General features: G+C 44.5%; 4 protein-coding genes, 2 long non-coding RNA genes and 1 pseudogene across 13 annotated transcripts in view; 3 read left to right on the forward strand and 4 right to left on the reverse strand.

The window, feature by feature from the left end:
* Positions 1 to 11,325: 11,325 nt before the first annotated feature.
* DUSP13 (dual specificity phosphatase 13) lies at positions 11,326 to 23,112 on the reverse strand. Of its 4 annotated transcripts, none has more exons than XM_032607296.1 (7): positions 23,000 to 23,112; positions 21,524 to 21,727; positions 19,133 to 19,219; positions 17,904 to 17,998; positions 14,075 to 14,248; positions 12,450 to 12,670; positions 11,326 to 11,775 (listed from the first exon to the last, which is right to left on the reverse strand). In XM_032607296.1, exons 2-7 carry the CDS (start codon positions 21,608 to 21,610, stop codon positions 11,573 to 11,575), a joined length of 867 nt encoding a protein of 288 aa, XP_032463187.1. In that variant the 5' UTR covers positions 21,611 to 21,727; positions 23,000 to 23,112; the 3' UTR covers positions 11,326 to 11,572. The 4 variants fall into 4 exon arrangements, with proteins under 4 accessions (XP_032463187.1, XP_032463184.1, XP_032463186.1 ...); XM_032607293.1 differs by having other exon boundaries at positions 19,016 to 19,219; XM_032607295.1 differs by lacking the exons at positions 19,133 to 19,219; positions 21,524 to 21,727; positions 23,000 to 23,112 and adding an exon at positions 18,080 to 19,124.
* Positions 23,113 to 23,124: 12 nt separating this feature from the next.
* Positions 23,125 to 25,718, reverse strand: LOC116741175. The gene is made up of 3 exons (XR_004346066.1): positions 25,650 to 25,718; positions 24,348 to 24,386; positions 23,125 to 23,217 (listed from the first exon to the last, which is right to left on the reverse strand). It is a non-coding gene; the product is annotated as an uncharacterized LOC116741175 (long non-coding RNA).
* Positions 25,719 to 25,833: 115 nt separating this feature from the next.
* Positions 25,834 to 114,104, forward strand: LOC116741484 (voltage-dependent anion-selective channel protein 2). Of its 4 annotated transcripts, XM_032608100.1 has the most exons (13): positions 25,845 to 26,047; positions 43,810 to 44,402; positions 59,118 to 59,213; positions 94,892 to 94,967; positions 99,025 to 99,079; positions 100,167 to 100,235; positions 101,107 to 101,156; positions 104,274 to 104,426; positions 104,523 to 104,575; positions 105,537 to 105,764; positions 107,076 to 107,226; positions 109,898 to 109,955; positions 113,535 to 114,104. In XM_032608100.1, exons 1-13 carry the CDS (start codon positions 25,874 to 25,876, stop codon positions 113,624 to 113,626), a joined length of 1,848 nt encoding a protein of 615 aa, XP_032463991.1. In that variant the 5' UTR covers positions 25,845 to 25,873; the 3' UTR covers positions 113,627 to 114,104. The 4 variants fall into 4 exon arrangements, with proteins under 4 accessions (XP_032463992.1, XP_032463991.1, XP_032463994.1 ...); XM_032608103.1 differs by lacking the exons at positions 25,845 to 26,047; positions 43,810 to 44,402; positions 59,118 to 59,213; positions 94,892 to 94,967 and adding an exon at positions 98,417 to 98,592; XM_032608102.1 differs by lacking the exons at positions 25,845 to 26,047; positions 43,810 to 44,402; positions 59,118 to 59,213; positions 94,892 to 94,967 and adding an exon at positions 98,423 to 98,820.
* A 2,443-nt stretch (positions 114,105 to 116,547) lies between these two features.
* Positions 116,548 to 118,672, reverse strand: COMTD1 (catechol-O-methyltransferase domain containing 1). 2 transcript variants are annotated; one of them, XM_032608104.1, is made up of 7 exons: positions 118,436 to 118,672; positions 118,150 to 118,277; positions 117,810 to 117,918; positions 117,602 to 117,720; positions 117,439 to 117,493; positions 117,052 to 117,185; positions 116,548 to 116,800 (listed from the first exon to the last, which is right to left on the reverse strand). In XM_032608104.1, exons 1-7 carry the CDS (start codon positions 118,527 to 118,529, stop codon positions 116,648 to 116,650), a joined length of 792 nt encoding a protein of 263 aa, XP_032463995.1. In that variant the 5' UTR covers positions 118,530 to 118,672; the 3' UTR covers positions 116,548 to 116,647. The 2 variants fall into 2 exon arrangements, with proteins under 2 accessions (XP_032463995.1, XP_032463996.1); XM_032608105.1 differs by having other exon boundaries at positions 117,810 to 117,915; positions 118,436 to 118,638.
* On the forward strand, positions 117,953 to 122,223 carry LOC116741492. The gene is made up of 3 exons (XR_004346180.1): positions 117,953 to 118,115; positions 120,421 to 120,514; positions 122,177 to 122,223. It is a non-coding gene; the product is annotated as an uncharacterized LOC116741492 (long non-coding RNA).
* A 6,029-nt stretch (positions 122,224 to 128,252) lies between these two features.
* Positions 128,253 to 142,472, forward strand: part of LRMDA (leucine rich melanocyte differentiation associated) — a 1,257,159-nt gene continuing 1,242,939 nt past the window's right edge. The window contains exon 1 of the mRNA XM_032608114.1: positions 128,253 to 128,424. The gene's annotated coding sequence lies outside the window, so the exon portion shown is untranslated. The remainder of the gene's footprint in view (positions 128,425 to 142,472) is intronic.
* LOC116741485 lies at positions 140,527 to 141,709 on the reverse strand (annotated as a pseudogene).

The following is a 142,472-nucleotide window of genomic DNA, read 5'->3' on the forward strand; positions in this document are numbered from 1 at the left end:
AGGATGGCAGCGACAGAATTTGTGAGAAGGGAGTCACGTTCCAGATATGTTTTGATGGCAGATTATAAAGAATTAGCTGGTGACTTTGAGGTATTTGTTGTATGTTCAGGTATAAATGAAATAAAGTGCTTAACACAGACCTTAGCACACAGTATTATTGTTGTTTTAATAAAGGTTCTATGACTCTGATGAGGTAACTTTTTCCTGCACAAGATGCTGATGGATCTTAGGGAAGAAACTCATGTTTTATTAAGCGACTCACCACTTTGGTGTCTGTGCACATGGTCTCAGACTGTCCCTGAGGCCACTTCTCAGGGAGGGAGGTCAGGTGTGCCCAGGACCCGGGGAGACCCTCACTGCTGCAGTCAGTCTGGCTTGGAATGGGTGGAAAATTCACTCACTGTGTCCATTCCCAGTAGAGCACCTGTCATGTGCTGGGCAGTGTTCTAGAAATGGAGGGAAAGACAACAACAAGGTGTACTATGTCACTGCCCTCATGTTGCTGTGATTCTTTTCACTGGGATGTACAAAGAAAGTGAGGTGTCTTTATTTTTCTTTAGCTCTTCTAATCTTTCCCACAAGCCCCTCCCTATCTGCTGGGAATGGCAGACACTTAAATTTGCTAAGTAATAATATCCCAGCCTCTTCCCAGTTAAAAGCTCAGACTCTCAGAATCCTCTTCTGTTGCACAAGATGGATTGTGGATGTACATCAGGGTTTATTGCAAGAACCAAGGTGGGGAGGGAGCCTTGATGCTGGGGGACCCCTTGAGCCTGGCTGCTGCTCGCATTGGGCAAAATGGTCTCCTTCCAGAAGCCTAAATAGGTAAAGAGCAAGGCACTCCCTGCACGTTTCACTCTGTCCCTGGGATGCAGTCTTAGAGAACAGAGGTCACCACCTCTAGGCCTCACTGCCACCTGCCCCCTCCTCTATGCCTTGTTCTCTTCAGTCATTCACTTTCTTTTACTTTCTTACCTGAACATCCTCTGGATTTGGCCTCTTTTTCCCATTTGTCAGGGGCTATAATAGTGAAGTGGCTTCCAGGTAGGGTTGACTGATTTACGAATACATTTTTAGTATAAGTATGTCCTCTGTGATATTTGGGGCATATTTATACTAAAAAATTATTTGTTGCTTATCTGAAATTCAAATTTAACTGGTATCCTATATTTTATCTGGCAATCCGGCTTCTAGGGAACTTGGTTATGGGGGAGAGGGATGAAAAACGCAGCCATTTAGTATTTTCAAAATATTATGCCTAATATAAGGCTTCTCTCCTGCTGGCCTCTTGGCTGGACAGATTTAGAGGGCCTTCCGAAAGAAGGAGGCTGCCCCCCGCCACCCCCTCCCTAGCATGGGCTGTTCCCAGTTCCTCTGAGGAGTCCATTGTGTGTGTGTTGCATGGAGAGGGACAGATGGTAAATGAGCCAGCTTTGGCTTCCTGCCCTCCCCCCCACGCCCCACCCATCACACCAGGCAGGCCTCCCTGCGATGTGGGTAGACCCATCCTGCTGGCAAAGCTATTGCTTACCTAGAACTTTTATGAGGGCATTTTTATTGAGCTGTAATTGAAAAGAAAAAAAAAAAATTCCAAGACATTCCAGATTTTTCTCATAAGCCTGCTTCAGGCGCGCGCGCGCGTGTGTGTGTGTGTGTGTGTGTGTGTGTGTGTGTGTGTGTGACATTTAACTTTTCTCTCTTGTTCCCTAAGTTAAGGACCAGAATAAAGATGAACTGGCAATCTGGAGAGCCTGTAAAACTCTTTTCATTAAACAAATATTCTGGTGTTTGGAGAACCAGGGTTTTATGTAAGAGGGCTACATTTGTCATTACAGTCTAATATCCTAATGTAAGTTTACAACCATATCTAAGAAACCTGTGATAGCATGCAGAGCCTCTTATATGTGTAAAACTGCTTGGCAAAAGTTTATAAATCATATACATCTATTTAAAAGAATGTGAAAGTAAATCCAGATGACGGCCTTTGAGAAACAGGCTGATCGTGGTCACCCCATTGTGCCCCATTGCTGTTCTGAGAAGCTGCAGAAAAAAATTGCGTCTTTCTTGGGGTCTGTGTGACCAGCCCTCCCCTCCCTCACCCAGGAAGGATGGAGATCCAGACCTTCCTTCCCAAGTCCCTGGCTTTCTCAGCAGGAAGGAAAGAAGCGCAAGCTTTTTTCGAGGGCCTGCTATGAGCCAGGCACTGGGCTGCTTCTCTTGTTTCCATGCTTACAACAGCCCTGTGCAATGCTGGGATCCATCTCATTTTTACACTTGAGGGATATGAGGTTCGGAGGAGCTAACCTGCCCAGGCTCACATAGCTGGTTAAAGGATGGAGTCTGAAAGAAAACCGGAGTCCATGTGTGTCCAGGGCTCCTGTCCTTCCTGCCACCCCTTTCCCACCCCAGGCCACTCAGTTCAGCGGTGGCGGTGTCTGTTGTGATCTCCTTGCCTAGAGATATAGTACTGCTTCTCAGGAGCCACAAAGCCAGACTGAGAGTGAGAGGGGTCTCAGGCCAGCCCCTTCTGTGTGGTGGCCGTTTCTGAGACAGGACTGCCTCCACTGACCCATTGTCCTGCCCAAGGGACTCTTTCTCGTCAGGGGATGCCTGTGGTCTTACAGAAGTTCAGGAAGTGAATAGATGAGCTTCTTTCGGGAGCCCAAAGATAAACTCACTCTCCAGTGACCTCAGGGATTCATTGTAAGAACACACTGGAAAGCAATGAATCTCCTGGAGAATGGGAATATCTCCCAGGATACAGCACGGCTCCAGTGACCAGGTTCAGGTGGGGTCTCATCGGGTGTGGGCTGCTCCTCACTCCAGGGCTCTGGCTTTACGGGGACCTGGCCCCTCTGTTTGGCTTCTAGTATTTGCTGTCTCCACCAGCTGACTCCTGCTTCTCCACTTTGTGATTTCTGCTGCCCATGGCTCCTGCTTCCCGATTTCAGGTACCCACCACCCATCCTGCTATCTGTAATTGCCTCCCACTTAGACTCCCCAGGAGGTAGGACCTCATTGGGTCTGTAGCCTTGCCCAGGACAGAACACCCATCAGTGACAGCCTCTTACATCAGACCAGTTTGGCTGCAAGTAACAGAGACTTGGAAAACAATGGTTTAAACAAGACAGACATTTCTTTCTCTCTCACGTAAAAGAAGTGTGGAGGCAGAGCAGTCCAGGGCTAGCAGGGAGCCTGGCCAATGCCATTCACACTCTAAGTGGCACCATGGAGGGGGGTGGGGGTGGGGGTCAAAGGACACACACTTTGCCCTTTAAGGAGACTTATCAGAAGTTCCACACAATAATTCCACTACATCCAATTGGCCGGAACATAGTCACTTGGCCAAACTTACCTACAAGGGAGGTTGAGAGAGGTTCTACTTTGGCTGGTTGCATTGCCACCCAGCTAACAATTGAAGTTCTTCACCAACGTAAAAGGGAATATGGATATGGAGAGCAAATAGAAGTCCATGCCCTGGGACCCATCCTGATGCAACCATCTATGGCTAGGACAGTAGAGCAGCAGTCATATGACAGAGAGTGTGTGACAGCAGGAATCCCTCAGAAAGGGGTGCTGGCATGATGGGGGCCTTGCATAGTACAGAGTGCTATCTGTGTGGTATGGTCTCTAAGGGACCATGAGAGCCCCTTCACCCACTCGCAAGTTTCCCCGTTGTAGTCCTGCCGGCAAGTTCAACATTCAAGTGAAGCAGTGCCTTCCCTGCACCCTTTTTATTTTTTGTTTTTTACTGAAGTACAGTGGATTTACAGTGTTGTGCCCATCTCTGCTGTACAGCAAGGTGACTCAGTTATACACATAGAGACGTTCTTTTTTTGTATTCTTTTCCATTATGGTTTGTCACAGGATATTGAATATAGTTCCCTGTGCTATATATTAGGACTTTGTTGTTTATCCATTCTAAACGTAATAGTTTGCATCTACCAACCCCAAATTTCAGGTCCATCCCTCCCCCTCCCCCACCCTTGGAAACCACAAGTCTGTTCTCTTTGTCTGAGTCTGTTTCTGTTTTGTAGACAGGTTCATTTGTGCCATATTTTAGATTCCACATATAAGTGACATCATATGGTATTTGTCTTTCTCTTTCTGACTGACTTAGTATGATAATCTCTAGTTGCATCCATGTAGCTGCAAATGGCATTATTTTGTTCTTTTTTATGGCTGAGTAGTATTCCATTGTGTATATGTACCACATCTTTATCCATTCATCTGTTGATGGACATTTAGATTGTTTCCATGTTTTGGCTATTGTGAACAGTGCTGCTATGAACATAGGGGGTGCATGTATCCTTTTGAATTACAGTTTTGTCTGGGTATATATGCGCAGGAGTGGAATTGCTGGATCATATGGTAATTCTCTTTAGTTTTCTGAGGAACCTCCATACTGTTTCCCATAGTGGCTGCACCAACTTACATTCCCATCAACAGTATAAGAGGGTTCCCTTTTCTCCACATCCTCTCCGGCACTTGCTGTTTGTAGACTTTTTAATGACGGCCATTCTGACTGGTGTGAGGTGGTACCTCACTGTAGTTTCGATTTGCGTTTCTCTGATAGTTAGTGATGTTGTGCATCTTTTCATGCGCCTACTGGCCATCTGTATGTCTTCTTTCCGGCACCCCTTTTAAAGTGTGCATGTGATCCTGGGGAAATTAACCTGTCCTCAATTCTTTATACTTGCATGTATATTTTCTCGTGTCTGCTTAATGAGTAAACCTCCGCCCCAGTTGCTACCAGGACCAGGAGGGCCTGAGCAGTCAACAGCACTAAGCCCTGAGAGGCTTGAAAACTAGTCTGATGGGGTCCCAGGAGTCCCACTGTGGGCCCGGAGGGTACAGGAGACCAAGTCTGAATACCTGTGCAGGACTGTGAAAGGGAAAGTGTTTCGAGGGATGGGTTTATGGAAGGCTCTAAAGTAGGAGCTGGGGTGCAGGAAATCTCAGAGGAGGGGAAATTCTAGCAGGTCCCAAGGAGAGAAGGCCAGGCTGACCAGACATCAAATGGCTCAGGAAGCACAGATGAAGAGATTAGTGCAGAAACCTGGGAGCATAACCTAAAACGAGCTGAGTGATCGGGGAAAGGGAGAACACCAGTAGCCCGTTCCTCCTGCTTACTAAGGAAGGCGGGACCTGGGTAGGTAGGGGTGGGGTGGGGTATTTGTTTTCCTCCAGCCAGGTTTCCCCAAGGCCCCAGTGGCTGCAGAGTTCATACTGCAGCTGCCTTCCCCAACCCCAGTGGGAGAAGAAATGGAGGAGGTAAGTGTCAAGGCCAGGCTGTGAGCTAGAGGCCAGCAGACCCACAGGGGCCTCCTGGGGACCAGGAGTCTTGGACCACTCAGCAGGAGTCTGTTGGCCTGGAAGGTAGGGCGGCCGGAGCTTATGACAGAGCTTGGGAGAGCAGGGCGATGTTCCATTCCTGGCAGCCTCCCCACCTTGCCCACCCCAAAGCCTGTGCCACCACCATTCCCCTTGGGCCCCTAACCATCTTTGGTCTCCAGTGGGGCTCTGGGCAGATAAAAACCAGGGCTCTATTGTCATCTGTACTCCTCTGTAGCTGTGACATCATCTTCATGCACTTGGCATGGGGGTGGATTGATGTGGCTGCTCTGTCCTTTTCTCATTCACATATTCCTCCAGAGGCTGATTCAGTGATTAAAAACTGGGACTTTAGTTCAGACCTGGCTCCACCGTTGCTATCTACTGATACATAACAAACTACCCCAAATATTAGTGACTTAGAACAAGAGCATCTTGTTTTAGCTCGTGATTTTGTGGGCCCTTAATTCAGGCAGGTTCAAGTGGACTGTTCTTCTGTTCCACATGGCATTGACACCTATTGCAAGTGGTATTCAGCTAGCAGGTGTGCTGAGGTCACTGTAATGTCTAGGGTATTGGCAGGGAAGCTAGAAGGCCGGACTCAGCAAGGCCTACACCAGTTCACCTACACGTGGCTTCTCCAACCTGGTGGCCTTCAGGGAGTCAGACTTCTTGCAAGGTGGCTCAGGGCTCCCGGAGAGCATGTTCTGCCCCAGGCAGAAGTTTGCAAGGCATTTTATGACCCAGCCTCAGAAGTCCCAGAATGTTACTCCTTCCCCAAATTCTGTTGGCAAGCAAGTCACTAAAGGCCAACCCAGAATGAAGGCTCAGGAAGTGTTTAAGAAAATAGGCTTGTTGACTGAGTTTGTAATATGGTTCTACAAGTGCTAGCTAAGTGACCTTGAGAAAGTTTACTTAAGCTCTCTTTGAAACTCAGTTTTCACAAGATGGGAATATTAATAGTATCTACTGCTATGGCTTATGAGAATTAAACGTTTATATATATATATATATATATATATATATATATATATATATATAAAATCTTAACAATGCCTGCTCTGGAAACACCTGCTCAAGATCACCAATATCTGCAGTTTCCTCTTCTTCCTGGGCGCCCTGCTAGACCACATTTCCCAGCTGCCTCTGCAGTTAGGTGTGACCATGTGAATGAGTTCTTGCCCTGGAAACTAGAGGGGAAGTAATATATCTGGCCTCTACATCCTCCATGCTTGCTCCTCCTTGCATCCATCAACTTGTGTTGTGAAAGAGAAATAAAGCTTTGTCAGAGCCACAAGCCTGACTAACCCTCAGGTACATAAGCTCTCAAAGTTAGCTGCTGTCTGGCTTAACCTCTCTCCACCTGTGTTCTTGTCTGTAAAATGGGGTGATAATGGGACCTATCCCATAGGGTTGTGAGGATTAAATGAAATGTACAGTTGACCTTTGAACAACGAGGGGGTTAGGGGCACAGACCCTTCTATAGAGTTGAAAATTCATGTGTATAACTTATAGTTGGCTCTCCTTACACATGGTTCCTCCATATCCACGGTGCCTCTGGATTGTATCAGTGATTCACATTGGTGGATTCAGCCAACTATATATCGTGTAGTACAACAATATTTCCTTTTTTTTTTTTTTTTTTTTTTTTTTTTTTGCGGTACGCGGGCCTCTCACTGTTGTGGCCTCTCCCATTGCGGAGCACAGGCTCCGGATGCGCAGGCTCAGTGGCCATGGCTCACGGGCCCAGCCACTCCACGGCATATGGGATCTTCCCGTACCGGGGCACGAACCTGTGTCCCCTGCATCGGCAGGCGGACTCTCAACCATGACGCCACCAGGGAAGCCCTACAATATTTACTATTGCAAACAATCTGTGTATAAATAGACCCGCACAGGTTTAACTGAACCTTGAACCTTCGTTGTTCAAGGGTCAACTGTATAGTTTGACTTACTGGCCTAGCTTCCCTTTGATCACAGTTATTTCATCTAAACTCTATAAACTGGTCATCATTACCTTTTTCTTGAAGCAAGATTATCCATAATCAAGCCTCTTGAAGGTTTTAAAAGGATAACATGAATTTGCAGTATTTTAGGCCTAAAGCCAATAATAATGGCACCATTTTAATTCAGAATAGTTCCTAAAACCCATTTGCTGATGGCTTTCAAAACCTAAATATAGAGAATAGAATGTTTCTAATTTTAAAAGTCAGTCAATTTATCTTTGATTTTTTAAATTAGGAAATATTTTAAGAATACAAAAAAAATAACAGACACCTATATTCCCAAAGCTCAATATGGTCAAATCTTAACATTTTGCTGTATTTGATTTGTGTTTTTTCTAAAGAAATAAAACATCACGAATGAAACTGAAAAAAAAAAAAAAAAAGATGTATGACGTATCTAAAGCATTAAGCAAAGTACCTGGCATATGCAAAGCAGTCAGTAATTGTTAACAAATTTTTAAAACGTTTTACTTTGAACTAATTTTAGATTTACAGAAGACTTATAAAGATAGCAGAGACATTTCTTAGACACGCTTCACCCAGCTTCCTTTAATGTTAACTTCTTATATAACCATGGTCCATTTACCAAAGACATTAAAATTCGTGTAACACTATTAACTAAACAACAGAATTTTTTCAGATTTCACCAGTTTTTCTGCTTAAGTCTTTTGCTGTGCCCAAATCCAGTCCGGGGTACCGTGTTGCATTTAGGTCAGCTAATTTTTTTTTTTTTTTTTTAGGTCAGCTAATTTTTTTTATCATTCATTCATTCAATTCACTGAGAGTGCTGCCAGCCTTTAGTCCAGGACTGGGAGTTCCTGTGCAGCAGGTGATGCCGGGGCCCCCGTACTACGTACTATGACAATAGTCAGAGCTCTCATTTTTGAGAGCTTGCCACATGTTGTACAACGCACTTCCTATGTGCCCCACTTTATCCTTACAACAATCCTGTATGTTGGCTATTATTACTCCCATGTTACAGATGGGGGAAACTGAGGTATGGAGAGGTTAACTGAGTTTACACACCTGGTAAGGGGCAGAGGTAGAATTTCAGCCTAGGCAATCTGGCTCCAAATTCACAGTCTTAACAATACCTCACTCCTTTCACGAGGCTGCTCTATAGAACAGGAAGAGTAGATGCGTCATCGCAGACTTCCTGGGCCAAGTGTGGCAGGCAGGAAGGGTTCCCGGTGGAGGTGTCAGTCTGGAGCTCAACCTCTGTTTCCTTGTGTGCTCTGGGGAATGTGTGGCTTTCCCTGCCTCGTCTCCCCATAACCCCAGAATCTGAGCCCAACCCTCGGAGCCCCAAGAAGGTAACCTGCTGAAACTCAAGCCGCAGGCCCAGGGTGTGGCTCTGTCCCAGGTTCAGGGCACTCTACCCCAGCCAGCAAGGGCAGGCTGCCCACAGTCATAGACCCGGATGTTGATTTAGAGACTGGCTTCTGGAGCCACTATTTTGGATCCTGCTGACCATGCATAAGCAAGAGATAGCAACAAGGGCTGAGTTGTCAGGCTGAGTGGGGGGACCCAAGGGAATTGGGGGTGCGCAGACTACTGACGGGACTAGCTTTGTCTGCTCTGGAAAATTATAGGCCCCACCAACCTGAGGATGAACTGAGAAGTTTTCCATCCTGCCTGGTTGGACACAGCAGCACCAGCCCTCCTGCCAAACTCCAGCTAGGACATGTGCTTACCCTTTGGAAAAGGCCCAGAGAGCACCTTAGGTAGCCAACAGCCAGCTGGGATTAGGACCAAGCACTGCAGGCAGCAGAGCAGGGGATCTGCTGGGCAGTACCTGCCCTTTGAGGCCAGAGCCCGGAGATCCTGGATCCAGGAGGCAACATCCAGCCTCATTTTAGCTTCTCTGAGCATCAGTTTGTTCATCTGTAAAATGGGGATATGAATCCCTATGGCCCAGAGAGGGCTGTCTACATTTGTGCAGTTTATAAATTGAAGGAGGAGTAAATGGGCCTAAAACCCAGCCTGTGCTCAGCTCACTGAGTTGGGCAGCATAACTTGGAACTACGTCTACTTGGGAGGAAGGGACACCTTTTTCTTGACCAAACTGTTTGCCCAGGAGTGCTCCTGCCTAAAAGGCTGGTTTGGTCAGAGGGTGCCCCTTTTTGGATTTGCACAAAGGAAAAGCACTTGCCCTCTGGAAATAGAGCAGATGGTGGAGAAGGGCAAAGGGCCCTTAAGTTCCCAGGAGAAGGCAGGGCTGTTCCCAGAGAGCCTTGGCAGGGGAGCAAAGAGGGAAGTCAAAGGTGGCCCAAGGGGGACAAGATGAGCTGGGAAGAGGGTGTCAGGGTGACCAAATGGTGAGATGCTGTGTGCACGTGGAGCTGGGGGGAGAGGAGGTGCCCTCTGGAGGCTGGCCCAGTCCCAGGGGCAAGTCCTCTCCCCCTGGTGGCCCCTGTAGAGAGGGCCCAGTAACACGGAACTCTACCTGATGGCAGGGTCATAGCCAGAGAGTGTGGGAGTCATGGGGACCTTGAGCCCAGGGAAAGCCTGGTGAGAGACAGCCAGCTGGAAGAGAATGACAAGGCACCAAGCAATTATAGTTCAGTGTGACAGGTGATCCCACAAGGGGTGGATGGACATTTTGGTAGCATGAGGAAAAACACTTCACTCAGGTTTGCTGGGTCCAGGGGCGTCCCCAGAAGTGACATCTAAACTGAGACCTCAAAGAGACCCCAACAAAAATGAGTGAGGATGTGCATTCAGGTGCTGCAACCTGAAGCATGTGCAAAGCACCAAGAGGTAAGCGGGTGGTACATTCTGGAAACTGCAAGTGTATTTAGCATTTCTTAATTACATGGCATGTATGGGAACAGAATTAGAAGAGAGATGTCTGGAGACATGAGACGGTCTCAGAAAATGAAGAATCTTTATGCTTTGTCAAGGTGTTTGTCCTTCAGGGGTTGTAAGTGTCGGGGTGATGTGATGCGATTTTCCTCTTAGTAAGCTGTCTGGGGCCCACATGGAGATTGGAGGGGGCAAGGCTAGAAGCAGAGAGACCATCAGGGGCCTGAGCAAGAATCCAGGTGAGAGGTAAGGTGGCTTGAACTTGGGTAGTCAGCAAAGATGAAGCTAAGTGAGCAGGTCTGAGCCCTGTTTAGGAGGTAGAGTTGGTAGGCCAATTGGAAGAGTGGCAGAAGTCCACCACTGACTTGGATGACAAGGCCTATCAGAGCCCTTCACTAAAGTGGGAACTAGGAAAAGGAGTGGGTCTGGGTGGGAGGTGATGAAAAGTTCAGTTTGAAGCTCAGGTTCAATATTCAAATGAAGGTGGCCAGTAGGATACAGAGGTTCTGAACTCAGAAGAGAGAATTGGGCCGCTGTAGGGGTCTGAGAGTCATCAGCCTAGAGATGTGAACTGAGGCTGTGGGGACAAGAGGACCCCCAGGAGAGCGAGAACACTGAAGGAGAGAAGAGGCAGAGGCCAGCGTCCTCGGACACCTTGATGTTTAAGGGTCAGCCGGAGGAGGCCAGGGCTGCATGGAAACAGCCAGAGAGGGAGGAGGAATGCCAGCCCATCTAATCCTCATAAATACCTCACGTACAGGTGAGGAACCTATGGGCTTTTTACATTGTTTTATTTTATTAGGGTACAAACAGTAAGAAACTCACAGCCAAATGTTGCCCCATCATATAACCGTCCCTCACCAGGAATTCTGGCATGTCTCCTCCCAAACCCCTGTGCTATTGTTTAATGCTTCTATTAGGTTTCTGTGACTTTAGTCAGTCCTTTTTGGAAGAAGAACGAAAATGAAAAAACTGACCGGATTCAGGAGATGCTGTTTGTGTACAGCGAGTTTTGATAGTCGGTGTTTGATACAGGGTGGGCATGGAAAGGATGGTGATGCATTGAACTTTGGTCTTTACTCAGACAGTTGACTCACACCCCACCTCTAGGCTGCCATCATGGGCTGGCAAGCCTTCTGGAGCCTCGTGACCACTGCCCCACAAACCACCAGAGGTCTCCTGTCTTTATTATGATGAACCTTTTATTATAGAGACAGACTGAACTCTTTTCTGCATAAAGAATCTTTGGATTGGGTCAGGGAGATACACCTGCTAAAGGTCACCACCCAGCTCTCCCTGCCTCTGCCTCAGCTAAGCCCCCACTTGCTATTTACATCTCAAGGTCACTGGAAGCAAGGTCCCCAGGGCCAGGCTGGTTGGGTGGGCCATGCTGGCTGGAGGGTCAGGGTTCCTGGTTGCCCACCAGGTCACAGCCGCCCCGTCTCCTGCCCCAGTCGGTTGTCCAGAACCTGGAGCTGCCGGAGGAAGCCTGAGTTGGGGCAGATATCCCGGTGCGCTTGCACTGTCTGGATGGCCTCCACCAGTGTCATGTTCTCGCAGATCATGAGGAAGGCCAGGACAACCGTGGCAGAGCGGCTCACCCCCATGGCACAGTGTACCAGCACGCGGCCTGCGGGGAGACCCAACCTAGCATCAGCTATCTGTTCTCACACCGCCTGCCCCTTAGGGAATCAGGGATGCTTCTGCCCACCTATCACAGCATCCTGGAATACTGACACTGTCCTCATTGTCATATGGGGCAACTGAGGCCCAGAGAGGAAAGGGACTCGCTCAAGGTCACAAAGCAAGTTAGTGGCAGGGTGAAGGTTAGCAGCGGGACTCCCTTCTCCTGGTGCAAGGTGCCTCCTCTGGCATCCCTTGCCACTCTAGCACGGTGGGGGGTCAGTATTCCTGGAGTCCCCTGGGTTTGCAGGGGGTGTCCACCTCCCTCCCTTTCCCCCCAGTTCTGCCCTCTCCCCAGCCCCTGCAGCTCTACACTGAGGCCTCATCTTAGCAAACGCTCTTGAGCAGTTTTCTCTAGGTCCTGTACCTTTTGCCCAACACCTGGCCTCTTACCAAGCGATATGGTTACCCTAACGACAACACTGGACCTTAGTTATATCTATGATTGTTGGTTTCCAGGGTGTCCCTGAAGGGGATGCTCACTAAATGGTAGTAGTGAGCCCCATGCATGAGGTGGGAGGGTTGCTGAAGAACCCCACCATCCATGCTCCTGGAAAAGTAGATAGCCCCAGATCCTGCCTGCACCCCACCTCCACCCCAGTGCCTTCCCCAGCAGCTGACCTTGGGGAATGATGAGGGCACTTTGGATGTATCGAGCAACGGGCAGAAAGTGGGCACTGAGGTCGAAGAAGGGGTTGTCATCAGCCTCAATGCCATAGTACTCCAAGGGCATTCCACGGTAGAAGTTGGCACCTGTGTCCACCTGAAACTTGCCTGCGGCAACATTCACGATGTGGGTGATGCCCAGCTGGGTCAGCTTGTTCTTGTCCCGGGCTGCGTACCTGGGGGGGAGGGGCACGGGGGGAGTTGGGAGGTGGGGTAGAGCTCACTGGGTCAGCTCTGGCTGGCCTGGAACTTGCCCCCTTGCCTCCTCTGCCATCCTCCTCCAAGGGTAGACTGGAACCAGTGAACTGGCTCGGGTGTAGGGGCTCCTCTAGTAGGAGTTCAAGACTCCCTTTCACTCAGCCCAACTTTTCTGGAAGGCAGGTCGGCCACATGGCATCAGAAGCCTCGAAAATGTACACTTACTTTGCCCCAGCAGGTCTCCTAGGAACTTAAAGAATCCCAAATGTGCTCACAGACAAATGTAAACTGGATCTAATGTTTAAGATAGAGAAAAAGTGGGGAAAAAAATCACTAAATAGTCTATAAAAGAAGATTGACTATGGTATAGCTAAATGAAATACTACACAACCACTAAAATGTGGTAGATAGATGCTGGTGAACCAAGAAAGGTGTTGCTGCTATATTGAGAAAAACGGAGGATAACAAAACAGAACATTGTTTTAAAGTGTTTTAAAAGTATGTTGTGCAATTCCATTTTAAAAGTTTTCTATATAAAGCAGATTATAAGATGGGATTATAAAGCGATACCATTTTTGTATGCATTTTTAAAAAGTCAACAAGGATTTTATTACTGGTTATCTGTGTGTGTAGGGGGGATACATATTTGCCCTATTGTTAATAGGATATTGATCTATATTTTCTAAATATTAAGGAAAACATAAAATGCACATATATTCATCCATATGTTCTAAATTTTAAGAAAACTTTTGGGGAAAATGACTCACTTTCCACTCTATATATACATCCTAGAGAAACGTGTGTGTTCCCAGGGCACATGTACTAGCTTCTAGAATCACCGTTTATAATAGCCCCAAAGTGGAAACAACTCAAATAGAATAAATAAACTATGGTGTATTCATACAAACGAATAATATATAGCAACCAAAAATGAATGAACTATAGCTACACATAATGTCGGCGAATCTCCCAATTTTGAGCAAATGACGCCAGGCACAAAATACACAGTATGATTCTATTCCTATCACTTTAAAACATAGGCAAAACTAACACAAATGGCGAAACTAAAAAGAAAAGCAAGGAAATTATTATTTCAATACTCAGTGATTATCTACAGGGAAAAGGGTTATGATGAGAAGGGTTCCACAGGGGCTTCTGAGGCACAACTAATGTCCTATTTCTTGACCTGGGGGATGAAACTGTTCGTCTATGCTCTGTGTACTTTTCTTAGGTGTGTTCTATTTCCACAAAGTAATAATAGTGTAAAAGGAAATAAACGTGGAAAGAGATGGTTGGAGGCAAAGAGGGTGCCAACTCTGCCCCTTGGCTCTGGAAGAGGCTCCCCTTCTGTTCTCCCAACACCCACTGTGGATCGTACTTACGCATCTCCCAGGAAGAGGTTGGGCCAGACTTCGTTGATATGGCTCAGCACGGCAGCCCGAGGGACCCACAGCAAGCGCTGCAGTGAGGCCAGCGTGGGTGGCTGATAGGGGGTCACCCGGACTGCCCCGTGGATCTTGGGCCTCCGGAGGTCCTGTTTCTGCAGCGAGTCCATCCTGGAACAGAGTGGAAACTGTGGTGGCGAGGGGCAGCCTCCCTGCAGGTGGGTCCAGCTGACAGGGAGGCCCAGGCATGATGCAGTGCCCAGGTGCCACTAGGATGCTTCAGAAGGGCCTCCGTTATTTCACATGAGGTTATTAACCAGCTCAGCTGGGGCTGAGGCCTTTCCCCAGGGAACAAGGGAATCAACCCCTCGTCACCGCTGTGGAGCTGGGAAGCCCTCTCTCCTGCCCTCTCCAGAGGCCCCTGATGTTGGAAGCTTTTTTCAAGGGGCTCTTGGAGTTCCCTGTTTGTAACAACTAGTCAGTGCAGACCCCACCCCTTAAGTCTCTGGTTACTTGGGACTTCGTAGGGGTGGGGACTCCAGATGGCTGTGGCCCTCACAGGGCACCTAGGAAGACCCCTGCCAACTGGGCAGCTCATCTCAAGCCCCCTTCTCCTCTACTTCCAGGGCTGGTCCTCAGACTCCCATCCCTGTAACAGGTGCTTGAAGGTCAGAGCCCGTCTCTGGAGGAAGGGGCCTGGGCTATGAACTGACATTTGTTAGCACTTCCGTACTGAATGAGCTAATGCCTCTTAGGGGCCTGGTGCCTCACGCATGGTAGGTCCCTATCATACATAGGAGGAAGCTGAAGCAGGAACATGAAGGTCACAGAGAATAATTTTTAAGTAATGCTCAGTCTTACGGCTGTTAAGGAGCAAGGCCGGGGTTTCAGTCCAGTTCTGTTCTCCTTCAGTTCCATCCCCAAGCCTTCGAGTTACCACCTTCAGGGACTCCAGAGAATCGTCGCTAACTCATCTGTCTCTACAGGGGAGCCTAGTGTAGCTGTTCCATATCTGCCTATAGGCCCTGGGATTTCATTCCTTACCCGCATGACTCAGGCCAGTGCTGCAGGTCAGGCCTCACCCAGGTGGGGTGGCTTGTGTCAGGAGTCAGCTGGCTGAGGGGGTCCGAGACCCTGCAGAGCTGGGATGTCAGTGGCACCAGAACCTGGTTCTGGTGCTGGGCTTGGAAGGAGTGCCTCTCTTGGCTAACTGTCCCTGGTCCCCTCAACCAGTAACTAGGGAAGGTACAAACTGGGAAGAACTTCTTTGCTCTTTGGTAGGCAGTGCCAGGGCCAGGAAGAGAAATGGGAACCTGGAAGGCCACCGGTTTGGCCAAGCTCACCCAGGGAGCAGTGGGAGGGCAGGGTGGAAGCGAAGGCCCGGCTTTCCCTTTCATCCCCCACTGTGACCTCTCAGGGCAGGCTGAACTGCCTGCCACCTACCTAGGGCATGGTCTGGGCCTGGGAGTCGGGGTGTGGGTGCAGGGACAGGACTCAGCACGTGAGCGGAATGGGGCCGGGGCAGGTTCTGCCCGGAACACAAACACTATGAAGCAGCTAGAATTCCAGGTCCTCCCCTTGGAGCCCATGGGGGTGGGGCCTGAGAGCAGACCTAGGCCACTGCTGACTGAAGTGCAGACCTTCCAAACGCCCGGACCCCTCTCTGCTTGGTGTCTCTTTGCGATTAAAGGCTCTTGGCCCTGGGACTCCCCATGGAGATGGGAGGCTATGTGAACTGGTGGGAAGAGAACTTTAGAGGGAGCGGGGAGAGCCTGGCCACAGCTAATTCCGAGGTCAATAGCAAGTCTTTGCTCCTGTCTGGGCCCCGGTTTCTCTTTCTCAACTTAAAGATGCTGGCCTTGCCTGACTTTAAGGAATCTCTGGAGGGTCTGACCTGAGAATGAGAGAGGAGAGCCTGGGTTTGCAAAAACTACAGGGTACAGCACAGTGTATTGTGTTGGGGTGGGGAGAGTCCAACAGCGACACTGGGCTGGAGCTACCAGCTGGGCCTGCAGGAGCCCCAGGTCGGTTGCGTTGGGTCTTTGGGAAGTCTGGCAGGCGCCGCTGCAGGCCTCTGAGCTTGGTGTGGGGTAAGGCTGCCACCCAGTGGCCAATTGGTGCCTTGCAGCCCAGCGGTGCCTGGGCGCGGATAGCCAGGCTCCGGCTGAGACAGAACTTGTCCGTGCTCCTCCTGGAGGCTCCTGGGAGGAGAAGGAGCCAGTAGAGGGGTCAGGGATGAGGGCTGACCCCTCTACTGGCTCAGCCTCTTCTACTGGCTCACTCCTCAGCCTCTTCGGGGCTTAGGCCCAGGTCTGGAGAAGGGGGCTTTTTCCTCGGACTTAGGAGTACCCCTTGCTAGGCCTCACGTTGGACCTCACACCTGATGCTCATGGATGTACCCCCTACCTGTCTGCTCTATCCCAGAAGGGTCCAGCCCACCTTTTCAGCCAAGGTCAGGCCTAGCCCCCACCCAGCGACTCATCCTTCAAGCTCCGGGCACACCCAAAGAAGGGGAGTTGGTGGCTGCAGCAGCCCCCTGGTTTCTGCCATCCCCAGACCTAGATGCCGAGTGCCCCGCCTGACACCTCCTTCCGCATCTCCTCAGCCACGGCAGGGTGAAGCCTGGGCCCAACATCCAGCAGGGACAGGGCCGGCCTGGCTCTTCTCTCCCTTCCCTCTGGTACTCCTCCTGCGACCTTCCTGTGTCTCCTCCCTAAGCTGAGCAGCTGCCTCTGTGGGCAACGGTTTTCCTGAGTCGCAGCTGTTTACAAGTTCAGACATCTGTGTTCTGCCTTTGTTGGTGCCTCTCTGTGTCGCGCTCCTCGGTTGCCTCTGTCTCCCTGCCTCTCACAGGAGCTTGTGCTCCTCCAGCAGCCTCCCAACACACCACCCAGCACGCCGGTAGCCTCAGGCCAAGGTCCAGGCCTCCGCAGGGCAGGGGGCCTCTGTCTGCCATCCACCTCCTCCCTGAAGCTCCAGACGTGCTCCCCTGGTCTTCCCTCCTGTTCACTCTCCCTGCTTTCTCCTCCTCCCCTCAAGGTAGACCACAGGGACTGTGGCCACAGGACAGCTGGGGCTGGACATCTCAGGGCAGGACAAGTGAGGAGTCTGGTGAAGGAAGCCTTGGGGAGGGTGGCCGGCGGGTGGCCTGTGGTGAGCTGCCTGGGGCTCTGCACTCTGTGTGCAGGCCTTGGAGGAGGGCAGACCTGAGCCGAGTTCTCAAGTCTGGAGCTTGTTTCTGTGTAGTCTTCTCTGAGCTAGTTTTCTCAGTGGAGCTGCTGTGAGAATTCCATGAGATAAGAAATGTTCAAGGCACCTCCCACGGGGTCTTCCTCCTGGTAGATGCCCCATAAATGGTGCATCTTACTATTATTATCATCACCATTATTACTCTTTCCCTTTCAAGACTCAGCCATATCCCATGGGCTAATGAGGCTTGGTCTGTAACTCTTTGTATTTCTTGATTTTTCTTTCTCTGTCCAGCAATAATTATTGTATTCACCACTAACTAAGGACGTACTATGTATCAGAGCTAAATGCTTACATTTTTTTCACTGAATCTGCACATTACCCTTATGAGGCAGATGATATTATCATCCTCTATGCCGTAGGTCACACAGCCAATAGGTGTGGGAGCCAGGATTCAAGCCCAGGTCATTCTGACTACTCTGCTTTGTCTGTGCTTCTATCTCTGACCCAGTCCCTCCCCAGATCTAACCCACCCCCCCACCACACACACACACACACACACACACAGGCACAGGTGTTCTGGCCCTCATTACCCAGCATGCTCTGCAGCCCCCCTGAAATAGGGGCACTCACCCACCTGTGGGGGTATCTGGCCCAGGCTGAGGTCTTCTCTGACGGGCACTTTTTGCTCCCGGCTTCCAGCTGCCTGTCTCTGCACGCTTGATGCTGTTTCTATTTTTTGATCGGAGTTTAATTATAAAGCATGATGTGCTGCTCCCCTCCTCTGGCCTCCCCCTGCCACTCCCAACTCACCCACTGGTCCCCTGGCATGGTCAGTGCCAAGCCCAGCCAGGCACCTGGCCCTGCTGGGAGTAGAGACAGTCTGGCAGGGGTCTGCCTGCGGTATGTGTGGATGTGGATGTTGCTTGTGAGGCAGGAAGAAGGAAGACTGAATAAGCCATTTTGAAAGGTCGGTTGGCCTTCAAGGGTGATGTGGAGCGTGGGCAGAAAGTTAAAGCTACAAGAATCTTCCATGGAGGGGGACAGGGAAGAGAACAGCCAGATCACACCCACACTGGCCGCACTGCCAACATCACAAGCCAGGTCCAGGGGCCCTTGGTTGGGAGCCGAGGATTACAGGACTGGCCCAGGATAAAGATCCAGAAGACTCAGGCTGAGGGAAGTGGGGGCAGACAGAGATATAAGTGGAGTTCAGAGCAGGTCTTTGGAGCAGGCCCGGCCTTCAGTCAGAAGCTGTGTGTCTGCAAACCACTCTGCCCTCTGCCAAGCTCCTCCCTCCCCCAGAAGACATTCCTGCACAGGCCTCACTGCTCCTCCAGGCCAGTGAGATGGTCTTTAAAGTCCCTTCCAAGGCTAACGGCTCAGTGAGGGACCTTGGATTTGGGCCTATTAAGAACACTCCCTGCTCTCCAGAGACCCTCTTCATATACCCATACTTTAATACCCTTCCCCACTCATACTCCCAGATGACTGACACACACACAGACGTATGCATACCCGTAGCCATGCCTCCACGGGGTCTCTGAAGCCCGAGCTCCAGGGAGCTAGGGCTCAGCCCCTACTGGGGCTCCCTGAGCCCTGGGGAGAGCTGATGGAGACGGCCGTGGCCAGGGGCCATCATAAACGCTTAGAATCCCCCCTCCCGTGTCCCCCCACTCCTGAGGGGGACAGGGAAGAGAACAACCAGATCACACGCCCAAGGGGCCTCAACCAGGAGCCCCTTCCCACCTGTGAGAACTGGAGACAGTGGCTGAGAGGGGGTGCAGGCAGCAGGAGGAAGCGCATGGAGTTGCAGGCTCTAGGGCAGACCCCACACTGGTCTCTTACCATCTTCTGGGCACCCACCTGGGCCAGAGCCTCCAGCAGCACCAGCAGGGCCAGCGCCAGGGTGGCAAAGTGGCAGAGCCCTGTGGCAGGGAGCAAGGACCAGTTCTGGGGGAGAGATGAGCTCCATGTTACAGGCAGGTAAACCATGGTTCAGATTGGCCGGGACTCATCAGGGCAGGGACAAGAGCTGTCAGATAAACCTGCTTCTGCCTTGAGCCTCTGTGTAAGGTCAAGTGGGTACGGGTGCCGAGAGAGATGAGGCAAGTTCGGGGCCCAGGGCTCAGGAGGGAGATGACCTCCCCAAAGCCCCCTCATCTCTCAGAGTCCCCAGCCCCAGGGCTGCTGTGTACAGTCACACAGGTTGCTCACTGCACAACTCCTGGGGCTCCAGCTGTTGGATGCACTCCCAGTAATTGTGCAATGCTGTAGTCCAAATGATTCTCCCAAAGCTAGCTGCCCGAAGGGAGAGATGCTGAGGGCTGAGGTCAGAGTATTTTAGGGCCCCAGGCCGCGGAAGTGGGATGATTGGGCATGATCAGAGATTTGCTGTTCTCCCAGGTTCCTAAACCTTGTTTAGAGGAAAGAGAGCAGGATGGGAACATGCCATTCCTGTCTGCCTCTTGGCTCCCACACCTGCAGAACTCCCCACGACAGTTTCCCGCCCAGCTTCACCCCAGGCCTAATCCCAACGCCAGCCACAACCCTCATTTTCTTCCTTTACACTCAGCCCCAAACTCTAAACCTCGCCCTCCATCCTGCCCTAATCCCCGACCCCAAGATGCTCATGGTCCTGACAGCATGTGGGAAGGGGTCGATATTGCTCAAACGCTCTCCTTGGTTGGGCTGGCTGTGCATTCAGAGACAAATCCACCTCTTATGTGTGGGGGCAGGGGGAGATTCAGTCCATGCCCCAGGGAAGGTCTTGGCAGGAGGAGGAAGCTGCTGCTCTTCAAACTCCCAGGAGAGCCTAGGCCAGTGCCCCACTCCCACCTGGCAGTGGTGGGGCACAGCCAAAGTCAGGGTTGAGGAGAGATGAAGGAAGGAGCAGTATGGGTAGCAGGAGCTGGAGGCTGGATAGGGGGAATGGAGAGCAGCTCTGGAGGCTTAACCTTCCATCAGATGGCCCTCGGTGGGGATGTTGAGTGTGAGGAAGATGGGCTGTTGGGGACAGTCCCAGCCTGGGCATGATGGGAGAAGAAGGGCAGTAGGAATTCTGCAGCTCCTTCACGATCTGGCACCCTCACAGCCACTGACCCCAGAAAGAGGCACCCCTGCCTCTCCGTTGAGCTGGAGGAAAACACAGAGCTGACGCCAAAGAAATTGTGGCAGCACCTTGGCAACCATTTGTGGGCTGGGAGCCTGAGAAGCATTGTTGCTGCTAGGGGAGCCCAACTCCTTCTACTGGGCAGCTGGGGACGCTGGGGCCTCCGGCGGGAGGGAGGTGCCTTGGGAAGAGGAGGTATTGGGGATCTGTTCCCCTTAGGCAGCTTAAAGACGGGGCGCTCTTCCTCCAAATGCACTGAACATGGAATAGGAGGAAGGCAGAAGGTAAATGGACAGACTTCAGGGAAACCTTTATGTCCTAAAGGGTCCCCAGGACCAGAGAGGGAGGGAGGTTAGGGAGGGGCCTTCTGTAGGTCTCTGAGATCACATTGGGTGGGGTGAAGGTAGACAGTGGGGTGCTGGGTCCAAGGCAGAGAACTGAACGGTGTGGCGGCAGAAGAACTTTATATCAAGCAGGGCTTGTGTGAGGAGGTCATGGCTGGCGGCAGGAGCACCTGTTCTCCTTCCCCGTGGTGGGAATGGATGCTCAGGGCTGACAGAATTAACTAAGCTTGGAGCAATAGCTGCAGGACACTTTTTCCCTAGAGCTGGGATCCAGACCTGAGGGGAGGGTGTGCAGAGGCGTGGGAAGGGCCAGACAGCCCTCAGGTGCAGGACTGGCTGTGCTGCTGCCTCGGTGGGGTTCAGGTGAGCCCCACAGGCTTTCAGCCAAGGAGGCAGGACAGATCAGCATTAGGACCAGGTTGGAAGGCCTCACCTCTTCCATTTTATGCTTTCCACCCCTTTCCTTCCTAGCCTTTCCATCTTCTCTGGGTCTGAAGAATCTGGGTGGGCTGGAGAAGAGGGTCCTAGGAGAGGGGTGCCTCAGCCAGGCCCAGGTGAGACCTTGGATTGGTGAGGGGATCCCAGCAGCTTGGGGAACGGGCCAGGCCCCCTTCAACCCTCTCTTCCAGCCACACACAACCTTGATCTCCAACCTCTGAACTGGTCCCATCCATGTCCCCTGCCAGCCCTCACCCAACCCCTTACTTCCAATCGTACCCTTGCCCTCTGCCCAGCCCTCACCTGACCTCTCACTGCTAACTGTACCCAGCCCTGGCCCCTCACGCCCTGCCCGACCCTCACCTGGCCCCTCAGCTCCGGCCTGCACCCTGCAGCTGCTGGTCCAGCTGGCAGAGCTGGTGGAGGAAGCCTCGGTTGGGGAAGACCCATCGATGCTGCCTCACGGCGATCACTGCCTGACGCAGGGACAGCTGCTGGCGCAGCATGAGGTAGGCGAGGACCAGCGTGGCGGAGCGGCTCACCCCTACCACGCAGTGCACCAGGACCCTGGCTGAGAAAGACATCCTGCTGAAAGACCCTTTCCCACCCACCAGCCCACCCAGGGGCTGAGGTGCGGACCCAAGTTCCTTTCCCTCCTCTGCCCTGGGTATATTCTGTGACCCTGAGTAAATCATTCAGCATGTATGGGCCTCCATTTCCTGCTCTGTCAAATGGGCACACCAGCACCTATTATGCCTACCCTTGGGATGGGGTTCACACTCCCCAATGTGGCTCACAGGACCCTCTGTGAGCTGGCCCCTGCTGACCCTGCAGCCTCACCTCAGGCTGTCCCCCCACCCCCCACCCCTCAGCTCTAGGAACACTGCGTAACTTTCAGTTCCTTGAAGCTGTCATGGTCCCTGGCCTCCAGCCTTACCATATGCTATTTCAACTACCTGTAAAAGTTTTCCCCTTCTCTTGGTCTGATTAACATCTACTAATTTGTCAGGTTTTGGCTGAGACATGGCTTCCTGACCACTCATGGTATCACTTGAATCACAGAGCAGCTCATCCTTTTTGCATGTGGACCGGTGAATACAGTTGTAGAGGGAAGTCCCCCCCACCCCACCTCCCTTTGCTCTTCACATTTGCCCACTCATCTGAGTAGCGCTTGTAATACTTCACAGTTTGACTGTCTTTCCACTGGGAGCCCTGCCTTGCCTAAGTGTGGATTCCCAGTATCTAGCTCCGTGGCTGTCACAGAGAAGATAATAGTTGGTGAATGAATGGTGAAGGAAAATGAATGTCAGAGTGCCTTGGATTGAACAGTGCTATGAGCCATAGTCTTGTCTTTCCCACGACACAGAGAAACTGAAGTCCAGAGAAGACACTGGCTCACCCGGGGTCAGGTGGCAAGGGGCATGGCTCTCACCCAGGATGAACATGAAGCAGCTTCCCCAGGCTCCTTTGTTGTACCCCTGGTATTAGAAGATTTTTTCCATTCGAAAGTACTTTGGGGCAGAAGCCAGACATCTAGGTACCAGATAGCAATGTCCCAAGGCTGAGTGATACAGGAAGAACTGTTTTGTTGTTTGGGAGACCTGGCTTCTAGCCCCAGGGCTGCTCCTAGCTCATGGCATGACCTGTATTCTAGGCCTCAGTTTCCCTATCTGTGAAGCAATGCTGTTGGATAAAGTGCTGGAACACTGAGCAGAGAGTTTTAAAAAACTGATGGCCCTTTAAAAACTAGGGGTGTGAGGACACTGATGTTTAAGGGGAAACTGGACATCCCCCCATGACTGAGCAGGATGCGATATGGGTTCAAACCCCAAGTCTTACCCCCGGGTGTGCTGAGGGCACGGTGGATGAAGTCAGCTGCAGAGGAGAAGTAGGCACTGATGTCGAACTCAGGGAGGTCGTGGGCTGGCACCCCCAGGTAGCTCACAGTGCTGCCGTAGAAGTCAGGGCTGCCCTGACAGTAGAGGCCCCCATGGGCAGCATTCAGCACGTGGGTGATGCCCAGCTTCCATAGCTCAAAGCGGTTATTTGCCGTGGCCCTGGGGAGGGGAGGAAGGGGAGCAATGAGGTCCAGGAAGGCTTTGTCTGGACCCCCGCTTCAGAGCGATGAATCCATTAGGGTCCAAAAGGAGCCAGAAGGAACCCATGGGGTCTGCGGCTCACAGCCCCACCATAGGAGCTTTCTGGTAGGGGAGCTGGTGGTCAAGGGATTTAGCTTTAGCCTCTCTTTGCTCCCTGAGGCAATCCACCCTTGCCTTGGCCAGGACAGGAAGGAAAAGGATTGCTTCGGCCCTGGGACCCAGCTGCACCTCCCTTCTTGTCCCATGCCCTACCATGCATATCTGGCCTCTCCTGGCCACTACCTCATACCTGCTTCTAATCTGCAAATATTTAAAGGTGACACCTCCCCTGATTCACCTTCAGTCAGCCTTCCTCACCCACTCTGTGTCCAGAGGAGGGAGGCTGGAACCGGAAAGGCAAGCTCTCTGTCCACCTCATCTCATACCCCAAATCAACATTCCCCAGTCCTTCCCCCCCCCCAGACCCTCCAGTTGTTCTGGATGTGCCAGAAGACTCTGGGAACCTCTGGGAGCTCCCTTCTTTCAGGCAGGCAAAGTCTCTGCTCCCCCTGGTGGCTGCACCTGCTCACTGCACTGTCCCCAGTACAGAGGGGTCCTGGAGAAAGTCCCTAGCCTGGGAAGCTCAGAGAAGAACTATTGCCCTTATACCCACCCCACCCCCATCTCTGGTGAAGATCCCAGGAACTGTCTCTCCTTGTCTCCACCCCCTTATCCCTTCAGTCAGCTACCACTCACGCATCTCCTATGTAAAGGTTGGGCCAAACTTGGTCCACACGGCTGGAAGAAAACTTCCCTGCCCTCAGGAGCTCCTCTAGTTCCAGGACAGTGGGGCAAGGCGTGACTTCGGCATCTCCCCTCAGCTGTGGGAGCGAGGCCTCCGCCATGGGCCGGCCCACCTGCCCCTCTGTCTCTGCGGTCACTCCTCTCTGCCTCTCTAGTGTCATTCCTTTCCTAGAGATTGGCAGGGACAGGTGAGACAGCAGCAAGTGACTCAGCAAGTCACAGGGGCCTCTAGAGAGAACAGGACATTTTCCTCCCCAGGCCACCCCCTAACCCCAAATTCCATGACAACATGGAATCAGACATACCTCTCTGCAAGTCACCTCTCAGCCTCAGTTTCTTCACCTCTGATGTAAGAATTGTGAGGATTAAATGAAACAAAGGATATTCTGCATCTAACACATAATAGATGTTTAATAGATTTAGACTCCTGTGTAAGGCTATTTGGTTCTGAGGACTGAGTTAAAGTAGAGATCTGGGGTGCAGAGGAGGTGATTGCCTCCAAGGATTCGTGATAGGAAAAGTTCTTCAGGCCTGGGTCACAAACTAAGTGGGAGCTGTATGGCTATTGGATGAGCTTCTGGATTATGGGGCTCAGGGGAGGGTTCTTGAGTTATAGAGTCGGAGAAAAGTGGCGAGGAGGCATGGAGGACCTCATCTAAAGGGTGCCCACAGGGTTTATGGGGGAAGGTTTGAACAGTGGTTCTGTTACGAAAATGGCTGATTTCTCAAAAGAGAAGGCTAAAATGGGCTGCATATGTCAAAGGGGGGGAGAAGGGAGATGAAAGTTCCCCTAGACTTTCTGAAGAACCAAAGGGCTATCATCAGAAATATTTTGGGGAGGGGGAGGGAGAGTCCTCTGCCTATAAGGGCTTTTGTCTTCACAACAGAAACAGAGAAAAGTCTGTATCTGTCCTTCTGCCAGAGCTAGTTATGGGATGAAGAAGTGATATGTCTTGCCGGCTCTCAGATGACTTCATGAAGGCTTGATCCGGGGCATGAGCTGCAGTGGGGAGGCTCCCAGCTGCCTCTGGCTTTGAGTCTGCCTCGAGGGTAAAGGCCACACCAGGGCATTCCATGGTAGCAGTTTGCACTCATGTCCACCCCAGAGCCTGTCCCCACCCCCATCAGAGCCACTGAAGTCTGCCTTGCACCGCCTGGGAAACCAAGGCCAAGAAGGGGCTGGAGCCCAGGTCGCAGGTGGTTTTGGACTTGGTTTACACCAATGCTAGGCCTGGGCTGGGGGCTTCCTTCAGGGTGGGGCAGTATAGTAAGGTGAAAAGAGCATAGGTTCTGAAGTCAGGCAGATTTGAGTAGGAATACTGGCTTTGGCACATATTAACTGCCCAACCTCAGGCAAGTTTCTTGGCCCTTCTGTGTTGTAATACTCTGTAGAGGTGGCACAAGCATTAAGTGAGATATTTATATGGCATTTGGCATAGGGACTCTCAGAGAATAAAGGGGCAATAAGTGGTAAGAATGATTTGGAGGTTGGCTATTGGAGAGGAGCTGGCTCCCTCCGAAGGAATTAGGATAACCTCCTCTGGCCCCCAAACACTATTTGCTACTCCCATAGGCCCCGCCCCATCTCTGCTAGCCCCTCATCTTACGCTTCGGCTTTGGGCCTGACGCATGCGCTCTCGGGTTTCCTTGCTGCGGTTTCTAGCCTCCATTCTCCCCTCGCGCCCATCTTGAGCCCCGCGTCCCTTCCGGTTTTGGCCCCGCCCCCGCCCTAGGGCTCCGCCTCCCGCCTGTAGGGCCCCGCCTCCCGAAGCAGTTCCGGTTCGGATTCGAGCGGCTGCCGGCGCGGTTGGGACGAGGGCCGGCTGGGGCAATGCCTTCGCGCAGCCGCCACCGCCCCAGGGTCCACTTCTGCTCTCCTACCCGGGCTCCACCGCCGCTTCTTGAGGCGTCTCACTCCGGCGAGGCTCGGAGGGCGCCGGGTTCCGACAGCTGCTCAGACGCCGACTCGGAGGTGGGTCTGGGGAGCCCGACTCGGACCGCTGAGGTGAGCAGGAGCTGAGGCAGGGAAGAGGGGCTTTGGGAGGCGCCTGCAGCCAAGGGTTAGTGGAGAGTCGGGGATGGAGCCGGAGGCTGCCACGGACTGGGGTTCGGAGGGGCCCCGGGAGACCGTTGAAGGAGCGTGGAGAGTCCCCTTTAGCATGGAATCTGAGGGAAATGGAGGTTGTTGAGCCGAGGGCCTGAGGGGCGTGACGATGGCCCGAGACAGAGGGGTAAGGAGAGGTCGAGGGGAGAGCGAGAGGGAGTGGGAGGCTGAGGGAGATGTGGCCTCGAAGAGGCAGGGGCTTGAAGGTTTTGGAAAGCCGGGTAGTGAGGCAAAAAGACCGAAGGGGTACCGCTGGAATATGGGACCGGGGGAAGAGATGCTCTGAGATTTGGCACTGGGGGCACGGAATCAGAGGAGCCGGCCCAGGGTCGATGTTACCACCTGACCAGAGAGAGGGAACCGGGGTGGGACTGACAAGATCGCTGACCAGAGTGGGTGGTGGTAATTAGGGGAAGGATTTAGGCTTGAAGAGGAAAGGGCTATCGGGTGGCAAGTCGTCTGGCTTTAAAGGCCAGAAAAAGAGAAATGGGGTCAAGAAAGAAAAGGAGCCCTTGGAGGCTCTAATTTAGGGCTTTGGCATTTTCACAGGTGTCTTTCAAAGCATGGACGATCACTAGGGTAATATATTTGGGTCATGGGGCTTTCTCATTTGTGGACAGTGAATACTTTTAAGAATCTGGGGTGGGAGGGTTGATGTTAAACACTGATTTGCCCAAAGGACTAGGGGAAGTAGTGAAAAGGAAATGATGTTTGGAAAAGATAGTGAAAGGAGTGATTCTGTAAATAAAGATAATCATTTGGCTTTCTTCTAACAGTAATAATGTGTTTCTTTTTTTCTCTTTGTATTTTTCTTACATTTAAGTACCAGACAAGTTTAGACAATCTTTTTTCACAAAAAAAGTTTTAATACATTACCTTTAAATTAAAAAAACTAAACTGGAAACAAGAATTTGGACACTTAGATTTTACAGATACTCAGTATCAACTGATTTCACTTTGGTAGCTTGAGTTGACACATATTGGCTACACGGTAAAGACGTGGTCAATACAAGTGTCTGGGTTAAAAAGGTGCATAGTCCAGGAGGCTACCAGATGTTCCTCTCACCTGTAACTCCAGAATTGGAGTTGTGTCTTGAAAATTGGAAGGAGGGTACCTTGACAGATTTGCAGGACCAACGCTTTGCAGATATTGTATGAATAATACTTTTAGTAGAGTTATCTAGAAGACTAAGAATAGAGGATGCTTGTAGTTGTCAGTTAACAACTGGGATAGGTGGGTACACAGATGCCTTTTATAGAAGACATCGTACCAAAACCATAATTATGCCAGAAAAATAATGATTGCAGTATTTATACTCTCTTTAGTTGAAATAGATGAATTTTCTTTTGTAATTGTTAAATTATAACATGTCTTTGTGAAATGTTGACTTTAGCCACGTCTCATATGTTGTTTTACTTTTACAACCTTTTATCCTATTATAGGTTTGCAAAGTTGTTGGCATTTCAAAACAAACTTTTAATCAAGTATTTCTAGTCTAAATGGGTATCCAACGGTTAAATCTTCATGAGATGATAATTTACTGATTGCAGTAAGCTGTTAATTTATGTGTATTGACTATATGTCATATCTTCAAATGCTCAGTAGACTAATAATTATTTCTTCAAAGGAGAGGTGAATTCTTAACTTTGCTTTTAGCTGATGTTAAAAGATTAACTCCTTTTTCTTTAAATTAATACAAACATCCTTTAGTTGAAGAAGTATATATAGTATTACTATTGTTTATTTATGTTTGTTTACCCTCACTAGATTGAGATTCTCTAGAGACCTTGTCTTCATACTTAGCTCTAAATAAAAGTCTTGGCATGTAAAAATTTGCTGAACTGAACCGAAATATAAGAACTCTCTATTAAGGTTACATCTTAATGTTACTGCAAAATTAAAGAAACTGTTACATGAATTTGTACAGTAATACATTAGCGTCCCTAATAGTTTGTCTTTGTTTTGCCTTGACAGTTTTCACAGCCACTTAGTTGTAAATAAAATCAGTTTTATGGTAGAGCAGTTTCTCTAAGGCAAGAAAATCTATATTACTCCATTAGAAGCCATTATGACTGCTGTGGCAGAAGATGCAGATATATTTAGATAATCACTTTTGATTTCAGTAGCATCATCGCCATTCTGCAAAGACTCTTTACTTTGCACAACTACTTGTAAACATTTTTATTTTGTTAATCACTAAGATCTTCAATGCTTTTTCAGAACTTTGCCATAGCTGACTTAGAGACATTTTCATGACTTTTCTGAGAAATGAAATTTGAACATTGTTTTTGGGAAAATGTTGAATCACAGATGTTCTAATGAATATCATCATTATTATTTTGTCTTATAAGAACAACCATATTAACTAGTTATTGTTTCAAAATTCTTACCTCCAGGCCTGATGTAATACTATGGTGTTAATAGTAGGATGTACCTAGCACAGCCATTAATTGTAACAGTGATTCTTACTTTAGGTCTTATGATTCTCTTGGCTTTGAGAAATCAGGAGGTTAACTAGAAATTAGAGGAGCATGGGCCAGGCATCCTTTGAGAACAATTCAGTGTTTACATGCTGCCTTTGTCACTGGTAATTTGCCATTTGAATATGTGGATATGGATTTGTGACAGACCTGTACCCCCTCCTCCCATACACATAGCACCATCATAAGTGGATCTTAACCTAGCTGAGTCTAGACTTCAGGCTTCCATATTTGAAATGTTTTGTTAACTTCACTAAATGCTGGGCCCTACTAGTAAGAAAATCACCTCACTGCAGAATGTAACATAATATGAGTCTATCTTGGCTTTTGTTTAGGATGGTAGAAACTAGGAAAACTTGGTCATAATAGTTTCAGCACGGTGTTTCACTGTTAAACAGAGTTTTATGACGTGTACCTTAGAAGAATGTTGTGGAGGCAGAGACCTATGTTTGTATTTGTCTTGAATATTTATTGTGGGCTTAGTGTAGCTTTTGAATTGTGGCTGAGGACAAGAGATTTATTTATCTATCTATTTATTTATTTATTTAATGCTCTGAGATTTGGCAGTGGGGGCGAGGAATTTTTATTTATTTTTGGCTGCACTGGGTCTTCGTTGCTGCACGCAGGCTTTCTCTAGTTGTGGTGAGCGGGGACTACTCTTTGTTGCGGTGTGAGGGCTTCTCATTGCAGTGGCTGCACTGTTGTGGAGCACGGGCTCTAGGTGCACGGGCTTCAGTAGTTGTGGCCCACGGGCTTAGTTGCTCTGCGGCATATGGGATCTTCCCGGACCAGGGCTCTAACCCGTGTCCCCTGCATTGGCAGGCAGATTCTTAACCATTGCACCACCAAGGAAGCCCTATATCTATTATCTTGACCCTTTTTTCTGTTCTTTCAAAGTTCTTGACAGGTAAGAAATTCTAGTAGGAGGTGAGAACCATGAATTCTGCTAATTTAGGGTCTTCCTAAAGTTCCTAAGTTAAGCTGTGTCACTGAGTTATTGGAAATGCCTGCAAATTGGCTTTAGTGTGGAACTTTGAGACTAAATTAAATCTATGTCAGTTTCATCAATACAACATTGGTATGAAAGTCAGAGATTGCCAGACCATACATTAAATTTTGGGGCCAAATCCAGTATATTTGCACAATATTGTAATGGAGTTTGAAGTCATTTTCTATTATGTTGATTTGATTTGGGGGTGTAGCATATTTAAAAATGAAGATTTTTACCAATCTGTCAGACCACAACTACTAGCCTGCCCAAATATTATTTTAATGATTAGAATAAAAATTTGAATTTTATACACTTGGCTTCTTTACTGGTGTGCTCTGACATTTTGCCAGGTTAAGGATTTTTCCTCAAACTTACCACTAAATTTTGACCATTGTGTAAAAACTTTTACTACAACTGAGGATATAACCTGCACAGTGTTGTCTGATTCTTATTCATTGAACTGATTCTTATTCATTGAACTGAGACAGTTCTGAATGTGGTAGAGAATTAGGTACAACCAGATAGTGGAAGTCTTAGTTTAAAGGCAAGTTGGAGTCAGAAAAGGTTTGTGTTCTTTGGTATACATGACAACCTTTTTTTTTTTTTTTTTTTTTTTTTTTATAACTTTTTTTTTTTTTTTTGCGGTATGCGGGCCTCTCAGTGTTGTGGCCTCTCCCGTTGTGGAGCACAGGCTCCGGACGCGCAGGCTCAGCGGCCATGGCTCACGGGCCCAGCCACTCCGTGGCATGTGGGATCTTCCCAGACCGGGGCACGAACCCGTGTCCCCTGCATCGGCAGGCGGACCCTCAACCGCTGTGCCACCAGGGAAGCCCTACATGACAACCTTTTTTAATAACGGTATATAATAGTGCATGGTCTGTGCAGCAAAAAAAAATGTCCCAAGGCTAAAGTGCGGCCAATAGAATGATAATGTAACTGAAAAAACAATTTAATTTATTTCAAATGTGCTATCCCAAATTCTGCTGCTCAGTGGGACATAGTAAAACGGTAGAAGATCACTGCTAGAGTTTCAAAACTGGTAGGAAGTGGTTCTGGGTCTTTGAAACTTTTGTAATTATAGCAGATTCAGATACTTGGAAATAGTGCTTACTAAGAAAAAGTAAACCACTTTTTGATAACTATAAAGGGAAAATAATAGTTTTTTGTTTGCTCAATGAAAAGATTTTAATTTAGGATTAAAAAATTTTAATGGGATTTTTTTAAAGCTGCATAGGGACTTCCCTGGTGGCACAGTGGTTAAGAATCCACCTGCCAATGCAGGGGACATGGGTTTGAGCCCTGGTCTGGGAAGATCCTACATGCCACGGAGCAACTAAGCCCATGTGCCGCAACTACTGAGCCTGTGCTCTAGAGCCCATGAGCCACAACTACTGAGCCCGAGCGCCACAACTACTGAATCCTGCGTACCTAGAGCCCATGTTCCGCAACAAGAGAAGCCACCACAATGAGACGCCTGCACTCCACAACGAAGAGTAGCCCCCGCTTGCCACAACTGGAGAAAGCCTGTGAGCACAGCAACCAAGACGCATCGCAGCCAAAAAGAAATAATTAATTATTAAAAAAAAAATAAATAACAAGTGTTGGTAAGGATGTGGAAAATTAGAACACTTGTGTGTTGCTCGTGGGAATGTAAAATGATGCTGCTTTGAAAGTGGTATGGTGATTTCTGAGAAAATTAAACAGAATTACCAAATGACCCAGCAATTCCACCACTAGACATATACGCAAAAGAAGTGAAAGCAGGGACTTCCCTGGTGGTCCAGCGGTTAAGACTCTGCACTCCCAATGCAGGGGGCCCAGGTTTGATCCCTGGACAGGGAACTAGATCCCGCATGCTGCAACTAAGAGCCCGAATGCCACAACTAAGACCAGGCGCAGCCAGATAAATAAATAAATAAATAAATATTTTTTAAAAAATGAAAGCAGGACTTGAAAAGATATTTGTATACACCTATGTTTATAGCAGCATTATTCACAATAACTGAGAGTTAGAAGCAACCCAAGTGCCTACTGATGGATGAATGAATAAACAAAATGTGATATATACATAGAATGGAATATTATTTAGCCTTAAAAAGGAGGGAGGTTCTGATATATGCTACAACCTGGATGAAGCTTGAAGATATTATGCAAAGGAAAATAAGGCAGACACAAAAGGACAAATATTGTAGGATTCCACTATTGTATCTAGAATAGTCAAATTCATAGAGACAGAAGGTAGAATGGTGGTTGACAGGAGCACAGGGGAGGAGACAATGGGGAGTTATCGTTCAATGAATATGGAGTTTCCATTTGGAATGATGAAAAAGTTCTAAAAATGGACGGTGGTGATGATTGCACAATGTAAATGTACTTAATTCCACTAAACTGTACACTTAAAAATGGTTAAAATAGTAAATATTCAGTTATGTATAGTTTAACACACACACACACAGAGAACGCATCATCATATCTGTGATGCAGGCATTAGAAAGCCAGTACTGCCACTCTACAACTTCAGCTGCTTCCTGACACAAAGTCAGTGACTAGAAACTGGAGAATTACTTGTACACTCACATACAACCAATATTTCAATAGTCTTTCTTGTGGATACCCAAAACTTCAGGAAAATGGCCCCTACTTCACTTTCTGCCTTCCTCTCATGTCAGAGCATCTAGTTGGCTGAACCTAATTCACATTTAGAACCCTAGTTGCTAGGGATCCTGGGGAATAATTTTTACCTTTTTAACCTCTGTAGTACAAAAGACAACTAGAGGGAGATCGGACAGGATCATGAGTGCCATTTCATCATATTTGAGAAAGGATCCTGAGTGCCAATTCATCATATTTGTCACAGGCACTGAGTCAATGGTGATTCATAGATGGTAATACTCCTTGTAGTCAAGTCATCATTTCCAGTAGTTGGCCAGATTGTCCTGCAGCTGTTCAGTCACAAAGATAGGATAGGACAAAACAAATAGCTTCAGTGAGGCAGAATAGGGAAAAAGTTTGTTGATAGTTATTGTCTCCTTTTGCAGTTCTGGGCTGATTGTGCTTAGTTTGTTAAACCTAATATACAGTATTTGCAGTTTTAATTTGGTAACTGAGTTTTAATAAGTAAATGAGTTATTTATATTATCGTGAAGATAATTTAATGCATATCACTCCATTGGTATGCATTAAAGGCTCATTGATTAAAGAACAGCCATGCTACTGTTAAGAAATACCAGATAAGCTGTTTTTATTGTATTAAGTATGGAGATAAGATCATGGGAAATATGCTGAGCTCTTTTGCTGTCAAGCTGCTGACATCTTTAATTAGTATGAATTAAATTTGGAGAGAAAAGAAATAAATTTTCTAGTAAATGAACAAGTTGATGTGCTGAAAATTGCATTTTTTAATAGTTTTCAAGAGACTTCCCTGGTGGCCTAGTGGTTAGGACTCTGCGTTCCCAATGCAGGGGGCCTGCGTTCGATCCCTGGTCAGGGAGCTAGATCCCACATGCATGCTATAACTAAGGAGCCCGCCTGCTGCAACTAAGGCCTGGTGCAACCAAATAAATAAATAAATAAAAATAAATATTAAAAAAATAGTTTTCAAAAATTTCTCACCAGAGTCCATCCAAAAGATAAGAAATGTTTTGTTCCACTCTGTACAGAGCAGTCAGCTGCTTTAGTTTATCTGTTATCTATGAGTTGGAACTAAGTTTGAGTAATGCCTCTTGATGGTAAGATTCTGCATGAGTGGACTATTCTCTCAGTGCCTTGATAATAACATATTGACCTTTGATAACTAATTTCTTAATTGCTCATGATTTCAGAATAAACTTCTTTTAAATTTTATCTCAAATTGAAATGTTTCCTTTATGTACCAGTTAACATTTTGGACAAGTACCATGCTTTGCACACAGTGCTTTTTGACGTGGATCAAACTTTAATGACGTAGCTAGGAGTTAGTGTCTAAATAATATGTCAGATTTTTTTGATTTTTTATTCTACTTCTATAAATCTAACCCAAGGCACTGCAGTACTATTTGTAATAGTAATAAAATTGTGAACAGTTGCTGACAGTGGGGAAATGGACAAATTATTGTATAGCCATACAATGGAATGTCCTTTTCAAAGGATAGTTTGATAACATTAGACAGGACTCATGCAATAATGTTAAGTAAAAATGATACAGAATTACCAATGGTATGGTTTCTCTATAGAAATTTTTCCTATAGAAAGTTCTGTGGATGAAAGATAAATAAAAAATTACAAGCATTAGTTCTCTGGGGGGTAATTTTGAAATTATATTTTAAATGTTCTTCAACAAATATGTATCGCTTCTATATATTTTTCTGTCTTTTTATTGTAGAAGTGCATTACTTTTAAAGATCCAAACAATGCAGAAATTTGTAGACTAGAAACTATAAAAGTCCTTCAGTCACCTACCTAGGCAAATGAAGTCCAGTTTATCAACTTGTTCTTTTATGAATTTTGCTTTTGTTGTCATATCTAAGAAATCTTTACCTAACCTAAGGTCAGAAAGATTTTCTCCTGTGTTTTCTTTTTTTTTTCTCCTGTGTTTTCTTTTAGAAGTTTTCTAGTTTTAGATTTTACATTAGGTCTGTGATCCATTTCAAGTTAATTTTTTATATGTGGTGAGAGGTATGGATTAATTTTTTTTGCATATGGATATTCATTTGTTCTAATACGATTTGATGGAAAGACTGTCCTTTCTCCACCGAATTGCCTTTGCATGTCTGTAGAAAATGAGATATCCATATGTATGTAGGTCTATTTCTGGATTCTCTATTCTGTTCCATTGATTTGTTTATCTTTATGCCTTTACTACTTTGTCTTGATTAGGGTAGTATGATAGAATTCTAAAATGACCTCCAGTGACCTTTGTATAGTGGGAAGGACCTGTGAGTCTGATTGTCACTCTGATTATGTTATGTTATATGGCACAGTTGACTAAGAAAGGGAGATTATCTTAGTGGACCTGACCTAATCAGCCAGCAAAGGACTGGGCTTTTCCTGGAGAAAGAGATTCTAAGTACAAGGGGCATTCAACAAAGAAAAACAACAGAGAAAAAGCTGGTTTTCAGAATAGGAGGAAGCCCTAAATGCCAGTGGCCACTAAATTTACAGTAATTTGTTACACAGCAGTAGAAAACAAACACTGTATATAGTAAGTCTTGTAATTAGCTATCTAATCTCATTCTTTTTCAAGGTTGTTTTGGTTATTCTGTGTCCTTTACATTTCCATATCAACTACTGAAATAAGTTTATCTATAAAAAAGTCTGTTGGGATTTTGATTGGGATTCCTTGAAATATATAGATCAAATTTTGGAAGAATTGACGGATGTCAATGAAAAATTAACCAGTCAATCTAAGAAAAAAATGGAAAATTTTATCTGAGCCAAATTGAGCACTGTAACCAAAGAATAGCACATCAGAAAGATCTCAGAGCTGTTCCACCAATAAGAAGTGTAGGCATAGTTATATAAGTTTTTTTGAGACAGAGGGCTGTACATTAAATGACGTTTTATTGACAGTTACACAGTCCATATCTAAAAGTCGTGTGGCCCCTTACAAGATGAAGAAGGAATGTTATCTTTCTTTTTTTTATACATTTATTTATTTTTGGCTGTGTTGGGTCTTCATTGCTGCATGCGGGCTTTCTTTAGTTGTGACGAGCCGGGGCTAGTCTTCATTGCAATGCGTGGGCTTCTCATTGCAGTGGCTTCTTTTGTTGTGGAGCACGGGCTCTAGGCGCATGGGCTTCAGTAGTTGTGGCACATGGGCTCAGTAGTTGTGGCTCACGGGCTCTAGAGTGCAGGCTCAGTAGTTGTGGCGCACGGGCTTGGTTGCTACGCGGCATGTGAGATCTTCCCGGACCAGAGCTTGAACCCTGCGTGTCCCCTGCATTAGCAGGCAGATTCTTAACTACTGCACCACCAGGGAAGTCCTGGATATTTTTTTTTTTTTTTTTTTTTTTTGCGGTACGCGGGCCTCTCACTGTTGTGGCCTCTCCCGTTGTGGAGCACAGGCTCCGGACGCGCAGGCTCAGTGGACATGGCTTACGGGCCCAGCCGCTCCGCAGCATGTGGAATCTTCCCGGACCGGGGCACGAACCCACGTCCCCTGCATCGGCAGGCGGACTCTCAACCACTGCGCCACCAGGGAAGCCCTCTGGATATATTTTTGATAGGCTGATTGTTGGATAAAAGAAAGAGAGGTGACAAGGATGATTCAATTTACCAAGTTCAAAGGTGGATTCTTAACCACTATGCCACCAGGGAAGTCCCAAGAAGGAATGTTATCTTTTAAGGAGTTGTCTTGCTGGTGCTAGGAGAATGTTGCTCTTTATGGCTGAGCAGGTATTTATGCCCATGGGGGAGGTTTGGTTGATGCGTAATATAGATACACAGTTCTCAGTAGTGGGGAGAGAGGAGGCCAAAGGGCAGAGAAAAAATTTTTATGTTTGAATTCTTCTTGTCTGGACATAAAATATGAATTTTATTTCACAGCATTTTTATTTTCTTAAAAATTTGAGTCTTTTGACCCACCCATGTCACTATTTATTTAGATCTTTAATTTCTCTTAGCAATGTTTTATAGTTTTTAGTGTACAGATTTTTCCCATGTTTGGTCAGATTTATCCTTGGGCATTTTATATTTTTTGGTGCTATTGTAAATGGTATTATTTTGTAAATTTCAATTTTTTGATTGTTTATTTCTAGTATATAGAAATACAATTGATTTTTGTATGTTGATATTAAGCAATCTTGCTAAACTAAATTATTAGTTCTAGTAACTTGTGTTTGTGTGTATGTGTAGGTTCCATTGAATTTTCCACATAGATTATCATGTTGTCTGCAAATACAGTTTTGTTCTTTCCTTTCCAATCGTATGCCCTTTATTTCTTCTTCTTTCCTTATTCTACTGGCTAGGTTGCTCAGTGTTTTACCAAAATGATGAGAGTAGACAGTCTAGCCTTGTTCCTGATATTAAGGGGAAAGCCTTTAGCCTTTCATCATTAAGTATGATGTTAACCATAGGTTTTTCAAATATGTCCTTTATCAACTTGATGAAGTTTCTCTTTATTTCTTGTTTGCTGAGAGTTTTTCATTGGGAATGAATACTGGATTTTGCCAAATGCTTTTCTGTCTTTTGAGTTATTGTGTGGTTTCCCTGTTTTAGCCTATGGTGAATTATTTTTATTTTCAAGTGTTAAACTAACTTTGCACTCCTGAGATAAACATCACTTGGTGATGTTGTATTATCCTTTTAAAATATTGTTGGATTTGATTTGCTAAGATATGTTTAAATTTTTTGCTTTCACGTTTGTAAGGGCTCTCAGGCTGTAGTTTTATTTTCTTGTAATGTCTTTGACTGGTTTTGGTATCAAGGTAGTACTGGCCTCATGGAACGGATTCAGAAATATTCCCTCCTCTTCTGGAAGAGTTTTATTTTAGTAGTCCAGTTCTCCCAACTTTTGTGCTATTGTTGACATATTTTACTTACATATTTACCCAATATATCTACCATTTCTGGTATTCATATTTTCAAATGATGGCATTTTTGTTCTGCCTGAAGGACTTCCTTTTCACATTTCTCGTAGCTCAGGTCTGCTTGAGATGAAATTATTCAGCTTTTGTGTGTCTGAAAAAGTATTTGTTTTACCTTTGTTTTTTTTTTTTTTTCTTTTTTTTTTTGCTGTACGCGGGCCTCTCACTGTTGTGGCCTCTCCCGTCACGGAGTACAGCCTCCGGACGTGCAGGCTTAGCGGCCATGGCTCATGGGCCCAGCCGCTCCGCGGCATGTGGGACCTTCCCGGACCGGGGCACGAATCCGTGTCCCCTGCATTGGCAGGCGGACTCTCAACCACTGCGCCACCAGGGAAGCCCTTTACCTTTGTTTTTGATCGACATTTTACCGGTCATAGAATTATAGGCTGATCATTTTTTTTTTCTTTCAGTCTTTTAAAGACATTGTTTCACTGTCTTCTAGCTTGCAATGTTTCCAGTGAGGAATCTGCTATCATTCTTATCTTTGTTCCTATGTGTATAATGTGTGTATCCTCTCTTTTTACTTTTAAGATTTTCTCATTGTCATTGATTTTGAGTAATCTGATTATGATATGGTGTGGTATAGTTGTTTTTGCTTGTTTGTTTTTTATTTATTTTCGGCTGCGTTGGGTCTTTGTTGCTGTGTGCGGGCCCTCTCTAGCTGTGGGAGCAGGGGCCACTCTTTGTTGTGGTCCACGTGCTTTTCACTGTGGTGGCTTCTCTTGTTGTGGAGCATGGGCTCTAGGCATGTGGGCTTCAGCAGTTGCGGCTCGTGGACTCAGTAGTTATGGCTCGTGGGCTGTAGAGCACAGGCTCAGTAGTTGTGGCGCACGGGCCCAGTTGCTCCGCTGCATGTGGGATCTTCCCGGACCAGGGCTCGAACCCGTGTCCCCTGCATTGGCAAGCGGATTTTTAACCACTGCGCCACCAGGGAAGCCTTGGTGTGGTATAGTTTTTTGTGTGGTTCTAATGTTTGGAATTTATTGAGCTTTTTGATTTGTGTTTATAGTTTGCACCAAATTTTGAAAAATGTTAGCCATTGTTACTTCAGATATTTTTTTCTGCACTCTCCTCTCTCTCTCGTTGTTTGGGGACTACAATTATGCATCTATTAAGATGTTTGAAGTTGTCCCACCTCTCACTGATATTCTTTTCATTTTTTTTTTAATCATGGTAAAATATACATAACAAACTTATATTTTAACCATTTTTAAGTGCACAGTTTAGTGGCAGTAAGTACATTTACATTGTTGTGCAACCATCACCACCATCCATTTCCAGAACTGTTTCATTATCCCAAATGGAAACTTTGTACCCATTAAACAGTAATGGGTATTTGTCTCCTACTGCACAGTCCCTGGAAACCAACATCTACTTTCTGTCTCTATGAATTTGACTACCAAGTGAATCATACAATATTTGTCCTTTTGTGTCTGGCTTATTTCACTTAGCATAATGTCTTCAAGATTCCTTTTAAAGGCTGAATAATATTCTCTTCATTTTTAAAAATTCTGTTTTTCCTGTGTTTCATTTTGAATAATTCCTATTGTTATGTCTTCAAGTTTACTATACTTATGCAATATCTGATCAGCTGTTAATCCCATCCAGTCTGTTTTTTATTACATATCTTGTAATTTCATCTCTAGAAGTTTGAGTTGGATCTTTTTTATGTGTCTCTATCTGTAACTTTTTGAACATATGTAATACAGTTATCATAACTGTTAATTTCCTTGTCTGATAATTTTATTATCTGTGTCCTGGGTCAATTTCAATCGATTTTCTACTCATTATAGATGAATTTTTCTACTCCTTTGCATGCCTGGTAATCTTTGGTTGGTTGCCAGACATTGTGATTTTACCTGTTGGGTGCTGAATACTTTCTTATTCCTATTAATATTCTTCTGCTTTGTTGTGGGATGTAGTTAATTAAATTACTTGAAAACAGTTTGATCCTTTTGGTTGTGCTTTTAAGATTTGTTTGGCTGGACCAGACATGTTTAGGTTTAGGGCAGGATTTCTCAATATCAGCACTATAACACTTTGGGTCAGATAATTCTTTGTTGTGAGGGGCTGTCCTGTGCATTGTAGAGTGTTTAACAGCATCCCTAGCCTCTAGTCTTTAGATGATCCCCTAGTTGTGACAACCACAAATGTCTCCAGAAATTGCCAAATATTTTGGGGTGGGCAAATTGCCCTCAGTTGAGAACTACTGTTTTTAGGGTTAATTTTTCCTTACTACTATGGAAAGATCTTATTGTGTACTCTACCCAGTGCCCCATGAATCATGAGATTTTTCATTTTTTTCCAGTCTGGTTGTTTATAGTAGGCACTTTTAGTGGTCTTGTGTGAATACTGGGCGTTATTGCCTCTAATCTTTCTGGGTGGTTCTTTTTTCAGTCTTGTTTGGTTTCCTCACATACATGTGCTGATCAGCATTCAGCTGCCTATTCAAGGGAGATCCTTTGCAAATCCCTGGAGTTCCATCTTAGTCTGCTTAGGCTGTTATAACAAAAATACCATAGGCTGGGTGGCTTAAACAACAAATCTATTTCTCACAGTTCTGGAGGCTGAGGAGTCCAAGATCAAAGTGCCAGCAGATTTGGTGTCTGTGAGGACCTGCTTCCTAGTTCATAGGTGGTCATCTTCTAGTTGTGTCTTTAGATGACAGAAGGGAAGAGAACTCTTTGGGGTGTCTCTTATAAAGGCATTAATTCCATTCACGAGGGTTCTGCCTTCATGACCTAATCACCTCCTAATACTATCCTATTGGGGGTTAGAATTTCAACATATGAATTTGGGGGGAATATAAACATTCAGTCCATAACAAGTTCTCTGTGTATCTTTCTCCTCTCTAGTATTCTATCCCAGGTACACTGCCATCTTGATTTCCCTAGATTCTCAGTTCCATTGCAACTCACCAAGTCTGCTGGGTCTCACCCAGTTTATATCCTGTACCACTCATGGCTGGGGCAGTAGGGCTCACCTTGTTTCCTACTCTCAAGGATCTCCTTTGTTGTCTGGTGCCCACTGTCTTGAAACTGGTTTTCTCCCCATATATTTAATCTATTTTTTGGCTGTTTCAGGTGGAAAAGTAAATCTGGTTTCTCTTATTGCATCTTGGTCAGAAGCAGAAGTCCCTTTAACTGATAGTTGATTCATATTAATTATTGGTTAAAGCTGAAAGTATTCTGAAACATTTACTTACCTAATTTCTTCATTATGTATATTTGTATGAAACTTATAGCTCTCATATTCTTCGTTAAAAGTCTCCTGTCCCCTGTAGTTCCTGTGGTACAATGTAAATATTAAATTGCCTTGAAGCCTTTTATCATCTGTTAATATACATCTTTAATGCAGGTTTTCATAGTGTTATCTAAGTATGTAGTAGCACACAATTAACGGTTGTGCCCTGACCTGATGAAGCACAACAGTGCAATGTGTCATGCTTTTAGGGCATTGCCACAGCAGGCTCAAAGACTTCCAGGAGGCTTTCTTGTATGATAACTCATATTTTCTAGCAGCTAAAACATCAGCATCAAAGCCTGTTTGTTAGCCAGATTGAGGGTGTAAAGAACAGATTGTTAGCCAGATTGAAGGTGCTATAAGACAGGAAAAAAAAAAAAACCATGAAAGAGATCATTTTGAGCAGTGTGTGAGATGAAACTACTGAAGAATAAGGCTAAAAGGATGGGGGTGACTTGGAGCCCGTTGGTGGTAAGCTGTTAGAAAAAGGAGAATGGTAGCAGAATAGAAGTAAAATGACAGAAGGAATCTGGCCTTATTTTGTATGAGAAGAGCTTCTCATACTTATTACATCGTAATTGTTGCAGAGTTTGTAGCATGTGTTTGTTGGATATTCAGGGATGAAATAATTTATTCAGAGAATACCTTGGGGGAAAGATATGTATGTAGTGTGTAGGATGAAGCCATCTGGCTATCTATATGGACTAAAACATAGCAAAATCATTTAAAATGGAACTATATATATGTAATACGTGATATAAAATTATATATATCAATGTGTATAAATTCCATGAGTTGAAAGTGAATAAATCATAATTCCTTGGCCTTTGGGATGACACTGATATACTGTAAGTAAAAATAAAAAAGTTGAGTACGATTTTTTGTAGCTCTGCAGTATATAAAACATGTCCTTAGAGATGCATGTACTGTTAATTTTTTAAGACTGAAAAGCTATTGTGGATTAATACTATTAAAAGCTCTGTTTTGAAACACTGTGATTTAGGTTTCCAAAAACTAGGATTGCTTTTTAGTCATTAAGAAACAAATATTTAATGGGCATGTTTCTTGTTGGCTGAATACTTTTGATGGTATAAGAGGTACTTGGGTAGTTGAGTATCTGCCTTTTTCAGGTGATTATAGGTATTCATGGCAAGAGTTTTTGTGGATAGAAGAATGCAGAAGTAGCAGCTTTTTACTTTCCTTAGCATAAGGAAGCATAGAAAGTTTTTCATAGCCAAAAATGCATGTTGTAAGGGAATGATAAGCACTAAAATCAGGAATTACTACATCTGAGAGGAGAGGAAGGGGTTGCTATCAGGGAAGGACATTCACTCGTATTGATGTTTTGTTTTGCTTTTAAAGCAAACTTTTAAAATCAAGTTCAACATATGTAAAATGTAGATCATACGTATACAGATTGATGAATTTTCACCTGTATAACTAATACCCAGATTAAGAAACAGGACACATGTATTGGAACTGTTTTTTTTTTCTTTCAAGCTGGGTAGTGGGCACATGGGTGTTTGTTGTGTCATTCTTTCTCATTCTTCTTCTTCTTCTTCTTTTTTTTTTTTTTTTTTGCGGTACACGAGCCTCTCACCGCTGCGGCCTCTGCCGTTGCGGAGCACAGGCTCCGGACGCGCAGGCTCAGCGGCCATGGCTCACGGGCTCAGCTGCTCCGTGGCATGTGGGATCTTCCCGGACCGGGGCACAAACCCGTGTCCCCTGCATCAGCAGGCGAACTCTCAACCACTGTGCCACCAGGGAAGCCCCTCTTCTTCTTCTTTTTTTTTTTTTTTTTCTTCTTCTTTTTTAATGCTTTAAAGTTTGGTTGCACCAGGTCTTAGGTGCGGCACGTGGGCTCCTTAGTTGTGGCATGTATGTGGGATCTAGTTCTCTGACTAGGGATCAAATCCGGACCCCCTGCATTGGGAGTGCAGAGTCCTATCCACTGCACTACTAGGGGAGTCCCCTTACTGTGTTTTTTAAAAATCATCTCAGAAGGAAATATGGTCTTTAGAGATCTGGAAAATGTCAGAAAGCCCACAGGCTTTAGTAGTTGAGAAAGTACTTTAGGGAACTAGGTTTTTTCTCCATGTAGGCCTTTGTCTCCCGTATATCTGATAAAGTTTATAAACCTGATATAGGCCCAAGTTACTGAACATTTTAAAATGGAAAAAGAGCATAAACAGAACTGTGTGGGATCAAAGTAGTAAAAATTATTAGTACTTTTTGAAACAGTACATTGTTGGCCTTTTATAATTGCAGTATAGGGAATTCCCCAGGGGTCCAGTGGTTAGGACTCTGTGCTTTCACTGCTGAGGTCCAGGGTTCAATCCCTGGTCAGGGAACTAAGATCCCGCAAACCACGTGGTGAGGCCAAAAATTAAAATTAAAAAAAAAAAAGGAAATACTATAATTGCAGTATAAAATATGGCCCCTCAAATTTATGGTACATTGAAATGTTTTATCACTAAATCTCAATGATAGTTTAAGAAGAAAATTCCTTTTTCAGTTCTGTACTGGAACATTCAAGGTATAGAAAGAAATGAGCTGTTAAAATATTTATAGATACTTAATATCTAGTAAAGACTTTATATCTGTTGTAGAAATTACTTGTATAGTAGATAGAAATATGCTTAATCTAAGGGGTTTCCTGCAGTTAGTTATCTATCTGCCTTTGTGGGGTTGTGTGTGTTTTTTTTTTTTTTTTTGCGGTACGTGGGCCTCTCACCGCTGTGGCCTCTCCCGCCGTGGAGCAGAGGCTCCGGATGCGCAGGCCCAGTGGCCATGGCCCACAGGCCCAGCCGCTCCGCGGCATGTGGGATCCTCCCGGACCGGGGCATGAACCCGCGTCCCCTGCATCGGCAGGCGGACTCTCAACCACTGTGCCACCAGGGAAGCCCGGGGTTGTGTGTTTTTTTGGAGGTGGGGTGGGGGGGATACTTATTCCACGAACGTGAAGATTTCTGAAATTTGATTTATTTTTACGTATAACAAATCTTTCTATATATCTCATTTTATGAAAAGTGTTGAGTTATTTTTCTCAATTGTTCTCACCAGTAGGCTTTTTCTAATTAAGTTATGGCTTGCTGTGGGGTGGAAAAGCCATTTGTAAAATATTACCAAAAAAACATTTTGCAAAAATGTTCGGTCATTAGCTTTCCTTTTGCTATTGGGGTTATATGCATATAATTATTAGAATGTTAATCTGTTGAGAACTACTCATTAATGAATAATTTTTGTTTCTTTTACTCTCGTCTGGAAGCCAATAGGACAGTGTAGATGAATTACTGTTTCTGATGTGTTTACGTGTATTTTGTCTTCAAAGGAGTTCTTAGGATACCCTGAAATTTTTGTTTTATTTTCCTGTTTTCCCTTGACAGGCAGTGGAAGAGGAAATGGCTTTTCCTAATCAGCTCTGCATTCGCCGCTGGACTACCAAGCATGTAGCTGTTTGGCTGAAGGATGAAGGCTTTTTTGAGTATGTGGACATTTTATGCAATAAGCACCGACTTGATGGAATCACATTGCTAACATTGACTGAATATGATCTCCGGTCTCCTCCTCTGGAAATCAAAGTCTTAGGGGACATTAAAAGGTTAATGCTGTCAGTCCGAAAATTGCAGAAAATACATATTGATGTTTTAGAAGAGATGGGATACAACAGTGACAGTCCCATGAGTTCCATGAGCCCTTTCATTAGTGCTCTTCAGAATGCAGAGTGGCTCTGTAATGGGGAACCTTCACACGACTGTGACGGACCCATCACTGATTTGAATTCTGATCAATACCAGTATGTGAATGGTAAAAACAAACATTCTATTCGAAGATTGGACCCAGAGTATTGGAAGACCATATTGAGTTGTATATATGTTTTTATAGTGTTCGGATTTACATCTTTCATAATGGTTATAGTCCACGAGCGAGTGCCTGACATGCAGACCTATCCACCACTCCCGGATATATTCTTAGACAGGTAAGTTTTGTTTCTAGTTGCCAAGTTTGTGGAAGACAGCTGTACTAGCAATGATAATGATATATTCATGATAATTACGTTCTTTATTATTGTTGTTTTGGTTGATATATACTTCCCATTTGCCTTATCTTGTGCTATATAAAGATATGCTTTAGAATTGCCTTTTTCTCTTAGAGTAAACTAGACCTTAAGCCTAGATGAGTAGGAAGAACCACTGCTTAATTTATTTTTCTACAGCTATGTTATAGCTCCTTGGGCACTTCAGATTTTAAAAGGGTTTCCTGGAATGTTATATGTAATAAATGGAATTTGTTTACTTTTTTTTAAAAAAAGATGAACAGGGTTTTGCTTCTCTTAAAAATATGGGGAGGTCTCATGTATCATCAGATAAATTAGAACTATCACAAATACAAACTGATTCATGGATAGTATTCTGTTTTTATAAATACTGAGTGCATAAAATAGAATACAGTATATTATATGAAAAAATAAGAATAGAACAAAACTCAAAACTATTAGTTTTTATATTTGCGGGTTTTTTTTTTTTTTTTTTTTTTTTGCAGTACACAGCCCTCTCACTGTTGTGGCCTCTCCCGTTGCGGAGCACAGGCTCCGACGCGCAGGCTCAGCGGCAATGGCTCACGGGCCCAGCCGCTCCGCAGCATGTGGGATCTTCCCGGACAGGGGCATGAACCGTGTCCCCTGCATCAGCAGGCGGACTCTCAACCACTGCGCCACCAGGGAAGCCCTATATTTGTGGTTTTAAAAAATCTTTTGAAAGTTTGTAGTGCTGTCTTGTTTTTGTAAAACGTTGTGCCCCTGAAATTGAAACTGTGATTAAAAATCTTCTAACAAACAAAAGCCCAGGACCAGATGGCTTCACAGGTGAATTCTATCAAACACTTATAGAAGAGCTAACACCTATCCTTCTCAAACTCTTCCAAAATATAGCAGAGGGAGGAACACTCCCAAACTCATTCTACGAGGCCACCATCACCCTGATACCAAAACCAGACAAAGATGTCACAAAGATGGGCTTCCCTGGTGGCGCAGTGGTTGAGAGTCTGCCTGCTGATGCAGGGGACACGGGTTTGTGCCCCGGTCTGGGAAGATCCCACATGCCACGGAACGGCTAGGCCCTGTGAGCTGTGGCCGCTGAGCCTGCGTGTCTGGAGCCTGTGCTCCACAACGGGAGAGGCCACAACGGTGAGAGGTCCATGTACCGCAAAAAAAAAACAAACAAACAAACAAAAAAAAACATGTCACAAAGAAAGAAAACTACAGGCCAATATCACTGATGAACATAGATGCAAAAATCCTCAACAAAATGCTAGCAAACAGAATCCAACAGCACATTAAAAGGATCATACACCATGATCAAGTGGGGTTTATTCCAGGAATGCAAGGATTCTTCAATATACGCAAATCAATCAATGTGATACACCATATTAACAAACTGAAGGAGAAATACCGTATGATCATCTCAATAGATGCAGAGAAAGCTTTCAACAAAATTCAACACCCATTTATGATAAAAACCCTCCAGAAAGTAGGCATAGAGAGAACTTTCCTCAACATAATAAAGGCCATATATGACCAACCCACAACCAACATCCTCCTCAATGGTGAAAAACTGAAACCATTCCCAGTAAGATCAGGAACAAGACAAGGTTGCCCACTCTCACCACTCTTATTCAACATAGTTTTGGAAGTTCTAGCCACAGCAATCAGAGAAGAAAAAGAAATAAAAGGAATCCAAATCGGAAAAGAAGAAGTAAAGCTGTCACTGTTTGCAGATGACATGGTACTCTACATAGAGAATCCTAAAGATGCTACCAGAAAACTACTAGAGCTAATCAATGAATTTGGTAAAGTAGCAGGATACAAAATTAATGCACAGAAATCTCTGGCATTCTTATACACTAGTGATGAAAAATCTGAAAGTGAAATTAAGAAAACACTCCCATTTACCATTGCAACGAAAGGAATAAAATATCTAGGAGTAAACCTACCTAAGGAGACAAAAGACCTGTATGCAGAAAACTATAAGACACTGATGAAAGAAATTAAAGATGATACAAAAAGATGGAGAGATATATCATATTCTTGGATTGGAAGAATCAACATTGTGGAAATGACTCTACTACCCAAAGCAATGTACAGATTCAGTGCAATCCCTATCAAACTACCACTGGCATTTTTCACAGAACTAGAAAAAAAATTTTCACGATTTGTATGGAAACACAAAAGACCCCGAATAGCCAAAGCAATCTTGAGGACGAAAAACAGAGCTGGAGGAATCAGGCTCCCTGACTTCAGACTATACTACAAAGCTACAGTAATCAATACAGTATGGTACTGGCACAAAAACAGAAATATAGAGCAATGGAACAGGATAGAAAGCCCAGAGGTAAACCCACACACATATGGTCACCTTATCTTTGATAAAGGAGGCAAGAATATACAGTGGAGAAAAGTCAGCCTCTTCAGTAAGTGGTGCTGGGAAAACCGGACGGGTACATGTAGAAGTATGAAATTAGAACCCTCCCTAACACCATACACAAAAATAAACTCAAAATGGATTAAAGACCTAAATGTAAGGCCAGACACTATCAAACTCTTAGAGGAAAACATAGGCAGAACACTCTATGACATAAATCACAGCAAGATCCTTTTTGACCCACCTCCTAGAGAAATGGAAATAGAAACAAAAATAAACAAATGGGACCTAATGAAACTTAAAAGCTTTTGCACAGCAAAAGAAATCATAAACAAGACGAAAAGACAGTCCTCAAAATGGGAGAAAATATTTGCAAATGAAGCAACTGACAAAGGATTAATCTCCAAGATTTACAAGCAGCTCATGCAGCTCAATAACAAAGAAGCAAACAACCCAATCCAAAAACGGGCAGAAGACCTAAATAGACGTTTCTCCAAAGAAGCTATACATATTGCCAACAAACACATGAAAGAATGCTCAACATCGTTGATCATTAGAGAAATGCAAATCAAAACTACAATGAGATACCATCTTACACCGGTCAGAATGGCCATCATCAAAAAATCTAGAAACAATAAATCCTGGAGAGGGTGTGGAGAAAAGGGAACCCTCTTGCACTGTTGGTGGGAATGTAAATTGATACAACCACTATGGAGAACAGTATGGAGGTTCCTTAAAAAACTACAAATGGAACTACCATACGACCCAGCAATCCCACTACTGGGCATATACCCTGAGAAAACCATAATTCAAAAAGAGTCATGTACCAGAATGTTCATTGCAGCTCTATTTCCAATAGCCACGACATGGAAGCAACCTAAGTGCCCATCAACAGATGAATGGATAAAGGAGATGTGGCACGTATATACAATGGAATATTACTCACCCATAAAAAGAAACGAAATTGAGTTATTTGTAGTGAGGTGGATGGACCTAGAGTCTGTCATACAGAGTGAAGTAAGTCAGAAAGAGAAAAACAAATACTGTATGCTAACACATATATATGGAATCTAAGAAGAAAAAAAAAAAGGTCATGAAGAACCTAGGGGTAAGATGGGAATAAAGACACAGACCTACTAGAACATGGACTTGAGGATATGGAGAGGGGGAAAGGTAAGCTGTGACAAAGTGAGAGAGTGGCATGGACATATATACACTACCAAACGTAAAATAGATAGCTAGTGGGAAGTAGCCGCATAGCACAGGGAGATCAGCTAGGTGGTTTGTGACAGCCTAGAGGGGTGGGATAGGGAGGATGGGAGGGAGGGAGACGCAAGAGGGAAGAGATATGGAAACATATGTATGTGTATAACTGATTCATTTTGTTATAAAGCAGAAACTAAGACACCATTGTAAAGCAATTATACTCCAGTAAAGATGTTTAAAAAATAAAAACAAAACGTTTTACTCTTCTGAAAGTGCCTTATAGTATATGGGTTTTTTTTAAAATGAAATGAATTAAAATGTCCATGTTAAGATGGCAGGATGACATATATATAACATTTTATTCTCTCTCGAGCCCTGACTAAAAGTATAGTAAAGAAGTTGTGTTTGTTTGTTGGTCTTAAGTTGTAAACTTACAAGGAAGGGGTAGATAAGAGAGGAGAAAACAGCCATACATTTTTGGGAGTTTGAAAGCAGATGGGTGAGGGACTTCCCTGGTGGTCCAGTGGTTAATGCTCCGCACTGCAATGCAGGGGGCCTGGGTTCCATCCCTGGTCAGGGAACTAGATCCCATATGCTACAAAAAAAAGATCCCGCATGCTGCAACTAAGACCCGGCACAGCCAAATAAATAAATGAATATTAAAAAAAAAAAAGGAAAAGCAGATGGGTGAGTGGCAACTAGCAGAGCTAAAGTAACCTAATTCTAAAGCAGCAGTTGGGAAAACTGAGAACCAACCCAAACTATCTTGAAGATTTCTCAAAGCTCTGGATACTGTGGGTGAAAGGGTGGTGCTAAAATAAGAAAGCTGTTTAAGAAGCTGTTAGATTCCTATATCTCCTTCCCTGTTCTATCGTACACAGTTTTTCCAGCAGAAGACCCTAAGGAAGTAAGGAAGACAGCATGTGGATATCTGATGAAAGAGTACTCTAGGCAGAGGAAACAGCAAGGTGCAGGAATCCTGAATTGGTAGTAGGCTTAGCATGTTTAAGGAACAGCAAGAGAGAGATGGAGAGAACAGTTAGAGGTGAGATCTGAGAGGAGACAGGAGTCCAGATTTTGTAGGTACTTGTAGACAATTGTAAGGACTTTAGCTTTCATTCTAAGTGAAAAGGGAAGCCATTGGAAAGCATTTAGGAGAAGAGTAGAGCGATCTAACTTCCATTTTAAAAGGTCAGTCTAATTGTTATTAATAGAATAGCTCAGTGGTGGGGATGGGAAAGTAGAGGTTAGTTAAATTATTGAATTTGTCTAGGCAAAGATGGGGTGGATTGGATGAAAAGAGTAGTGGTACATACGTGTGTGTGTGTAGATATACATATATGTATATATATGTGTGTATGTATGTATGTACATACAGGCAACAAGATTTGCTTATGGATTTGCATGTAAGGTGTAAGAGAAAGAGAATTCAAGGATTATTTCAAGATTTTTTTTTTAAATTAATTTATTTATTCTGGGTTGTGTTGGGTCTTTGTTTCTGTGTGAGGGCTTTCTCTAGTCGTGGCAAGCGGGGGCCACTATTCATCGCGGTGTGTGGGCCTCTCACTATCACGGCCTCTCTTGTCGCGGAGCACAGGCTCCAGACGCGCAGGCTCAGTAGTTGTGGCTCACGGGCCTAGTTGCTCCGCGGCATGTGGGATCTTCCCAGACCAGGGCTCAAACCCGTGTCCCCTGCATTAGCAGGCAGATTCTCAACCACTGCACCACCAGGGAAGCCCTATTCCAACATTTTTGACTTGATCATCTGGAATGATAGAGTTGCCCTTTATAGAGGTGGGAAGACTGTGGAAAGACCTGACTTGAAGAGAAAAGTAAGGGTTTGGTTTTACACATGTCAAGTTTGAAGTATCTTTTACACCAAATCAGAAGTCAAGTCAGAGATGGAAAGATGAGTTAGTGTTCAGAGAGATCTTGGCTGAAATTTGGGAGTTACAAGTGTAGATAAAGCCATGATATTAGATAATGTCTACTAGGAAGTGAGTTTAGAAGGGAAAAGAATATTGAAGATTGAGCCCAGGAACAGGTATAATGTTTAGAGGTCAGAAAAGTAAGGCAAAACTAGTAAAGAAGACGACTGAGGAAGTCAGGGCAGAGAGAGTGAGAGAGTATTATGGAAGCCAAGTTAAAAAAAATTTTTAAGAAGACAGGAATAAATTATAATTAGCTGTGTCAAATGCTGCTGAGGGGTCAAGTAAGATGAGGATAATTGACCGTTGACTTTGACAAGAGTTAATAAGGGCAAAAGCCTGATTATAATGGGTTCAAGAGAGAATGTGAGACTGGAATTTACCTAAAGGTGTATCTCCACAAATATGAAACAGCATATGGACCGAGTTATTCATTGTGGCATTAATTGTAATAATTATAAATATTGGAAATAATCTAAATGCTTATCCATGGAAAACTGGTTGAATACACTGTGGTACACCTACACAATAGAGTACTATTTAATCGTAGAAAAGAATGAGGAAGATTTCTATGAACTGATGTGAAATGGTTTGTAGGAAAAACTCAGTAGCTGTGAAGCACCATGAGCATCCCGATCATGGTTTCTAAATACCAATCTGTACTAAAGGAACAGACCAGGGCTCCTTAGAGAAAGGAAAGGGTAGCATGTGGATATCTGATGAAAGAGTACTCTAGGCAGAGGAAACAAGTCTGGGGCATGGTAAGCATAAAATTAGCCTGAAATAGATTTTGTGCCATAAAGCAAGGAAGTAGAAACCTATCAAAAGAACATATGAGCTGGTTTTAAGGGGCTCTCATTGATCAAATTAGGACAATTGGAACATCAAAAAGCATAATAAGGGCTTCCCTGGTGGCTCAGTGGTTGAGAATCTGCCTGCTAATGCAGGGGACACGGTTTCAAGCCCTGGTCTGGGAAAATCCTACATGCCGCGGAGCAACTAGGCCCGTGAGCCACAACTACTGAGCCTGCGCGTCTGGAGCCTGTGCTCCGCAACAAGAGAGGCCGTGATAGTGAGAGGCCCACGCACCGCGATGAAGAGTGGCCCCTGCTTGCCACAACTAGAGAAAGCCCTTGCACAGAAACGAAGACCCAACACAGCCAAAAATAAATAAATTTTTTAAAAAAAGCATAATGATGGTAATGGATTATAATATACTGAGTAAGAAAAAGAATCTATGAACCCATAGTGATAAACAAAACAAACAAAAAATGGTTGACTGAGAGGGGAAGTTCTTCAAGGGAATTATAAGGGAAGTTGAAGAGCCATAACCAGGCTCAGTACATGAACTTTAATTGAATCCTCAATCAAGAAAAAAAAAATACTGCTATAAAGGACATTTTAGGGACAGTTAGGAAAATTTGAATATGGATGGCATATTAAATGATACAGTTTAACACTAAATCGGTGTTACAATTTCCTGGGTGTAATAGTGTATTGGGTTATGAAGAGGGTATCCTTGTTCTTAGGAGATACATGTTGAAGTATTTAGAGGAGAAGTGTCATAATGTCTGCAACTTATTTTGGGAAGGGTTTAGTCTCCTCCAAGAGTGTGTATGTGTATTTAGGTTTGTATAGAAAGAGGGAAGTAAAGCAAATATGGGAAAATGTTAATTATTGTAAACAATTGATAGATTTAAGTGAAGAATATAAAGTGTTTATCTTTCAGCTTTTCTTTTGTTATGATCAGAATTTTTCAAAGTAAAAAAATTGGGTAAAGCAATGAGAGAGGGGAAGAGAATGGGAAGAGAGAAATTGGAAACAATCAAGTCTTACAAGCCCTTAAAAGTTTTTCTATAAGGGCAACAGAGAAATGGAGTTGTATTGAAGAAAGGAGGAAAAGATATGGAGTCTCCAGGGTTTTGTTTTGGATGGGCTATATTATATAGCATGATTGTTGTACTGATGGTAGGAATGACCCAATTTAGAGGGAAGGAGATACTGTTAGAGGAAAGAGAGGGTATAATTGATGGAAAAATATCCTTGAGTAGATGAAAAGGGGTAGGATCTAGTGGGTGGGAGAGGCTGGTCTTAGGCACAGGGTCTATTAATTCATAACAGAGGGTAAGACAGAAAATATGGGAACAGATATAAGGTTGCTAGATGTGATGTAAAGCATGAGGAAGTCCTCTGATGATTGTTTTTATTTCCTCTGAAAACAGGGATTTAGAAGAGAGAGAAGGTCGGAGGTTTGAGGAGAAAGGATGAAGTGTAAAATAGTCATCTATGAGAGTGAATAGGCTTGTGTGATGTAGTAGCAGCACTAAAGACCTCCTTGAGGTTAATAGTCATGTTGATATTGTGTGTTTTTACCAGCCTCACTCAACTGCACAGATACAGTTATAGAATATGTAGATAATTGGATTTAAGTGGGCTTTAAGTTTTGCTAGGCAATGCAATGAAGGAAAAAGAGGAAAGGGAGTGATTATAATGACTAACTGTGGACATAGGTAGATAAGGAGGGACAGGGGGATATGAGGTAGGTGAAGGACTGTGAAAGTGTTATAAGATCTATGGATTTGGGGTCTCAGAATTATTGAAGTTGGAGTACTAGAAGGAATAAGATGGAAAGACAAGAGGTGTTGGTTAGTATAGAATTCTTGGCGTTGAGATTATGAAGAAAAATCTTGATAATGACGAGATCCAGTTTATAACCGTGGATGGTGTGTCGCTGAAGTAGAGTAAAAGACAAGGTCATAGGAGGAGAAGTAAAAAGAGGAGTGAGAAGGATATGTACCACAACAGGAGAAGTTTTGGAGAGTGACAGTGAACCAAAACCTAAAATCTCAAGAAATCAGAGAATGGATGCTAAGGTTCTATAGATGACTATGAAAGGCATAATGGGAAAAAAGAGGGAAATGATTGATCGTGAGGATTTTATTTTAAAGTGTACAATTCAGTGGTTTTTAGTATATTTACAAAGGTGTGCAACCATCACCACTAATTCCAGAACGTTTTCAACACCCCAAATAGACTCATATCCATTATCAGTCACACCCCATTTCCCTCCTCCCTCGAGACCCTGGCAACCACAGTCTACTTTCTGTTTCTATTTCTATGGATTTGTCTATTCTGGACATTTCATATAAATGGCCATTACAACATGAGGCCTTATTTTGTGTCTGGCTTCTTTCATTTAGCATAATGCTTTTAAGATTCATCCATATAAGTAGCATGTATCAGTACTTCATTCCTTTTTATTACAGAATATTATTTCATTGTTTGGACGTACTACATTTAGCTTATCCATTCATTAGTTGATGAAGGTTTGAGTTGTGTCCACTTTTTGGCTACTATTAATAATGCTGCTATGAACATTCATATACAAAGTTTTGTATAGACATATGTTTTCAATTTGCAGTGGGGGTTTGAAACCAAATTTTGCCTAACGAGTCTACAGTTCCACCAGCTACAAAGCCCCATGCTCTTATGTAAACTTTATTCACAGGAGAATGGTAGCAGGTGCTGTCAGCATTCCTCCTATATCCCCTCAGATCTCTTTTCCATTTTCTTGCACACTTATACTTCCAGCATCCAGCAATTGTATGTCTTTGTTGGAGAACTGCTCTTGGGCTGCTGGAATACACTTTACCTGCTTAAAAAGAGAGCCAAACATACTTGGAAATTTACATCCCTTCAGCTGCAGCCCTTAACCAATAACTGATGAGGTGGGGTATAAATATTTCATTTCTCTTTGCCCTAATTAAGACAACTTTTAGGTTGGACGTACACTGTCTCCCAGATCCCTTGCAGGATTGAGCCAAAGTTACCCTTGCCTGAGTTTACCACAGGGCTTGGCTTGATGTCTCACTCTTGCCTTGCTTCCTTGCCTTCCTGATCTCATTTCCCTACTACCCTATATTTTCCCTTGGGAACATTTCTAATAACTTTCACAGTGATCTTTGTTTCAGAGTCTGCTTCTGAAGCTTACTTGACACAATTCCAAGAGCTTCAGCAGATCATAAACAAAAAATTAGGAGATAGAGATGCTTCTAGAGGCAGGCCCACTTATATGTGAGGAAGGATAGCTAATAGAGAAAACAGAAGCACTGTAAAAAGCACACATAAATAATGGAAAAACCACATTAATCTGGGGCTTCAATGCCTTTCATTTCTCAGTAGTTTCTGAGGTCATTACCATGTCCAGTGTAATAATCAGTGTTCACAGTGATGACTCTGAATTATGAAAGAAAATTAAATTCTATCCAGAAAAAAAAGGCATAACATGTATAATGCATTTTAGAAAGCATTGCATCAGAATAAATATGAGATATTGAAAACACATTTGACAATTTCCTTACAACACTTCACTAAAAAAGAAACAAGAAAAAGTGGGGGTGGGGGCCCCCAATAATCCCATGAAGGCAGAAGCAGTGATAATACTGAAAATTTGGAAAGTAGAAAGCTAAGTGTCTCTTGTGAGGTTGGGAGTGGGGACTAGTGGTGCCCAAGAGGTGAGTTTATTTGTACTGCAGTACTCCAGAAAAACTCTCAAAACAGGAGGCATCAAACATCTCTCAAGACTGGGTATAGATAGGAGCTAAATATGGGAGAACTGGTTGAAAATCAATTTAAGACCTGTTCTACTGCAACAGAAGACAGGTGGTTTGTTCTCCAGAGTAGTTGAATGTGAGGGACTCTGGACTCTGGGACACCATGCCCAGATGAGAACAAAGGTGCCTGTTTTCGTTGTATTTTCTGTGATTAACTGATTTAATGTAATTAACTTGGTTAACTGTAAATCTAGATCACAGAGACTTCCAGCTCCCTTCCTTAAGTAACCAGACTTAACTTCCCAGCCCCAGTCTTCCAAGCAGGAGAACAGATTCCTCTCCTTGGAAAACTTGCACAAGAGAAAAGGACTATAGATAATGTGGTAGGAGAGATATCCCTATCTCATCAACTAGACCTCTGTTCTATCCCAGTGAAACCCATACTTCACAACCTCAGTCCATGCACACAGAGCATCACATTATTATTTTTTTTTTAGTACTTCCCTGTCAAATATGAACGGTCAGTCAAGAATCACCAGACATTTGAGGAAAACAGATCAATGCAAATAGAAAAAAAGCAAACTGGGAAACACAAAATAGGGAGCAGAAGAACACTTCAAAAAAAAATAACCATTCATATACTCACAGATAAGAGATATTGCATTCTATGAGACAGTAACAGTAGACTATGAAAAAGGAAAATTCAGAGAAAACTTTTGAAAAATAAGAAATGAAAGTAGAAATTTAAAATCCAGCAGGATGGGCTTCCCTGGAGGCGCAGTGGTTGAGAGTCTGCCTGCCAATGCAGGGGACATGGGTTCGAGCCCTGGTCTGGGAAGATACCACATGCCGCCAAGCAACTGGGCCTGTGAGCCACAGTTACTGAGCCTGCGCATCTGGAACCTGTGCCCCGCAACAAGAGAGGCCGCGATAGTGAGAGGCCCACGCACCACGATGAGGAGTGGCCCCCATTCACCGCAACTAGAGAAAGCCCTCACACAGAAACGAAGACCCAACACGGCCAAAAATAAATTAAAAAAAAAAAATCCATTAGGATAATTGGAACATGGATTTGATGAAATTGCCCAGCATGTAGAGCAGAGATCAGAAGTAGAGGAGAAAAAGTAAGATGAATCCAATTGTCCCAGCAGTGGAAAAAATAGGGGTTTTAGGAAGCACATAGAGAAAATGAAGAGGAAGATATTATCTAAGCTATAATAAAAGGAAATTTCTCAGAGTCAAAGAATGTGACTTCCTAGATTGAAAGAGCACCCAGTACAAGAAATGAAAAATTTCAGAACACTAGGTATAGACAGAAGATCCTAAAAGCTTCTTAAGAGACAAAACAAATAACACACACAAAGATTGGAAATCCAAACAGCATCACACTTCTTAGCAACCGTGGAAGTGAGATGACAATGGAATAAATGCCTCTAACATTCTGAGACAAAATAATGTCTAACCTAAAATGTTCTGCCTAGGCAAACTACCAAATAGACATAAGGCTAGACCCAAGGGTATTTTAAAATTTGCAAGTCTCAAAAAAATTTACTCTCCAACCCCACAGCTACTAGAATTGCTAAAATGAAAAAAATTGCTAATGACAAGGCCTGACGAGGATTCAGAGCAACTGATGCTCTCATACTATGCTGGTAGAAATGCAAAATGGTACAACTGCTTTGAAAACAGTTTGATAGTTTCTTAAGTTAAACATAAACTTAACATAGGACTCAACAGTTTCATTCCTAGGTATTTACCCAAGAAAAATGAAAATATACGTCCATGCAAAGACCTGTATGTGGTCTTTATTCATAATCACCCAAACCTGGAAATAGCCCAGAATACGCATCAACCTGTGAATGGATACGGAAATTGTAGACAAAGAATAGATAAAGAATTAATTGTACATGCAATAACTTGGATGCATCTGAAACATATTATGCTGAGTGAAAATAGCCAGATACAAAAGGTATTTGGACAAATACTGTGTGATTGCATATATATATATATTCCTATAGGAATCAGAAATCAGATCAGTGGTAGCCCCACAGCTGGAAGTGAGGAAGGGAATTGACTACAAAGGGACACAAGGGAACTTTTTGGAGTGATGAAAATGTTGTCTTTATTGCGGTGGTGATTACGTGACTGAATGTGTTTGTCAAAACTCTTTGAACTGTATAGCTAAAAATGGTGAATTTTTCTGTTTGTAAATTAAACCTCAGTAAATCTGACATAAAAAAACAAGTTTATCGTCCATCCCTCCTCTGAGAAAATAATTCAAGGATACACTACATCAAAACTAAGGAGTAAACTGAGAAAGAGGAGGACATGGGATTCAGGAAACAGAGGATCCAATATAGAAAAGAGAAATTCCCAAGATGAGGGTTAAGTTTTATTCCAAGAAATAGCCATGCAAGAGGGACTAGAAAATGCAGCCTTTCTAAAGAAGGAGCTCTAGGAGAGATTTCTCCAAAGGAAACATTGAAATTGATAGAATAGTCTGAAGATGAATTGGCACACAAGAAACAGAACAAACTTTTTTTATTAGCTCTGGAGAATTGTAAGAAGTTGTACGAGAAAGGGATTTAATCTTTACGTTTCATTGTCTTAGCTATGAACTATACTTAAACATTTCCATCAAGTAAAAGCCAAAAATTATTTTAAACAAAATTATGAAATTATATTGAGAGCATGGGAGAGAAAAAGAGAGTGTGTTTATGTGTATAAATGTGTTTTTGTGTGTGTGACTAGAAGATATAACGTCAAATAAAACAGAAGAATGAAAGTGACTGCCTCTGGAGAGCAAGAATTAGGTTTAGGCTGGGGGTGGGGCAGAAAACTTACTTTTACCATAAACACTGTAAAACTATTTAAAATATATACATATGCACATGTACACATACATATATAGGTTTTTTTAATGTTCATTTAAAAAGTTAAAATTTTTAGAAGTCATTGAAAGGGATCTTTTATCTGAAAATTTCTATTATGTGAAATAACCCTTTCCCCCATAATGCCAGATAAATAAGGCAGCAATAGATTAAAAATTCACAAGAGGAGTCTTTATTTTCTGAGGTAATAGGTAAAAGATGAGTCCCTGAATGAAGACGATTGACTCTCTTCAGTTACTCTGAATAAGGTTTGGAGTAGACTGTTAATACCTTTCAGACTTCATGTCTTCTTTTTAAAAATACCTTTATTTCCTTAGTTATAAAATGAACATGCCATTGTATAAAAATTTTTAGTGTAAATTTACAAAGAATAAAAATAAAACTATCAATAATCTTACCACCCAGAGATGACCTATTTGGACTAATTCATTTCCGTCTCCTCCCTTCCACCACTCTCCTCCTTCTTTTCTTCCTCCTCCTCCTTTTCTCCTTTTCCTTCCTTCTTCTTCCTTCTTTTTCTTCATCTTCTTCTCCCTGCCCCCTTCTTTCTTTCTTTTTAATTGGGAATGTGACATGTCTTTTACTAGTGGGTAATCACAGGAGCTGTAGATTTGGTGAGGAAAGACAACAATGGAAAAGATAGAAGTAAACAAATATAAAACAAAGGAGGGGGCTTCCTTGGTGGTGCAGTGGTTGAGAGTCTGCCTGCCGATGCAGGGGACACGGGTTTGTGCCCCGGTCCGGGAAGATCCCACATGCCGCGGAGCGGCTGGGCCTGTGAGCCATGGCCGCTGAGCCTGTGCTCCGCAACGGGAGAGGCTACAACAGTGAGAGGCCTGCATACAGAAGAAAAAAAAAAACAAAAAAACAAAGGGCAGAGAGAGAAAGAAAGGAGTAAAACAAAATAAAAACTCTGTTTACTTGCTTGAAAACAAAATATACTAAAAAAAAGAGTAGTTGAGTTCAAGCCCTGACTGTCTGGATCCTGAAATGAGCACACCATTTAAGAAGTGAGCCTTTTCCCCCCTGTCTTTTGGGGGCAGTCCTGTATACAGGTCTGCCATGTTATGGGAAAGGAGAAAAAAGTTATTTCTTTACAGAGAACCATGACTGGGAATCACAAACAACAAAGAGGTCCTGGTAAATGAGGTACTTTATGAAACAGTTTTTTTCCCCAGGTTCTCCAGATATCATCTTCTAAAAGAGGTAGAAGTTAAAGAAAACAGGGACTTCCGTGGTGGCGCAGTGGTTAAGAATCTGCCTGAAAGTGCAGGGAACATGGGTTCGATCCCTGGTCCAGGAAGATCCCACATGCCGTGGAGCAACTAAGTCTGTGCTCCACAACTACTGAGCCTGCGCTCTAGAGCCCGCGAGCCACAACTACTGAGCCTGCGTGCTACAACGACTGAAGCCTGCGTGCCTAGAGCCGGTGCTGCGCAACAAGAGAAGCCACCGCAATGAGAAGCCCGCGCACCGTAACAAAGAGTAGCCCCCACTTGCTGCAACTAGAGAAAGCCTGCCTGCATGCAGCAACGAAGACCCAACACAGCCAAAAATTAGTTAATTAATTAATTTTAAAAAAGTTAAAGAAAACAATTTTAAGGTCATTATTAGCAGAGTATCTTACGGACAGGGTGGTGCCGTTTACATACATATACTTCTTGTCAGTCCAAAATTTTAATTTTTTTCTGTTCCAGCGTTCCTAGAATTCCATGGGCCTTTGCCATGACAGAAGTATGTGGCATGATTCTGTGCTATATTTGGCTCCTGGTTCTTCTTCTTCACAAGCACAGGTACCTGTCTTATTCCATTAAAAGACTGAAAGTGTTTTGACTGTCTTATGCAAAGGTCATCAAACCTTGTTTCTTCCTTTGCTGTTTCCTTGTTACTTTCCTTCTCTAGTCATTGTGACATTATAATTACTGACATAGGAAAATGTTTGGGTTTGATCAACAAAAGAGTCAGCCTGAGGTTAGTACCTACATATTTAGTAATATTCTGAAGGTATTTTGCAGGGAAGGATTAGAGATGGCGATATTCAGCCATGGGCCAACCACGACAATCTAAGTCTAGCCTTGCCTTTCTTTGGAAACAAATCGGAAATGTCACTTTCTATAGAAGGCTAGAAACTCCTCCAAGGGACAGTCTTTGGTCAGTTGTTTGGGTGGAAGAAATTATTCTCTGCTTGGAGGAGGCGCATTAAAAAAGAGGTCATTTTGCACACCGTGCACATCTAGCAAGTGTAGTTTACTTCAGATGGTATAGAAAATTGCTGAATAGGGAAGGTGCTTCTTTTGTGCTTTCACAAGAGATATAAAGGGAAGAAGTTTTTTGCATTAAAAAAAAGGAGAGAAGCATAAGAGGAGGCTACTTTCCTATTTTAATGAGGGGAAATTATTTAAGTAAAAAATAAGCATAGTGTGGAATCTAAAGAGTAATACAAATGAATTTATTTACAAAAGAAAAGCAGACTCACAGACATAGAAAACAAACTTACGGTTACCAAAGGGGAAGTAGAGGGGGGAGGGATAAATTAGGAGTATGAGATTAACAGAGACATACTACTGTATGTAAAATAGACAAACAACAAGGATTTACTGTATAGAAGGGAACTATATTCAGTATCTTATAATAACCTATATTGGAAAAGAATCTGGAATATATATGTGTGTATATATATAAATATGTATATAACTGTATCACTTTGCTGTACACCTGAAACTAACACAATATTGTAAATCAACCATTCTTCAACTAAAAAAACAAAGGCATAGTGAAGAAAAAAAAGATCTGATAAAGTTGTGGGTCTGCTATCCATTGTCTTTGGACACTGAAGAGGAATAGGGACACTTTCGTGAATTTTTTATTCTTTCTCCTCACCAGGGAATGGTTGAGGTAAACTACAGTGATGAGCTTTAGGTCCTAAGCAGCAGTTATTTCAGTGCTTTGAAGGTGAAAAGAAGCATTGATGATTGCTATTCTTGTCACACTTTTAGGCCATATTGTACTTCATTCTCTCTCACTTTGCAACAATATTTATAAGTGGATTGCTTAAAACCAGAGGTGGTTTAAAAACACATGTATCTGGGCTTCCCTGGTGGCGCAGTGGTTGAGAGTCCACCTGCCAATGCAGGGGACATGGGTTCGTGCCCTGGTCCAGGAAGATCCCACGTGCTGCAGAGCGGCTGGGCCCGTGAGCCATGGCTGCTGAGCCTGCGCGTCCGGAGCCTGTGCTCCACAACGGGAGAGGCCGCAACAGTGAGAGGCCCGCATACTGCAAAAAAACCAAAAAAAACCCCACATGTATCACTGCTGCTTTCTGGTTTAACTTTGCCTCACAAGACCCTGTAGATTTGAATTTATCCACTCTTCAGAACAAGAAAGAGTTTACCTTATATAGGAAACCTTGGTAGGTTTAGCAAAGTGTAGCAGTGACCAGCTAAATGCAAGTTTTGATGTTGAATTAGTCAAAGTGTTTCTCAAAGTGTGGTCTTTGTAGCACTTTCTAGAATCACCTGGGCTCTTGTTAAAATTCAGATTCCATGTTGTCTTCCTCAAAAAGCTCACAAAATGATGGCGTGGAAAAAAGAAGGCAGAGACTTTTGCTCTGGACTTTCCACCATATGGTAAGAAGATTCACCATAAATCCTGTGTTAAGAAAGGATTGCATCACTGAACTTGCAGGAAGAAAGGAAAATCTCCAAGAGCCCCAAACACACAAACACATGAAAAAGAAAACACAGAAAAAATAATCTGTGGTGTACAATCAGAGGAATGAGTAAGCATCTCTGAAAAAGCATTCCACTGGTTGTGATGCCAGAGCTAAGATAAGGAGACTAAGCCTTAGGTATGTAACGAAGTTGAACGGCTGATACCAAGACTCCCAGATTAAGCTGTGGATTTTGGAATGGGCTAGAGTGTTCTCAAGTCAGTAGTGCTAACTGGGTCTCAGAAGAAACGAATTTAATTCTTCTCTGGATGAAAGTATATTTAATTTAGGCTCTTGTGTTTTCCCAAAATATTGGAGAGCAGGGCTATTAAGAAAGGTGAGAAGTGGTAGAATCCTCCTGCTTTGAGTTTGGGACCCTTTCCATTCAGTGTTACTTTTTCTCTTTCTTACCTTCTTTTCTTCTTTTTTTACATTACCACTGCTACACTCTAGAACTGGTAGTGAACCAGAAATGAAAGAAACCCTGCAAGGACTGAAACCTAGCTTGAAATAATTTCAGTTTCTAAAATTGCATTAAGGTGACCCCAGATTGTTAAAGCCCATAACCACTTGCCAAAAGAGATATCAAATCTCTCTTTGGGAAGATAATATAGGCCTAAATTTAATTCTAAAATTTTTTATATACAATATCTGGCACTCAAGTAAATAACTAATAAAGGGGTACATAAGTATGTAAGAGAATATGATCAAAATTTAAGAGAAACAATAAATAATGGAATAGACCCACTGTGGATCCAGAAAATGGAGGTACCAGATACAGATTTTAAAGTAACTCTGCTGACTGTGTTCAAGATAATTTTAACAGAGAATGAAATGGAAACTCTAGAAGTAAACACATTTTTTAAAATCCCTGAAATTGAGAATTCAGTAATGAGTATGACATCAGGTTGAATCCAGCAGAAGAGAGAATTAATGAATCAGAAGATAATTTGAAGAAAAATTTTTTTAAAGATAGAAAATAGATGAAATGTTTGGGGACACTGAGGGGATAGCCTGAAGGTTTACCATATAGATAATTAGAGTTCCTTGAGGAGAGGAGAAAGAAAATAAAACAGAAGTATATTTGAAGTGAAAAAAATTAAAAAATAATAAAATGCAGATTCCTGAGCTCCATCCCAGGTGTACACACTGAAGTTTGAAACTTACCTAACCTTGTATTGAGTACTTTTTTTTGAGGGTGGGAGGAGCATTTCAAAAATGTTTAAGTAAAGTCTCTGTACTTAAGAATCATATAGTCTGTTTTGGTTTAAGACATTAAAAAAAATTGTTAGAGATATACTTAATGTAAAACTTAGTATTAAAAAAACCAGTATTTTATAGCTTAAATTTAAGAGATATTAAAGAATGTTTATTATATAATTACTGTCAACCAATTTACAGTGTCATTAATGAGCAAAAAAATTCCCTAGAATCACATATTTAACTTTACTTCTCATTAAATAAGTTATGACAATATATGAGTAATAAAACTAACACTAAGCTAAGAGTCAGTCTAGGTACTATCTTACTTGTCTCTTGCATAACTCTTACTTTCTCTTAGCCATATTTTCTTAACAGTGAAATGATGCTCTTAGGTCTGCACTGTCCAGCATGGCCGGTGCTAGCCACATGTGGCTAAATTTAATTTAGTGAAAATGAAATAAAATTAAAATTCAGTTCCTCACTTGTACATTTCAAATGCTCAAGAGCCACGTGTATATAGCTTATTGGACAGTGCAGTTATAGTCCATTTCCACCGTCCTGTTGGACAGTGCTTCAGATGGTCTCTAAGATTTCTGTCCTCTTCAAAGAATCTAATGGTTTTCCTGCTTGTTCTCCCTTTAAGTAAACACTAGATGCCTGAGGTATTTTGGTTTGTTTTCTTCTGATCTTTCTCCCTTTTTGGTCACTGTTCACAGGTCAATACTTCTGCGAAGGCTTTGTAGTCTGATGGGCACTGTATTCTTGCTTCGCTGCTTTACCATGTTTGTGACCTCCCTCTCCGTGCCAGGACAGCACCTACAGTGCACTGGAAAGGTAGCCTACTGTCTTCTTTATCATTCTATCCTCTTATTCTTGGTGTGTTGATGGCACCATATACGAACTAAGGCTAAGGCTTTGCTTTTAACATTAAAATGTGCTTTTCAGCATTTTCAGTATCTGTAATGAACCTCTAGAAATAATTTGGTAAAAATCTTAAGCCAGAATCTACCTTCCTGTTACTTCTATCCATTGATACTAACTAGTTCAATGCTGTAGAGCTATAGAAAAAAAGTAACTTTCTATTATCATTTTCCCTTTCTCACCATCCTCAACATCTTTAGTTCCTCATATGACGTAACTCTGGCCCCTTCACTGTCCTCATCACTCTTTAAAAAGTGTTGCAATTGGACCATATTCCATTTAAAATGTAGTACCCACTACTCTAAACTTTACTCTTTCTGAGATATATTTAAATAATGGCTAACTTTTGTTTTTGTTTTATACTTTGTTGCTTGTTTTGGTATACTGTAGACATACCTTCTCTTCTGGTTAAATTGAGAGATGATAGATTATGCAGATGGGAACAAAAAAAACAGGGTAATGAATTACTGTAAAAAGTAAAATGTTTAAAAACCCTGAAGATCACCTGTGCTTTATATATAAAATTGGCTGTTGTGACTCATTAAATTTGGACAAGAGAATTTATTAGCCTACTTTTCTAAGCCTCCATGCTTTAGTTATGTGTTCCCAAATATTCAAATGATGTATTAACACCTTTGTTATTTTAATGTTGTTTGTAAAGTGTAAAACAAAATTAAGTGTCTGTTTTTCTACTGCAATATAAGTAGCTGAAATACCTGCAAGGGAAAATTAAGCAGCCAAAGGAGATCAGGAACTAAAAATACAGTCCTGAGCTGCAGAGTGACCAAACTTTCCCCAGGTATAAGGAGACTGACTAGTAAGAAAGGAGGAACGGTTAATGACATTTAGGATTTAGTGTAAAGGAAATGTTTTATTTTTAAGATAAAAGCTGTTTTTGTTTCTTCTTTTTTTCTTTTCCAAAAAGGGAAAGTACTTCTTTCTAGTTACAGTCATATAAACTTACTGTAAAAATTCAAATTTTATAGAAATACATAAATTAAAAAGTAAAGTCTCACAAAATTCCCACTTCTTTCACCCCACCCCATAAATAATACTGTTAATAGTTGTGTATATACCACATGGACTATTTTTAACCATGCTTACATATTCATACAAGTTTATATAGATAGATACTTTTTAAACAGAAAATAAGATTATATTGCAAACATTATACTTTAGCTTATATTTCATTTAATAGTATGTTTACTTTCTTCTGAAGAGATACGTATAGCTATACCTCATCCTTTTTAATAGCTGCAGAGTATTCCATTGTACAATTTACCAGTCTCCAAATGATGTACATTTAAGTTATTTTCAAATCTTACTATTTATAAACAATGCTGTCATAAACATCCTTGTACATTTATGGTTTTTCACTTGTTTAATCGTCTTAAGATAAATTCCTGGAAGTGGAGTTAGGAAATTAAAGAACATACACACTGAAAATTGTGATACATATTGCTCACATTTTCACGAGGAAAGACTAGTTTTTCACTACTATCACCACTATGTGCATGTCAGTTTTCCCATCACCATGCCAGCACAATTTTTGGAGTCACTGCCATTCTGATTAATGAAAGATGATATCTGAGACTTTTATGGTCTTATATTTTAAATTTAAGTCTTTAATCTGTCGACTGAAATAAAAATGCACAATGTGAGAGCTGTGAGTTTATTTCGAGACTTACTGAGGACTATAGCCCAGGAGACAGCTTCTCAGTTAGCTCTGAGGAACTACGCTGAACACGTAAAGGGGAAGGTTAGCATATATGTGATCTTGGGGAAGGTGTACGTGTAATCAAGCCACACATCTTGGTAGAAGGTTGCTGCTAGTCGTGAGGAACAAATGTCTTAGTTAATGATTTTAGTGCTTTTCTAAGTATGGGAAGATGCAAGAAATTGGGTTCATAAAATTTTCTCCTGAAAAAATCTAACTATCCTGAAGGCCTTTTCTGTCAGTTTTCACAGAGCATAGAGTGCCTTATTCCTGACTGTGTCCTGAAGTCTTTTCAGGGTATGTTGAAGGTCAGCGACTGCAGTGGCTAATGACTTAATTCTTGTAGAACCAGGTGGCAAGTAACATTCTTTAGTTAGCAAATCTATTGAATTTCTATGCATGGTGTGAAGGAGGGATAGAACAGTTACCCCCAATTATTGTAGTATGCTAATTGATTAGAAGAGATTTAAGAAGAAATACGTAAGCTTATTATAATGAAAAGAGATTTCCTGTAGCTGAGGATTTGATTGTGGATCAGCCACTAAAGAGGAAAATATATGTGCGTAGGGCTGCAACATGTGCTACAAAAATAAATTAGGGACTTCCCTGGTGGTGCAGTGGTTAAGAACCCGCCTGCCAATGCAAGGGACACGGGTTCAAGCCCTGATCTGGGAAGATCCCACATGCTGCAGAGCAACTAAGTCCGTGCGCCACAACTACTGAGCCTGTGTGCTACAACTACTGAGCCTGCACACCTAAAGCCCGTGCTCTGCAACAAGAGAAGCCACTGCAATGAGAAGTCCGCGCACCGCAACGAAGAGTAGCTCCCACTCCCTGCAACTAGAGGAAGCCCATGTGCAGCAACGAAGACCCATCACGCCAAAAATAATAAATAAAATAAATTTATAAAAAATAAATAAATAGGGCTTCCCTGGTGGCGCAGTGGTTGAGAGTCCGCCTGCCGATGCAGGGGACACGGGTTCGTGCCCCGGTCTGGGAGGATCCCACATGCCGCGGAGCGGCTGGGCCCGTGAGCCATGGCCGCTGAGCCTGCGCGTCCGGAGCCTGTCCTCCGCAACGGGAGAGGCCACAACAGTGAGAGGCCCGCGTAACGCATAAAAAAAAAATAAATAAATAAATAAATAAATAAATAAATAAATAAATAAATAAATTAGATACCATCCCACTATAGTATGGACAGCCCTTTTTGTGTCTCTAATGACTGTTTTTTATTATCAGTTAGTTTTATGTGGACATATTTATTCAAATCTGCCCTAAATACTGTTAATTGCTTTGAATTATAATATAACCTACTTACTGACCTGTATTTGCAGCAGTCATTAAAATTAGATAGTTAAGGTGATATTAACTAGCAATCAAATCCCTTACAGTGAACTCCGTAGGGCATTTTCATTGTAATAAAGTAATTGCTTGAAATCTCACTCCCAGAAGTAGTAGGTTTGGAGACAGAACCAAGAACATGCCTGTTTTTGAAATTAGACAATGGAACCACCTTAAGAAAAGAAACACTTAGAGCAAATTTCTCATCAAAGTGTCTAAATTCATTCTGTTGTGCTGTGTTTCAATTTTTATTTTTCTGAAAGGATATTTGGGACATTTTAAGCTTGGAAAGGATGGGGAGACTTGAGTAATTGGGCTTTCCTTTTTTCTGTGATACAGTATTTTTTTTTTAATTTTTACTGGAGTATAGTTGATTTACAGTGTTGTGTAATTATTGCTTTCTTTTGCATGGCATCACTTGTTTCCTGTCCTTGGCTGAGACATTTTCCTAGCAATCTCTGTTCTTCTCTGCCTGATTTTTTACTTTCACGAGTGTAGCATCTCTAACCGTATTCTCATTAGAGGTCATGGAAAGAACCAAACCATGTATATTTTAGTACCTTCCCTTTCCTTTTCTCTAATAATGAATTTCTCTCCCTACCATCAACTGAGGCAGAAAGGGAAAACCTGGGTAGTGTATAATCAGGTGAGATTTCTAATGAAATAGTGATTCTAATAAGATTGTTTCTTTTGTTCTTTAAGACATAGGGCTTTGGAATTGGATGCCCTGTGTTCACATCCTTATTACGTTACTTACTAGCTGTGTGACCTCTTATTATTACGTTACTTACTAGCTGTGTGACCTCTCTAAAGCCAGTTTCCTCATCTGCACAGTTGAATCAGTTCATAGGATTTTTGTGGAAATTAAATGCAATGACATAAAAGCATATAGCAGCATGCTGCACGTAGTAAATGCACATAAAATTGCAGCAGTTTTTTATATTATTATGTGTTAAATGCCTTTTTTAAAAAAGTGACCATTGCTCAAACTCTTCCTCAAAATGGATTGCTTTTTTAAGTTTATGCGTGGGAGTTGGGATTAGGTTTGGCTACTAATAACAGGAACTTCGCTGTGGCTGTAGTTTAATAAACGAGCAATGATTTATTCTCTCTCATAAGTCTGAAAGTAGGTACTCCATCCAGGTCAAGTGTGATAAATTTATGGAGCCATCAAAAATCCATGATTCTTCTGTCTTTCTGCTCTCCTGTCCTAACACTTGGCTTGCATCCTCAAAGCCACTTTGTGGTGTAAGATGACTGCTAGAGCTTTAGCTATCATGTCTGAGTTGTAGGCTAGAAGAAGGAAAGGTAGAAAAGACTTCCTCCAAGCTGTTGTCTCTTTCGTTTATAAGTAGCATTCCCAGAAATCTTTTACACTTCCACTTACATTTTATTGTACAGAACTTACTCACGTAGCGACACCTAGCTGCAAGGGAGGGTGGGAAATGCAATGTTTTAGTTCAGTTCATTGCCTCTTCAAATAAATTTTAGATTCTATTACCAGTGAAGAAGGGAGAGTGGATATTGAATGGTAGCCATTGTCGCTGTCATAGCCTGTTTCTTATTGACAAGAACAGCCAAGCAAATACTACTGTATTATAGGGTATAAAACTTGGAAATAGTTTTGTGTTGTAGTAACCTTTTCATTATAAAGGAACTCCAAGTAGAGAAGTTTGAATTGCATTGATTTCATTAAATTACCAAAATAGTTCTGAGTACAGCCAAGCTTTGACCACCCATTCTTGGTGTCTGGAATTAATTAGACTGGGAGTCTGGTTGCTTTTGCTTAGATCTTATTTCTAAGTCATTCAGCCTTTGAATTTCAATGGGAGTGGTAGGAGCCTCTGCTGCCCTAAGCATTTGAAGCACTAATTCTTAGCTTTCCTTATAGGTATATGGCAGTGTATGGGAGAAATTACACCGGGCCTTTGCCATTTGGAGTGGCTTTGGTATGACCCTAACTGGCGTTCACACTTGTGGAGATTACATGTTCAGTGGCCACACAGTCGTCCTAACTATGCTGAATTTCTTTGTCACTGAATGTAAGTATCTTTAGTGCTTCTATGCATATCAAATGACTAGCTGCAGAGGAGGCTGTGGGAAGGGCATCAGATTCTGTGAAGAATGGGAGAAACAGGCTGATGGAAGAAGCATATGACTGAGAAACACTGGAAGAAGTGTGGTTTTAAAATGATCTTTCTGTCCTTTTCCCAGATACACCAAGAAGCTGGAATTTCTTGCACACTTTATCCTGGGTTCTCAACCTCTTTGGAATCTTCTTCATTTTGGCTGCCCATGAACATTATTCCATTGATGTGTTTATTGCCTTTTATATCACAACGAGACTCTTTTTGTACTACCATACTCTAGCCAATACCAGAGCATATCAGCAGAGTAGGAGAGCAAGAATTTGGTTTCCCATGTTTTCTTTTTTTGAATGCAATGTTAATGGTACAGTCCCAAATGAATATTGTTGGCCATTTTCAAAACCAGCAATAATGAAAAGACTAATTGGATGAAGACTGTCTTTGTAATGTGTTCATGATTAAATATACAGTCGTTGTTGAAAGTGAGTAACTTTGCTTTCTCCCCCTAGGTTGTTCCTGGATGTCTTGCTTTTTGGCCTGTATGTTGACAAAGTAAAGTTCCCTGTCCTGAGCCAGGCTGTGATTATAGCAAGCAAGAAAGAATAATTAAGAGTCCTTAGGTATCTGTTTGAACAGAAAGCTTAAGTAGATGTCTTCTGCCCCTTCTCTTTAGGCAGACTTAATGTTATGATTGAAGTTAGTCTCTTACCTTTACCTGTTGAGCTTAAGCAAATCAACTTAAGCAATTTGCTGGTTGAAAGATTTTTTAAAAAATTTCCAGTAGGACTCTAGTCAAGAAATAATAATAATAATTTTTTAAGCTCCTTATTTTCTTCAAACGAAAAACCCCTACCAAGTGAGCAGTACTTGTTTTTTGAACTAATCTCTGTGTCTTTCTAAAAAACGCAACTCTGGAAAGTGATCCTTTTTACTAACAAATTAATTTTTGCCTTCTGAACCATCCTTAAGAAAAGTATACTGAATATACCAGGATCCCTGAAACAAGAAGAGAATGAAAGGGGCCATACATAAGGTGACAGAGTACAAATATAGTGCTGGTATTTTTCACCAAAATCAACAAAAGGTGCAGTTCCTATTTTGTTCTGAGGGTTCAGTATGATCATCAGTAAGTATGCATGAAGGGAAGATGGCTGCATCCATAAAAATAAAATCGGCTTGATTTTAGTGATGAAAGTACCTGGAATAACTTTGTACTATGACTATTAGCTAGACAGATGACAGCCCAATTTTATGCTTTTTAATGGTGTTATTTAATGAGCAAAATAATGGAGTGTTTTATCAGATGTTAAAGTTCTGTGTCCTTAAGTAGGGAGGTATGCATGCAAATTTTTCTCTTTCAGAAGTTTATAACAGGTTGCAGGCATTGTGTAACTTTTTGGTTTTTGAAATTTCTCATTCTTGGCCATCAGAACTAAGCCATCTCAGACATATTTGGATATGAAAAGGTTTTGTTGTTTTTTATTTTTAAAACAATTGTGTACATACATTCTTTCTATTTAGTTTTAATTTGGCAGTCAGGAGTGATATAACTTAGTTGCTGTTTACAACACTAGAAATTTAGTACCTTAAGTAATTTGACCTCTGTGATTACATTTGTCACTTTACTTTTAATGATTTTGTACAGTAGTTTTGAGAGTAGGTTGGTTCTAGAATTAGACTTTGAACCCCAGCTGATGCGCTTAGCCACTTGGAATATTAACTGTGTAGCTTTTACATTCTGTTTTTTTTTTTTTTTTTTTTTTTTTTTGCGGTATGCGGGCCTCTCACTGTTGTGGCCTCTCCCGTTGCGGAGCACAGGCTCCGGACGCGCAGGCTCAGCGGCCATGGCTCACGGGCCCATCCGCTCCGCGGCATGTGGGATCTTCCCGGACCGGGGCAGGAACCGGCGTCCCCTGCATTGGCAGGCGGACTCTCAACCACTGCGCCACCAGGGAAGCCCCTACATTCTGTTTTAAAACAAGGAGTTAAAAAGGTGCTGGCATATTGAGGTCTAAAATTAGGCCACTTAGCAGAAACCTGCTCCTTAAATGGTGAAATATTTTATTTTTGCACTTTGAGTCATATTCCTACCCCATATAAGCTACAGAGGAGCCTGAATGGATTGGGCAGGAAACAAATATAATGCAAACAAGTTGCAGCTAGTGCTGAGTGATCCCAATTTGGGTGTACTCTGAACATTATTTTTTATTTTTCACTTGAGAAAATGGCACAAGGCAATTTAAGTTTTATTATGCTTTTAAATCTCATACTTTAGAATCTGGTAACATCTTCAATAATTGTTGATTCTTTTACATGCTGGGGATGAAAATGCCAACATTTCATCTAAGGAAATTGCATAATCATGAAGGGTGAAGGATGTTTCCTATGCAGTTAGAGTCTTTGACCCTTGAGGTCAAAAGATATGTAACTCCCATTTTTTTCCAGATGACAGAAGAGGACTGAATTTAGCTAGGGAGGGACTGGCGTTGGCTTTTGGGAAAATGTTTGAAAAAAAATCCATGGCAACATTAAGTCAAGAATGTTGAATAGCTACTTAATGGTAAATTTCCTAACATCAATCTTCTTTCCTTCGTGTGGATTTTATTCTAGAACAAAATAGAAAAAAAAAATTGCAACTAACTTTGCAGACCTCTTGATACTGAGAGTGCCTAATAGCAGACTGTAATGAGGATTGTAAAATAACTTCCCACACTTACATTTATCATATCTGTTTTGAGGAAAAGGTAAGCTAGATTTATAATTTATTGTTATAACTATTACAGGGCATTGTTTACATATATTAATCATCTCCAGGTCTCTTCCTTGGAAAACTTTGAGACAAAATTCTTTTCCATTTCTTTTTTTAATACAAAACCTATAGTTTTGTTGCTTTTTGTTTTGTCCAGAAATTTCCAGATTTTGTCTTTGTATTTTTTTCTTGTTAAAACCATATTGAAGGTAGGATATACATTTTGGGTGTGAATATGGCTAGGTAGAGAAGCTACATGCCTTAGATCTACATATTTTTTACCTTGTCTACAGTTGGAAACGTGTGAGAGGCTTACATCATTGAACACTGAGATTTCAGTATAGAAGGAACCAAGGTTTTTTGTTTGGGGATGCAAACTGGAGGTTATATTGAAAGTTCTCCATGCAATTTCTGTCTTCCTAGGGGCAGCGTTACCTGTTTTTTCCTTTTTTTCCTTTCTTTTTTTTTTTTTAATCCCATGAAGAGCAGCATTACTGAAGGGTAATTGAAGTTTCTAATCAGGTTTAGAAGAAGGCAAGTTTGCTATTATCACCAGATAATTTGGGAGAAACCTTTTTTGGCTGCAGAATTCTCAACATGCCTATTTTCTCCATAGTTCTCTGTGGCCAGAATTGCTAGAATAAAAATACAACTTCCGTATGCTAGATCTATTTATTAGTATCCCTTTAAATCAGAAAGCAATGAGCTTAGCCATGGAACCAGTCAGTTAAATAAGTGTGGACTGTTCACAGGAAGAACCCCATGCTAGAGACCTGCTGATAGTGTAACTCTGACACTGCACATGGCATTCTTCCCTACCCTGTACCTGCCTGAGTTTTGTTACTTAGAATTCTAAAAATCTTATAATTTTGTAAATCATAAGGACAGAGGCATCACATCCTTTTATAGCTGATGTGAAACCATGTGTTCTAAGGAAACCTGTTTGGAATGTGTTATTTGTATATTCAAAGTCATAATCATAACACTAACCTGCTTTGATGGTATTAGTAAAAAGCAATTTCATCATCAGTTTCATAGTAAACTTTTTTTTAAGGATTCTTGTTCCATAATGTTTGAGAACAGTAACCATATTCTCTTTTTAAACTCTCTAATCTAATAAATTTAATTCTTTGATAGTCTTCTTGTAGACTTAAGTTACCCCTTACTAAAAGTAATTATGGTAATAGTCATTTGTCAGTTCTTTACGGTATTCAGGTATTTGAGACAGGAAAACTCTTTTTTTACAATAGTCCCATGGCTTTCTTAAACAGTATTGGTTTCATTCAGATAGTTTCAGAGCCAACAAAGCATGTCAGCTTTAATGCCATCTTTACTTTGGCAGTTAAGACAGTTTGCATTTGTAAAATGTTTTAATCTGAATTACCCCACACTGCTGTAGAGGAAAATTCTTAATAACACCAAAAGTCAGACTGCTACAGGTGAGCAATGAGAAAGGAAAGAGGTTGAGGGTATTTTCTTTCTCTGTCTTTGAGTAGCTTTGAATGACTGAAATTACTATGGAAGTAGGTTTTGTTTCCCCTCTCACCTATCCCTCACCCCCAGCAAATGCCACCAATTTCAAGTATCTAAAATATGGCCAGTTATTTTGCATCAAGTTCAATGAAAACATCTGTGAAATCTATAATCCAGCTCCCCCAAAAGTTGGTTTTTTAGAATATGTTCTACCCTAAATTGACCAAAGGACTTTTATTCAGTGTACTCCATGTTTAAGCATAAGGAAGCTTTGTGCCTAATATGGATGGAGAAGGAATACTATGTTAATTTTGTTGTTATTTCAGGTCTGTTTCAATCTGAACTACTGGGTTGTCTGAACTAGCCAAGCAGTGTTACCAGTTAGTAATATCATCTTTAAAATGCTTAATTTTAATAATTTTTTATTCAAAGAATCTATGGATTGTTAAGACAGTTGAAGTATTTCTGATATGAAACAAAGGGAGTGGAAACTGGTACTTAATGGGGGAAGCAAAATTAGCTTGGGCTAAAGTGGGCATGTTTTGTTTTAAGAATGCTACCTAAATGTCACCCAATCTGCAGAGATACTAGTATTACTTGAAGATGTGAAAGTTCCTGTGGTAGCCATACCTTGAAGCACAGTGTTGTATATAAGTAAATATCTTGATTCTAAATTAAATCCAGATTTCACTAATATATATTATTTTATATCTTTGTTGTATTAAAATGTTTAAAAACACTAAAAATAAAACATTTGAAAGTTGGGTTGTAGTCTCTTATTTAAATGCCTTTCCATTATTAATACAGCTGGTTTATTTTTTATGCAGTGAATTTTTATCATTTGCAAATGATTGGGCCCTGCAACTTTAAATCCTAATGTATACCTGGTCCCTGGCATTTACTAATTCTTGGTTGTCTATTGATAAGCCATTTGCCTTTTCTCCTTTCTTTTCTGTAAACTAGGAGAGAAAGGTAATCTTCATGATGGTATAAGAATAATTATAGATGAAGTCGACAAGGAGGAAAGGGAAGCAAAGCAAATAGCTGCTTATTCCTGGGCACATTAAAGTTTTTGTTTATTGGTTTTGGGTTTATTTTAATTGTATATTTTGTAGAAAGATGCCATCATCCTGTCAGGTTAGCTTTGGAGATAATGATGAACAAGAAAAGAAAACAGTTGTTAGGGGTAGCCCAGCAGCCCAGAGCCATGGAATGGTGAGAACACTAAGTATTGTCACAGGGCCCTATGAGTTTATTAATTCATAACTGAATTTGTCTTCATGATCACTACTAATAGTAGCCTCTCTGGTGCTGGCACCAGCTGGTCTCTCTCAGGAGCTCCGGAAAAGAATAGTCCAAAACAGACTGAGAGGCTGCTTGGTAGAATAGAAAATGTGGTGGATTTAGACTCTGAGGACCTAGGTATGGGTTGCAGCTCTACTGCTGATTAAATTGGGTCTTTTCTTCCAGCTCCACTTAACCTTATGTGTAAAATGTAGGGGGAAATGCCTACCTCATAAGCTGTGTTAAGGGCCAGATTATGAAAGTACTGTGGCCTTAATGGCTCAGTACCTGGTTTATAATGCTGACATATTAGTTGAATTTAGGTCAGAAACACAGGGCCTGTACTCCCAGGGAGTTAATAATCTAGCAGGGAAGATGACCTAAAAAATGGAACTGGCAACATTCATTGGCAGAATAGAGCAGTAGTTTTTTTTTTTTTTTTTTTTTTTAAATTAATTAATTTATTTTTATTTTTGGCTGCGTTGGGTCTCTGTTGCTGCACGCGGGCTTTCTCTAGCTGCGGTGAGTGGGGGCCACTCTGTTGCAGTGTGTGGGCTTCGGTAGTTGTGGCACGCGGGCTCAGCAGCTGTGGCTCGTGGGCTGTAGAGCGCAGGCTCAGTAGCTGTGGCGCACGGTCCTAGTTGCTCCGCGGCATGTGGGATCTTCCCGGACCAGGGCTCGAACCCGTGTCCCATGCATTGGCAGGCGGATTCTTAACCACTGCGCCACCAGGGAAGTCCCTAGAGCAGTAGTTTTAAAGCCGCCTGGGTGAACATCTTGTGGGGTTGGGGAAGAGAGTTGGAGCTTGTACCATTTTCATCCAGAGTTGGTGTTTTACATGTTTGGCTTTCCTATTAGGCTTTCCCTTTGAAAACAGGGTTGAGGTTAGGGGAGGTAAATGTTTGGAAACCACTGAGGCAATAGACAAATTCACTCTCTTCATTTAATAGTAGCTTGGGAGAGGAAGGGCTCACTGGGGACTGAGGATCCAAGAAGAATTCACTAAGCATGTGAAACTTGAACCTAGCCCTCCCTGATGGATAAATTCACTAGGCTGTGATGAAAGGCTTAGAGGGCTCTGTGATGTGAAAAAATTGGATTTATTTGTGTATGTGTTAGGGAACTGTTGACAGGGTATGTGTTTTTTAAATGGAAGCATTGGGAATGCCTATTGCCAGGGTCTAAATTGTGGGGACAGGATAAGTAATTGTGTAAAACAGAAATTGGTAAAGGGCAGAAGTTTAAGTCTAAAAGAGAGAGGAAAGATGATGGAAAGTACACAGAAGATCACTGGAGGTGAAAGGAAGGCAGCGACCCCAAAATAGTAGGTCAGGGCACCAGGACTGGGCACAGTTTGTAGGAGGCCTTTGTCCCCAGCCGAGGAAGATCAAGACACCAAACAAATGAGCTGCCAACTGCTACTGGCTGGTGCCATATGAATCTAGGATATGATATACCTTGTATCCAAAATTGTCTCTGTTTTTTTTTTTTTTTTGGCGATACGCAGGCCTCTCACTGTTGTGGCCTTTCCTCTTGCGGAGCACAGGCTCCGGACGTGCAGGCTCTGCGGCCATGGCTCACGGGCCTAGCCGCTCCGCGGCATGTGGGATCTTCCCAGACCAGGGCACGAACCCGTGTCCCCTGCATCGGCAGGCAGACTCTCAACCACTGCGCCACCAGGGAAGCCCCAAAATTGTCTCTGTTGTGCTCATGCACCTAATCTGTTGAAATGCTGACCTGCCAGGCATTAAGTGGAGTGGAAGCTGACTCTGGTGAAGACGTGAGGAGATGCAGTGGTAAGAGATGCCTCAGAGGAGCTCAGTGATCACCCTCAGCTGTAAGTTAGAAAAAGGACAGATGACAGCTATAAGACCTCTGCTGGAGTAGCATGATATTTAAATGCTGTATGTTCTCACCTCACAGAGCTCCCCATGAGAGCCAGAAATACAAAACCACCATGACCTACCTGTTCATATTCCAGCCTTAAGAGCCCTGGATCACACTCTGAAGAGAATATCTGTACGTAATGTTTTGTTTTTTTTTTTAATTAGAGTATAGTTGATTTATACTATTGTGTTAGTTTCAGGTGTACAGCAAAGTGAGTCAGTTATACATATATTCATTCTTTTTTAGATTCTTTACCCATATAGGTTTTTACAGAATATTGGTTGGTTATCTGTTCCACATATAGTAGTGTGTGTATGTTAATCGCAAGCTCCCAGTTCATCCCTCCCCTTGATGTTTCCCCTTTGGTAACCATAAGTTTGTTTTCGAAATCTGTGAGTCTGTTTCTCTTTTCTAAATAAGTTAATTTGTATCATTTTTTAAATTGGATTCCACATATGAGTGATATCATATGGTATTTATCATTCTCTGTCTGACTTACTTAGTATGGCAATCTGTAGGTCCATCCATGTTGCTGCAAATGGCATTATTTCATTTTTATGGCTATTATTCCACTGTATATATGTACCACATCTTCTTTATCCATTCCTCCGTCAATGGACATTTAGGTTGTTGATGTCTTGGCTACTGTAAATAGTGCTGCAGTGAACATTGGGGTGCATGTATCTTTTCTAAGTATGGTTTTCTCTGGGTATATTCCCAGGAGTGGGATTGCTGGGTCGTATGGTAGTTCTATTTGTAGTTTTTTAAGGAACCTCTATACTGTTCTCCATAGTGGCTGTATCAATTTACATTCCCACCAACAGTGCAAGAGGGTTCCCTTTTCTCCACACCCTCTCCAGCATTTATTGTTTGTAGACTTTTTGATGATGGCCATTCTGACCAGAGTGAGGTGGTACCTCATTGTAGTTTTCATTTGCATTTCTCTAATAATTAGTGACGTTGAGCATCTTTTCATGTGTTTTTTGGCCACGCTGTATGTTTTCTTTAGAGAAATGTCTATTTAGATCTTCGGCCCATTTTTTGATTGGGTTGTTTGTTATTGTGACATAGAGCTACTTGAGCTGTTTGTATATATATTTTGGAGATTAAACCCTTGTTGGTCACGTCATTTGCAAATATTTTCTCCCATTCTGTGGGTTGTCTTTTCGTTTTGTTTATGGTTTCCTTTGCTGTGCAAAAGCTTTTACGTTTTATTAGGTCCCATTTGTTTATTTTTGTTTTTATTTTCATTACTCTAGAAGATGGATCCAAAAAGATATGCTCTCATTTATGTCAAAGAGTGTTCTGCCTATGTTTTCGTCTAAGAGAGTTTTATGGTGTCTGGCCTTGCATTTATTTCTTTGATCCATTTTGAGTTCATTTTTGTGTATGTTGTTAGAGAATGTTCTAATTTCATTCTTTTATGTGTAGCTGTCCAGTTTTCCCAGCACCACTTATTGAAGAGACTGTCTTTTCTCCATTGTATAGTCTTGCCTCCTTTGTCATAGATTAATTGACCATAAGTGCATGAGTTTATTTCTGGGCTTTCTGTCCTGTTCCATTGATCTATATCTCTGTTTTTGCACCAGTACCATACTGTTTTGATTACTGTAGCTTTGTAGTATAGTCTGAAGTCAGGGAGCCTACCTAATGTTTTTTTGATACAGACTAATCAGCTGCCTTTAATAAGACGTCAGAGTACATGAAATTTGATCCAATTTTTCCACAAAGACTGATTTTGGAGGCTTAGCTGGAGAGCATTTTGGCAGTGAGGATGCAATTTGAGGACTTCAGCATGGTTGAAATCTCACATGTAGACATGTAGAAATGTGATAAGTCTAAATGTCTAGGCAAGATTCTGAACTTTCTTCACTATTGATTCCACAGTGGTGCCTGTGATTCTTACTCTTTTTTTTTTTTTTTTTTGCGGTACGCGGGCCTCTCACTGTTGTGGCCTCTCCCATTGCGGAGCACAGACTCCGGACGCGCAGGCTCAACGGCCATGGCTCACGGGCCCAGCCGCTCTGCGGCATGTGGGATCTTCCCGGACCGGGGCACGAACCCGTGTCCCCTGCATCGGCAGGCAGACTCTCAACCACTGCGCCACCAGGGAAGCCCTTACTCTCTTTATTAAAAGTTACTAATTTCAAGTAAATGAATCATGAACATGGTAACAAACTGTACATACTGAAGAGTCTTCTCCCACCCCTGTGCCCCAGCCTTTAGCTCTCCTTCCAAGAGACAATCATTTTTTTTTTTTGCGGTACGTGGGCCTCTCACTGTTGTGGCCTCTCCCATTGCGGAGCACGGGCTCCAGACGTGCAGGCTCAGCGGCCATGGCTCACGGGTCTAGCCGCTCCGCGGCATGTGGGATCTTCCCGGACCGGGGCACGAACGCGTGTCCCCTGCATTGGCAGGTGGACTCTCAACCACTGCGCCACCAGGGAAGCCCGAGACAACCATTTTTAACGAGTGTGTTTTCCCAGAGCTATTCTATGCATATACAAATATATTTTTTTAAAGATTATTTTTACATTATTTTACACAAGTTGTAGCGTATACACATATGTGCACATATAAACATGGTTTTACACCTTGATTATTTTGCTTAACGTGTGCCAATCCCTTCCCCTCTAGGGACACACCTTAGTTGAATGAGTTGAGTTTATTGCTCATTGCAGTAAGGGAGAACACACACCATGGGGAATTATAGGGCATCTCAGTTGCAGTGTGTTGGAAAGGACTTACCGGATTGGGGTTTGGATTAGTTGGTTTTGGGGGAAAGTTTTAAGGAAGCAGCTCATATTTGCTGTGGATTGGATGCTTTCAGGTTGCTGGAGCAATTCTATGATTGCATATTTTAATAAATCTTAACAAGGCAGGAGGAATGAATTGAGGCTAATGTTACAATTCATAAGTGCTGCTGTTACAGCAGTCACTCATATCAGCCAGGATAGAGGGATGTTTGGTCATGTTTGTAGTTACAATAATGTTCGTGTTTTTATCTGTGTTCAGACATCATTACTAAATATTCTTGTTTTTGTCCTGATCCGTCATGGTCACAGATCTCCTTGTCTGATGTTGGGGTGTTCTGGGAAATTTTTTATGTTCAACAGTAAAACAATAAGGCCTAGCTGTGAGTGCCAGGCCAGCTTCTAGCAACATCGAGTTCTCGATGATGGTACCAGGTCATCTCCCCAGTGTCAAGGGGAGCTTTTCTCTTAATGTTGTCTCCACTGCACAGATGTCCTAATTTATTACGCATTCCCAGAGAGATGGACATTTAGATTGTTTACTATTCAAACAGTACTGCAATAAATAACATATGTTACTTTGCCTGTGTGCAAGTTTATCTGTAGAATAAATTTCTAAAAGGAAAGTTGTTGTCAGAGGCTTTGTGCGTTTTAAATTTCGTTAGATATTGTCAGATTGACTTCAATAGAAGTTGTACCAATTTATTTTTCCACTAGCAATGTATGAGTTTGCCTGTTGATCCACATCATTGCCAAAATAAGGTATTACTGAACTTTTGTATTTTTGCCAACTTGATAGGTTTAAAAATGGTATCTTAATTCCCTTTCTGCATAAGTAAGCTGCAGAATTATTTTTAAATTGCGGTAAGGGAATGGTGGAATGGTGACAACTTTATTAGCATGTGAATCTTTCTGGAAGACTAACTGAATCACAGACTATGTCGTATATTTTGTTAAAAACCCATATGGCTATAAGATATTGAATGGGAAAAGGAAGATGATTATTAGATTGAGGAGTGTTTCTCCTATTTTATTTGTAGCATAGTCTTTCAACTTGGCCAACTTTTGTCATTGGAGAGTAGTGTTTTTTCATGATAATTATCTTCCCTGAACCCTGATGAAAGCTAAGCGCCATCTAGTCTAGGGGAGAGTCCAGAGGACCTAGTTGCTCTCCTTGTTTTAAAGTTCTATAAAATGTAACTGTTAATACCTGTCTGCCTACCAGCAGCTACTATTGGCTCTGACATCGCTTATGAGACATTCCAAGGACTTGAATTTACCTGTCCCAGATATAGGGCTGTATTGTAGATGTGTAGGACCTGAGGTATGAAAGATGTTTTGAAAAAATAATTATCAAACATTTATTGAACACCTACTATATGCCAAGCACTGGTGACAAAGTCCCTGCCCTCAGGAAGCTTACTTTCTAAACAATAAACAAATATATGAGAAAGAAAAAAAGCATCCCTGATAGCTGTCAACTAGCGTAGTTACAGTGGTGTTCCCCTACTGAACATAATGTTACCAAATATCAACAGCAGATGAGGACTCTGCATGATTGTGAAAGGCCATCTTCAGTCATAATTAAGCCTGAATGAACACCATGCAACACAAAAATAACAATACCCCCCCCCCCCCCCGATTAATACTGGTAACTAAGAGGGACTTCCCTGGTGGTCCATTGGTTAACAGTCCGCACTCCCACTGTAGGTGGCATGGGTTCAATCCCTGGTGGGGGGAACTAAGATTTTGCACGCTGCGTGGCGCAGCCAGAAAAAAAATACTAGTAACTAAGATACTGAATTGCCCAGACTTTCTGAAAACACTCAATCTGGAATAGCACCCCACTTGTTTTCTTGAACACTCTGTAACATCACCTAACACAAGCCCAAATCCTGTACAAGTCCCTCCTAAAACCCTCTGAGATTCCCCACTCTTCTCCATGGTGTTCAGTCTGTCTTGCTACAGGGAGTTTAATTTTAAAAACTAACTTTGACTAATGTGTGTTCCTGGTGATCTTTGGCTGGTGGGAATTGACCCTTTAGGTAGCAAAAGTGCTGTATTTATAACACACACACACACACACACACACACACACACACACTCTAGAAAACAGGATGAAAGAGACAGGAGCATTTGCTGCCTGACAGCGCTAAAAGGCCTGCAGAGATGACTTTTGTGCAGAGGCCTGAATGAAATGAGGAAAGACCCATGTGGATATCTAGGGGTGGAAGGAATAGCAACTGTGCTGGCCTCTGGAGCAGGCTTGGCATGTTCTCCAAACAATTATGAGGCCAGTGGCTTAAGAGTGAGAAGGGAAAGGGTGATTGGAAATGAATTTAGAGAAGTAGCCAGGGCTCTAATCCTGCAGGCTTCAAAGGTCCTGGTAAAGACTAGATTTTGCTTCTAGTGTTATAGGAAGCCAGTGAGAAATTTTGGTTTTGTGTAGGGGAGTGACTCACGTACCACATCACCGTTGTAGCCAAAGTGACACTGCCCTTGGGCTAAGGCAGAGAAGGCCTCATTCACCCACCTCTTTCTGTGTGGGGTGACTTGCCTGGCCTTGGAGACAGTTTCAACAAGCTCTTTTGGGTCCTTTATTAGGAGCCTAGATGAATGAAGGTTGCACAAGGAAATGAAAGCTGCAGCAGAGCCATAGGAGAATGCACCATGAGCTACAGTGGATTGAAGCAGCAGTGGCTGTAATAGGAAACTGGAGTTTTCTTTTCTTCACTTGAATAAAAAATTCACAGGCTGTCAAACTAGAGTTATGAGTGTCTTGTTTTTAGTTTAGAGGTCAGCCTTTGCAGATGGGCACCAGCAGAGGGTGCTACAAACTTCCAGCAGCCTGTGTGCCTTTGTCACTTAGGCACAGAATGAACTACGGAAGTTGCTGTTTTGAACAAAGTATAGTGTGGGTATCAGAATCACCTGGCTTGTTAAAATTCATTAGATCCTACCTCCTGAGTTTGATTCCATTGATGGGAGGAATTTTCATTTCTAACAGGTTTCCAGGCAATGCAAATTCTTCCAAGTTGCTTCTCTATCTGGAGGCAATCAGAATCACCTGAAGACCCTTTCTACAAGGCTGGGCGCCCTTCCCTAAGGGCATTTCACAATCAGGTGTAGTGAGAATGCAGGTGTTCACAAAGCTCCCTCGTTTCCTCCTCTTAAGTGGATGTGAAAGTTCACTGAAGCTTGTAAGCATCATGCTTAGCTTTTTTATTCCCCCATTTCTTCTTTTAATTTTGCTTTCCAATTGTATGTTACTAGTGTATATAAATACATTTGATTTGGGAATATTGATCTTTTGTGACCTTGCCAAACTCATGTATTAGTTCTAGAAGTTCTTTTGTAGATTCGTTAGGATTTTTTGCATAGTCATAGTCAATCTTGTTGTCTGTGAACAGGGACAGTTTTATCCTTCCCCCTTTCCATCTTGAACTCTTGTTTCTCTGGTGGCCAGAAATAGATCTGCTGACCCCATTCTGTCATGATATTCAAGAGCAGATAACTTACCAGTTCACAAAGCAATTGACAGTATTCTGAATCCTAAGTGACCACTGAGGACACTTACGGGGAAAATATCTGAAATGATGATAAGGGCATTGGCTTTGAAATAAGAGAGACCTAGCCTTGATGAAATAGGTTGTTCTCATTGGCCAGAGCTAGAGAGTCTAGCCTTTAGCACAGCCCTGCTACTCTAAGCCAGGAGTTCCTGAGTTGCAGCATCCCAGGGGACTTGGGTTAAACCTTGGGGCGGACCAGGGCTTGGCAGAGGAGAAGGTAGCCCACTTGATAGGTCCTGGGAATTGGTAGCTGCATTCTCATGGAGGGCTCCAAATGGAAAGCAACAGATTGGGCTTCTAGGCAGCAGGGAAGAGGAAGTTTGCCTTTTCCTGGGCAGTAGTTGAATGGGGATGAACGGCATCTGGGGGCAAACTAATGTGTTTGAGTCCTTTCTCCCTGCACGGTACCTGGTGCCTTCATACATTGGCACTAGGAGCATAACCTCCCTGGGCCCTCCCTTTGCCAAACCACTTTTCCTGGGGTCAGTTTACTGAGAGTTCCCATTTTCACAGCTTCATCCTTCCTCTGCTTCTATTCTTAAAGGTGGCCATTGTCTTCTCAAGGAAAATATCATCATGTATAGAATGCATTACATTTTCATTTCCCTAGCTGTAGGGTAGCATGTTTTGGAATAGATTCCAAATTGGTACTGCCTTTGGCCTCCCACTCTGGGTTCCACCTCTCACCCTTTATAATTCTTCCTGTTAGGAAAATTACTTAAAATAGAAATGGCTGATAACCTCAGCTGTCACACTGTAATAGGTCTTGGCTTACAGGGGAAAGACCTTGGTTTTGTCTCCTAGTTTTTTTTTTTTGTCTCCTAGTTTTGATGTAGTGGGACTGTGGGTGAGTTTAGGCAGGTCATCAAACCACTCTGACTCAGTTTCCTCATTTGATGTAATGGGATGATAATATACAGTATTTGGAAGGTAGAATAGTATAGTGGTTTAAGGACATGGGCTCTGAAGCCAAGTGCCTGGAGTCAAATCTTAGCTCCTCTACTTACTAGTCATGTTAACCTTGGGAAGTTACTAAGCCTCTTTGTCTCTCAGTTGTTTTTTTTTTTAACATCTTTATTGGAGTATAATTGCTTTACAATGGTGTGTTAGTTTCTGCTTTATATCAAAGTGAATCAGCTATACATATACATATATCCCTATATCTCCTCCATCTTGCATCTCCCTCCCACCCTCCCTATCCCACCCCTCTAGGTGCTCACAAAGCACCAAGCTGATCTTCCTGTGCTATGTGGCTGCTTCCCACTAGCTATTTTACATTTGGTAGTGTATATATGTCCATGCCACTCTCTCACTTCGTCCCAGCTTACCTTTCCCCCTCCCCGTGTCCTCAAGTCCATTCTCTACATCTGCATCTTTATTCCTGTCCTGCCCCTAGGTTCTTCAGAACCATATATATATTTAGATTCCATATATATGGAATATAGCATACGGTATTTGTTTTTCTCTTTTTGTCTTTCTGACTTACTTCACTCTGTATGACAGACTCTAGGTCTATCCACCTCACTACAAGTAACCCAATTTCGTTTCTTTTTATGGCTGAGTAATATTCCATTGTATATATGTGCCCCATCTTTATCCATTCATCTGTCGCTGGACACTTAGGTTGCTTCCATGTCCTGGCTATTGTAAATAGTGCTGCAATGAACATTGTGGTACATGACTCTTTGAATTATGGTTTTCTCAGGGTATATGCCCAGTAGTGGGATTGTTGGGTCGTACGGTAGTTCTATTTTTAGTGTCTCTCAGTTTTGAGTTGGTGATAGTACTTACCCTCATAGGGTTATTATGAGGATTTATGAGTTAATACATGCAAAGGATGTAAAATGGTACCTGGAACATCCTAAGTGTAAGATATCATCATCATCATCATCATGATTATAAGGATCCAGTGAGTTAATATTGTAAAAGTACTTTGAAACTGAAAAATGATACCCACCTTTGACTCTTACCTTAGTTATGCTTAGTCTGCAGGTTGAGGAGGGCTGTTTTGAATGTCACCTTCCCAAAACCCTGAAAAGCTGCTCTTGCCTGACAGTTCCTCTGCCCACAGAATGGCATGGAGGACCTAGGTCCCCTTTATTTACACAGAGCCTTAGGTGCTGATGCTATCACACCCCCAGGGAGTGACTGATCCACCTCTGTAGAAGGGAGTTGAAGAGGGAGGTCTCAGTAGGTGGCAGGGACAAGGATAATGCCCTGGCATGGGACAGAGACCTGACAGGGAGTTGTGAGATTCCTGGCTCTTGTGCCAAACTTCTGGAGGACTGGAGGGTAGTCCCTCCAGGCCTTAGTTTTCTTATCTCTAAAAGAGGAACAAGAGTCCCCATTCTCACTTCACAAGGCACTGGAAAGGAGGCAGTGAGTTAATAAGTCCCAGATATTAAAATTAAAAAAAAAAGGTATTATTGGAGTAAAAGGTTGTACTATTACTTGGCAAATTACCATTCCTGAACCAAACCTCCCTAAAAGTGAGTTCTGTTGGAGAGTTAGGGTGTGTGGGTGAGCAGTAAGCCCTGCTCTCTTGCTGGCCTCTGTCAAGGCTTTTTGCTAGATTGTACTCTAAATTGCACTCTGTGAAGGCTTTGGTTGAACCTGCAAAAGTTTGGCCACTCTGCCACTCAGTTTTTCCAGTGTTCTGTCTCTGCATGGTCAGGAGCCTGGGGAAGGCTTGCTTTGCTTTTCAGCCCTTTTGCACTCACACCACATCATACAGGTGTTTTTGCCCTGGCACCACATCCTCTGCGGTAGACGCTATACTCTTTTGCACTGTGACTTCACTGTTCCATCCATCAAGACACAAAGTCTGTTTCCCCAGCCCTCGTAGGTGCTGTCTTTGTGGCTTGCTTTAATTAATAAAATGTGGTGGAATTGCTGTTATGTGACTGAGGAGACTATCACTTTCACCCTCTTGGGTTGCTGGCTGAAGCTGCTGTGCCATGAAGGAGACTGGGATGAAAGATCTTGAAAGGAGAGAGAGGCTCAGCTGACCAAGCTATCCCAGCTGAGCCCAGTCCCCAGCTCACCCACCAGCTGATGCAGCTGCATGAGTAAGCCCGAGGGAGACCAGGAGAACTGTCCAGTCAATGCACAGGGTCATAGACTTAAACTGTTTTAAGCCACTAAGTTTTGGTATGGTTTGGTTTGTTCTGTGGCAATAGATAACCCACATACCTAACATTTTATCTCTAAAGCCCCTTCACACTGGTCTTCTGTCTTGAAAGACCTGGCTCTACGTCTTTAAGAGTGCAGAGTGTGTTTGTCCAGACTTCTTGGTCAATACCCAGTTCCATGCTGTCCTGAAGTGTGTTTTCACAAGGCTGGTCTTGGCTCTGAGGCAGTTGTATTTTAAATGCAGTCTTGGGCTTCCCTGGTGGCGCAGTGGTTGAGAGGCCGCCTGCCGATGCAGGGGACGCGGGTTCGTGCCCCGGTCCGGGAAGATCCCACATGCCGCGGAGCGGCTGGGCCCGTGAGCCATGGCCGCTGAGCCTGCGCGTCTGGAGCCTGTGCTCCGCAACGGGAGAGGCCACAACGGTGAGAGGCCCGCGTAACGAAAAAAAAAAAAAAAAAAAAAAAAAAAAAATGCAGTCTTACTGGTGAGCCACTGGTGCATTGTCGCTTGGTTTTGCCTGGAATTAAAAGTACCAACAAATATGCTTTCAAATTTTTTCAATTAAGAAATCACAAATTTAGGACTTCCCTGGTGGTGCAGTGGTTAAGAATCCACCTGCCAATGCAGGGGACACGGGTTCGAGCCCTGGTCCAGGAAGATCCCACATGCTGTGGAGCAACTAAGCCCATGCGCCACAACTACTAAGCCTGTGCTCTAGAGCCCATGAGCCACAATTACTGAGCCCCCGTGCCACATCTACTAAAGCTCACATGCCTAGAGCCCGTGCTCTGCAACAAGAGAAGCCACGACAATGAGAAGCCCACGCACCGCAATGAAGAGTAGCCCCTGCTTGCCGCAACTAGAGAAAGATTTCTGCCCGTGGCCAAGGTGAAGCAGTAGGGTCCAGATTTACCCTTCCACTTCATTGATGCCCTCTAGTTTGTCACCATCATCATCCTAAATATGGTATTCCAGTTGTGATGTGGGCCTAATACTGAGGACGGCCAGCCCGTGCTTCCCTTGATCTGGACTCTATATGTCTATCATTTCACATTTGTAATTTGATGAAGGAGGTAGAACCTGAGCAGGCACTGTCTGGTAGCTTGTGACCTGGCCTCAGTTGACCTCTCCAGACTGGCCTTGCTAGAAAACCCCTCTTCCTGCTACCTCCTCCCCTAATATCCCATCTGTTGTAATTCCCATTCTTGTCATATTATTTGCAGTTTGCTGAACATGCCATGCTGCATCGTGCCTGAGCATTCTTTCCTTATGTGCTGCCCTTCCCCTCCTCGTCTGCCACACAGACACTTCCTCCACTTTTAAGAATCCGTTGAACTCTGAGGCCTTCCTGATGCTCTCAGGGTGATCTGATCCCTTCATAACCCCACTGTCCTCTGTTCATATAGCAATTCTTGCGCAGACAGCACTTTACAATACTTGTTCATGTTTGTCTCCCTTTCTATACTGTGAGATTGGGTTTTTTAAATTAATTTATTTATTTTTGGCTGCGTTGGGTCTTTGTTGCTACATGCGGGCTTTCTCTAGTTGTGGCGAGTGGGGGCTACTGTTCATTGCGGTGCGCGGGCTTCTCATGGCAGTGGCTTCTCGTTGCGGAGGACGGGCTCTAGAGCGCAGGCTCAGTAGTTGTGGCGAACGGACTTAGTTGCTCCATGGCATGTGAGATCTTCCTGGACCAGGGATCGAACCAGTGTCCCCTGCATTGGCAGGCGGATTCTTAACCACTGTGCCACCAGGGAAGCCTGAGATTGTTGATTTTTAATTAGCCTCCGGCACAGTGTCTCACACACACTAGTTGCTTAATAGATGTTTGTAGAAGAAAAGGAGAGAAGAAGAAATGTGTGTTACAAAATCTGAAAGAATAGGGATTCCCCCTGCCACCTGCCCCAGCTGGAAGAATAGCCCATGCAAAAGCTGAGTGGTTCCTTCTGAGTGATGAATACAGTAACTTTTATTTTTGTTATTTATTTAATTTATTTATGGCTGCGTTGGGTCTTCGTTGCTGCGCGGGCTTTCTCTAGTTGTGGTGAGCGGGGGCTACTCTTCGCTGTGGTGCGTGGGCTTCTCATTACGGTGTCTTCTCTTGTTGTGGAGCACGGGCTCTAGGTGCGCGGGCTTCAGTAGTTGTGGCACGTGGGCTTCAGTAGTTGTGGCTCGCGGGCTGTAGAGCACAGGCTCAGTAGTTGTGGAGCACAGGCTTAGTTGCTCCACGGCATGTGGGATCTTCCCGGACCAGGGCTCGAACCCGTGTCCCCTGCATTGGCAGGTGGATTCTTAACCACTGTGCCACCAGGGAAATCCCTGAATATAGTAACTTGATTTCATTGCTCTGTTAATTGGGACTTCACTAATTTTGAAGGAATAACAAGTTGGATAGTTTATTTTATACCATTTATAAACAGAGTTTGTTCAACTGAAATCCTGCCATATAAACAAGAGCAAGCATTTCAAGTAGCCTTAAACACCTGACAAGTAATCCTTTCCGTATACACAATTGATGGACTGAATTAGAAAATATTCTCATCTGTTCATTAAAACAGATTTCCCTTAAGACCTATACTGAGAAGCAATTTATTAGCATAGTTCCACTAGATTCCTGAAGGTATAAAACTGAATTTCTTTTAATATGCTTTATGATTCAAACCAACTCTTGTCAGCTGGACCTAGTTAATCTGAATTAACTATACATGAAGTCCTTGGCACTGCAGAGAGCCGAGTGATTCATTCAAATGGTGTGTCCTTGTAGCTTGTCTCATAAAATTGCTGGAACCTCAGAGAAAATGGATGCTGTTTTGAGGGCAGTGAAGGAGTTGTCCCTGGTACACTTTGGCTTCTAGATTTGAACCTCATGAGCTTGGTAGCTTTCTACTAAATGGGAGCTGTAGCAGCAGCCCTGACTCTTAAAAGGGACCCATCCCAGTGACTTCCTACCTCCAACCCCCAAAATGCCCACTTCTATATACATATCATACCCATAGAACTTTCATGGGGCATCAGGACCTTAAATGAAGAAAAACACAGACTCGTTATGTCGGGTCATCCTGTTAGAAGACAAGGGAAGAAACCTTGCTACGCACAAACACACTTGCCTACTGGGGGAACAAAGAGATCACTAGTGCTGGGCTGTACCCCCAGCAGGGCCTTAGACATTTCTTCTACCTACAACTTTTCTGCTCTTGGCTCAAATATCCTAGAGCTGGGATATCAAGGGACTAATGAGGTTTTCGGAAGAGCTGAGGTGAGTGTGAAGGCTTCCCCTCCCATCAGAGAGCAACATTGGGCTCGTGGGACAGGTTACACCCTTTCCTGAGCCTCCCCAGATCCAGAGCCACAGCTGGGCATACAGGCAGAAGATCTAGGGATTCTAGTAGCTTCCTCCTGCACAGACCAATGACAGGTTACTTTGGAGGCCACCCCTGATGTGCTGTGGTTTCCCCCACCAAGTCAGAGTTCATGGGAAAATCCTAAAACCAACATGGCCTGGGGAATTCCCTGATGGTCCAGTGGTTAAGACTCCGAGCTTCCACAGCAGGGGGCACAGGTTCGATCCCTGGTTGGGGGACTAAAGTCCCACATGCCACGCAGTGTGGCCAAACAAAACAAACAAGTAAATCTTGTTATTTAGCACAGGGAGATCAGCTTGATGCTTTGTGATGACCTAGAGGGATGGAATAGGGAGGGTGGGAGAGAGGCTCAAGAGGGAGGGGATATGGGGATATATGTATATATATATAGCTGATTCACTTTGTTGTACAGTGGAAACTAACACAGCATTGTAAAGCAATTATACTCCAATAAGATGAAAACAAACAAAAAACAGAAAAAAACCTCAAAAGAACATGGCCTGACACCACCATGTACTGAAGGAGAAGGCTATACTCTGAACTAGGCAGGAAAGCCCTGGCTCTGTATGTTCTAATTGTGTCCCTACATTGACCCATTGTTCATTATCAATCTTTGCAATTTCCTTCCTTCATTTTTCTTCCATTTTTTCCTAGTTACACTAAGCTTGGGTATGAGGCTTTTACTGCTAAAATAGCTCTTCCTGGTTGTGTTTACAAGACTTAGAGTGCCAACCTCTGCAAAGGGGCCTAGGAGCACACCTTTGGAATTCCTGGCCCTTTTCTTGGCAGTTATTTCTGAAATCATGGTTCTTTTGTATATTTCAATATTATATATAATAAATATATTTTATATATATTATATAAACATTTCCTATTTTATACATGTATTTTGAATATTTACATTTCCTGTACCATTGGTTGACTCTCCTAATTGGCTTTTCTGCCCCTTTTCTCTGAGATGCCCCTTTCCTTCTGCAAGGAACCATTTTTTTCCACTCAATTTAACAGCTATTTGTTGGGCCGCAATGATTAAGGCCCTTAAGGGGAGTTAAAGATGAAGATTACACTGTCTATCCTTAAGACTTTATAAATCTGATAAGGAAAGTAGAAAAAAATGCAAATGACTATAAACCATAAGTGTCATTCTGTCTGTTGAGTACCTGCTATATGCACAGTGCTTTAAGTGTAATTTTTCATTTAATCCTTGTAAGCCTTGCAAGATAGTGGTGTAATCCCCCATTTTACAGCTTGCTGAGGAAATTCCTAAAGGTTGTACTGCTAGCAAGTGACAGACAGAGTTGGAATTCGAACCTGGTATACTGTCTTCCAGAGTCCATGAGCTTCCCTACTGTATCAGGAGGCCGCTCAATGCAGACCATAGAAACAGATTCCATAAAAGTGATGTGAGGTTCCAAGGAGGAACTGAATCTGGAAGGGCTTTAGAAACACATTTGAGACAGGTATGCTAGTTTACATCCTCTCAGCAGCAGATGCCAAGATGGAATTAAATGTGCGAGAGATTTACTGAGGGATATGCCGGAGACAGATAAAGAAGAAAAAGCAGTAGCAGCTTCAGATTTGGATACAGGAAGAAGATTGGGTAGAAGAGTTTCAAATGGCAGTGTAGCTCTAAGAAAGTTTCAGCCAGGTCAAAGGGGCATCCTGTTAGACGAGTCCCATGTTTTGCAGGGATGGACCTGCATGAATACCCCCATCATGCTTGGTCATCAGCAGCAGCTTGTGTGGCTTCACTGGATCCAGAGGGGCAGCAGCCAGAGCAGTGAATCTGCCATGCGCCTCATAGCAGCAGATGTGAAGAGTGCCTTTTCATGGCTGCCATGATAGCCTTAGAAAAACTGGTTAAATTTCAGGGGTAGCTATGTTGAGAATGACATTTGAGACAGCACACGTTCTATGGAACACTAGGCTCTCAAGATCCTTGTTGAAAAAATTGGAAATTTGTTGCATTCTCCTTTCAGAGACTCATCATGCACAATAATTCAAGGCTCTGTGAAGTTCCACTTAAAGAAATGGGTTAACCTTGGTTTAATATAACAGTTCCCACACCTATTTGATTACAGAGTTCTTTCTATGTATGTAAATTCTGTTAATGCCCTGTGTGATTATTGTTCAGCAGAACTCTGTGCTTGCTTAGAAAGTTAGGTATCAGCCATATGGTGAAGGGTTTTAACCTGTATTTAACCTGGGTTGCTTTATAGAGGGGTTCTGAAGAGGGGATTCATACAATCAGAGTTGTATTATCTGGCAGTGGTGTGTAGTGGTGATTGGAGCAAGAGGGTGACCCTTAAAGTTAATCCCTGATTACTTAACAGCAGGAACCAGTCCTGGGATTGCCCCCAGTTTCCAGAAATAGCATGTGAGTCATTTGAAATCCAATTGCTTTACTTCCAATCAAAGGACTAGGAGAACTCAAATTGTTGGGAGGGGTGGGTCACCCAGTATCAAACTGACCAACCTCCTGCAGCCAGAAATAATGGCCCATTGTCCTGTTGGCTTCCTCATCAATTTCCCTCTGTACTGAGTGTCTAGGCAGCTGCCAGTCAGGCTGCACTTGTGACTTGCCCAGGCCTCAGAACTCTCCCTCACACTCCTTCCACTGCCTCCTGCACCAGCCCTACAGACACAGGGAAGCCACACAGTAGATGCAGGAAGCTGTGGGATGTGAGTCATGAGACATTCTCATAGGTGACCCAGTGACAAGTCTATGGACAAGCTAGCTTCCCTCTCCCCCATTTACCTTCATTGTGGAAGCTCATGCCCTCATCACAAACCTACCAGGGAAAATTTTTCAAGCCAGCTGTCTCTCTTAATGGGCCATGACAAGGCTGGTACAAAGCAGTGGACTCTGAACATTACATAAATATGGTTAGTTACCTGCATGGGGTAAGGCTTTGACGATGGGGAGGCAATGTGAATGGTTAAGAGCATGTGCCCTAACTCACAGTTGGGTTTAAATTTTGTCTCCACCACTTAAAGCTATCTATGCATACTGGGCTAGTTACCTGACCTCTGTGTTTCTAATCTATAACAGGCATCCTTATAGTACCTGTGTTCATAGGGTTGTTATAAGAATTAAATAAAGCATATGAAGTGTTGAGAATAGTACCTGCACAAAGGAAGTGCTTGATATTGTGTTAGCTGTGATTATTTTGATTGTGTTTATCCTTACTAGTGTCATCATTATTAGTTACTGGATGGGTGGGTGGGGAGGTGGGTGGGATAAAGTTAAGTAAGAAATGGTCCCCACCATTAAAGAGTTTGATAGGGAAGGCAGAGTGTTTTTTAAAAACATGATATGTAGGTAAATTTTAATTAAAAAACCCATAAATATTGAATTCTAGTTAATTATATGTATGCTGAAGTATTTAGGAGTGAAGTATACTGATATCTGCAATTGACTTTGAAATGGACTGATGAATGGAAAGATATGGGATAAAGCAAATATAGCAAAATGGTAAATGTAGACTCTAGATAATGGATATATGGGGGTTCACTTTACAATTCTTCCAACTTCCCTGCATATTTGAACATTTTCATAATAAAATATTGGAAATATATGTTAATACCTTATGCCATAAGGTAAAACATACCATAGAATTTCAGAGGGAGTGAAATGACATGTAACTGGTAGGTCAGGAAAAACTGTGGTGGGAGTATATTTGAGTTGGGCTTTAAAAGGGTTCAGAGGGTTTAACTCAAAAATGGTGGGGACAGGAAAGCATTCCAGGTGGGATGAACAGCAGAGGCCATGATACTAAAAACAATGTGATTTGGGAATGTATGACCTGAATTAGTACAGGTGGTAGGAGGGAAACATGACTGTGATGGAAGGCAGAGTAGGATAATGGTCCATCTTCCTTATATCAAGGACCTTATCCTACAGATAAATGGGAGCCACTGAAGTTTCTTGAGCAGGAGACTCTCTACATTTTTCCTGTCACTTTGGGCTAGGCTTTCCCATATAGGAAGGTGTGAACTTTTTCAAGGAAGTAAACAATGTTGCATCAGTGTTTTAATTAGAACTCTGATCAAGACCACAGGTTGGACTGGATGATAAATAGCAAAGTCCTTTTATTACATATCAGTCTCTATACAAACCCAGAACCACTGGTATATCAATTGAGAGGAACTGCATTGAAACTTGCACTTAATTTGTGTCCTGACTGTTAAGCTGTAACTCCAGTATCTGCTTTAATAGTCACATCTTACATTAAATACTAAATCAGAAATGGCGTCTACACTGCATGTGTCTGGAGAGCTTTAGAATGCTCCTCTTTTCCCCTAGGGACTGCTGGGACTTGATAGACAGTCTAGATCAGTGGTTTTTATGCTTCAGTGTGCCTAAGAATGACAGCCCAATGTTGTATGCACAAAACCAGGCACACTATCCCTTATGTGCAACTTCAGGGATTTTTTTCACAGCTAAGGGCTTGAGTTTTGAGCCCAGTTAATCCTAAAATGGCCCTCACCCCCAACTGTGGGTCTTAACTCCCCCAAATATTTTAAGTCCCTCTATTTATCTGTGCTCTCCTTAGTTTTCATGTCAATCCTGTCTGTGCTTCCTTCTTCCTGGTTTGTCCTCCCACTGCTGCTCTTCCTGCCACCCTATCCCATGGAGCCCTCTAGAACCTTGTTCCATTGTAAACAAACTACCCTAAGTCCTTAGTTTCACCACTTGGTGCTCTTTCACTCTGCTCACCTTGGCAAAAAACTGCCTTTTTCCATTGATATATTGGATCCCAGGGAAGACTGCTCACTCTCCCACACCCTCCCACATCCTACGGCTGGACCTGGGGACAGGAAGAATGGCCACTTGCTTAATTCCTCCACCCTGCTATAAAATCACCTCCTTTGAGGTTCATGCCATCAGTTCTACCATCCTCTACTGAGGTCATCCTTTATGGCCAACTTCCTGTGTTCCCTGAGGACTTTGGCACCTGACTCAGTTTTCCTACCTCTTATCCTAGCAACATTCTGGTAACTTCAGTATCCCTGCCAACAAACTGTGCCTATTCCAGTTGTGCGGGGGGCAGGTAGCTGTAACAACCAAGCTTCACCTCTTGTCCTGGACTACCTTCAACTCCAGTGAACTTCACTTCCACCCTTCCATGGCCACTCCCCACCCAGAATGCTCCACTGCTAAACCTTACACCCCAACATCCCACATTCTAACTGTAACGACAGCTTAGGGTTCTCTCTTTCTCTTGTCTCACCTCAATAAATGTTTGTTCCAATTGCATAAAGATTCCCAGTGCCAAGCCCCAAAGACCCAGGCAAGAGGAGCCCCCACCCCAAGTCTCATACTTTAGAGGGCCCCAGTCTAACCCTTCTCAGATGGTGCCTATTCCTCTAGGGTAAGGAGTCTGCAGGGCCAAGGGAACATGCCCACCAAAGTCCATGCTCACCCTCTCCATACCTGGACCAAACTCTGGATACAGAAGATCTCAGTTTTCCCTGTTGAAAGAGTCCTGAGCCTGCTTCTGAGGCCTGCATGGACTTTGTCTTCAGAGTCCTTTCTCTGGAGCATGGATTGAACTGCCAGTGACACACCGCTAAGCCCATGGGGTGGTCAAGGAGTGAGCTATGTGAGGGAGGATGGACCTTGCCTGTGCAGGCTACGGTGTACCCTTCACACTGTGGGGGGGAGCCTGGGGCAGGAAGAGAAGGAGTGTGTATCTATGGCTGGCTCTTCCCATGTGACCTCATCTGTCACAGTCAGGATTAGGAATGAGTCCTAATAAAGGAATCTTGAAAACCGACCTGGCTGGATTTCAGAACTGCTGTGGACTCCACGTACGTCCTGTTTCCCCTTTTTGACCAGGGGTGTCTTCAGCAGTTATCTTGTGCCTAACCTTCTCTGTGTGTGTTGGATATGTGTATGTGTAGGGGTAGGCAGATTCTCTTTAGTTCATAGATCTTCAGATTAAGAGGAACTGTACTGGAGCTGCCGTACTTAAAGGAACTACACCTGACAAGCCTCTTGCTGATGCTATAAATGTGAAGGTTTGGGGGAGGCTTTAGGAGGGAGTTAGTGTATTAGTGTAGAAGAAATGTAAATAATGTGACCAGAGTGTTGACTATGGTAGTTTAAAATATATCCACAATTCTTTGATACTCCTTTCAAAAGGAGGAGCCTAATTTCTCTTCCCTTGAGGGTGGACTGGTCTTATTAATTCGCTTCTAACAAATAGAATAAGGCAGGAATGACAGTGTGATTTCTGAGGCTGGATCATATAAGACATTGTGGCTTCCGTCTCTCTCTCAGATCACCTGCTGTGGGAGAAGCCAGGGGCCATGTCATGAGGACGCTCAAGCAGCTGCCCTATGGAAAAAGCCACATGGTGAGGACGGAGGCCTCTTGCTGAGAGCCACATGAGGGAGCCACCTTGGAAGCAGATCCTTTAGCACAGTCAACCCTTCAGATGACTGTAGCCCAACTAATATATTGACTACAATCTCATGGGAGGCCCTAAGTGAGAACTACCCAGCTAAGCTTAATTTTTGACCCACGGGAAGTTTCGGATAATAAAATGCTTGTTTTAAGCTATTAAGTTTTGGGGTGATTGGTGGCACAGTAATGGCAACTAATATTATACTTATTCGGTCTTGACCTCACTTGACCACTCCTCAGGATGTGACACTGTTCAGCACTCCCTCTTCCACCCACTGCTTTCCCACATTGGCTCCCAGGAAAGTACTTCCACTTGAGTTTTCTTTTAGCCTCCTAGCCAGTCTTGTCAGTTTTCTTCATTAGCTCCTCTGCTATATGCCCCTGAAACAACCATTTCTCCTAAGACTTCTATCTTTATTCCTATCACATTGCTTATTGACTTTAATCACACCCATGATTAGTCATAATTAAAACTAAAATTTTCATGTCAATGTCTCCTCTCCAGACCTGTCTCCTAGGCTTCTGCTTATAGGACAACCGCTTATAGGACAACTCTATTTAGAGTTGGTGGTCCCTGGCTCCTCATACTTATTTGAAATTGAATCATCCTCTTTATCTTCACACCTGTCCCTCTTCCCATAGCCCTTCCAACAATGAGGGAGACCGTTGTCCTCCCAGCTGCTCAAGCCAAAAATGTTGCTCCCAGCCACCCTAGACTCCTCCTTACTTGCTGCTTTCAGGACCTTAGTCATTCAACTCCAGCCAATATCATTAGACTCATATTGCAAATTTTTTTTTTTTTTTCGGTATGCGGACCTCTCACTGCTGTGGCCTCTCCCGTTGCGGAGCACAGGCTCCGGACGCACAGGCTCAGCGGCCATGACTCACGGGCCTAGCCGCTCCGCGGCATGTGGGATCTTCCCGGACCGGGTCACGAACCCGTGTCCCCTGCATCGGCAGGCAGACTTTCAACCACTGCGCCACCAGGGAAGCCCCATCTTGCAAATTTTTCTACAGGTTTTTCCAGCTTTAGTTAATTACTTGTGGTTTCCAAGCGATTCTTGCCACTTCCAAGCCCCTGTATGGCTTTGCATATGCCTCTTTCTAGAATTTTGCTTTTCCATCCTTGATCTGTTGGCTTTCCAATTTTGATAAGTCCTACTTTTAAACTTTAGTGCAAGCGTCTCCTCAGTCTAACTGTGCCCACAGTTCTCTGTGCTTATGTTTAGCATCGTCCTTGCAACTCCTGAATTCTCCATCCTACTTTGTAGGGCAATTCTCTATGGTATTTCTACATGTCTTGTGACAGCTTTTATCTCAAACTATCTTCTTAAGAATGTTCGCATAGCAAACAGCCTTGGGAGACAGGGGTAGTAACTCCCTCTGGGACAGGAGGCAGAGGGCAGATTTTATTTCCAGAGAAGTATAATAATGTATGTCTCTGGGGCAAAGACTGGGCAGGTTAGCAGCTCCTGATAAGGCAGGAGGTTTTCTGAGCTTAGGATTCCTCAGCTGTGACACAAATGCATGGTGTGCAGTTTCTACCTAGCGTGCTCTGCATCACCCCTGTGGAACACAGAGGGCAAGGGGAACTGATGTGAACATGAAGCTTATGCTGCCTGCTGAGCCATACATAATAAAGTCCTTTGTCTGACCTTCAAGTTTCATGTCTTCTGCCAGCATCTATGAACCTATGAAACTGTGGCAGGCTAACTTGCTAGCTTGCACATAGGGAAAATCTTGGACTCTTCCCAATTCTTGACACCTCTCCACATGCTTGACTGTAAGTGCCTTGAGAGCAAGAGCTGTGTCTGAATGGACTTTGCTTCCCTTGTGGGTGACACAAGGTAGTTGCTTTATAAGAGGTGGCTGCTACTAATGATGTTTCGGTCTAAAGGGCTTTGGAGGTAAGCACTCAGATATATTTACTGAATCCAACTTTGAAATAAATTGCCATGATTCTGCTGCTGGTTATTAGATATTGTGTACATTCCTTGGAGTTGTAGAGGGTGAAGGCTCAGATCTGTGTTCTGTGGCACAGTGAAATTCTCTGGGGGTTAAAAATGCTAGATAGTTCACAGGGTGTTAAGCCCTACTGCAGGTAATGAAGGTGGCTGAGCAGAGTCTAGGTTTTTCTGGGAGGTGGTATATTATGCTGCATTTGTGATGGGATGGCATTCTCTGCCATTAGCCTCACAGTAGCATCAAACATGGCCAGAGCAGACCAGTCCCCTGTGGAACCAGACTGGTTTCAGACCAATCTGTCTGAGCTTGAATGAAGGAATTTATCAGTGCTTCTGGTGCTTGAACTTTTAAGAGCAAAGGTTCTTCCCTTCTTCTAACCCTTTGCAATGACTAATCCCAGCCATGACTAGGCAAGATTGCTGGCTGGGTTTGCTCGTGGGAGGGAAATCCACCAGGCTGCAGCTTTAATCCGGCTTTGCATTGTGGAAGCCTGTCTAGATGTCCTTTTTTCCTGGTTTAGGAGGAGATGGAACCTTGTCAGCATTTGAGCTGAGGTGGCTTTCAGAGCCAGAGTCAGGGGTCAAAAGGCTTTGCGCATAGTCTATGGCCAAATGGTTATTAAAGACCACTTCATCCCATTTAAACCTATAAAGAAAGAAACTGGGGTACAGAGGGGATAAATTGCTGATAATTGGCGATCGATTCCGGAGCCTAAATTGACTCTATTTCCCTCTCAGTAGACGCCTCACTTTTTCTTATTCCCTTGGCTCCCTCACTCTTCCTGCATACCCAGGGAACTTGAGTGCAGCATTCTAATGCTTGGTCAGCATGATTCCTAAATTTAATAGCAGGCTTGACTCACTAAGACAGCTCCAGTTCCCTGAGTGTGTATAGCAGTCCCACCTCTAAGCGAGACGGAGGTGTCAGAAAAGGAACCCTAGGGCGTGAGCCGGGGAAGGGGGGCGTGCGGGGCAAGGCGGGGCACCCTGAGACGTGCTCGTCTGTTCAGGGAGCGGCAACCCAAGAGAGACTCTCAGGTCAAGTCCCGCCCTGCATGGCGATTACACGGTGCTGGGAGGCGGACAGAGGAGGGAGTGCGCAAGGGGCGGGAGGTGCGTCTCTGTGCCCCACTCGTTTCTCCCTGGGCCAGGAGAGAGAGACAGTCTTTCAGAAGCGCACGCTGCACTTGCTCAGTGTAGAAGGGGTAACGCTCAGCTGACTCCCTCCCAGACTTGGGGATTAGCTCTGCAGGGTGTGCGAACCACAGGGTGTGCGAAACTCTCCGTAGGGAGTTGGAGAGAAGTACTTGACCCGGGGTGCGCGGCGGCGCGCTCAGCCGCGCCCAGTCGCGCCGAGCCCCGCGCAGGCACGCGCCTGAAGCCCCGCCCCGCCCGTGACGAGCGCGCGCGGGGCCTCTGCCCCATCCCTCGCCCGCGCGTTCCCCTCCACGCTGCCTCCGCCGTTCCCCGCCCCCTCGCCTCAGGGGCTGCCCTCGTAGCTGCCTGAGTTGAGGTCCGGCAGCTTCTGCTTTTCCTGCCCCTGCCGAGGGACCAAGGGAGCTCACCCCGTGGGCAGCGGTGCTCTCGGAACACGTGGCCGTTTCGGAGCAGGTTGGAGTGAGCAGCGGGCGGCGCTGCGGGGACAGGCGCGGTGGGCAGCCCCAGGGGCAGCGGCAGGGTCCTGGCGGGGGGAGGACAGGGTTGCGGCGGGCGGAACGGTGTCTCCTTCACTTCGCCCTCCAGCCGTGGCAGCTGCAGCGGGACGCAGAGCTAGCTGAGCGGCCTCAGCTGCTAGCGGAGCGGCAGCGGTGCCTCCCCCTACCCCCAGGAGACCACCAGGTACCGCCGCGCCTGCCTCACTCGGACCTTGGGGCCTAGGCCCCGGCGGCCAAGCAGGACGCCTGAGCCGGACTCGGGGTCGGCCCCGACTCCCTAAGATGGCCGCGCTGCCCTGCGGCCCCTCTCCCCTCTGTCTGAGACCCCCTTCTGGTCCCTTGATTCGCCTCTGAGCCCCGCTGACCGCACTTCTTGTCCCTCCCTCAGATCACCTCTCCTCGCGGCCTCGCCATGGCGACCTCCGGACAGACCTGCCCGCGGCGTAAGTAGAGCGATCTCTGCGGGATGGGGCGGCGGTGTCTGGGCAGCCGAAGCCTCCCGACCAGAAAACCGCAGGTTCTTTCCCTCTCTGTCTTCAAGGGCTTGGAAGTTCGCCCCTTTCGGTAGCCACTCCACCGTCTGACTTCCCTGGCTTTGCGGAGGAGGGACTGGGTGGTTGGATCTCGGATAGGGGGACTGACTAGGCCTGGGGAGCTGGTCTGTGGACGCATTCACGTTCAGCTTTGACGAACTGAGAAGCAGAAAGTTATTAATTATCGGGTTCAGCTTTTGCAGGATTGGATCGGTCACGTTTTTAGAGGAAGTAGTAACCCCCCGTGTGAGGGCGCAAGGTCATTCATTACATGTGCTCCTAAGGGCGTGGACGTGCTATGTAGGATGAATGAACTGGTGTAACGACCTCAGATTGCTTGCCCTTCAGCCTCACAGCGTGGGCCGAGGACTTGAGTGTCATACTAATATGTTTAAAGTGCATTTGATATTTAGTTGATGTAGGCGCTTGAGTGAAACATAAATGGCTGTATTTTTTTTTTATGTTTCAATATTTAAGTTTCAGAAGTATGACCTATCTTTCTCTTTCTACTTCGGAATATTGGTTTTGATCTCCGTGAGGATACTAAAGGTTGAATAGGGGGGACAGGGACTTGTCTTAGTTTTTAATCTTATCTTATTTGGTTAAGTCAGCACATTCTAGTGAATTTTGGCAGGTATATCTGTATGTACAGATATATACGTGTGTATGTGTTTGATTCTTTGTATTAGTCTCATCCTAGGAAGTGAGGCTACAGGCACTGTGTAAATTTAGGAATAGAAAATATTTTTATATATTTTGGAGGGAATTTCCCAAGTTTGTATAAACACTTAACTGTGATTGTCTGTTTTAGAAATAAGCCTTTGGTGCTGATACCTCCTTCATGGATCATACTAGACTACAGTGTTATTATAGATTCTAGTGGTATCAAAACTAAGTTGGACTGCTTGGATTTAAAGGTAGCGTGGGTCATAAGCTAGTTCTTGGACAGACTGTGGGAGAACAGGGACGTTAACGCTGGAATGTTTCTTCCCACCAGCAATGTGTATTCCTCCATCATATGCTGACCTTGGCAAAGCTGCCAGAGATATATTCAACAAAGGATTTGGTAAGAACTGTTTTAAAAATTTTAGATCTGAAGTGAAAATGTGTGTTTGGATTGCTTAGTGAATTAGTAATTTCTTCAGATTGTAAATATCTTGCTGCAGTAATTCTTCTGTTAGCTACATTTAAGATAACATTTCTTTTAAAAGAGTACTGTAACAATCCACATTTCCCTCCATCCCACATTTCCTCCCTCCATCCCAATTTCCTCCTTTTTTTCATACTTTAGTTCAGGGAATTTACCTTTAAGAAAAAAAACAATTGTGCTTTCATTTCCTTTGGATATAGTTTAGGCCTCAGTTGACTAGAATTACCATGTTTTACTGTTTTTGCTTTTATGGTGGTGACTCATAAACGGTTATGGGTTTCTGCAAATAAATTTGGGTTTTGTTAAAGATTTTGTTCCACACCCCACCCTCCCTATCCTTTAGATTATTTCCCCAGTTGTTCAGATTATTAATTCCAAAGCGAGGTATGCCTTTGAGATAAATGTTCTAAATGCCTGTATCATAATAAACTATTGACTATTCTGATCTTTAATTTGAATTGATTTTCTGATCTGATGTTTAGGTTTGAAAAGCATGTTTTAATAAATGTTTTGATAAGATGATTTGGAAGCTGTTTTTGAGGGTGGGTGCCAAATACACACCAACATACTAGGAAAGCTTCATAGAGATGTTCTGTCCTTTACATGTTAGTTTACATAGAATAATTTAATTTGTTTTCATTTAAATATTGTATATCAACACACATTTTTATCCCCCTCTGAATATGTGAAATGTTTCTGGTTTTTGTTTTTTTAAATGTAGTCAGCTGTTGGTATGCATCTTTTATACAAAAAGATCATTTTGTTCTTTTTTGCTCTCTACTTGAAGGTTTTGGGTTGGTGAAACTGGATGTGAAAACAAAGTCATGCAGTGGCGTGGTGAGTGTTAGTTATTTGATAAGTTCTGACGAGCCTTTATACAATTTTTCAACCCATAAAATAGTCATAACTGAAAGTTGTCTACTCATTTTATCTTAAAGAAGGGGCAAAAGATAATTTCGTTTTAAGGGAATTTTATCTTGATTATTTTGGCTTTGGATATGATTTCTGATTTTCATGTGGTCTTTTGCCATATTACTTTGTATGCACAAGGAACTCAGGAAAGACACTGGTCATGTGGGATTCTGTTTACTCAGTAAGGTTGCAAGCTTAAAGGCAGGGAACCTGTTATACTTTTTTGTAACACCTTCTTTTAATGCCTGTGGAAAACATTAAGAGTTCTGGGCATAAAAATATTCAGTAACTTAATTTGAGTGTACTAATCGTTTATGTAATGGTCATATTCTAGCAGCCCGCCTTGGGGAAGATTTCCACTTGTATTTTGTGAATTTAGAGAGTCCTAAATTTGAGTATTTTTAAAGAGGTTACTATTTTGATATTTGGATGTCTTGATCTTGCCTAACAAACTCCCTCAAAGAGAGTAAAGTAAAATTTAATTTTGTGTAATTTTTTTCTTCTAAAAGTTTTTGTTTGGGGATTGTTTGGGGGATGGGTGTAGTGTGTGCATATTGAATATTATTGGTTATTTTGATAAATTCTTCCTACAGTTGTTAACTCCCTTAGTGCATATAACTGGTGTTTATTTAAATTAATCATTTTGTAGTTTCTCAATGCCTAGACTTGGATTTCTGGGGTTTTATATTGGTCGCATCTGTTTTTTGGTTTCTTTGGTCTGAAAGGAAGCCTGAGTATTTAGTGTGGTTGAGTGACTTACTTGCTCAAGGTAACAGGTTACAGAGCAGTGACTTAGTGTTTGTTTTGTGTTCCCTCTCTTAACCTGTTGCCCCTTATAAACCACTTGCTGTGTATTTGCTGAAACACGAAAGGCCTTCTAAAAGTAGAAGACTCAATTCTTGTGTTTAAAAAGCTTGCTTGCTGGCTGGAGAGACAAAATAAACTTTAAAGTAGAGAACAGTCAGAGCAGTATATCTAGTACTAGATTGTTTGATAAATCAAAATCTTTGTTGGAAAGGAAAGGCTTATTGTGGATAGGAATTTTATAAAATTAAGCTTAAGAACATGAAGGATATATAAGAGCTTGATTAGATATAGTATGTTTTAATTTACATTTAATGTATGTAATTCAAGAGCATGGTACTGATCTTGTAATATGTCCCTGGCCCCAAATAGTCGCAGTCGCATTTCTCACCTGAACTGCAACGATGTCTGGGCCACTGCAGAAGGTAGAAGCCTAAATGTCTTGGTGAGGAGTGAAAGGGAGGGTATAAGCTCCACCAGTGGTATCATCTGACCCAATTCTGGTCCCAGATCACAGTGTGATCTTCTTGGTTTTGTGTCTTGAGGACTCCTTGGCATGTACTTGGCGTGTATATAAGCTGGCTCAGTCTGTGGGCTGATGGGTGGCAGTGGGTGGGGCCTTAAGAATCATTAATCATTGTCACTCAGGACTAAAAATAGCTACTCATACACATTTGCATTTCAATTATCTGTTAGAACAGGCTCCATATATATTATATTGTTTTAGTAATGCATTCCTGTTGTGTAGAGCATGTGAAAATGTGCACAGCTTTCAAAGTCTTAGTCCAATTTAATCCTCCAGAAGTAAGTTTTGTTATTACAGTTGAGGTAACTGAGACCCAGAAAAGTGTCTTCCTCAGTGTTACTCATTTAGTAAGTGCCAGCCAGAACTGGATGTCAGGACTCCTAATTTCATATCCAGTGTTCTTCCCTAACACAATTTGGTGCTTTTTAGTATGGGCATGAGTGCCAAGCTTTGACTTGAAATTTCTGTTACTGAAAGCATCTAATTTCAGGAGATTGTATATAAGACCTAAAGAATTGAGTCTGTTTCACGGCAGAGCGATAGTTACACAAATGCTCTGTTTTCTAAGTGAAGGATGATTGGTCTTTTCTCCTTTTGATAGAGTTTTTGGTATTTCCTCATTCTGCAGGTATCACAATTTCAGATCGAAGGCTTTTCTTTATTAGTTCAGATCAGCCATCTTTAAACTTGGCTTTCCAATGGCCTTAAGAGTATAACCATCATTAGCAGTCAGATCAGAACCCTCAAAGGGCATTTTTAACATTTTATCTTGGAAGATTTCAGTTGCTTGCCTGTATACTAAGCTCTGAAAGGTTAGATTTCTGGATTATCTGTAGCAGATTTTGAATTTCAGATAAGCCCTCTCCATATTATGCCTTACTTTTCAGTTGGTGTGCAATTAGGGATTGGCAAGTTATTTATATTTGCTACAAACATAAGATTATATAGTACACTTCAAATTGATCACTGCATAGGTTGTTTTTTCTACTAATATCTGTTGTACAGAGTATAGTTTATATTATGCATGATATAAACCAGTTATAGAGTAAATCTCCTGTAATTTCCCTCCCCCCCCCCTTTTTTTTAAATGAGAATGTAAAGATGGTTGGGAAGGCATTAAACCTGATGAAGACTCTTTATGTCAGAAACAGAATATTGAGGTTACCAAAGAATTAAAAAAAAGCAATCTTGTTTGTGGCATAGATTCTTACAGTGGGGTGCTTTCCTTTTAAGGATTTTCAGGAACCATTTCATAGTAAATTGTGTATAAACTCAGATTTTAATGAAGGGGGTCTGTGATTAGCCATACTGACCTATTTAGTGTCTCATTCAATATCAGGCAGATTGGAAGCAGTACTAAAACATCCACCCTCCCCCACTGATTTTTTTTTGAATCCCAAATAAAATCACCTTAGCAGAAGTTTCCTTAAAAGTTGTAGTTTGTTGTTCACTTGAGAATCAGATACAAGTAACTTTTGATCCATTGGTTGGAAATGTCAGCAGTAGTAAGATGTAGTCAGTAACTTACAGGCTAATTTGTCACTCTTGTATATACTCAGTAGCGGAGGGTAGGAGTGTTTGGGAAGCTAGAAAAAAGAGGATTAGTGAAATTATTGTGTTTCAGTGGGGTTTTTGTGTGTGTGTGTGTAAATTAGGAAGTGGATTCTTCTAGGCTTACGAGAAAGTTCCTGAAGTTTGTCTTGTCTTCTTAGGAATTCTCAACATCTGGTTCATCTAATACAGACACTGGTAAAGTTACCGGGACCTTGGAGACCAAATATAAATGGTGTGAGTATGGTCTGACTTTCACAGAAAAGTGGAACACTGATAATACTCTGGGAACAGAAATCGCTATTGAAGACCAGGTAACATTTGAAAATGTGCTGTAGTATTAAGTATTTTATTTTTGTATTTCAAAAAAGAAATAAAGCTGAAAACAAATTCTTTTTCTCTCGAAATAGATTTGTCAAGGTTTGAAACTGACATTTGATACCACCTTTTCACCAAACACGGGGTAAGCATGGCATTTTTATCTGCTTTAAATTGAAAAGCATTCTTCTTTGGTATATTTAAGAAAGGTGCACATTCAGGTGCCTTGTGGTGGTGAATTTCTGTTTCTGCCTTTGGAGCATGAGCAGTATGGTTGTTGACTTGCCTTCAAATATTTGCCTCTTATTGTGACACTAACTTGGGTACCTAACATGTTTTTTATAGGCTTTTGTGACTGATAACCAATTCTGCAAAGCAGTCTTCCTATGGTGGTGGTGGTCCAGTCTCCCCTTGTGCCTTTTAGTTCATTGAGCCATATATATTTTTTTTTACCTCTTATGATTATCTTGCTACCTCTTATACAGGCATACCTTGGAGATATTGCAGGTTTGGTTCCAAACCACTGCAATAAAGTGAATATTGTAAAACAGCGACTCATACGGATTTTTTGGTTTCCCAGTGCATATAAAAGTTATGTTTACACTATACTGTTGTCTGTTAAGTGTGCAGTAGCATTATGTTGGGGAAAAAAACAACGTACATACCTTAATTAAAAAATACTTTATTTCTAAAATATACCAACGATCATCTGAGCCTTCACCAAGTCGTAGTAGTAACATCAGAAGATCAGTGACCACAGATCACTGTAACAAATATAATAATAATAATAAAGTTTGAAATATGAGAACTACCAAAATGTGACAACAGCAACACAAAGTGAACAAATGCTGTTGGAAAAAAACACCCAAACAGATTTGCTTGGTGCAGGATTGCTACAAACCCTCAATTGCTACAAACCCTGCTACAAACAGGTGCGGGGGGAGGGAAACACAGTAAAGTGAACTGCAGTAAAATAATGAAGTGTGCCTGTACTCCCCAGTTACAGTGAGGTTCATTTAAATCTGTTTTGTGCCCTCTATGCAGAAGTTATGTCTGTAAATCTTTCCCACTGACATCAGTTTTAAGACAGTTTGTTCTTTTTCCAGAAAGAAAAGTGGTAAAATCAAGTCTTCTTACAAGAGGGAATGTATAAACCTTGGTTGTGATGTTGACTTTGATTTTGCTGGACCTGCAATCCACGGTTCAGCAGTCTTTGGTTATGAGGGCTGGCTTGCTGGGTACCAGATGACCTTTGACAGTGCCAAATCAAAGCTGACAAGAAATAACTTTGCAGTGGGCTACAGGACTGGGGACTTCCAGCTACACACTAATGTGTGAGTATTTCTTTTGTGGGATATTATGATGTAGGACCTCAAAGTGGTATTGATGTCTCCTGTCATCTCCTGTGAGTCTAAGTACAACCTAAAGGAATTCTCTTAACATAAAAAGATCATCCTTGGGCTAGAATGCCCTTCAGAAGTGTACAGTAAAAACCATTAGTCTGAGTTTTGGTGCTGAGAGAGTAAATGTTCATTTCACATGAGGCTTGATGTGCTTTGGATTTTTAGAAGAGGCTAAGATGGGAGTTCCTTGGTGGTCTAGTGGTTAGGATTTGGAACTTTCACTGCCGTGGCCCGGGTTCTGTCCCCGGTCAGGGAACTGAGATTCCACAAGCTGCATGGTATGGCCAAAAAAAAAAGGCTAAGACATTGCCAAACTCTATGTGCATGCATTCATTTGACTTCCTTGTCTGTGATGTGTGAGGTGCTCATTTGATAGGATTACCTAAAATGTATAGAGTTTTTACCTAACCCAAATTAAATGTATATGTAGCAAGGACTTAAAAAGAATTTTTTCCCTTATAAAAATGATGCATTGGTATATAACAGAAGTACAAAGAAGAAAACAAAAATGTTTCATAATCCCACCGTCTAGACATATAATTTTTGTTAATTGTTAATGCTTTGGTGTTTCATCTTTTTATATGTGTGTATATAAAATACATACCAAAAAGGCTGTTTTTAACCTTCTCCCCCACCTTAATACATTTTGATCATTTTCCTATAGCATTATGTATTCTTAGTGATGGTTAGTGTCTGCATGATAATTTTTATAGATATACCATGATTGATTTGACCAATCCCTGTTTTTGGACATAAGTTGGGAAAAGTCCTTTGATTACATTAAAAAAAATTTTTTTATTTATTTAGTTTTGGCTGTGTTGGGTCTTCGTTGCTGTGCGTGGGCTTTCTCTAATTGCGGTGAGCGGGGGCTGCTCTTCGTTTCAGTGCGCGAGCTTCTCATCGCGGTGGCTTCTCCTTTTGCGGCGCACAGGCTCTAGGTGTGTGGGCTCTAGAGTGCAGGCTCAGTAGTTGTGGCGTATGGGCTTGGTTGCTCCGCAGCATGTGGGATCTTCCTGGACCAGGGCTCGAACCCACGTCCCTTGCATTGGCAGATGGATTCTTAACCACTGCGCCACCAGGGAAGCCCCGAAAAGACCTTTTAAAACTAAAGTTTTCAGTGGAACACTAGAGACCCATGTAAGCAATGGCTTTTATTTAAATGTAATGCTACGGTATCAGCCTTGTGCCTTAGACATTATTACATTGTCTATTCTCGGTTGACTAATTTAAAGTATCTTATAGCAATGATGGGACAGAATTTGGAGGATCAATTTATCAGAAAGTATGTGAAGATCTTGACACTTCAGTAAACCTTGCTTGGACATCAGGAACCAACTGTACTCGCTTTGGCATTGCAGCTAAATATCAGTTGGATCCCACTGCTTCCATTTCTGTGAGTACTGCTGTGGGCTTAGAATGGGATTTTGGTTGTGGGACTTAATCTTTGGGTATATTGGATTGTGTTGAATATTTGAATTGTGGTTCACACAATTCCCAGTTTACACACAGATTGGGACTAGAACTCGGGAATGCTGCTTTTTTTTGTTGAGACAGAGATGTTTGCTATCCAGGCCACAGGAGTTTGTTTAAATTAACTTCAAAAGTTGTACAAGTAGTGTAGATAATAACTATGAGGGCCAAGCCTGTCCAAGCCCAGGGAAGCCAGTATTTTGGGCCCTGGGCAGTTCTCATTCTGGTTGGAAGGTAATAGTACTTTGTTACTTTGTGTTTGTCTTTAATGGTTTACAAAATATCTTCAGATTTGATCTGAGCAGCCAGTGGTACACATGCTGTTTTGCAAGTGAGGAAACCAAAGCTTGGAGAGAGGAATGACGTAGACCACAGTAGGGCCAGGACTGGACTTGCATGTCTTTTGATTTCCCTTCTGTCTAGGGTGACTAGGTAGCTCATCCTGCTTTGCCTGGGACTATCCCAACTTTAGCACTGAAAGTCCTGCATCCCAGGAACTCCCTCCCCTCTGTCGTGGGTTGGTTGGGTTGCATGGCCACCCTAGTCCTGTCCTTATACTCTTTCTGCTATTTCTTCCTTCAGTCATAGTGGATTGTGGTAGGAGGGAGTACAGTGTCTGAGGGTATAGAGCGCTGGCTCTAGTTTCAGGCAGATCAGCAGCTCTTCCTGTGTGTTAGTTGCTTACAGGTCAGGTACCGTATGTACTAGAATGAAAGAGTTAAACCTTCTGTGAGAGTTATTTCTGTTACATAAAGTCATCTTCATTCCTGAGGACGATATGTTTTGATAATTTAGGCAGTTAAGTTTTAGCCCCATTCTTGTTTTAGCTTAGCAGAGTTGTAATCAGAATGAACCCGGAATGCTTTTCCTGTTGGCAAGGCAGTGATTCATGTATTTTTCCCTTCTCTATTTCTGACTACAGTGTAGCAGTAAAATCCTCAGGATTCACACAGCACACTGTGCTGTGGTAGCTACATTGCTGTTCTCTTCAAATATATGTTTATGGCACCATCACAGGTTTAATGCCAGCAGAAGATACAGCTCTCTCACAGTCTAAAATGGGAAGGCAGCTTGGGACCTGTGTGCCAGTGAGTGACTTCTGGGGATTAGTTTGGAAAACTATTGAATATTTAGCATGGTCCACCTAAGCAGTGCTGCTGTTACCCTAATCAAGCATCACCCCGGAAGCATTGCATAATGCTCCATTAGTTTCATGGTTGACTCCTAAAATAGTAGGAGCTATTTTATTGTTTGGGGCTCTTAATTTGTTTGGCAAAAGATGGTTACTATTGGGGCATTTCTTCCTTAGACAAATAACTCACATGGTCATTGGTGGCTCATGAAGACTTGGCTGTAGTGCCAAGTGAATACAAGTTTTGTTTCTGTGACTTTTGCCTGTATAGTTGGATCATTTCTCTCTCAATTGGGCTGTTTTGATATATTTACAAAAGAGTGTAGACATCGAATCATTTCCAAGTCTGTTGTTTTTTTTTTTTTTTTTGCAGTACGTGGGCCTCTCACTGCTGTGGCCTCTCCCGTTACGGAGCACAGGCTCCGGACGCGCAGGCTCACGGGCCCAGCCGCTCCGCGGCATGTGGGATCTTCCTGGACCGGGGCACGAACCCGTTTCCCCCATATCGGCAGGCAGACTCTCAACCACTGCGCCACCAGGGAAGCCCCCAAGTCTGTTTTGATCCCAGAGGCTGTTTGTTACCTTTTTATTACCATAGCACTCAAAATGCTGAAGAGCAAAGTTACCTGACTAGGCAACCTAGGCCTTGGAGAGCAGGGTGAGATGCCCTCATTTACAGCCTTAGGCCTCTGGTATGGCTTAAGTGATGTCAGTAGTGGGAGAGAATGGAGCTCGAAGGTTCTCCTGACCATGTCTTCCTCTCCAGGATTCCTTCCAGCCCTTGAAAGTCTGTGACTAAAATAGTAGAATTGTACAAGGAGGGAAGGGGTCTGGATTGGTAAATGATGCCCCTTTGGAATGCCTTCTTAAGCACCGTCTAGTTATATACAGCCAGGACTCAAGGGCATTAATGAGAGGTGTGAGAAAGTGAGGTGAAGGAGTTGTAGTCAGTCTCTTTCTTCTGAGGAAGTGCTTGTCATTTGGAGATTTAGAACGTGCATGGTTTAGATTCTTTAGGAATACCCCTGAAAGTAGTGTCGTCACAAATTTAAACTATACATACACATGCCATACTTTGAGGGTGGTGTGTGTGTCAATGTCATGTAGTTAGTGAGCCTGGTGAACTTCCATTACCCACATTCTGGTATGGTCTTATGTGCTAGATTAGACTCAACAAGGACAGTTTTTATGAGAGTGCTTAGGCTTTTGTGCTATATGGACAGTTTGGGGTCTGTGGACACATCCCAAAAGATGGCAAGAGTTTTGTGTCCTGCTGACAATTTGAATTTAGTGGATGAGGATTAAGTGGCACCTAGTTTTTGCTTACCTTAATACAATATTAAATTTTATTAACTCTTGTGGAAAAGTGAATGCGTCATAATTGTATGATAGGGAAACACCCAGGGGCTTTGTCTCTACATTCAAAAATTTGTCTTACATTTGTTTTTGCATTTTATCTTAGGCAAAAGTCAACAATTCTAGTTTAATTGGAGTGGGCTACACTCAGACTCTGAGGCCTGGTAAGTATTAAGGATTGTTCTGATAGTGGTTTCAAAATTAGTTTCATTTCTCAGCTTCTTTTTATTTATTTATTTTTTAAATGGAAACTTTTGAGTTTATGCTTCAAAAGGCAGTATTAAGAGAATGAAAAGACATACCATAGACTGAGAAAAATGTTTGCAAATCATACAAAGGACTTATACCCATAACATGTAAAGAGCTCTTAAAACTCATTAATAACTATGACAAACAACCCAATCAAAAAATGGCAAAAGACTGCAAAGACATTTATATGAAGACATACAAATAGCTAATTAGCACAGGAAAAGGTGCTCAGTGTCATTAGTCATTAAGTAACTGTAAATTAAAACCACAATGAAATACCACTTCTACCCACTAGAATGGATATAATAAATCATTAGAAAATAACAAGTGTAGATGAAGATAGGGAGAAGTTAGAGCCCTCATACAGTGCTGGCATGCACATAAAATATTACAGCCACTTTAGAAAACAGACTGTTAGATTTTTTTTTAGATAGATCTTTCTTGGAGTATAATTTCTTCATAATACCATGTTAGTTTCTGTTGCACAACAAAGCGAATCAGCCATATGCATACATATCTCCCTATATCCCCTCCCTCTTGAGCCTCCCTCCCATCCTCCCTATCCCACTCCTCTAGGTCATCACAGAGCACTGAGCCGATCTCCCTGTGCTATGCTGCTGCTTCCCACCAGCCAACTATTTTACATTTGGTAGTGTATATACGTTGAAACTTCTCTCACTTCGTCCCAGCTTCGCCCTTCCACCCCATGTCATCAAGTCCATTCTCTTATGTCTACCTCTTTATTCCTGCCCTGCAACCAGGTTCATCAGTACCATTTTTTCTTTTTTTTTAAGATTCCATATGTATGCTTTAGCATATGGTATTTGTTTTTCTCTTTCTGACCTACTTCACTCTGTATGACAGACTCTAGGTCCATCCACCTCACTGCAAATAACTCAATTTCGTTTCTTTTTATGACTGAGTAATATTCCATTGTATATATGTGCCACATCTTCTTCATCCATTCATCTGTCGATGGACATCTAGGTTGGTTCTATGTCCTGGCTATTGTAAATGGTGCTTGCAGTGAACATTGGGGTGCATGTGTCTGGTTTTCTCAGGGTATATGCCCAGTAGTGGGATTGCTGGGTCATATGGTAGTTCTATTTTTAGTTTTTTAAGGAGCCTCCATACTGTCCTCCATAGTGGTTGTATCAATTTACATTCCCACCAACAGTGCAAGAGGGTTCCCTTTTCACCACACCCTTTCCAGCATTGATTGTTTCTAGCTTTTGATAATGGCCATTCTGACCAGCGTGAGGTGATACCTCATTGCAGTTTTGATTTGCATTTCTCTAATAATTAGTGGTGTTGAGCATCTTTTCATGTGCCTCTTGGCCATCTGTATGTCTTCCTTGGTGAAATGTCTATTTAGGTCTTCTGCTCATTTTTTTTTTTTGCCGTACGCGGGCCTCTCACTGTTGTGGCCTCTCCCGTTACGGAGCACAGGCTCCGGACGCGCAGGCTCAGCGGCCATGGCTCACGGGCCCAGCTGCTCCATGGCATGTGGGATCTTCCCGGACTGGGGCACGAACCCGTGTCCCCTGCATTGGCAGGCGGACTCTCAACCACTGCGCCACCAGGGAAGCCCTCTTCTGCTCATTTTTTAACTGGATTGTTTGTTTTTTTGATATTAAGCTCCATGAGCTGTTTGTATATTTTGAGGTTAATCCTTTGTTGTTTCAATTGCAGATATTTTCTCCCATTCTGAGGGTTGTCTTTTTGTCCTGTTTATGGTTTCCTTTGCTGCACAAAAAGTTTAATTAAGTCCCATTTGTTTATTTTTATTTTTATTTCTGTTACTCTAGGAGGTGGGTCAAAAAATATCTTGCCGTGGTTTATGTCAAAGAGTGTTTTTCCTCTAAAAGTTTTATAGTGTCTGGTCTTACATTCAAGTCTTTAATCCATTTGGAGTTTATTTTTGTGTATGGTGTTAGGTAGTGTTCTAACTTCATTCTTTTACATGTAGCTGTCCAGTTTTCCCGGCACCACTTATTGAAGAGGCTGTCTTTTCTCCACTGTATGTTCTTGTCTCCTTTGTCATAAATTAGGTGTCAGTATGTGCGTGGGTTTATCTTTGGGCATTCTATCCTGTACCATTGATCTATATTTCTATTTTTGTGCCAGTACCATACTGTCTTGATTACTGTAGCTTTGTGGTATAGTTTGAAGTCAGGGCGCCTGATTCCTCCAACTCGTTTTTCTTTCTCAAGATTCAGCTTCTTCTTTTTCAAACCTTTCAAGCATACAGAAGAATTGACAAAGTACAGTGAACACATGTTTACCTTTTGCCACAGATTTTTATTCCTTTCCTTTTTTTTTTAATGGTGGGCTGTTAGGAAGTTGCAGCTATCATGATATTTCCCTCAATGCTTCAGCATGCATCTCCTCAGAATAAGAACATTGTCCTGCATAACCACAATACTGTTATCACACCTGAGAAAGTTAACAGTGATTCCATATTATTACTTAATATCCATTCTCTATTTACTTTCCTCACTTGTACCTGAAATGTCTTGTAGTAATTTTTATTTCTCCAATCATAGTTCACTCATTGCTTTGGTTGTTTGGTCTCTATAGTCTCATTTACTTTACATAGTATTTTTGAGCCTTGCTGTGGTGTGTTTTCTGGAGCAGTACTTCTCAAATACCAGTGTGTGCATGAATCACCTTGGGAATCTTATTAAAATACATAGGTCTGGGGCGAGGGGTTCTGACTTTCTGACAAGCTCTTAGGTGATGCCAGTGTTGCTGGTTCTTGAACCACCAGTTGAAGAGCAAGGTTCTAAAGCACTTGGAACTTTTTCCCCAGACTTTTTGACTGTTTTGAAACCTAAAGAAAAGAATGGTACCACGAACACTCATACCTTCCCCATGTTGACCAATTACTAACATTTATTTTGTTTTTATTATCTCTCCATGTCTCTATACACAATCCTTCTTTTCTTTTTTCCCCACATATCCTTATGAATTATTTAAATATGTTTTCCAAACACATAGACACGTCAGCCCTAGCATACATATCATGAGAGTAAGACATTTTTAACTGCATCATTATAAAGACATCATAACTATACATCATAACTATAATACTGTTTTCACAGCTAAGGGAATTAGCAGTTTGAAATAATACCTAATATATAGTATATATTTGGATTTCTGCACTTGTCCCAAAAGTGTCTCTTAATTGTAGCTTTTCCTTTCCAGGATCCAATTATGGTTGTCATTTAGTCTGGATAGTGTATTGAACATGATTGTATTTTCCAGAGCTGTTTGAGCTTTATTATGAAGTTCTTATGCTCTGGAACTTGATGCCTTCCTTACTGTGGATGTGCAAATGAATTGTCTGGTGTCTCAGATACTCCCAAGCGCCCTCTGGTGGCTGGCACTAGTAGGTCATCTGACAAGCTGAGGAAAAGTGACAGGTTGTGGCGTGACTGCAGACTCCCATGAGGTGTTTCAGGCACTTGATAGTTGTCTGCTTTTGTTTACAGGTGTGAAGCTTACACTGTCTGCTCTGGTAGATGGGAAGAGCATTAATGCTGGAGGCCACAAACTTGGGCTTGCCCTGGAGCTGGAGGCTTAATCCAACTGAAAGAAACCTCTGGGAATGGACATCAGAAGATTTGGCCTTAATATATTTCCAGTGTGACCAGCAGGCTCCCCCCCCCCCCGCCCCAAGAAGGTGATCAGAACAAAGGATGATCTAAACAAGAGCTGTATTTTAAATATTTAGGCAGTTACTTGTTAGCTGGTTTCTAGTTGAATTGGTTATCTATCTAGTTACCAATGCTGCAGTCGTGCAGTCACCTATACATTATTTAAATGTATTTAACTGTTAAATGCGCTACCCACCAATAATGAAATAGACCTTTATGAAAACTGTGCAATTGTGTGCATGTTTGTTTTTATGTTTCTTTTAACATTGAATATTGCCATTAAATGAGATGGATCAGTGGATGTTTTAAGATGAGGTTAAAATTTTTTGTTAATTTCAACCATCATTAGAATTACTTTTGGTATCCCAAAACATTACAAATTATGAATAAAACAAGTATACATAATTAATGACTCAAGTATTTGCAGAGTTAAAAACTTGGCAGCTAGGGTCAAATATTCCTTGTTTCTAGCTAGTACTTTATTTTTCCAGTGAGCATTTATTTTGCTCTTTTCATGAATCTGTGCCACAGAGTCCTCTGACCCGAGAGTAACTCCATGAGATTTTTAGACTACAATAAAGTAAGAAGATATATGCCTTCATATCTTCAGTTTGTAAATTTGAAAAATTACATTGGATCATCGTGAGCTCCAGGAAGAGTTAGCAAGTGATGAAAAAAGAGAAATGAAGGGATGGTGCTGAAGGTTGTATACACCCACCACACCCCTTTGGGTTATTGCTTTGGAAATGATCCAGGCCCTAGTTAGGTAGGATGGGATGAGGTGTAAGGAAAGGGAGTAAGGCGTAGACAGTGTCAATACCCAGAGGGTCTGTAGAATGGAAGTGTATGGGCCTCAGTGAGAGGTCGTTACTCGTTTCTTTTCAGGCAGGCACTGAGAAGCTTGGGCCTAAGTTTGTGACCGGAGTGCCTTCAGGCTATGTGGCCATTGGCCTTAATCTGGACTTGAGCTGAATGATAGAAATTAATAGATGATTTGGTTGGAAAAGTAGGAAAGAGGAATTTTGATGGGAGAAGTGTTAGAAAGATACCATCAAAGGTTAGAGAAGGGTTTTGTTGAACAAATTCATAATACTAGATCTGTAGTATAGTTTGAAGTCAGAGAGAACAGATAAGAAAATGTAGTACTTACTCATTACCCAAAAAGTGATACATGCTGAAAATTTCCAGGTCAAGAAGAATCTGATGAGAGATTAGCAACCCAAACAAGCTTTCCATACAGGTGGGATGGGGGGCACAAAGGCCCCTTCTGATCTGTTTGTCCTAAGGGACTGGCTGGAATGGCCCATGGAATAAGACACATAACTTAATGGCAGTAAGTTGGAATTTGAACCAGTTTGTTTGAATCAGGCAGGACCTATTGCTAGGTAAGAAGAAAAACAGGAAAGGGTGTCTGCAAGCTAGGTATGAAAGCGGCTCTTGTGTTTTCAGGATACTTAAGAGTAAAATGGACCTATTCACCCATGTGCTTCTTATATACTTTTATAAGTAGGAGAGAGAAGGATAGTTTATAGCCAGGTTCCTGAGGGTTGTCTGAAATGCAAGTATATATCCCAAATACTGTAGCGTTATGAAAGTTGCCAGCTGTGGGCTCATGGGGCTCCTGTGGCCTTGATATGTTAGAAATTAATAGATGATTAATTTATTAATCAGCAGCCTCCAGGTTCAGTTCCACCACCCAGGCCTAACAGATGGTGGCAAAACCTAATTCTAGGCTGATGCCATTTCTGTCTGAGGCCTGAGGCAGTGTTGGTGGAAAGGACACTTCATATCTGAGCCTGATCTTCATTTGTGGTGTGGAGATAAGATCTTCCTATGGATTGTGGAGGTTTAAACCACAGAGTAAAGCACCTGGCTCCCTCTCCACCTGGGCTCATAGGCTCATAGATGTTTGTGTTGGAAAGCTTAACTTTCTCTTCATCTTCCTCTGGGGAACTTGTTAAAAATAGCTTCCTACCTATTGGCCTGTCTGCTTCACACCTCTGGCCAGTGATCCCACTCAGTGTCTCATGTTCTTCAAAGACTTCATGGGGAGGAGAGGATACATACTCCAGTCAACCTTGAGGTCCTCAGGTCTAAGTCAAGTGGCCTGGTCTCAGGTGATGTTGACCAGGGCCTCCACTGCAGAGGTGAGGCCAAGCTGACAGTTCTGTGACAACTGGGCAAACGGCCAGCAGAATTGGCGTAACCTACAACACTTACATGGAGCAAGGCCCTTTTCCTGCCATCAGATCCCAGATTGGTCTCCACTGGTTCCAGCTGCACTGAACAGGAACTTCATTCATTTGCCCCTCTTAGGAAGAGGTGTCAGAGGGAGACCACAGGGGCTCTACCAGGTTTCCAGCCCTCAGATCCTGTGGAGGCAAACCTCCACAAGGAGCTAGGGTTTCTGACCAACTGCATGTGGGCAGGTCAATTAAAACTTTTTTTTTTTTTTGCGGTACGCGGGCCTCCCTCTGTCGTGGCCTCTCCCGTTGCGGAGCACAGGCTCCGGACGCGCAGGCTCAGCAGCCATGGCTCACGGGCCCAGCCGCTCCGTGGCATGTGGGACCTTCCCGGACTGGGGCACGAACCCGGGTCCCCTGCGTTGGCAGGTGGACTCTCAACCACTGCGCCACCAGGGAAGCCCCCATTAAAACTTTTGATAATCCTGCTTCCAGTCAGCTGGAAGCTCCTGTGGTCATGCTACAGCCCTGGTGCCAGAGTGTCCTCAGGAGTGTGCCAGGGAGGGGATGAACATCTGTGGCCTCAAGGCTCCCTTTTGTTGAAGGGAGCCAGTGCGGGGCCTTCACTCCCTACCCCACTTCAGCACATACGGCTCAGAAGATCGTCGTGTCCCAGGCCTCACTTTATTGTCAGATTTAAAACTCAGTGTCAATGGCTGGGGGTCCCAGGGCCCCTCCCTTGAGGCCCCTCGGTAGGGGCCAGCCCTAGATCTTGAAGGCTAAGGTGAGGCCGTCGCCCAGGGGCAGGAGGCTGATGTGGACCCTGGCGTCCCGCAGAATGCGCTCATTCAGGTTTCGCACACACTGGGCCGCCTTGTCCTGCGGTTTAGGCTGCAACACCTCTCCACGCCACAGGACCTGCGGAGGGGCGGGGCATCATGGGGGCGGGGCCTGGGGGGTGCCTGAGCAGGAGGCGGGGTGAGAGCTGGAGACCCAGGACCTGAGCAGGGGAAAATGGAAAACCTGGGGACTCAGTTCGAATACCTGGGGGCAGGAGCTTACGTGATTGTACTAGGCGGGGCTCTGGGGCAGGGGGGCGAGGAGGAGCCCAAGGAAAAGACGGACCCAGCTCAAGAGGGTCTTTCTTCTCTCCCGGGGCTGTCCCTTACACTGAGCACAGCGAGGACGCCTCCGGGTCGCAGCAGCTGCAGGCACCGCTCGTAGTAGGCGGTGCAGTTCTCCTTGTCCGCATCCACCACGGCCAAGTCGAAGGTGCCGGCCTCGCCCGCTGCCAGGAGCTCATCTTGCGGGGGAGGGAGGGGCAGATGCAGCTGAGTCCGCAGGCCCCAGCGGCCGGAAGACCCCGCCCAGGCCGGCCCAGGCGCTGTGACCATTCAGGTACTTGAGGGCCCCACTCTGCATGTGGCTGCGTACCGGGTGGCGGGGGGGTGGGGGCTGTCATTGCCTAAGCCCGCCCGTTGGACCGGGTCACTACCTCGCGCCGGGTGGTCCCATTTGGGAAATGGCGCCAAGGCCCTTTCCGCTCCGTTGCTCACCCAGGGTCTCCAGAGCGGGTTTCAACCGAAGTTCGATCTTGTGCTCCGCCTCGGCCTGCGTACGAGAGGAGCGGGGTCAGAGTCAGCATGTCCTTTCTCCCGGAGCTGGGAGTGGCCGGGCTCCAGGGGCCCAACGAGGGCCTCAGGTGTGTGGGGCACTCACCTGCCTCCACAGGGGACGTCCCAGCTCCGGGGGCCCTGCGTCCACCTCGCAGGTCACCACGCGCCCGGCCGGGGGCAGCGCTAGGGCCAACGCTAGGGCCGAGTAGCCTGTGAAAGTGCCTGAGGACGTGGACACGGACAGGCTCAGGCCAGAGTGGGGCGACGGCCCGGTGACTCCAGCCCCCAGTGACCCCAGCCGCGTGCCCTACCAAGGTCCAGTGCCTTCTTAGCCTTGATGAGGCGAGCCAGGTTGGCCAAGAGCTGGGCCTGCTCACAGGTCATCATGGAATCCCCCTGCGGCTGCTCCAAGGTCAGCTGCTTGCGGGGAGGAGAGGGTCGCACTAGCCCTGCCATTCACCCAGCTGAGCCCCAGGTTTAGAGCCCCCAGAGGCGTGGTTGTGGGCGTGGCCCAGGGGCGGACCTTCATGGAACGCCCAACCATGCCCGGCCTGCGCGGACGGGGGCCACCGACCAGCCCAAGGTCACGCAGCCACGTGGGTCCCTCCCGGCCCGAGGTGGGCGCCCGTTCCCGCTTCCGGCCCTGCTAACCAGCCGCAGGCTCCGCAGCGCCGGGTGCTCCCGCATGGAGCGGCTCAGCAGATACTGCCACAGGGGGCTGTCCTCAGGGGGCAGCAGGCGCTTCTCTCGCCGGGATCGCCATGGAGGGAGCCATCTCCCTGCCGGGGAGGGGTGGTGCTGGCTCAGAGCCTGGGGCTCCAGGGCGCCAGGGGTGAGCCTCAGCCGCAGCCAGCCTCGCGGGTTCACGGGCTCTGCTCCTGCGTCCGCCCGCCCGCGGGGCCTCTGCCGAGGGTGCCGAAGGCCCGGCCCTACTCACCCAGGAAGAGGCCGCTGGCGAAGGCAGCGGCCAGCGCGGCCGAGCCTAGGGCCAGCGCGGCGGGCACAGAGAGCCGGGGCACGGGCTGGGTCATGGTTCGGGCAGGAGGCAGCGGCGTCCAGGTCACTTGCGCTAGGGCTACTGGGACCGCCCTGGGACCCGCGGGCCCTCGCGGCTCCAACTTGCCCGGGCAGTGCCCTCGGAGCCGCGGCCTCGACCACCATCTGGCGGCCTCATGGCCTTACTGCAAGCCCCGCCCAAGCGGGTCAGTCGTCATCTAGTGGCCGCTTTCGGAACTGTGCCGGCGGCTATGCTGCTTCCTCATCGCTACCATTTTTGCTGAGAACCCCCAGGGGCATATGTGGGTGGGCGAGTAGAACGTCGGTATAACAGGATACTAACAGGTACAAATGATAGAAATTAAAGGAACCCTGGGAGGGACCGAGAGGATCGGGGGGGCCTCTTGGGGGAGGTCACCAAGGATGTCAAGTTGAAGGAATGTATGTTCGGTGGAGTTGGGGTTTGGGAGCCCTGGGTCAGATCTGGTTAATGGGGTGCTGAGACAACACCCTTAGTTAGAATCATGCTCTTGGGTACCAGCTAAGCTTGGGTGTGAGATCTTGGGCCCATCAGTCTGAGCCTCAGTTTCCTTTGTGTAAAACTGGGACCACTGTCTTACTATTAATGGCACCAGATCCCATAGCCTGGCACACAGTAGCTGCTCAAGAAGTGGCAGCTGCTGTTATCATAAGTTGAAGATATCTTGGGGAGGAAAGATCAGAGGGCAGGTGAAGTCCCCTTGCAGGGCTGTTCCGCAGGGATGCTATCCAGTGCACAGTGATGGGAACACTGACTGTGTGCCGAATGGGGCGAGGCGAAAGAAGCTGTCCTGGCTTGTGTTAGTGAAGCTGGGCTCAGAGACCACAGGGCACAGGGAACTTGTGTGTCCCGGCTTCACAATTTTCTCTTCTGTAAAATAGGGTTCTTAACAGTCCTGACCTCTTGGGAGATGAAATGAGGAAATGCAGGTGAAGGATTCACACAGGGCCTGGGACTTAGTGGGCTATAGCTGTTACATTTAAAAGGAGTCAGATTCCATCGGCCGTTGCTCCGCGGCTGTCCCCTGACACCAGCCTTCAGCAACCACACTGGGCAGACTGGAGCCCCACCGGGGGCTTTCTAGGCGAGGCTCAGCCCCAGCAAGGCTCAGGGGGACAGGCTTGTTGGGGGAGGTTGGTGAGGGAGTGGTTTGGCAGAGGCTGAAGACAGGGCGAACTAAAGAAGCCCGGAGCTCAGAGCCCGGGACTGACTGGCGCTGCGGGAGCTCTGGGCCCGCGGGAGGCCACGCAGGAGCGTGGACACACAATGAGCTCTTCTGACCCGGGGGAAACCAGAAGTGCTTTCATGGTTCCTCTGCTGAGACCCTTCCACCAGGCCAGGCGGCACTGGGGCGCTGGGCTCAGCCGGGGCTGCAAAGTGGCGCTCTTTCCTGTCTGGGGGTCTGGGTTTGGGCAGGCCCCCAGCTCACACCAGAACCTCCCTCCCCCCACCTGGCTTCAGGCCGGAGCCCGTGGAGGTGGGAGGCGGGCGGGGAGGGGAGGCATGTCACCATATATCCCTCTCAGATTAAAAAACTAATTTGAAAAGATTAATGTATTCCATTCTTGTTACGCTGGCTCTGATACCTCTGGGCCTGCGGCTGCTCTGCCTCCTGATTATTGAATTTTTATGGCCTGGTAATTAATTGCAGATTCCCTGTTTTGTTCTATTTCTTTTTCTCTGACATTTTAATTTCAACAAAAAGCAGTGGTCTCCATGCAGGTTCTCTCTGGAGATCCTAATGGTCTATAAAACAGAATGACTTATAGACGTGGCACCCACTTCAGTTGGCGAGCGATTGTTTGAAACCTTGCTGATCACGCAAAATTTAATTTTTCCACCTCCCTCCCCCATTCGCTACTCATTTCTTGTCTCTTCCATTACAGCGCCGGTGTCTCAGTTCACGATGAAGGGAGCAAAGTGTCGCCTCCGAATCTGTTACAAGGCCTTTTCCTAGAAGACCAGGGGGCTGAAGACAAAGTAGGTTTGGGTTCTTTTCCTTGGAGGTGGCCTGAGTGGCGGCGGTGGAAGCTGGGCCTCCCCAGAGGGCCACGTGGATGTGGGCAGCTGTCTCCAGGGGTGGGGGAGGATCATTTCTGCCTCTCTCAATTGCCCTTTTGGCCAAGTGCAGCTGCCCCATTAGGCACCAAGGCACCTGCTGGTCATGAGGGCAGAGAGGATGGGTGCCCATACATGCTGTTGGGTCGACACCAGGAAGTCAGGGGGTTTGACCCCTGCCAAATTCTTAGCCAGACTGGGTCACTGGAAACAGCTGTTCACAAAAAAGGATCTGGTAGAGGCCCCTGAGTTACTAACCTAATACCCCCAACCCCTACTTCTCCCAGCCCTGCTAACATCACACAGGCTGGGCGCCTTCCCCCAGGACCCCCCCAGGACTGGGCAGGGTAGGGGCAGAAGAGTAAGGTTATGGAGTCAAGTTGGACCTAAAGGATTAGAATTCAGATATCTTTAGGGGTCAGGCAGGCAGGTGAGGGGAGGGCGGTAGGGAGCAGTGGGGACTGTGGTGTTCCAGAACTGATGCCCCATCAGGTGTGGCGGCCCCTTAGCTCCCATTCATGTGGCCATGTGGGAAGAAGAGCATATTGTGGCTGGAGCTTCTGATTTTTCAAAAGAGGTTGGAAATCTGGCTTTTAATGTGAAATCTCACAATTTAAAACACTTAGGTTAGACTTTTTTTTTTTTCTTTTTTTTACGCTCCATGTCAGCCAAACTGAATACATCTTTGATCTTTGTGTCTGACCTGGCCCATAGGACAACTGTTTCTTCTGATTTGGAGCATGGGTCAGAGAAGTTAGGACATAGGAGTGGAGTCTGTTGGGGCCAGAGAGGCCTCACTGGCTGGCTGATCACCCCCAGTCCCCAGGCCCTGCCCCAGGAATCCTCCTCCTACCTTTGGGCCCTTCAGTCCCCTTCCTGTACTTGTGGGCTCTTCCCCGGCAGCTGTGGTTCTCCCAGAGGTGCCTGTGAGCCTCTGTCCCGGGCTTGCCTTCTTTAGGCCTCCTGTCTCCACAGGCAAACTTGCAGCCTGGAGTCTGACCACATCTGGGTGAGGTCTGCCGAGCTTTTCACCTAAGACTTCGGGGGACAATGCTGTGACTCTAGTGGCTCCGGGGGCCGTGGTGGGCCGAGTGGGCTGATGCAGACAGACCGTGAATCAGGAGCTTCTGGGGCCCCTCAGATGAGTGGGGGAGGACGGGGGCCACGGCCTCCTCCCGCCTCCTCTGTGCTGAGATGCTGTGGAGCTGGCACTGGCAGTGCCCTGGCCTCTCATGCCTCAGTTTCCTCATCTGGACAGGCCGACTGGGAAGTGACAGCATGGGCTCCGGAGTCTGAGGGACTTGGGTTCAAACATTGGTCCACCACTCACTTTGTGGCTGTGTGAGCTCCGAGGTTCTCAGCTAGAAAAATGGGGATGATCCTTCTGTCTTCGCGTTCTGTGCTGTGTAATGAACCACCACATGTTGAGCGGCTTAAAACAAGGCCATTTTTTATCTCGTGGTTCTGTAGGTCAGGAGTCAGGCCAGGCCTGGCTGATCCTCCACTCAGGGTCTCACCAGGTAGAAGGCACCTCGAATACTTCTGGTGTTTCAGATCACTCTGCCTTCCTTTTCTGCTTTTCAGGGCTCACGTGATTCCAGGGGACCCACCCAGCTAATCCAGGATAATCTCTCCATTTCAAGGTGAGCTGGTTAGTGACCTTAGTTCCATCTGCAAAGTTCCCCTTGCCATCTGAGTTGATGACCGAGAGAGTAACGTTGGTGGTAGGGATCATGAGAGAGTGGTCAAATTCTGCCACAAACTGCAGCCTCTCAGTGTGGTTGTCAGGATGAAGATAACCCTGCTAAGTTCCCGTCCCCCCTCTTTGAGAACCACGCTGTGAGGTTTTGGGTTTGTTTTTATTTTTGGCCGCGCCACGCGGCATGCGGGATCTTAGTTCCCCGACCAGGGATTGAGCCTGGGCCCCCTGCATTGGGAGCAAGGAGTCTTAACCACTGGACCACCAGGGAAGTCACATTAGGTATTTAAATACAGAGGATTCCCTGCTACTGCATAGACAGAATGGGCGGTGGGCATGTTCCTCACAGCCACCCTCTCAAGAAGCTAGCATTGCCCCCGTTTTCCAGATGTGCAAACTGAGGTTCCCAGATGTCAGGTGACATATAAGTGGCAGAGCCAGGTGTGAACCTGTCCCTGTCTCAGCTTCACATAAGAGTTTGTCATCTCACCACTGGCCCAAGTCCAGAGCTCCTATATCCCCTGGAAGTTCATCGAGTTCTCTTGAGAGGCTTCCACCATGTGCCAGCGATTTACCTGTGATCCGATTTCTCTGGTTCAACTCAGGTCCTGGCATTTGGGTGTTTCTGGGATTCCCCGGTGGATGACTTAGGTGTGTGTTTCATGGTGTCACTTGCTCCTTTTTTCTTCTTCTTCTTTTTTTTTTTTAATAAGTTTATTTATTTGTTTTTATTTTTGGCTGTGCTGGGTCTTCGTTGCTGCACATGGGCTTTCTCTGACTGCAGTGAGTGGGGGCTACTCTTCGTTGCGGTGCATGGGCTTCTCATCGCGGTGGCTTCTCTTGTTGAGGAGCACGGGCTCTAGGTGCGCGGGCTTCAGTAGTTGTGGCGCACATGCTCAGTAGTTGTGGCGCACGGGCTTAGTTGCTCCGCGGCATGTGGGATCTTCCCGGACCAGGGCTCAAACCCGTGTTCCCTGAATTGGCTGGCAGAGGCTTTCAAATTCTTAACCACAGCGCCACCAGGGAAACCCTGCTCGTTTCTTCTTGATGGGATGGGCAGGGTGCCACTGTCAAAGCCACTCCTGGGCGTCATCGCTTTTGCCGGACACCTCAGCTGACACTCAGGAGCCGTCAAACGGTCAAGACTTCATGGGCGTCCTTTTGAGAAATAGCAAAGAAAGTCCCCCTGCATCTCTTCTCTCTCCTCCTTGAGGCACTGGCCTACATTGTGAATCCTTCCTTCCCCAAAAGAAGACAAACACACACGTCCCAGCGTCCCCTGCAGGTACCAGACCTGATGCGGCATGTGAGTCCATGGTTGGAAGGAGAGTGATGCTGTGTCGCATCCAAGCTCTGGCCCTCCCAGAGTCAGCTGTTTGCCACAGAGTAGACTTTGCTATTTGCAACAAAGTGGATTCTGTTATTTGCAGCAAAGTGAAGTCTGCTGTTTGCCACAAAGCAGCTTCTAGATTTGCAGTCAGGAGTGCTGCCTCTGTGGGACCGATTCTCCCACCTCCAGCACACAATGTTACCATCCACTGCAGAGCCAACCCCCTCCTTCTGCTTTGCCAACAGGAGCCCAATATTGGTCAGGCGACAATGTGCCCAGCTCCGGGGGATGGACAGCCCTCTCAGGCTGTCACAACCCCCCTCCCCACCCCAGTCCCTTTTTCAAGATATCCAGGGATATCTTGCCAGGGAAAAAGAGGTGCTTCTCAGGACTTTTTATTCCCTGATAATAAGAAATCCCCTCTTCTTGCTTAGCCTTTTCTTACCCTGAATAGGGTTGTGTAAAGATGAAATGCTTGGAACTTTAGCAGCCATCTTGTGGCCCTGAGGCAACAAGGTTAAGAATTAAAAAAAAAAAAAACAGTGAGGATGATGATGGTCCTTGAAGACATTATCTAGACATTAAACCACTCCCAGCAACTGTTTACCTCTAGCCTCCTTGTTATGTGAGAAAATGGAGCCCTTTGTGTTTAAGCAATGATTAGCTATTTATTCTCTATTTGAAGTTCATAGCATTCCTAACTGATACAGGCACTCTAGCAGTGTGGTCTGTGCCCAGGGGTGATTGAGAGTTGGTGCTGAGATAACCCCTTTTGCTTTTTTTCAGGTTGAGTGACAGATTCCACACTGAACTTAAAATCACGCTGTCCAAAGGTAAGGCCTTGTTTTCCTCAGGGGTCAGTTTTCTCCCAGGAGATGCCCTATCCCTCCCCCGCCTGACAAGCGGAAATGCCAGTACCGTGCACCCCACCCTTGCCCTGCTGCAGACTTGTGGTGTCTCATCAAGCCTCCCCAGTCCCTGGTGAGGCAGGCATGATCACCCACCCTTTACAGACAGGGGACATCTGGGGTCTCATAGGCAGGATGTGGGGATTGTCTCCAGTTCTGTTTGGCACAAAGCCTGGGGTCTCCCCACTCCAAGGAGAGTCTCTCTATTTGCATCAGAGCCAGGGGTGCAGGGGCTTCTGGGACAGTGGATGACCAGACAGGGTGGGAGCTTCTGTGCAGCAAGCTGGGTCCAGGTTGGGGAAGCCCACGACCTCCCAGCATAGCGGTCAGTTTTCTGCCGCAACATTGCTGTGTGGCAGCCCCAAGTCTCAGCAACTTCCAAAATAACCACCTACTTTTCTCACTGCTGGGTCAGTGGATCAGCTGGGCTATTTCTGCTTGGGGTTGTGGGTCCAGATCATTCTGAGACCAGCAGCTACCTGGGGGTGCTCTTTCCCAGGGGACAGCATGGGGGCAAGAGGCCAACCACACAGGTGCTTTGAAAGCCTCTGCCTTAGTCAGGTCTGCTCATGTTCCAGCGGCCCCAACAAATCACTCGGCCAAGCTCTGCATAGGGGGCAAGTGTGTGTACTCTGCCCTCTCTATGGGGTGGCCCTGTGAGCTCACGTGGCAAAGGGTGTGGCTGTGTAGCCCTATTACGGGTCAGGGAGAGAAGAGTCAAGATCAGCAGTTCAATCTACACACAGATCCCAAGGGCCCCTGGGTGTCCCCAAAGCCGTGGGTGCAGAGATCCCCACAGGGCAGGGCCTCAGCAGGGGCAGGAGGGCCAGGGCCCCTGCCTTGTGCCTGAGCTGAAGATTCCCCAGTCTGTTTCTCAGAGGAGGAACTTGGAGCTCTGGGAGTCAGAGTGTCACCTGAGGTCGCAGGGCACCTCACTGCCATCCTGAACCCAGCGGGGAGGGAGCAAGGGGTCAGGCTCACCTTCCCTGGGTTCAGCCCAGGGCGCCTACCTCCCCGGGGAGGACAAACCCCTTTCTTTTATCCCCACACTCAGCATATGCCCATTTTCCCCTGAGACACCAGGACATGGAGCCTGGAACTCAAGGATTCCGATTGCATTGCATGGGAGACTTCTCAGTGCTTGTTTACTTCTGGTGGCCCCTGAGCTGGCCTGGGGACATATTTTGTTTGCCTCGATCAGTATTTTGTTTATTTGAATGGAGCCAACACTAAACAATCAGAAAATTTCACAAAGAATTCAGATTTGATTTCCATTTCTTTTGAAAGAGCAGCAGATTTGACAACACTGGGCCCATTTTTTTTTTTTTTTTTTTGCGGTACACGGGCCTCTCACTGTTGTGGCCTTTCCCGTTGCAGAGCACAGGCTCCGGACGCGCAGGCCCAGCGGCCATGGCTCACGGGCCTAGCCGCTCCGCGGCGTGTGGGATCTTCCCGGACCAGGGCACGAACCCGTGTCCCCTGCATTGGCGGCGGACTCTCAACCACTGCGCCACCAGGGAAGCCTCCACTGGGCCCATTTTGCTGCAGGGCAGGTTGGCTGGTGCTGTGTGGTTCCTCCCCCATCCCCCACGGGTCATGTGCCCTTGCCCCAGTCCCCACCGCTCCCTGCTGCCTCAAACCCAAAGAGGTTCCCTCATATTCCGCATTGGTCTTTGAGCTGCTGGTGCATGAGCTGTAACCTCTGGTTTAATCCACTCCCCAGAGGCCAGAGAGGAGAGACACCTGCCCAGGGTACACAGCCCATCTCAGGCTTTTGTTTCTCTTTCTCACTTCCTGAGTAAGAACTTCACCTGGATTCCAAAGAGCAATCCCTCTTGTGGGCTCCAAACAAGGATCCCAGACTTTGCCGCCCACCCCAAGCAAAACTGTTCATGTCATGGTTGAAACTCAGAACACCTCTGGCGTTGCTACCCTGAGAGCACAGCCACTTTGAGGGGAAAATCTAGACTGAGATGAGCTTTGGGAGATGTTACAGGGACCCAGGTCTCTGAGTTACATAGGGAATCCCCCTAGATCTACAAAAATGAAATACTAACAGCTGATATTTATATGGCAATTACTGTGTGTCAGTCACTTGAATTACTGTGTCAGTATAGCAATTACTGTGTGTCAGTTAAACTTCATATTAACTCACTTAATCTTCACATAAACCTTGTAAGGGGAAAGGTACCATTTTAATCCCCATTTTACAGGTGAAGAAGCTGCAGCACAGAGAGGTTAAGCAACATTCCTAAATTTGCACAGCTTATAAGTGGTAAAGTTGGGATTTGAACCCAGGTTCTCTGGTTTCAGGGCTTATAGTTCTTAACCACTGACATATCCTAGAGGAAATACCTGCTGAGGTGGCCACTTTTCCTGTAATAACTCATTTCACCCTTGGACTTGCCCAACAAGTTAAGGTTGAGTTTGGCTGTGAGAGACAGAAAAGTCCAAAAAAGAAGTTGGTTTCTATTTTATACAGATGTAACTTGGAGGTTGTACGGAGCCTCCAGGGTCAACTGAGACTCAGGCTTCTCCTCTGCTGTGTTGCCATCCTCATCATGTGGTGTCTTCTCATTAAACAGGATGACTGCTTGAGTTCCAGCCATCACACCTTCAACCCAGTTTTTAGGAAGAAGAAAGGGACAAAATAGAACTAACCTCGTTCCTTTAAGGACACTTCTTGAAAGTTTCGTAAGATATTCTACTTGCATCACTTTGAGCAGCACTTAGTCACGTGACCACACTTTGGCCTGGAAATAGTCTTTATTCTAGAGGGTTATATGTTCAATGAAAAAATCAGTTCTATCTTTAAAAGGGAGAATGGATACTGGGAACATTCAGCATCATCACTGTGTTTTTTACAGATAAAGAAACTGAAGCTCAGAGAGGTGAATGACCTTCTGGCGGTCACACAGCCAGGAAGAGGTGGAGCCTGGATCTTCTGTCCCTGGGCCCTTTGGAGCAGGTGGGCTCCAAAGATATACTCTGCCGATTTCTTAAGGGGTGAGGAGGACTGTGGATATGTGCATAACCCCCTCTACAGACCCCAGGAACACCCAGTGCCCAGGTCCTGCCAGCCAGGCAGCCTTGTGCCTGCAAGCCCTGGCAGCCTGTCCGGGCCCAGATCCATCACTCCGGCACCAACCATGCCCTGGGCCTGACTCCATCCATCCCTCTAATGCCGCATCGACTGTGCTCGGGCACGTTCCTGAGGCGGCCTCAAGAGCGCTGAATAATTCAGTTCTGCGTAATGGGATAATGAATTTACTGACAACCCAGTGTGGCCTCTGTACTTACATTTCAAGAAATACTGACTCCCTAGGCCTGCTCTGCAGGCTGGAGATGTACACGTGCCAAGAAACTGTTGCCTTTACTTGCCTCGTGGGGTTCGGGCTTGACTGAATGGAGACCCTACTTTGGTCTCACTGATTCTTAAACTGCTTCGGCTAGTGGGGAGCCTGGGGATAGGGGGACTGCCTGGTTGGAACTTTGGGCGAGGTGGAAGTGAAATCACAGAAGCTTGGACATGCAGAGCTGGAAAGGACCGCTTGGTCCTGCATACCCATTTTATGAACCGGGAAGCTGAGGTTGTGGCAGGGACGGGCCTCTGCTCCCACACACTGTGTTCTATGGCTGGGGACGCCGGGGATGCCTCGGGACTCTGGGGAGGAGACCTGCTTGTTTTCCTTCTAACCTGCTGTTTTCCCCGTCCCCCAGCTGCTGAAGGGTTGCTGCTAATGACTCCCAGCTGCCCCTTCGCTGGAGACGATCCCTCAGCCAAACGAGAGGCGTCCCCCGGAAGGCCGGCCCACCCTGCCTTCCTTTCCCGACCTGGGCAGACGATGGCTGATGACCGGCTGATGTGGTGCAGAAGGCCGCCCCAAGCCTCAAGGTAGGACAAACTCTGTGATGCTATTAGGGTTCCAATATCCTTGGTGGGACTGCGGCTTGACCCCAGCTGAGACCGTGTTCTGGCTTAGCTTTTACCCCTTCCCTATCCTGCTTCCCTCACTCCCTTTCTCCTCAGGGCCTCCCCCCACCCCATAAATCATCTGAATGGGAATCTCTGACTCAGGTTCTGCTTCTGGGGAACCCTCCTGAGGCAGCTGCGTTTCCTGGTCTGAGCCCTCCTTTCTGAGGACTCCTCCCAGAGCACTAAGAAAGGCTCAGGGCCGGGAATTCTTGCCGCTGGCTCTGCTGTGTGATGGTGAGGAAATCACTTCTCCACCCTGAGCCTCAGTTTCCCCTTTTGTATGGCTGGGGTTGAGGGAGCCTCTCTCAGGTCCCTTCGAGCTCTGAAGGTCTGTGATATGACCTGGGGTGCCAGGAAGCCTTCTGCTTTCTTAACTAGCGCCACATGTGCATGGAGTCCTACCATCGGGGACTTTTCTCTGAAGGCTTTTTCAAAATGCAGAAGCATCTGAGATGAGAATGAGTTTCACGTTAGGTGATCGCGCTGCAGGGCAGACTCTCTTAAGGTGGGATCCTTGGGTCACCTGAATCCATCACCTGAAGAGGTGCTTATTATTAATATTTCCCTTCCCTTCTTCGTATTTGGACAGGTAGCCACTGTCCATTCTTTCATGAGTTTTCCAACAAGTGTGGCCATATTCTGGTACCAAGGACGAGTGGAAGGCTGAGGCTATTTTGGAGTGATTCTGGCCTCTAAGCAGCCCTAGACTCCTGTGTGTGGGTTACAGTGAAAGAGAGAGAGAACGCAGACAGAAATAGACAGAGGGATGGAAGGAGAGGGAGAGAGAGGCAGAAGTCGAGGAGGAGGAGGGCGAGAGGAAGGGAGAAGAGAAGGAGGACAGGTTTTAGAGATAAACGTTGAGACAAACGTGACAGTGAACCTCAAGTCAGACACAAGCTAGTCCATCACCCTGCCCCGCCCCCATGCCGCAGCTGCAGCCTCTTCACTGTGTAATGGAGTAGACTGGGGCACCTGCCTCGCAGGGCGGTCGGCAGGGACGGATGTCTCAGCACGGACCCGGAGCAGGCCCTCCGCCAGTGGGTGCTTCTGCCCCACCCGGACTGGTCTGACGGTTTGGTTGCGGCTCTGAAGGTGGAGGGAAGATGATGTGACCTCAGGTGACCCTTTGTCTCACCTCTTCTGGAGAGCAGTGGCCTCTTGGAGAAAGGGGAGCAGCGTTCGTGTGTATGTGTATGTGTGTCCCAGACTAGGTGCTTTCAAGTCATCAGAAGGCTGGGTATTTTGCTTGACGGGAAAGTGGCCTCCTGGACTAACAGCAATACGAGGAACACATTTGTCTCCTGACCAAGAGGGTGGGGTGGGGGAAGATTTTTAAGGAGCCGTCAGCAGGAAGGGAACTGGGGAGCCACAGCTGGGGTTAGCTGGGGACAGAGTCACTGTTCCAGACCCCGAGACTGAGCTCCCAAACCTCGGGGGTTGATGTGTTGTGGGGAGCCCTCTCTGAGGGGCCTCCCGTCTGCCCCAGATTAGTGAGGACGGCAGGGACAAAAATGGCCCCAGACTAAGGACGAAAAGAAGGACCTCTGAGTGGCAGGGTGGAGGGGGGATGAATTGGGAGATTGGGATTGACATGTATACACTAATATGTATAAGATAACGAATAAGAACCTACTGTAAAAAAAATAAAATAAAAACCAAAGTATTCATAAAAAAAAAAAGAAGGATCTCTGTCAGGAAAACAAAGCACCTGTGGGTGGTGGGCAGCAAGGAGCCCAGGGATCGCCTTTGCCTTGGGTGCTCTCTGGGCAGAGTCTGACCTCCAGGGCCTGGCGTGGAGCCTCAGCTGAATGAGGGAGCCCTGGGCTCCGCCAGGTCTGGAGGCTGTGAGCAGGATGAAGGGAGCGGTACTCCAGCATCAGCTGGGGGCTCCGGGCTGGGGCAGGAGGGCTGGCTCCTCTCCCTGGCTAACTCCTCATGCCTGTCGGGGAGGCAGACAGTGCTGTCTTCCCCAGGCCTGATGTGCCCCTGACTGAGCCGGTGCAGTGGCTTAAAAATGTGACTGAATCCTTAGACCCTCCCTCATCAGGAGGTGGGGTCTGTGTCCCCTCGCCCTGAACTGCGGTGAGCCTCCTTGAACAGGATGTGATGGAAGCGATGTTCTCTGACTTCTGAGGCTGGTTAGAAAAGGCCAGGTAGCATCTCCCAGGTTCTCTTGGAAACTTGCTCTGGGAGCGGTCAGCTGCCCTGTGAGAAGTCCATTTCTGCGGAAGCCGCCTTGTGCAGTGATCACAAAGAGTGAGAGAGATGCCTGAGGGGCCCCAACTCATCCATCCCCAGCTGTTTGAGTCTCCCATGCCCCAGATATCAGACATGTGCATAAGGAAGCCTTTGAGATGACCCTAGTCTCAGCCACCAAATGCCTGCAATGCATGACAGACCCAGAGTGAGAGCTGCCTGCAGTCCAGGTGACCTCCGGATTCATGAGTGGAAGACAAGATCATATATGGGTTTCCTAGGGCTGCCTAGGTACCAAATGGCCACAAACTGGGCAAAACAACAAAAATTTATTCTCTCAGAGTTCTGGAGGCTAGGGTCCAAAATCGAGGTATTGGCTTGTTCCTTGTGAGGGCTCTGAGGGAGAATTTGTTCCCTGCCTTTCTCCTAGCTTCTGGTGGTTGTAGGCAGTGCTTGGCTTTCCTTGGCCTGTAGGTGCATCACTCTGGCCTCTGCCTCCATCTTCGCATTGTGTTCTTGCTGTGTCTCTGTGTCCAAATCTCCCTCTTCTTATAAAGGACACCGTCACATTTAATTAGGGGCACCTGTACTCTGTATTATCTCATCTTGACTAATTACATCTGCAATGACCCTATTTCTCAAATAAGATATCTTTTAGGGGGACATAATTCAACCCATGACATATCGTTATCATTTTAAGCCGCTATTTTGAAGTGATTCTTTATGTAGCAGTAGTTACTCAGAACATGAGAATTAAAGGATGGCTAGGGAAGCAACTAAAACATCAGTGGAAATGTAATTTACCAGAACATCCTTCTAGGAGGCTACTGTATGTGGTTGGGATAATTGATTTTCTAAGTAGCTTGGGGTCGGGTCTGGATCCTCCCCACAAAAGATGGATGTTCCAGCAACAACATGTGCTTGAATAAAAACAGACGGCTTCCCTAAAGCCTTCTAATGTGGGAAAAGAGCTTGAGTTTTGCTTTGTATTCCTCCCCCTTAAATAAATGTTGAATATTTACTTAAAGAGAATCAATGTGATTATTAGAGTGTTCCTGGCCTCCATATATCTCAGCATGGCCTTGTTTACTAACACCTACCCTGTCAGAGCACTGATTAACTGTGGGCTACAGTTGCCTGGTTAAGTGTCTGGTTTCTCCATAGACTGGAAGCAACCCTAAGAGCAGGGACAGGCTATGTCTTGTTCTCTCCTGAATCCCCAGCACAGTTCTTGGCACATAGTAGGTGCTTAATAGTTAGTCTCTGAAAGCATGGATGTTGGAAAAGGAACAAAGGGACTTAAAATCTATATGATGATAAAAGGTATATAAATATATCAGCTACAGAACATCTAAGGATGCTAGAAAAAAATATTTTTGAAATTTGAAATTCTTTTCTGTTAATGGAAGAGCCTATAAGCAAATAAGGGAATTATAAGAGGCCAGGAACAAATTGGAAACATCAGTCCAGGGAAGTAAAGACTGCTGGACACCCTGAGGACTTGTACCTTGTTGGGCAGCCTACAACTTCCACACCTTGAGCTTCTGTGGCACAAGAAAGACAAGGATGAAGCAAGGGATGATAAACATGACCAGGAAGATTTGAAAAAGAACCAGACAGAGGTTCTAGGAATTTAAATATATCATGTACAAAATTTAAAACTCAATGGAACAGTTAAATAGAATAGACACTGCTGGAGAGGGAATTAGTAAACAGGAAGATAGATTTGAAAAATTATACATAATGCAGTACAGAAAAAAATGAAACTATGAAGAAGAGGTTAAGAGACATGGAGAGTGCAATGAAAAGCTCTAATATATGTCTAATCAGATATTTGGAAAGTGATTATAGGAATAATGGGAGAGGTATTATTCAAAGAGATAGCAGCTGAGAATTTTCTATGATTATTAAAAAATATGAATCTTCAGATTCAGGAATTCCAGTGAATCCCAAAAAGGGTAAATAAAAAGAAGTCCATACACAGATACGTCATAATCAAATTAAAGAATATCAAAGACAAGTAGGAAAAAAAAAAAAGAGAAGTAGAAGATCTTAAAAATACCCAACAGGAAAAAACTTCGTTGTTCACAACTTCTCTAATTAGAAGAAATTAGACTAATGGTGACTAGTTATAATAGTATGAATAGTAACAATGAAAAACAGAATAATGATGACTCTAAAGGGCTTTTAAAATTCACACCAACTAGGGACTGTATACCCCAGCCCCTAATAAGACTGAAATAATTTCTTAAAAGATAATTTGTCTTTTAAGGATAAATGTAGATCCTAAGTATATGCTAAAGAAAATTGGAAACGTATATTCATATAAAAACTTGTACACAAATGTTTATTGCAGCATTATTTATAATAGTGAAAAAGTGGAAACAACCTAAATATCTACCAACTTATGTATGGATAAACAAAATGTGGTATATCCATATAGTAGAGTGTTACTTGCCATAAAAAGGAATGAAGTTCTGATCCATGCAACAACATGGATGAACCTTGAAAACATAGGCATATCGATAGAGACAGAAGGTAGATTTGTGGTTGCCAGAGGCTGGAGGGGAATGTGGAGTGACAGCTAACGGGCATGGGCTTTCTTTTTGGGTGATGATAAGTTCTGGAATTAGATGGTGGCGATGTTTGTTAAATCTTATAAGTACACTAAAACCACTGAATTGTACACTTTCAAAGGGTGAATTTTATAGTATGTGAATCATATCTCAATAAAAATGCAAAAAATAAGAATAAGGGTAGAAATAAGGACATTTTCACTTACAGGCATACCTTGGAGATGTTGCAGGTTCAGTTCCAGGCCACTACGATAAAGCGAATATTGCATTAAAGAAAGTCACAGAAAGATTTTTGTTTCCCAGTGCATATAAAAGTTATGTTTTGGGAATTCCCTGGCGGTCCAGTGGTTAGGACTCGGCACTTTCACTGATGAGGGCCCAGGTTCAATCCCTGGTTGGGCAACTAAGATCCCACAAGCTGCGTGTCGTGGCCAAAAAAAAAAACAAAAACGTTATGTTTACACTATACTATGTTCTGTTAAGTGTGTAATAACATTATGTCAAAAGAGTGTACATAATTTATTAAATTTATTAATTTAAAAATATTTATTGCTAAAAAATGCTAACCATCTTCTGAGCCTTCCAATGAGTTGTAGTAGTAACATCAGAGATCACTGATCACAGATAACCATAGCAAATATAATAATAGTGAAAAAGTTTAAAATATTGTGAGAATTACCAAAATGTGACACAGAGCAATGAAGTGAGCAAATGCTGTTGGAAAAATGGCACAGATAGACTTGCTTGATGCAGGGTTGACACAAACCTTCAATTTGTAAAAAAAACCACAGTAATGAAGTACAATAAAATGAAACTCAATAAAAGGTATGTCCGTTTACTATAACTGAGAGAATTTATAAACAACAGACCCCCATTCAAGGAATTTCTGAAGGATGAGCTTGAGAAGAAAAATGATCTGAGGAAAAACGTCTCAGATACCAGAAGTGATGATGAATTGAGAAAATAATAAAAATATGGGTAAATCTAAACGAACACACTGATTGTCCAAAACAATGTCTATTCTGTGGGGTTAAACAGGAGATGGAACTAAAATCCTGGACCGTAAGTATAATAAATGGAATTAAAGCTTTCAAAGCACTTTGCATTGTTCAAGAAAAGGGTAAGATATTGATTAACTTTAGACTAAGTTAAGTTAGGTAATAATTTCAAAATACTAAGTCACCAATAAAAAAAAATAATAGAATGCCTATCCTCTACACAGTAGAAGGGGGAGAAATGGGATGAGTAAAAAACTTCAAAACAATGCAACAAAGAAGATGAAAATAAATCCTTAGGAAGCAGGACAAATTAAAATAAAAACAAAACAAAAACAAGATCATAGAAATAAAGTCAAATATATTTGTAAGCTCTATAAATATAAATAGACTGAACTCCCCAGTTCAAATTATATACTCTCAGATTGGATTGAAAAATGAATAGCCAAATGCTGCTTACATGAGACACGTCTAAAAGTGATAAAAAATTGTAAGTAAAACAGTGAAAAAAAATCAGAAAAATGCTAACCAAAAGAAAATTAGCATAGTTATATTACTATCACACAAAATAGAATTTAAGGCAAAAAGGCATCATTAGAGATATAGAGGGTCAATGTATGAAATTTAAATTTACCAGGAGAAAATAGTAGTTCTAAATTCATGGATACCTAATAATATAAGTCCCTTATCAGATATATGACTTGAAAATATTTTTTTCCCATTCTATGGGTTGTCTTTTCACTTTATTGATGGTGTCCATAGAAGCACCAAAGTTTTCAATTTTAAGTTCAATTTATCATTTTTTTTCCTCTTTTTTCTCATGCTTTTAGGGTCATATCTAAGAATACTTTGCCAAATCCAAGATCACGAAGATTTAACCCTATGTTTTCTTGTAAGAGTTTTATAGTTTTAGCTCTTACATTTAGGTATTTGATCCATTTTGAGTTAATTTTTGTGTATGGTGTGAGGTAGGGTTCAACTTCATTCTTTTGCACGTGGATATCCAGTTGTCCTGGCATCATTTGTTGAAAAGACTATCTTTTCTCCATTGAATGGTCTTTACACCCTTGTCAAAAGTCAGTTGACCATAGATATATGGGCATGTCTGTACTTTCAGTTTTAGTTCACTGATCTATATATCTATCCTAGTGCCAGTACCACACTATCTTGATTACTGTTGCTTTGTAGCAAATTTTGAAATCAGGAAGTGTGAGTCGTCCTACTTCATTCTTCTTTTTCAAGATTGTTTTGGCTATTCCTGGTCCTTTGTAATTCCATGTAAATTTTAGAATCAGCCCGCCAGTTTTACAAAGAAGTAGCTGGGATTCTGACAGGGATTGCATTGAATCTGTATTCAAGTCTCACATCTCTTTGCAAAGTGAGCGTATCTCCAGTCAGCTGGTCCACGAGAGTAAGGCCAAAGGACGTTCCTGACCAAGCTGGTCTGGTGTTGCCCCCATGTACGTGTCCTCAAGAAGCTATGTTCAGTGTGGGTACCCCTGGGACTGAATGTGTGCAGTAAGAGTGTAAATGACTGAAATAGGAACCCAACTCTTCAAGACCTTTCCAAGGTTGTCCTCATGACTGTAGTAATGGGTGATCTTAGGTTGGGTCCCCCAAGAAGCAGACGTTGAGGTGAGGATTTGCGTGAAAGTAGTTTTGTGGGAGGTGGTCTCGGGAAGTTCTGGAAGGGGAGTGAGGAAGGTGTCCAAGGAGGGGAGAGAAGTCAGGAGTGTGTGCCTAAATGAGCAGGTCGTTGCTACGGGCATCTGGGGCTCAATCCCATTGAGGACCTCTGTGAGAGGGTAGAGAACAGGGTTTCTCAACCTCAGCACTATTGACATTTTGGACTGAATAATTATTGGTTGTGGGGTGCTGTCCTGGGTGTTGTTGGATGTTTAGCAGCATCCTGGCCTCTACCAGATGCCAGTAGCAACCATCCAACCAAAATGTCTCCAGATATTGCTCCATGTCCCCTGGGGGTGCAAAATTGTACCTGGTTGAGAATCACTGGTATAGATTTGTCTCAGAATTGTCCCATCCAAGAGGGGAGAAGGTGAGGGGGATATATATACACCAACTCCCAATCATCGTTAAGGCTGCTTCTGAAGGTGTCAAATCCCTGCACTTCTGGCCTGTCCTGAGGGTCTCCCGAATCCTAGGCCAGAGAAAGCTCTCAGGCAGCAGAGAAACTGCCCATAGTAAGAAACCACCAGCATGCATGGAAATAATGAGGGCTGCAGGGATGTGGGCCCCCATAGTAGAGCTACCTGGATTATGCTGTGTGAGGCTTTGGAGACCCCAGCTCCTTCCCAGATCTGCAGCTTGGCCTGGACTTCCATGTTCCTGGGGCTTTGCAGGTTCCACTGCATCACTGTGTTGAAACCAACTCACCCCCGAGCAAGGCTTTAGCCCCTCAGCTCACCTCCTAGTCTCTGCATCTGTCACTGCTCCTGCAGGATGAGGAAAGATGACTTGTGAAGACTGGTAGACAGAAAAGACCTAAGTGATGTTGTTTCCCCAGGTGGAAGAAACTGGTGGGAAAGTTGCTCACAGAATTCCCCTCCTCTTCCCATCTCAGCTCCTTGCACCCACCAGAGATGCTAAGGATGTTCTCCGTTTTCAGTATGCTGTGTGACTTTGGGCAATCACACCTCCTCTCTGGGCCTCAGTCTTCCTTCTATAAAAAACACGGGGCTGCTGGGGGTGGACCAGATGACCTTGAAATGTCCTTCCATCTCGAGTGGCTGCTGAGAGCCCTGGGAGGCGGTGGGGAGTCACCAGGCAGCCAGAGCCTGGGGGCCGGCCGGAAAATGTGACAGCTCGGCCCCCAGTGGTGTTGCTGGCCTCTGATCTCCACTCTGTGCCCGATACTCTGGGTCTGGTCACAGCCCATTGCGGCCCCTCGCTCACTCAGGAACATCTGCTACAGCATTTACCACGTTAATAGATTAGCTTTGAGAATCGGGCAGGTGTTTTCCACCCAAGCCAGAAAACATCAAAATCAGATTGCTCTCCAAGACTTTCCGCACAGGCAATCGAGTTAGAATGACTCGTACGGTCTAACAGATAATAAAACACACATAACATTTGCTTTAAGGTACAGGCAGGGGTATTTTGTCCCGTGCTTAGGAGAAACAAAAACTCACTCTATTTGGGAATAGGGTAATTGAATACAGATGGGAGGAGGTAAATGAAAGAATTTAGCAAATATCTCAGTGGAATAGCTAATGGGAATGAGACAGAATAGGAAATTAAAAATTATTCGAAGCAGATGGACCATTCTTTGAGTTTTTAAAAATTTATTAGGGCCGCGAAAAAATGTGTCTGTTTATTTTCTACGGCCATGAAATTAATGACTTGGTGAGTTTTGCTTGTGCAATTTTATGACTGCCATGTCATCTGTCATAATTTGGGGGCTGTTTGATATAGATTTATGAATGTCCCCACCCCCGCACCCCTCCCTGATTTATTGGCGTGGGTCAGACATGCATTAGGCTGTCCCCTATCAAGGGAGCAACGCCAATGGCAGCGTAACCCCTCAGGCCCTGGGTGGGGGGCCTTGGGGGATTCTCAGCCCAGAGGTGAGTGGAAAAGCCATGGAGGGGCTGTGGGAAAGGGGTAGGCCTGACCTGGCTGAACTTCCTCTGCAGGGATGACCCCAGCCTGCCTGGGCTGGGGAGGAGGTGTTCGGAAGGGGTTTCTTGCAAACTGTGGGGAGCAGGAAGCCAGCCCGGGGCTGCTTGTGCTTGGCCGGGAGTGAGGTGAGGGCTGTTGCTGCTGCTTCAGCTCAACCCAAGGGCCACCTGGCTTCCTGTCCCTTCAGCCCCCATAGCTGGGCTCATCTGTCTCCAGACCTGAAGCTCAAGGAAGGAGAAGAAAATTCACAAATTGGGAATCTGTGTGCCTGGCTGCATGCTGGGGGCTTACGTGCATCCTCTAGATGGTGGTTAAAATAGGGCTTTACAACCAGCAGATTTGGGTCCAGTTTCGATCTGATTCTTCCCAGCTGGGTGGCTTTGGGCTGGTTACTACCCTCTCTGAACTTCTTTCCTCCTCTGTAAAGTGAGAATAGAAATGCCTAATGGAGGCTTCCCTGGTGGCTCAGTGCTTGAGAGTCCGCTTGCCGATGCAGGGGACACGGGGTTCGTGCCCGGGTCCGGGAAGATCCCACATGCCACAGAGCGGCTGGGCCCGTGAGCCACGGCCACTGAGCCTGCGCGTCCGGAGCCTGTGCTCCGCAACGGGAGAGGCCACAACAGTGAGAGGCCCGCGTACCGCAAAGAAAAAGAAATGCCTAATGGAAGGGATGTTTTGAGGCTCAAAGGAGATAATGTAACATCCCAGCACATAGCAAAGTGCTGGTAAATGGTAACTCTTATTATTATCAATAAGCATCTTGAGGTGGATATTATTATTTCCACCTGACAGATGGAGACACTGAAGCTCAGAGAGGTTAAGTGATTTGTCTGAGGTCACATGGTTAAAGGGACGGAGCTGGGCTTTCCGCATTGATTTGCTCTTTCTTCCATAACTCTGACACCCAGCCTATTCTGAACTGAGAAACTCCAGACCCCTGGGGGCACAGTTCAGGGCTACGGACTCATGACTCTGTTCTCTGCCTCCTCTGCCTGGGCCCGGCCTACTCCCTACCTGGCGTAGGTGTCCACTACAAACTTAGTCCTGGTGATCAGTCCCTTCTGCTCCTCGGGCTCCCTTTGGGAACAGAGAGCCTCTTCTACACCCCATTGCTGGGCTAGCTGGGCACCTTTTCTAGGTGTGGGTGGGCGAGTCTGTCCATCCTGAGGGCCAGGTGCATCCCAATCCCTTACCTCCCTCCCCCGACCCAGCTCCCGGAGGATGCTGCAGTGGGTGGGGCTCGAGGGCCCCTCAGGCTAGGGAGTTCTCTAAAGGCAAATCCCTGCCTTGGCCTGATGTCACGGTATGTGGTGTGTGGCCTCTGGACAGGCTGTGGGTAGCTTTGAGTCCCACCTGAGCTCTCTTCTCTTTAGCCCCACCTGTTCCCAAAGTCCAGGCCCTTTCATGCCTCTCTCAGCACCTCCAAATTACTAACAGGAATAACTCCTATTTCCCGAGCACCTGTGAAGGGCCGGGCACTGTGCAAAGTGACTTGTTCATGCAGTTCATGCAGTCAGCCATTTATTCCTCCATTGTTTCAATATTTATGGAGTGATTTCTGTGTGCCTGGCACTGTCCCAGCACTGGGGATACAGCAAAGAATAAAACAGATATGGTCCCTGCCCTCACTGAACTTAACATTCCTGTAGGGAAGATAGGCATTCGGTAAACACATTACTCTAATGTGTTAGGTAGACGTAAGGGCTTTGAAGAAAATTAAAGCAGGGTAAAAGATAGGAAAGGAGGTGGTGGGCGATGAGTGGTGGTAGGTGGTGGTGTCTGTTTTGTTTTGTTTTTTCTTTAATGTGTACACTTTATTGAAGTGGTCTCAAGTCAGTGTACAGGTAAGCCCTGGCTACCTCTGCACCCCAACCCGCTCCCAGGGGGACCAAGAGCCTTCATACATCTCAAGTTGGGGGACAAAAAGGGGGGCCACGATGGCTGACCATTCAAAATAAAACAAACGAAAAGAACAAGTATTAAAGCGAAGATTAAAAAAAAAATTTTAGAGTACATAATTTACGCAAAAGCAGTGCTATCACCCTCCCCTGTGTGGACTCGGGCGAGGACTGGCCCTTCTCCTCAGGGAGAAGCAGGGCAGCTTTTTGGAAGGCAAGGGACTTCCTGTAACAATGCATCTCATGATATTTGGAATGACTATTAAAAATAAAGAACAATGTACAATCAAAGTCCTAGGCTAGGGGCTTCCCTGGTGGCACAGTGGTTGAGAGTCCGCCTGCCGATGCAGGGGACACGGGTTCATGCCCCGGTCCGGGAAGATCCCACATGCCGCAGAACGGCTGGGCCCGTGAGCCATGGCCATTCAGCCTGCGCATCCAGAGCCTGTGCTCCGCAACGGGAGAGGCCGCAACAGTAAGAGGCCCGCGTTCCGCAAAAAGCCCTCAGCTACCTTGTAGAACTTTGGGGATGCTCCATCCAACCAACTGCTGTCACCTTCACCGGTCCAGTTTTAAATCCTGAGTCAAGCACACACACACACACACACACACACACACACACACACACACACAAATCAAAAAAGACCAAAAAAACACACCAGATAAAGCTATGCCAGTCTCATCTCATTTTCTGCACGAGTTAGGTTTTGTCAAGAAAAGGGTGTAACGCAACTAACAGTCCACCTGGAAGCATTTGCGGTGGACGATGGAGGGGCCAGACTCAGTGTACTCCTGCTTGCTGATCCACATCTGCTGGAAGGTGGACAGCAAGGCGAGGATGGGGCCGCCGATCCACACGGAGTACTCGCACTCAGGGGCGGCAGTGATCTTGATGTTCATTGTGCTGGGAGTCAGGGCGGTGATCTCCTTCTGCATCCTGTCGGCGATGCCTGGGTACATGGTGGTCCCGCCAGACAGCACCGTGTTGGCATAGAGGTCCTTGCGGATGTCGACGTCACACTTCATGATGGAATTGAAGGTAGTTTCGTGGATGTCACAGGATTCCATGCCCAGGAAGGAAAGCTGGAAGAGACCCTCAGGGCAGTGGAACCACCCATTGCCAATGGTGATGACCTGCCCATCGGGCAGCTTGCAGCTGTTCTCCAGGGAGGAGCTGGAAGCCGCGGTGGCCATCTCCTGCTTGAAGTCCAGGGCGACGTAGCAGAACTTCTCCTTGATGTCATGAACGATTTCCCGCTCAGCCGTGTTGGTGAAGCTGTAGCCACGCTCCGTGAGGATCTTCATGAGGTAGTCCGTCAGGTCCCCGCCAGCCAGGTCCAGACGCAGGATGGCGTGGGGGAGGGCGTATCTCTAGTAGATGGGCACCGTGTGGGTGACCCTGTCACTGGAGTCCATCACGATGCCAGTGGTGCGGCCAGAGGTGTACAGGGATAGCACAGCCTGGATGGCCACGTACATGGCTGGGGTGTCGAGGTCTTGAACATGATATGGGCCATCTTCTCACAGTTGGCCTTGGGGTTCAGGGGGGCCTCAGTCAGCAGCACGGGGTGCTCCTCGGGGGCCACCCGCAGCTCGTTGTAGAAGGTGTGGTGCCATATCTTCTCCGTGTCCTCCCAGTTGGTGACAATGCCCTGCTCGATGGTGTACTTGAGGGTCAGGATGCCTCTCTTGCTCTGGGCCTCATCATCCACATAGGAGTCCTTCTGGCTCATGCCCACCATCACGCCCTGGTGCTGGGGTTCCCTGTCCCGGGAGGAGAAGGGAGGGGATGGAGGGGAAGACAGTCCGGGGAGCCTCGTCGCCCGCGAAGCTGGCCTCGCACATGCCGACCAGGAGTGCAGCAGTTGTCGACCAGGAGTGCAGCAATATCGTCATCCATGGCGAACTGTGGGGAGAACAGGACCATGAGGCGGGGGTCGGGTGGGCCGCCCTCGCCCTACCCACTTCCCTGGTGTCTGTTTTAGATAGGCTGGTCTAGGAAGGCCTCTCTGACATGGTAACATTTTTTTAATATGTAATTTTATTTATTTTTAAAATTTTATTTATTTATTTATTTTTGGCTGCATTGGGTCTCCGTTGCGGTGCAGGGGCTTTCTCTAGTTGCGTTGAGTGGGAGCTACTCTTCCTTGCAGTGTGCAGGCTTCTCATTGCAGTGGCTTCTCTTATTGCAGACCATGGGCTCTAGGTGTGCGGGCTTCAGTAGCTGCAGTACGCGGGCTCATAGTTGTGGCTCGCAGGCTCTAGGGCGCAGGCTCAGTAGGTGTGGCTCACGGGATTAATTGCTCCGTGGCATGTGGGATCCTCCTGGACCAGGGCTCGAACCCATGTCCCCTGCATTGGCAGGCAGATTCTTAACCGCTGTGCCACCAGGGAAGCCCTGTGGTAACATTTTGAGCTGAGACTGGAAGGAAGTGAGCTATGCATACGGATATTCAGGAAGAGACTTTCCAGGTATAGAGAATAGCAAGGGCAAAGGCCCTGAGGTGGGAGGATGGTTGGAGAGTCTGGGAAAAAGCAAGAAAGCCAGAGCAGAATAAATGAGGAGGAAAGTGATTTTAAAGTCCATTATCTCATTTGAACCCTACCACAGTTCCCCAAGGTGGGTGTTATTAACCATAGTTTTACTGATGGGGATACTGAGA

Source organism: Phocoena sinus, chromosome 16 (genome assembly GCF_008692025.1).
Source record: "Phocoena sinus isolate mPhoSin1 chromosome 16, mPhoSin1.pri, whole genome shotgun sequence".
NCBI classification, from domain to species: Eukaryota; Metazoa; Chordata; class Mammalia; order Artiodactyla; family Phocoenidae; genus Phocoena; species Phocoena sinus.

Excerpts from the sequence above, each read along its gene's own strand:
- DUSP13 (XM_032607294.1), bottom strand. The coding sequence starts at position 20,300 with ATGCCCAGGCTGGGACTGTCCCCAACAGCCCATCT. Across the intron at positions 14,249-15,121 it reads CACTGGCCTGAGTCATGCGG|GATGGACTCGCTGCAGAAAC; the intron begins GTAAGGAATGAA and ends ACTCTGTTCCAG. Across the intron at positions 11,776-12,449 it reads TGCCCTCATCATTCCCCAAG|GCCGCGTGCTGGTACACTGT; the intron begins GTCAGCTGCTGG and ends GTCTCCCCGCAG.
- COMTD1 (XM_032608104.1), bottom strand. The coding sequence starts at position 118,529 with ATGACCCAGCCCGTGCCCCGGCTCTCTGTGCCCGCCGCGCTGGCCCTA. Across the intron at positions 117,919-118,149 it reads CGCTGCGGAGCCTGCGGCTG|CAGCTGACCTTGGAGCAGCC; the intron begins GTTAGCAGGGCC and ends CCTCCCCGCAAG. Across the intron at positions 117,721-117,809 it reads TAAGAAGGCACTGGACCTTG|GCACTTTCACAGGCTACTCG; the intron begins GTAGGGCACGCG and ends CCACGTCCTCAG.
- LOC116741484 (XM_032608100.1), top strand. The coding sequence starts at position 25,874 with ATGCCTTCGCGCAGCCGCCACCGCCCCAGGGTCCACTTCTGCTCTCCT. Across the intron at positions 100,236-101,106 it reads TATATTCAACAAAGGATTTG|GTTTTGGGTTGGTGAAACTG; the intron begins GTAAGAACTGTT and ends CTCTACTTGAAG. Across the intron at positions 104,576-105,536 it reads ACCTTTTCACCAAACACGGG|AAAGAAAAGTGGTAAAATCA; the intron begins GTAAGCATGGCA and ends TTCTTTTTCCAG.